This window comes from Cetorhinus maximus, chromosome 5 (assembly GCF_964194155.1).
Source record: "Cetorhinus maximus chromosome 5, sCetMax3.hap1.1, whole genome shotgun sequence".
Taxonomy (NCBI): domain Eukaryota; kingdom Metazoa; phylum Chordata; class Chondrichthyes; order Lamniformes; family Cetorhinidae; genus Cetorhinus; species Cetorhinus maximus.
In genome coordinates, this window is record NC_135883.1 from 97,634,357 (window position 1) to 97,764,505 (window position 130,149).

Genomic DNA, 130,149 nt, shown 5'->3' on the forward strand with positions numbered 1-130,149 from the left:
AGCTTATATTTCACCTCTTTTCTATTTTTAATTAGTTCTGTTGAAGGGTCATTCAGACTCAAAACGTTAACTGTGCTCCTCTCCGCAGATGCTGCCAGACCTGCTGAGTTTTTCCAGGTATTTTTGTTTTTGTTTTGGATTTCCAGCATCTGCAGTTTTTTGCTTTTATCTTAGAGTAAGAAAGGTATTTTATTAAAAAACCCTGATGAAAAAATATATGGAGGGAGCATATTGAAGAACTATATGCAAAAAATGAAAAATCTGAAATGATTGAGCTAGAAGAAGAGAGTAATGTTGACATTGATTTAACTGGACCAGAAATGCTAGACAGTGAGACAAGAACAGCAATAAATGAGATAATAACTGAAAAAGCGGCTGGAATAGATGAAATACCTGCAGAATTGATCAAAATCATTGGAACCAACTTAACATCCATGTTTACTAAGCTGTGCAAAGGTATTTACTTAACAGGGGAATGGCCGAAGGACTTCACACAGACAATAATGATCACCATAAGAAAGAAACTAAAGACATGCATGCCAATGATCTGACTTTTGTACAATAAGTCTGATTGTCCTTGCATCAAAGGTTGTGTTACACAGAAACATAGAAACACAGAAAATAGGAGCAGGAGTAGGCCATTCGGCCCTACGCGCCTGCTCCGCCATTCATTATGATCATGGATGATCATTCAACTCAATAACCTGCTCCCGCTTTCTCCCCATACCCTTTGATCATTTTCACCCCAAGAGCTATATTTAACTCCTTCTTGAAAACATACAATGTTTTGGCCTCAACTACTTTCTGTGGTAGCGAATTCCACAGGCTCACCACTCTCTGGGTGAAGAAATTTCTCCTCATCTCAGTCCTAAATGGCCTACCCCGTATCCTCAGTCTGTGACCCCTGGTTCTGGGCTTTCCCACCGTCGGGAACATCCTTCCTGCATCTACCCTGTCTAGACCTGTTAGAATTTTATAGGTTTCTATGAGATCCCCCCTCATTTTTCTGAACTCCATCAAATATAATCTTAACCTATTCAATCTCTCCTTATTTGTCAGTCCCGCTATCCCAGGAATCAGTCTGGTAGATCTTCGCTGCACTCTCCCTATAGCAAGAACATCCTTCCTCAGATAAGGAGACCAAAACTGCACACAATATTCTAGTTGTGGTCTCACCAAGGCCCTGTATAATTGCAGCAAGACATTTCTGCTCCTGTACATGAATCTTCTCGCTATGAAGGCCAACAAACCATTTGCCTTCTTTACCACCTGCTGCACCTACATGCTTACCTTCAGTGGCTGGTGTAGGAGGACACCGAGGTCTCGTTGCACATTCCCCTCTCTCAATTTATAGCCATTCAGGTAATAATCTTCCTTCCTGTTTTTGCTACCAAAGTGGATAACCTCACATTTATCCACATTATACTGCATCTGCCATGCATTTGCCCACTCACTCAGCTTGTCTAAATCACACTGAAGCATCTCTGCATCCTCCTCACAGTTCACCTTCCCACCCAGCTTTGTGTCATCTACAAATTTGGAGAAACTACATTTAGTTCCCTCATCTAAATCATTAATGTATATTATGAATAGCTGGGGCCCCAGCACCGATCCCTGCAGTACCCCACTAGTCACTGCCTGCCATTCGGAAAAAGACCCGTTTATTCCTACCCTTTGTTTCCTGTCTGCAAACTAGTTCTCTATCCATCTCAATACACTACCCCCAATCCCATGCACTTTAATTTTGCACGCTAATATCTTATGTGGAACTCTGTCGAAAGCCTTCTGAAAGTCTAAATAAACCACATCCTCTGGCTCCCCCTCATCAACTCTACTAGGTACACTCTCAAAAAATTCCAGTAGATTTGCCAAGCATGATTTCCCTTTCTTAAATCCATGCTGACTCTGTCCAATTCTGCCACTGTTTTCCACGTGCTCAGCTATTAAATCTTTTATAATGGACTCTAGAATTTTCCCCACTACCGACATCAGGCTCACTAGTCTATAATTCCCTGTTTTCTCTCTAGCTCCCTTTTTAAATAGTGGGGTTACATTAGCTACCCTCCAATCTGCAGGAACCGTTCCAGTGTATATAGAATCTCGGAAGATAACTACCAATGCATCCACTATTTATAGGGCCACTTCCTTAAGTGCTCTGGGATGTAGATTATCAGGCCCTGGGGATTTATCAGCCTTCAATGCCATCAATTTCTCCAACACCATTTCCCTACTAATACTAATTTCTTTCAGTTCCTCCCTCTCACTAAACCCTGTGTTCCCCAACATTTCTGGTATGTTATTTGTGTCCTCCTTTGTGAAGACAGAACCAAAGTATGTATTTAGTTGTTGAGCCATTTCTTTGTACCCCATTATAAATTCCCCTGTTTCTGACTGTAAGGGACCTACATTTGTCTTCACCAATATTTTTCTCTTCACATACCAATAGAAACTTTTACTGTCAGTTTTTATGTTCCCGGAAGCTTACTCTCGTATTCTATTTTCCCCTTCTTAATCAATTCCTTGGTCCTCCTTTGCTGAATTCTAAAGTGCTCCTAATCCTCAGGTCTGTTGTTTTTTTCTGGCCAATTTGTATGCCTCTTCCTTGGATTTAATACTATTTCTAATTTCCCTTGTAAGCTGCGTTGGGAGCTATAACAAAGGAAGTGGGTGGGAAGATGCAGAACTACATTGAAGATGGCCATTTTGGATTCCAGAAAGGAAGAGGGATGAGAGAAACATTATAGGATATGCAGAAACATTATAAGTGAACGCAGTTTAGAATTTAGACAGGGTGTATATGTTTGTTTTGTAGATTTTGTAAAAGCATTCAATCAGGTAGACTGGATTAAGTTTCTGACAGTGCAGAAAGATATTGGAGTAGACTGGAGAGATAAATGACTCATAAAAAACCTGTACATCAACAGCAATATTGAGACTAGCAAACGGGGAGTCAGAACCATGAGTAATTGGAAGAGGAATTCAACAAGGGTGTTGTTCATTATCAGTCTTCTTCAATGTCTATGCAGAAGCATTGATGAAAGAAACATTTGAAGACACAGAATCTGGCATTAAGATTCAGCGGTTAATGATACATAAGTTAGATTTGCGGATGACAAAGCACTTGTAGCAAATACATAAAGAAGAATTACAAGAACTAAAGGATAGACTAATAACAGCAGGCATGACCTTTGGAATGAAAGTGAACATTGGCAAAACCAAAGTGATGCATATCTTAAAATCACCAAGAAATATTCATATATTCGTAGCACAACTAGAACAGATGCAAGAATTCAAGTATTCAAGAATCATAATATCTGCAGATGGAAGGCAAAACAAAGCAATAAGAACAAGGATAGCAATGGGAAAGGCCTTATTTAGTAATAAGAGATAGTTGATAACGGAAAAATGAATAAACAACTCAAGAAGTGACTTGTAAAAGCGACTTGATTTGGATTGTTGTTTTGTATCGATGTGAGACTTGGACCTTTCAGAAAGGAAAGCAACTTGCTAAATGGTTTGAAAGGTGGATTTGGAGGAGAATAAAAGGATCAGTTGGATAGAAAAAGTAACAAATGATGAAGTGTTGTGGAGAGTGAACAAACAAAGAAATTTGCTGAATGTAATAAGACCATAGACCATAAGACATAGGAGCAGAAATTAGGCCATTCGGCCCATCGAGTCTGCTCCACCATTCAATCATGGCTGATAAGTTTCTCAACCCCATTCTCCCGCCTTCTCCCCGTAACCTTTGATCCCCTTACGAATCAAGAACCTATCTATCTCAGTCTTAAATACACTCAATGACCTGGCCTCCACAGCCTTCTGTGGCAATGAATTCCACAGATTCACCACTCTCTGGCTAAAGAAGTTTCTTCTCATGTAATGAGGAACAGACAGACTGTCTGGGTAACGCAGATCTTAAGAGGCAATAGGCTTATAAAAGACACTATAAAGGGACGATTTCAAGTAAAAAGATGAAGGAAGAGAGTTTCAATGTTGGATGGTTTGAAAATTGAAGGAAATGAAAAGAGGGTGGAGAGAAATGGAAAAAACTACTGTGAGCCAAGGATCCTGCCTTTGGGCAGAGCACACATGATGATAATTTGTTATAAACACACTTTTTCTGCTTCATCTTAATCTCTACTTCTTTTGCCATCCAGGGAGCTCTAGATTTGCTTGTCCTACCTTTCCCCTTCATGGGAATAAACCTTAACCTTATTTCAACTATTTCTTCTCTAAAGACAGCTCTTTGGTAAATTACAGTTTTGTCTGTTAATCTTTAATTCCAATTTACCTGGGCTAGATCTATTCTTGCCCCACTCAAGTTGACCTTCCACCTGTTAATTATTCTTACTCTGCATTGATCCTTGTCCTTTTCCAATGCCAACCTTTCCTTATGATACAATGGATCACCATCTGAAAAATGTTCCCCTATTGACACTTGATCCACTTGACCCACCTCATTCTCAGAACCTGGTCTAGCAATGCCTCCTTTCTTGTAGGACTGAAAAAAAAACTGCTGTAGAAAACTCTCCTGAACATACTCTAAGAACTCTTTCCCCTATTTGTCCTTTACACTACTATCATCCCAGTTTACATACGGATAATTAAAGTCCCCCATTATAACTACTCCATAGTTTTTCTGCATTTCTCGGTAATTTCCTTGCCAATTTGTTCCTCTACATCTTTCCCACTAGTTGGTGGCTTTTAGACTACACCAAGCAATGTAATTGTACCTTTTTTTTCCCTTAGCACTAAACAAATAGATTCTCCCCTTGACCCCTTTGGGATATTCTCTCTCTCCAACACTGTAATGTTCTCCTTAATCAATACAGTGCTTTGATTACTTCCTTGTATGTGGTTTTTCCCTCATCAATACACTGCCTGATGAGGATATCATCTGCACAGTCACCTATTTCATGTAACAGCATACTGATCTGCTGATTGTTCATCTTCACATCGTGACCCTCATGGTTCTATATCTAGCAAATCTCCCAAATCAATTCAGCCATGCTTCTGCTTGGTTGAGCCTGTGACCTTCTTGAAGCTTTCCAGCAATGGTGTAGATACTTCTTCATAACTATTCTTTTCACACACTGCACCGTATAATATTGGTATTTTCCAACAAATATGTAATGCATAAGGAGCCTGCAGTGGTGTATAAAACATAAGCTTTATTGGAACACATATTTTGTTAACTATTAGATAATAACTCTTACTACTTAAAAAAAGACTCACCAGTTCCTCACTTCTCCTCTTCCTTTTTCACGTAAATATAGATAGGTTAATTGAAATATTTTACTTAACTCTATCAAAAAAAAAGAAAATTTATTTCCCAGCTCCTTAAACTAACTCCCAACTTTGGAGAAAGGGAAACAAAGCTACAGTACTCACCAGCCAATCAACTCACAGCCCTCCCATGATGTCACTGTTTGATTTCTTTTTCTCTCTCCCTTCAGTGATTCCATCCTGCTTCACACTCCTCCCAGTCTGATTGACAGTGATCCTGACCTGCTGCTCTCTCCTCCAGGTAACTGTAACAAACAAACCAGAAATAACATCGATCAAACACTATGTAACAAGCAACCAATACATTGAACTAAAGAAAGTATACTTTCGCATTCACCAATGAATACAACTGAAATACATTATTATGAAACACTTTTATGCATCACTTCATTTCTTGCAGATAGGTAGCATTTTAGGAACAGTACCCCAATCCATCCGGCTCTCCAACAAGCTCACTTCTCCCTGCCTTGCCAAGTTGAAACTTGCTGTGTCCTTCAACAAACATTCCACTCAGCGCGAGTTTTCCAGATCCAATTATCACCAGCAAGGCACACCTCAGCAACTCTCCATTTTGAAATCTCTAAGAGTCACCTGCAGGATACATTTCTGGTGGTTGCATACCAGCTGCACATTCAGTGAGTGGAAGCCCTTGCGGTCAATGAAGTCCACCGAGTGTAGCAATGGAGACCTGAGTGCCACATGAGTGCAGTCAATTGCACCCTGCATCTGTGGGAATCCTGTGATCAGGGCAAATTCAATGGCCCTTGCATCCTAGCAGAGCGAAATGCACAAAGTTGTGTGCCATGGAGAAGGCGTCATCCGTGACCTCATGGATGCATTTGTGGGTGGCAGATTATGAAATCCCAGAGGTCACCTGTGGAGCCCTGAAAGGAGCCACTGGCATAGAAATTGAGCATCGTGGTCACTTTCACAGCCACTGGTAGTGGATGCCCCCCATGTCCCCTTGGCGCCAAGTCCTGCAGTAGGTGGTAGATGTGAGCCACCAGGTCCCTGCACATGCACAGTCGTCAGTGACACTGGTTCTCAGTCATCTGCAGGAATGGTAGGTGGCATCTATAGACCCTGGGTGTCACTAGGCACCGACTAGCCATGGCTCACGGTCGCTCCTGGGCAGCATGTGTAGGAGCTCCTGCTGTCCCTTCTTCATGAGGTTGCTGCTCCTACCTTTGTGCAGCCAGGAGCCTCAGTCCCTCTATCCTCTGTATTCTATGATCTCTGTAGGTCATCTGGCGTTCAGCCAGGTCACCAGGATCCATGGTCCTGATGTGGTCCTCCTGTGGCATGAAAGAGAGAGAGATGTGGTTATCATGGCTGTACTTAGCACCTTTCCTGGCCCTATGCGACCACCCCCAATGCTTCCTGGACAGTGCTGGACCTCTCAGATGGCCAGAGATGAGTGCGCTGCATTGCTGCCCTGCCAACCTGCGACACTGGGGGACACCGGTCCAAACTGGGATGCTGAGATTGCAAAGGGCTGTGAGCACCTCCAGCAGTGACTGCTACATGGCCAGCTCTGGCGAGGAGGTTGTACAATCTGCGCAGTCCAACTGCTCTGCGGTCGAATAAAGTGGTGGTGCTCTCAAAGTCTGTGCCGGAGAGGTGGGGGGAGGGGCTGGAAGGGGTAAGGAATGGAGTGCTTGGTGGCCCTTTGGTGCTTGCATGGATGGGCAGGCTAGGAGCCCGGCCCCAATCATATCACTGTGGCTGAGCCTGATCTGTCTCATTTGCAGAGGGACAGTCAATTTATACAGGTGTCCCTAAGGCATGGCCACTTTCCTTGATTACCATGACCCCTGCCTTGATTGCCTATGTGTGGGATGCAGCGCCAGAGCAGCACTTGGCCTCCCCCTGATCCCCCTGCCACCAACAACAATCACCTCCAAGGCTGGCCAGCACTTGCCCCCGGACACCGCCCCCCCACTGCACCCTCCCCCCCACTGAAGCAGTCACCTCCGAGGCTGGATAGCACTTGCTCCCAGATACCCCATCCACCCAACAGTCATCTCCGGGGCCAGGCATCAGTTGCTCCCACCCCCTGACGCCCCTGAGGCCTGTAAACAACAGGCGAGTTGTGGAGAACACTGTTGCTCACTCACTTCAGTTCCCCCAAAGTGAAGGCCACCTGCGTGTTGTGAAACATGTCAGCGTGCTTTTCTGCTGACATGGCGGACAATACGGCAGGGTTCAAAAAGCCTGGCGGGATGGTCTTTTAATTATATGCTGATGTATTACAATTAGCTCCCCGCTGACCAATGGCGGGAAATGCGGCCCGCCATCGGCAGGCTGAGTGGACGATCACGACCTGCCTTCACACCGTCGTAAAGCAGGTCGTGCCATATTTTCCGTGCTTGCCACCCATCACACCCGCCACCAGTGGGCGTGGAAAGTTCCACCCATAAGCATTGAGAACAGTAGTTTTCACTGCATCATAGACACCAGACTGTTTGTCTGAATGAAATGGGGTACACCTCCAAAGCTTTCCTAATGGATACGCTCTGCAGTAAAATAGTTTAATTTTATTTCGACCATTGCAATTTCATGGCAATTTTCTCAAATGGCACAAAATACATTTCAACTCCTTCCTCACCGAATTTAGACATTCAGCAAATATCCCTTGCCAAATCAAAACTAAGGATTAATTCTGAGTTATCTTCAAGTTTTACTACCAAGTCACCACCCTCCCCACCCACCCCCAATCATGCAATCAAAACTTTTCTCAGTCCCGTTCAAACTTTCTTGCTTCCCTTTCTCTCTGGAATTTAAGGTTTTCCTCTTCTTTTTCCCTTTCTCTTTCTAACTTATTTATTTCTTTCTCTCTTTGGAATTCAAAGTTTTCCTTTTCTCTTGCTTTTTGGAATTCTAATTCAAGTTATTGCATTTCTTTTTGTCTTCTTTCAAATTCAAGTTTTTTTACTTCTCTTTCTTTCACAAATTCAAATTGTTTCATTTGTATTTGAAGTCTTGCTAAATCAACTTGAGTGCTATCAGTATCACCCTTAAAGCCCAAAAGGTTCAAGGGCTGAGCCAATACTTCAACAATCTCTGCCTTCTTAGGCCCTGATTTCAGGTCAACCCCTAATCCCTCTGCCACAGCCTTTAAATTAATGTTTGTTAACTGTTGCAAGGTATTAACAGACAGGTCTTCTTTTTCCAAAAATTCCTGAGCAATATATAACTGTGAATACAGCAAAAGTAAATGTGAAATCTTGTTTGTTTAAGCTCTGGAAAATTCCAGTGTTCCCATTTTAAACCCTCTGGGTTTCAATCCCCCAAGAACCTCCAATTTGCTACAATCCCCATAGAGGGCAATAGCTTTCATAACTAAATGAATTTCCCAGCGACTGATAGAAATAACCTAACAATAAGTTTTCACATTTGAAGACTTTTAATGGAACAAACAAACCAAGATCAACAGAGATCATACATTACTTAACAAGCAACTAATACATCAAACTAAATAAAAGGTACTCCCATGTTAACTAACTAATCCAACTGAAATACATCTTACAAAACACTTATATGCAATGCCTCCCTTCTGGCAGATATGTAACAGTACAGGAACAGTCCCACAGTCTCCCCCAGCTCTCCAACAGACTTACTGCTCTCTGTCATGCCAGGTCAAAACTTCCAGTGTCTTTTGACAATTGCTCCTGAGCTTTCCAGATCCTATTATCACCAGTAAGATCCACCTTGGTGACTCTCCATTTTTTTTATTTCCAAGAGCCTCATCTGTTATTTTCCATTTCTTCTGAACAGAATCCAAACTCTCAACAGCAGCCTGCTTGGTCAATAGCACAACACAGACCACCTGCAGCTTCCTTGTTTCTACATCTCCAACAGCAGCTGTCTGTGAAATCCTGTAAAAGGTGTTAAACTGGCACCCGACACTTCAATGGCTTTCTGTTCGAGTTCCTCTGGCAGCCAGATAACATGAGCATGTCTCCTACAGAGGTATTTTATCATGACTCCACCATCCTCCTTTTCAGAACATTCTGTTTCACCTTGAGTAAAAGGTGTCATTATAAACATAATCATTTTGTAAAGTTGTATTCATGGTAACAGACAATAAAAGACTTTGAAGTGTAGTCACTGTTGCAATTTGGGAAATACGTCAGTCAATTTGCACACAGAAATCTTCCACAAATAGCAATGTGATAATGCACAGAAGGTACATTATTACATTATTGTAATGTTTATTGAGAGATACCAAGGATAAATCCACTGCTCTTCAAAATAGTACCATGGGAACTTTTATGACCACCTGAGAGGACAAGGCCCAGGTTTAACATCTCATCCAAAATATAGCACTTCCAATAGTACAGTACTGCCTCATTACTACACTGGAGTTTCAGCTTTGATTTTGATGCTCAAGTCATGGAGTGGGACTTGAATTCACAAACCTTCTGACTCATAAGTGAGAATGCTACCAACTGAGTCATATCTGACACCCAATAAATAACATTTTAGTTATGGAAAGAAATGAATGACTCAATGTTCATCAAGTGGATAATTAATATTGAATGTGCAATCACCTTGTTACACTATACCTAATGTTTTTATTTTGAAATTTTTTATAATGCAGTAAATTGAAAACATGAATTTTTATGGAGAAAGAAAAATTTGAATCCTGGAATGCAATGTGCTTGGAGTATGCAGACATAAAGTTTTTTTTAAAAAACCTTGCTGAAGAGAGAAATATGTTGTCAAAACTTTGCACCTTGCACTCATCAGAACAAATACCAAATTTCAAATGATCACAACAATCTATAATACAGCAGAAAAGGGTGCTGATTGGTTAGCAAGTCGACTCTGATTGGCCAGGCATTGCCATGGAGAAAGCAACAAGGAACTATTGGCTCTTCAAGTTCCTAGGTAATTCAATGAAGACCCAAGAATTGAAATATTCCTTTTGTTTGCAGAGAACTAGTCCCCGAGCATGAATGTATGTAACTTCCAGCAAGCATAAATGAGCTACATTACAAGCTCGACTCATTATCTTACATTGGTTGTTCGTGTAGTTATTAGTGCATTCAGGATTGTTCAGCATGTGCTGTCATATTTCAGAATCATATCTAATGGGAGACGATGTATTTTGGATTTTGCAAGCACGGGCTGGTTGAGTTTGATCTGTACTCTGCCTATTACAGGAACATGCTATTTGATTGAATCATCCAATCATTGTGATGTATGACCTACATACCTGGCATTGCAGCAGCACTGATGTTCATACATGGCATTGCCAAAGTGTGTCGTAGACAGACTGTTTTTTTGAACTGATGGCAGCATTCTATTGGTGGAAAATACCACTTGCGTAGCCACTGCACAGTAACAGCCTGAAATGGCTTTCTTAACCTGTTGTTCAAATTTTTGAGATACTCTTGCCTATCCAGGGAAATTTCTGGTAGACTGGGCACTTTTCAGGTCGAAGGTGGCAATCTTTAAGCCATTCTGCAAATTTGCGCAATACACAGGTGATATTTAATAATGATTTTCAACAATCCTTTTTTTAAACACACTTTAATTAAAATTAACATGATAGAAATTCTACAAAATCTTTTCATTTGATGCATATGCCCATTTTGAGCACAAGTGATAAAGTACTCAGATTTTAAAAACAAAATCATTAAAAAAAAATAAGCAATTTTCAGCAGCCCTTATCCAAGTACAAAGTTTGTTGGCAAACTGCTCCATCACAGACATTAACAAAAAGTTCTAAAAGAAATTAGACTTCAATGTAACATTACACAACATAATAAAAAACAAGATTAGATAACATCTTTCTGAAACAAAGGGCCTGGACTTTAGCCTGGAGGTGAGTTCTGTGTTGGGGGAGCTAATGTGAGGTTTTGAAGCTCACAAGAGGTCCTGCAGAATTTAACTGCAGGGCAACTTTAACTTTTTTCTCTATGAAGCTCCTGCCCACAGGCAGCCTGATTAAAAGGCTGGAGGCTGCTTGGGTGGGAAGCCTGCAAGAGTGGGCGGATGTTTTGGGGAGCTAGCATGATTAGGGGAGGAATGGAGAGGGAGGACGGTTGTCCAGTTGGCAGATGGAGGGTTAGATAGTTTTCTAGGGTTTCCTAATCATGGGGATGAGGATCCGATGGTCATATGGGCTTCACAATTGTTTTGTGTGGGATGGTGGGAATGGGGTCCAATGTTGGCCAGGGTCACGAACAGACAGCTCACTGGGTGGTGTGGCAGTGAGAATTTACTGGGTAACTGGTTACGCTGCAGCAAGCACTCCTACTCCTCCTGGGCCACAACTAGCGGTGTACAGATACTATCTCATAGATTCAGTCCTTCTTGCCTGTAAGCTGCTGAATTTTGAGGTCCAGGAAACCCAGTCACGAGTATTTAAAAATTGATCATTACAATGAAGGCACGTCACCTTATGATAATATTTAAATGAGCAACCCATTTCCCATCAGCAGGTTAGTTGCATGCTCCTTGTCCAACCTCCACTAAAACCAGTTTGGTTGCTGTTCCAGATTTTTTTACACTTTAACTTCCAACTCAACCCAACCCACCCATTTTTGGAAATCAAAGCCCAGCCCAATTGATCCACAAGGCAAGTGAATACAAAAATAATTTGTCACACAGTTGGGTAAAGTAAATAAATCATAAAACCATTAAATAATCCAACTGTCACTATTAACCAAAATATTCTTACACGTATTGAAGAATTTTTAAAAAACTTTATAAAAACTAAAGCTTGATATTACAATGTCCATATATTGTCTAAACTTCACTGGCTATTTAAGTGGATTACATTAATCAATTTAATTTGCAGAGCTCAACTGAAACAGCTGAGAAAGGAATTTCAGATGAAGATATTAAGTTTCCATACACAGCAGTCCTACAGAATCATTTTGGAGCTCGAGTTAATTTCAGAACAGATCCTTATGGTAAAATTTAATCATGCAAAGTTATAGGTACCATGTGGTACAATTCATGTACAAAATTATTATTTGAATATAAAATCCTATCTGCAATAAAATAATTTGGTATTCATGGCACAAACAGCTAATTTAGCAATTGTTTTTTTTTTGCAAAAGCATTACTTATAATTTTCATGCAAAATTCCTGATGCTATATCATGAGAAAACAGACTAATGTATTATTCAAATAATTTTGGGCACATGAGAGTACTGTCTTGCTAAACTAATTAGAAGCAGGATAAGTGAAGGCTAAGACTGAAGGTCAAGGCCATCAATCATCAAGCAGATCCTTTGTTTGGCAACAGAGTACTTGTAGAGACCATTACTGTTACCTTGCCATAAGGAAGCTTATTTTCCAGTTAATATTGCAACATTTAAAAATAATCAAAGAATTGTTTACAGAGTTCTGTCATGTCCACGGCTGAATCCAGAACATTAGCGCATTACAACATTACCTTCATTCTACATCACTCGTCTGGGGGTAATGATTTAGGATTGCTTTCAATCAGATTTAAGTCTTCAAATTCCATGAACATATTGATCCAGTGGCTGATTTAGCTTTTTTATGAAATGTTACATGAATATTGAAAGATGAAGCTGTCAGAAGTAGTTGAAGATATGAATTAACCAAAAGGTAAAATTGATGATGTGGTAAGTGTAATTTATTTTTGTTACAAAACAAAACATTTAAGATCACATTCCTTTATTTGTCATCAGGTAACCTAGCAACTACTATTCAACAAAGGCACTTATATAAACCTTGGGCCAGATTTTGCTAGAATAGAACATCTCAAGGTGTGTCCCAACAGTTAAACTTACAATTGCATATTTCATTTTTAAAAATATTTGCTCATAAAGTTGCTGGAAGTGAGAGCTGATTACAGTGCTGAGTAGGGTGGATAAAGGAGAATCTGTAGATGTAATGTATTTGGATTTCCAAAAGGCAATTGATAATATGCCACATAAAAGGTTACTGCATATGCTAAGAACTCATGGTGCTTGGGGTAAAATATTTGCCTGGATAGGTTAGTAGCAAGCTAATAGAAAACAGACAATCAAGATAAATGGGTCATTTTGAGGTTGGCAACTAGAACTAGTGTGGTGCCACAGGGATCGGTTCAGATCATAGGCCTCAATTGTTGCAATCTATATTAATAACCAGGATGAAGGGTCCGAGTGTATTGTAGCCAAATTTGCAAACAATACAAAGATGAGTGGGAAAGCAAATTGTGACGAGGATGCAAAGAGTCAGCAAAGGGATATAGATAGGTTAAGTAAGTAGTAAAAAATTTGGTTGATTTGGTATAATGAGGGAAAATGCTGTGGTACAAAGAGATCTGGATGTCCTCCTACAAGAAACCCAAAACTTTAACATGGAGATACGGCAAATAATTAGGAAGGCAAATGGAATGTTGGCCTTTATTGTGAGAAGGATGGAGTATAAAAGTAGAGAAGTCTTGCTACAACTGCATGTGCAATTCTTGAGACCACACTTAAATTACTGCTTAGATTTCGGTCTTCTATTTAAGGAGGGAAATGCCTGCATTGGAGGCAGTTCAGAGAAGGTTCACTAGGTTGATTCCTGGGATGAAGGGGTTGTCTTATGAAGAAAGAGTTTGAAGACTCATTGGAGTTTAGAAGAATGAGAGGTGATCTTATTGAAACATAAGATTCTGAGGGTGGCTTGATAGGGCAGATGCTGAGAGGATTTTTCCCCTCGAGGGGGAATGTAGAATTGAGGGCACTGTTTCAAAGCTTTCTCTTTGAAGATCAAGATGAGGAGGAATTTACACACTCAGAAGGTTGCTAACCTTTGAAATTCTGTATCCCAGAGAGTGGTAGTGGCTGCGTCATTGATTATATTGAAGGCTGAAATAAATGGATTCTTGAACTATAGGGGAGTCGATGGTTATGAGGAGTAGGCAGGAAGTGGAGTTCAAGCCAAGATCAGATCAGCCATGATCTTACTGAATAGCAGAGAAGGCTCAAGGAGCGTTATGACCCACTCCTACTCCTATTTCTCATGTTCTAATGGTGCAAAACCAACTAGGCTTCCAGAACCTTGGTGAACCATTGGACAACAGTGTATCTCCTCAGCCAATAAAATTAAGAAATTGAGAAATAAATAAAGAGAAGAGAGAGATGGAGGGTGAATTAGAGTGGGTGAATTCAATGTTAAATCAGGCAGAGAAGGAGCAGGAAGAGAGGGAAAGCAGGAATATTTTGCAAGGGAGGCCAAACAAAGGAAAAGTAAGGAAAAGTATAAACATTTAAAATGTGACTTTTAAAAAATCTCCAACAACAATTCACAATTTAAAGGAATGAAACTCCATACTTATAATTGCTCTTTTCCTGAAAAAGACCGGTTGATCGGCAGTCATTAACAATTATCACATCACTAAAAGGGTGCTTATCCTGTTAATTACTAGACTTAACTTTCTGTGCCAAGTTTAATTGATCATTAATGTATGGGGAGGCCATAAGTGGGTGCATTTTCACAAAACCAATGGTGAAGCATGGGCAAATTGTCCAGCAACTAGTGGCAAGTCCTTATTCACAACATATCTCTTCCCCTGCACAAGTTGCTAGCCAATTTTATGCATTAATAACAACATGCATCATTCAGCTGTTGTTATTTTGTCAGAAATTCAGCAAGAATTTCTATAGTGCATTCGCTGTAAGGTTGGTAATACTGCTCTTTGGTTCTAAATGTTAAAACCAGCCTCCAAACATTAAAGTCTTGTGTAAGTGAGTCTTCCAACAAACCACTTTGAAAATGGTAGATAATTTAGAAGAAGTTGAATACTCACATTCATCTATACTGTGTCATACAAAGTTACCAAACATTTCCAGGGTTAGTCACAGATTTAGGACTAATCTGAGTCCTAAACCAAACTTAATGAATTGGGATCAGTGTGGATTGTAATATCTCTACATTTTAATGCACCAACTTCAGTACAAAAGCATACAAAATTGGAATGGTTCAAGTAATTTTCTTCGTCAAAATTTACAAAGCATACGATTAGTTGCAGCTTAATTTTCATCCATTATATTTAGCTTTATATACACCTCAATTCCTAATAGCACAATGTAGTGAGATTTGATTTTGATCATAAAGTAGGTTGCTGAGAATGTGCTCCAGTGCTTTGGTCCTGTGGGAATAGTTCTATATTTGTGTTTATTGAAAGAGACACATACTTTTACCAAATTACAAAAAACAGATTGATGAGTGAGAAATATATGCCAAAGGGTGTGACATCATTTTCTGTTTTTGTGGCAATCATTTATCTAGTTAGAGTATTTATAGAAATAATGTGTGAATCTCAGGGGGACAGTGAGGAGAGAAAAGAACAAAAACTGACAACTACTATTTGAGCAGAAAATGATGGAAAAACTCAGCAGGTCTAACAGTATCTGTGGAGAGAAAACCAGAGTTAATGCTTCGAGTCAGTATGACTGTTCTTCAGAGCTGTATACGGACAGTCATACAGACTCGAAACCTTAACTCTGTCTTTCTCTCCACAGATGCTGTTAGACCTGCTGAGTTTTTCCAGCACATTCTGTTTTTGTTTCAGGTTTCCAGCATCTACAACATTTTGCTTTTAACTACCAATTGAATAGAGCTAGGCACAACTGGTGATATATGCTATATATGATGTGCATTATGTAATAACACCATAGTATACACAAGTTACTTTGTTTCCTATATATTCTGAAGACAATAGAGGTAAAGTTCAATTTCGGTAGGGGTACAAATTGGGCGATAATGGATTATGTATCCCACCCAATTCTCCTCTATATTCCTCTAACTTAGACACTGGTGTCAAAATGGAATGTTGCAGGCATGTTTCATCCCCAGCAATAACACAACTGATAGTCAATATATTTATTATTTCTTGTCTATCTCTTCTGAAGGCACTGCCTCACATAAAAGTACAGCTCCATGGCCAAGGGTCACTTTCTGGTTGCTCATCCAATTGGTCATTGTCTTGCACATAAACGATCAGTAATATCAAGCTACTTGAACTCGAAAAGCATCACAGCCAAGCCCAGTCCTGTTCTCATCCAACATCTGTGCATAACCTTTCCAGATAGAAATCAAATTGATATTTTCCTCCCTAGCATTGAAGCACTGAATGGTTTTGAATAGTAATTGCCCCTTCATCCAGATAACCCACTTCCACTGATGCCACACCAGACATTTATGATCTGTGTACATCATATAAAATAATGTATAGATTAAGGTCAGTTACATGGAAGTCGTTACAGCCTTTGTGCTTGTGAGTGACTTATGGCTGTACTCCTGGGGTAAATTATACATATGCATTCAGCAATAAATTAATTTGGGCCTAGTATGTACATATGTATATGCTAGCCTCAAATTGATTAATAGTTGAATGTAGATGTATATAATTTAACTGCTGGGATAAGTTATAACAAGTATCAAGATGTGATTGTAGCAGGTAGTAAATTATTAACATTTCTTATGTACATTAGCTAACAAAAATATTAGCATCTGTATAGGCTGAAAGATCAGTCTCAAAGAAGTCCTCTAGCTTCCACTGCAGTGTTTCAAATGTTGGCCGCTCAAAATCTTTGTCCTTCCAGCAATCTAACATGATTTCATACAATGCTGGGGGGCATTCTGAAGGGCATGGCATTCTGTACCCTCTCCCCAATTCTTGGATAACTTGGTAATTTGTCATCCCTAAAGAAAAGAAAGCCAATGTTTACTATTTTTTGCAAAAATAGTATTAAAAAATACAAAAAATTCCGACAAGTTACATTTTAGTTCTTTCACATTCATGATACAAAAAAGCACTCTTTAAAAGGACTCCTTAATAATTCAGTCTGATGGATCACTAACTTATCAATTGGACCAGCTCACAAAGTTACCTGCCACTTGAATTCAGTGTATCAGCAACATTTTGCATTTTTGATAAAATTCATCATTTGCTTGAACTATAATGATAAGCATCCACATAAATGTTTTGATTTTCTTTTGTCCTGCTTTTCCACAGCTTAAGTAAAAAATTGAAACATTGGTAACTAAGTGATTCTAAATGTGCCCAGATGTAATAAACTAACCTGGATAAGGCATCTTTCCGAAAGTGATTATTTCATACAGCAGTATTCCAAAGGACCAAACATCAGATTTGATACTGAACTTATTTGAATGGATGGCTTCTGGTGCAGTCCATTTTACAGGAAATCTTGTTCCTTCCCTAGCTTCATAAACATTTTCATCATCTGTCTAACAGTGTTAAAAGAGTTACAATTAAAGTTACAATTAAAGGTAGTTTAAATGACGTAGTCAAAATTACTTTAGAAAAATAATAGGCATACATTTAAATTGAAAGCACTTTTAAAACAAGCAGAGCCATAAATATGAACACAAGTCTAATTACACTACAATGTACAAACACCTTGCAAGTGGTACCTTTCTAAGTTTCATTTTTAAACAGGTCTCCTTTATTCCTATACTTTGCATTAGGTAGATACCACACCTCCAAAAAACCAACAATTGCTTTTTGTATTTATGAAGTGATTTGCAATACACTCACATTCCATGATTTCACAGGTGGCTATTTAAAACTAAGTTACATCAATCACAGGAGTTTGAGAACAGCAGTGAAGTAGCTCAACTGGTTGGTTCTTTAAAACAACATATTGATGTCATTGCAGTCACAGGTTTAAGACCGACAGCCAACAACACCCCAATCTCAGAGATACTAGCTCTTAAAGAACAAGTTCGCAGATCATTCCTTCCATCTGCTTTCTTCAACTTCACTGTTAGTGTAGGGACATGTAGCTTCTTGACGAAGTGGGACATGAAAGCTCAAGAAAATAAAGACTAAATTGTTCCAATCCCTTAAAGCAATGCTTTTAATCCAGAGAGACATTGCAAAACCCACAATGGAGGATGCTTTCAATCTGCTTCAAGTCTTTATTCATCTGTATCACAGCCATTATGGTAAAGGAATAGGTATTTAGCCATAGTCCACAAAGGATGAAAGGCATCTCTCTCCATTAGAGAGACACAATTGGTTATATAGCTTGAGGGGCACCACTCCGCAAGCATGGGGCAAGACAAAGAGGCAGGCCTCCCTGAACTACCACAGCTGGTACAGGGTTCGAACCCACACTGCTGGCATCATTCTGCACCATACTCGAGCCAGCTGAGCTAACCGACCCCATTGTGGTAAAGTGAAGTGCCAAAATAAAGTTAGAAAACAAGGAAATTGCCAGGAAATTAAGGGAACAAAACATCTCACCTTAACCACAACTCTTTTGGCACCTAGGCTGATAAACATCCCAATATTTTTATTTAAGGAGTTCTTAATTGACATAAATGCACAACAAGTTATGTCCCTTTAATTCTTTAAGAAAACAATTGTGCCACTGGAAAACAATTATTAGTCTTACTATAAAAACTCGAGCAAGTCCAAAATCAGCTATTTTACAGATGTTGTTCTCTCCAACCAGTACATTCCTGGCAGCTAAATCCCGATGGATATAATTCTGAACTTCCAGGTATGCCATGCCTGATGCCACCTGTGCAGACATTTCCAGCAGGTCATTTATGGTCAAAGTCATCCCCTGGCTTTCTGTTGAAAATAATACATTTTGGCAAAATTAAATTTCAAAAGTTATTCCCATCATCCTAAAACTTATAATCTGATCGAATATAACTAAAGGAAATTCAGTTTAGGCCTCATTACCTGAAGCAGTAATGATAGTAATAAACTTCAATGTAAGATTTATTTAAAATGAAAATGAACCCACAGCTTCAGAATTCAGAATATTTATTTTGCTAAACACAAAAAGAATGAAGAAATTTGCACTTAGTGTCCAGAATTTTTTGCAAGTAATGACTCCGTTTTATGGCATAGAAGTCCCAATGACTTATCCTATGCCATAATTGTGTTGCTCTGTTGTACACCTAGCTGAAACAGTTGAAGGTTCATTGCAAAGTCAGTCATTATTGCCAACTTGCTGAATTTAAACCATTTTGATCACCACTGCCATTTGGATTGTTGCAGAATGGTGCCGATGAGCTCAGGACATTTGGCATAAACACAGGAATAAGAATAAGCATGAGCAATTTGGTTTTGAAATGCAAAATACTTCCCATCATTTGAACTAACCAACTCACATGGCAAGTCCATATTAGCTTTTCAGCCCACATACGCACATTTGAAAAATTGATACATCGAAAAAATACAGTCTTGCGCAATAACAGATAGCATTTGTAATCATGCCCAATAATGGTGTTAACAAACATTTAATAAATTATTCTAGAAACCTATACATATATGTTTACAACATGGGTGACATTGAATGTGTAATGCCACAATACTAAAATCTACAGAATCAATTTGTACAGAATCAGAATCAGTTTGCTGTTTTCCTAGATACCCAAGGCCGAGGTGCACCATGCAAATGTTTAAAAGACCAGCTGGAAAGACAACTCTCTCTCTGGCTGACACTAACCAATAGGTGTGGGAGCAAGAGACTGCCAAAACAGACAACTGGTACATGACAACCAGGAAATCAACCTACAAGTTTGAATCAAAAAAACACGAGGCTACTGAAGAAAGGCGCAGACAATGGAAGGAGTCTGCTTATATCAGAGCCCCTCCAAACCAAGAGATCCTTAATCCCATCAGGTCAGGAGCCGGCAACATAAGAATTGGCCTCTTCAGTCACCAACGATGGCACCAACTGCCACAGAGATCACATGATCCTCGCCTGCAAAGAATCCACCTCATCATCATCCCAGGTAATCAGTAAATATATAGTGAAGCGATTTTTATTCATTCGATATCACCAGAAGTAAAGAGCATTTATCTAAACATGACACTTGGAAGTAAGATTTCCATTTTGGATATCATGGCAGGCTAAACATTTAGTTAGGATTGTATTTAATATTTGATATAATGATCAAATTTAAGCATGACTGTTTCAACATGTAAAAGTGCTCAACATTTATAGAGCAAAGACCTCAGCTGTACATGTGACAGATCAACAGGCTTTTGAGTAAGAGATTTGCCATGGATTGCTTTGGGAGGTGAATGGCTTCCACTCAACTGCTACCATATAAATATACCAAGCTGGAATAATATTGAATAACACGCTTTAAAAATGAATCAGGGAATTCATATGTTAAATGGTTTTGTCTGATGTGACAAAGGTAAACTTCCTCCTCGACCTTCTCAATCTGTCTACAGCCTTTGATGCGGTTGACCACACCATATATCCTCCTCCAACATCTTTCCACTGTCATCTAGTTGTGTGGGACTGCTTTCACATGGTTCCATTCTTATCTATCTAATCAGAGCCAGAGCAGCACTTGCAATTTCTTCTCTTCCTGCTCCTGCACCATTATTTCTGGTGTCCACCAAGGATCTATCCTTGACCCCCTCTTTTTCCATCTGCAATCTGCCCTTTGGCAATATCTATTTACAGATAGCAATTGTAATAAACATTTAATAAATTCATGTAGAAATCTATACAATTAGTATACAATTACACCATTAGTTTCACATGTACGCTGATGACATGCAGCTCTATCTCGCCACCACCTCTCTCGGCTCTTCCACTGCTGCTAAGTTATCAGGCTGCTTATCCGACATCCAGCACAGGATTAGCAGAAACTTCCTACAATTATTTTTTGGGAAGACTGAAGCCGTTGTTTCCGTTCCCCACTACAAACTCGCCACCCAAGCTACCCACTCCATCCCTCTCCTTGACAACAGTCTGAGATTAAACCAAAACAAAAACAGAATTACCTGGAAAAACTCAGCAGGTCTGGCAGCATCGGTGGAGAAGAAATCAGTTAATGTTTCGAGTCCTCATGACCCTTTGGCAGAACTGAGTATAGTTAGGAGAAAGGTGAAATATAAGCTGGTCTAAGGTGGGGGGACGGGGGGAGAGAGAAGTTGAGGGTGGGGTGATTGTGGGGATAAGCAAGCAGGGATAGGAGCAGATAATCAAAAGATGTCACAGACAAAAGGATCAAAGAGGTGTTGAAGGTGGTGATATTATCTAAGAAAAGTGCTAATAAAGCGGGTTTTAGTAAACACCTTGTCAAACACCAGGAGAGAAATGGAAAGCAATGAAGGTGAGCAGGGCAGAAGAAACAGGCGGAAATCCTGTCGGAGAACAGAACAATACTTCTTCAGAGAGGGCATTTCTTGAAGAGAGGTGGCAAAGGTGTTTACTAAAACCCGCTTTATTAGCACTTTTCTTAGATAATATCACCACCTTCAACACCTCTTTGATCCTTTTGTCTGTGACATCTTTTGATTATCTGCTCCTATCACTGCTTGCTTATCCCCACAATCACCCCACCCTCAACGTCTCTCTCCCCCCACTCCCCCACCTTAGACCAGCTTATATTTCACCTTTCTCCTAACTATACTCAGTTCTGCCGAAGGGTCATGAGGACTCGAAACGTTAACTGATTTCTTCTCCACCAATGCTGCCAGACCTGCTGAGTTTTTCCAGGTAATTCTGTTTTTGTTTTGGATTTCCAGCATCCGCAGTAGCTTTTAGCTTTTTGTTTTTATCTCTGAGATTAAACCAGTCTGTTCACAATCTTGGTATCATATTTGACCGAGGTGAGTTTTCTACCACATATTCACACCATCACTAAGACCATTTATTTCCACCTACATAACATTGCCTGAATTTGCCTCATCTTTGCTCATCTGCTGCTGAAACACTGATTCATGCTTTTGTTACCTCTAGAGTTGACTATTCCAACACACTCCTGCCTAGTCCTCACATTCCACGCTTCGTAAACTTGAGGTTGTCCAAAAATTTTCTGTCCATGTCTTAACACACACCAAGTCTGTTTACCTATCACCACTGTGCTCACTGACCTACAGTGGTCCCTAGTCAAGAAAAATCTTGATTTTAAAATTCTCATCCTTGCTTTCCAATTCCTCCACGGCCATGTCCATCACTATTTCTGTAATGTCCCCCAGCCTCATAACCCTCTGAGACATTGGCATTCCTCTAATTCTTGCCTCTTGAGCATTCTCAATTTTAATTACTCTACCACTGAGAGCCACTCCTGCAGTTGCATAGGCCCCAAGCTCTGGAATTTTCTCTCCACATATCTTGACCTCTCTACCACAATTTCCTCCTTTAAGATGCTCCACAAAACCTAGCTCTTTGACAGAGTTTGTGGTAATCTGACTTAATATCACCTTCTGTGGCTGGGGGTCAAATTTTGTGGGACATTTTATTACATTAAAGGCACTACATAAATATAAGTTGCTGTAGTTTATTAAATTCCACAAGTAACCGTCATTGTTCGGCTGTAGTCAGGAGTTCATTTTTGTAAAAGTTTCTTCTGAACAAAACAAAAATGATATATTTAAATTCAGATTTGGTCAGGATTTCACAGGAAAGTAATAGTCATGTAAACAACAAGGCAGCAAACAATACTGGACAGTTTTTATTTTATTCATTCACAGGTTGTGGGCTTCGCTGGCTCGGCCAACATTTATTGCCTGTTCCTCGTTGCCCTTGAGAAGGTGGTGCTGAGCTGCCTTCTTAAACTGCTGCAATCCATGTGGTGTGGGTACACCCACAGTGCTGTTAGTAAGGGAGGTCCAGGATTTTGACCCTGCGACAGTGAAGGAACAGTGATTTAGTTCCAAGTTAGGATGGTGGCCGACTTGGAGGGGAACTTCCAGGTGGTGGTGTTCCCATCTATCTGCTGCCCTTGTCCTTCTAGAAAAGTAGTGGTCGTGGGTTTGGAAGGTGCTGCCTAAGGAGCTTTGGTGAATTCCTGCAGTGCATCTTGTAGACGGTACACACTGCTGCTACTGTGCATCAGTGGTGGAGTGAATGTTTGTGGATGTGGTGTTAATCAAGTGGGCTGCTTTGCCCTGGGCGGTGTCAAGTTTTTTGAGCATTGTGGGAGTTGCACTCATCCAGAGAAGTGTGAAGTATTCCATCACACTCTTGGCTTGTGCCTTGTAGATAGTGGACAGGCTTTGGGGAGTCAGGAGGTGAGTTACTCATCACAGGATTCCGAGCCTCTGACCTGCTCTTGTAGACACAGTATTTATATGGCTAGTCCAGTTCAGTTTCTGGTCAATGGTAACCCCCAGGATGTTGATAGTGGGGGATTCAGTGATGGTAATGCCATTGAATATCAAGCGATAGTTAGATTCTCTCATGTTGGAGATGGTCATTGCCTGGCACTTGTGTGGAGCGAATGTTACTTGCCACTTGTCAGATTAAGCCTGGATATTGTCCCGGTCTTGCTGCATTTGGACAGGAACTGCTGCAGTTTCCGAGGAGTCGTGAATGGTACTGAACATTGAACAATCATCAGTGAACATCCCCACTTCTGACCTAATGATGGAAGGAAGGTCATCGATGAAGCAGCTGAAGATGGCTGGGCCAAGGACACAACCCTGAGGAACTCCTGTTGTGTTGTCCTGAAGCTGGGAAGACTGACCTCCAACAACCGTAACCATCTTCCTTTTTGATAGTTATGACTCCAACCAGTGGAGAGCTTTCCCCCCTGATTCCCATTGACTCCAGTTTTGCTAGGGCTCCTTGTTGCCAGACTCGGTCAAATGCTGCCTTGATGCCAAGGGCAGTCACTCTCACCTTACCTTGGGAGTTCAGATCTTTTGTCCATGTTTGAACAAAGGTTGTAACAAGGTCAGGAGCTGAGTGGCCCTGGCGGAACCCAAACTGGGCATCAGTGAGTAGGTTATTGCTGAGCAAGTGCTGCTTGATAGCACTGTTGATGACCCCTTCCATCACTTTACCGATGATTGAAAGTAGACTGATAGGGCGGTAATTGGCCTTGTTGGATTCACAGAGTTTTAACTGTACAGAAGGAGGCTGTTTGGCCCATTGTGTCTGCACCGGCTCTCCAAATGAGCATTCTGACCTAATGCCATTGACCTGCCTTTTCTCTGTAACCATACACATTATTTGAATAGAAACAATCATCTAATGCTCTCTTGAATGCCCCAATTGAACTTGCCTCCACCAACTTCCAGGTAGTGCATTCCAGACTTGAGCCACTCGTTTTTTTCTCACATCACATTTGCTTCTTTTGCAAACCATTTTAAATCTGTGCCCTCTCATTATTGATCCTTTTATGATTGGGAACAGCTCCTCCCTATCTACTCTATCCAGCCCCCTCATGATTTTGAACATCTCTATCAAATCTCCTCTTAGCCTTCTCCTCTTCAAGGAGAACAGTCCCAAACTCTCCAATCTATCTTCACATCCCTGGAACCATTCTTGTAAACCTCTTCTTCACTCTCTCCAATGTGTTCACATCCTTCCTATAATGTGGCGTCCAGAACTGTACACAATACTCCAACTGAGATCTAACGAGTGTCTTATATAGGCTCAACATAACCTCCTTGCTCTTGTACTCTATGCCCTTATTAATAAAGCCAAGGATACTATATGCTTATTAACTGCTCTCTCCACCTGTCCTGCCACCTTCAATGATCAATGCACATATACACCCAAGTTTTTCTGCTCCTGCACCCCCTTCAAAATTTCACCCCTTATTTTATATTGCCTGTCCATGTTCTTCCTATCAAAATGCATCACCTCACACTTCTCCTCATAGAACTTCATCTGCCATCTATCTATCCACTCTACCAACATGTCTATGTCTTTTTGAAGTTCTGCACTGTCCTCCTCGCAGTTTAGAACACTCCCAAGCTTCATATCATTCGCAAACTTTGAAGTTGTCCCCTGCACACCAAGATCTAGATCATTAATATATATATATCAGGAAAAGCAAGGGTCCCAATACCAAACCCTGGGGAACTCCACTATAAACATTCCTCCAGGCTGAAAAGTATCCATTGACCATTACTCTCTGCTTCCTATTTTTCAGCCAATTTCCATGTTGCCACTGTTCCTTTTATTCCATGAGCAATAACTTTTCTCACAAGTCTGTTGTGTGGCACTGTATCAAATGCCTTTTGAAAGTCCATGTATCCCACATCAACAGCATTACCCTCATCGAACTTTTCTGTTACCTCTTCAAAAAGCTCCAACAAGTTAGTTCAACGCCATTTTCCCTTTAGAAATCCATGCTGGCTCTTCCTTATCAACTCATATTTTTCCATGTGACTACTAATTCTATCCCGGATAATTGCTTCTAGAATTGAAGTTAACCACTGAAGTTAAACTGGCTGGTCTATAATTACTGGGCTTACCCTTACAATTTTTTCTGAACAAGGGCATAATGTTTGCAATTCTCCAGCCCTCTGGCACCTCCCCTGAGTCTAGGAAAGACTGAAAAATTATGGCCACTGCCCCTGCAATTTCTACTCTCACTTCCTTCAACATCCTTGGATGCATCTCGTCCGGTCCCAGTGCCTTGTCAACTTTAAGTACCAACACTCTATTCAACAACTTTCTCCTTATCAATTTTGAACTCTTCTTAGAGGCAGAGTTTCCTCATCTGTCACCACGGCCTGGGTAGCATCTACCTCCTTGGTAAAGACGGATCCAAAGTATTTAATACCGCAGCCATGGCCTGATTTGTCCTGCTTTTTGTGTACAGGACATGCCTGGGCAATTTTCCACATAGCCAGCTAGTTGCCAGTGTTGTAGCTGTACTGGAACAGTTTGGCTAGGGGCGCGGCAAGTTCTAGAGCACAAGTCTTCAGTTTTCAGATTTAAGGATAAAGGATATGCGACCTGTACTTCCACCTCTGTAGCATCAGTCAACTTTGCCTCTGCCTCAGCTCATCTGCTACTGAAACTCTCATCCATGCCTTTGTAACCTTTAAGACTTGACTATTCCAACACACTGCTGGCCTGCCTCCCACGTTCTGCCCTCTGTAAAGTTAAGGTAATCCAAAACTCGGGTGCCCCTGTCCTTACATGCACTAAGTCCCGTTCACGTGTCACCCTTGTGTAATGCCTTGATTTTAAAACTCTCATTCTTCTTTTCAACTCTCCCTATGGGCTCGCACCTCCCTTTCTCTGTAATTTCCTTCAGCCCGACCACCCGCCAAGATATCTGCACTCGTTTAATTAATTCTGGCCTCTTGAGGATCCCTGGTTTTAATTGCTCCATCTTTGGTGCCCATATCTTCAGCTGCCGAGGTCCTAACTTCTTGAATTCCCTCTCCCAGTCTCTCAGCCTCTCTACCTCTTTTTCTTCCCTTAATACACTCCATAAAGCACAATTCTTTGCTCAAGCTTTTGGCCATCTAACCTACTATCGTCTTACGCGGCTCAATGTCTAATTTTGCTTTATAATGACCCAGATCTTCCAAACGGTGGCAATGATGGTTGGATTGCGCTGCATTCATAAATTACCCCGACACAACGCAGCTGCTCATTTCTTTTGGGACCCTCCTATCCCAGCTGACAAAGAAATGGGCTGTGCAACATCTCTTCAGGAGCTCCGTCAGAGTAGAGTAGTGTTGCCCTTATTATGGCACTAGATGTTGGATAGTAAGTTTAAAGCACCAGTCTTTGAATGTTAATGAATGAAGGTGTGAATGGGTCAGTGGATGAATGGGTGAGTGGGTGAGCAACTGAATGGGTGGGCGGGTATGATGAGTAGGTGGATGAGATTGCAGCTGGGTGAGGTGGGTAAGGCAGTAGTGGGTGAGGTGGGTTGGTAGGCAGTCGGGTCGGGGAGTATTCGGGCTTGGTCACGAGAGGTTGTCAGGTTGCGGAGTGTAATCAGGTATGTTCTGTGGGTGGGGGGTAGCTGGGTGGTTGAAAGTGTAGTTGGTGGTCTGGAGGGGTAATCGGTTTGGGAGGGTAGTCAGGGCTGGTCTGGTAGGTAATCAGGTTGGAGGGGTAGTCAGGTCTGGTCATGGGGATAAAAGCAAAATACTGCAGATGCTGGAAATCTGGTCGGGGGATGGTCAGGTGGGTAGTTGGATGCTCGGGGGAGTAGTCGAGGGAGTTAGTCAGGTCGGGTTGGGGGTGGTCAAATGGGGGGGGCTGTTGGTTGCGTAGTCACCCAGGTGTTAGGTTTTAATATGTCTAACATTTCCAGGTAACTACCCAGGTAAGTACTGTGGATCTGTCTGCAATCTCCAGCTCTAATTCAGAGTTGGAGAGATTCGTGGAGGGTGCCGGAGAGCAGGGAAATTGCCCCATCAGAAGTTTAAACTTCCCAGGCAATTCCCACATAGTCCTGCATGCCAGGACTTCCACAGGATACCAACGGGCATTTTCAATCATACATTCGCCCTCTCATGATCCCTAGACTGGAAGATTTAGCCCAATGCATCTATGAAGAACCTTGGGGTGCTTTATTATGTTAAAGGCACTCTTTAAATATAAGTAGTGTGGGAAGGAGGTTACAGAGATAGGGAGGACTAAGGTGCTGGCTGGGAGCTGAATCTGGAATCTTCTGCATTGGCAATGTTAATTGTATATTATTTGTGTTTAATTGTGTATGGGTGTTGGGCATTAACTATGGTGGTTGGGTTAGGAGACGCATTTTTTTAAATGTGAATCTCTATAAATAAAAGCTTACAAAGTGTGAAGATTGGCTCCAGTTCTGTCCTTCACTACCTGGCTTTCTGGAGTATAACAGGCACACAATGCAATTATCCACTGAGTCATCTAGGAGCACTGGCCATTTCATTTCTGAAGGTACCTAACAGTCATCAAGCGATTTACAGAGAACAATGGGACTCTGAAATGATATATGGTAACATGTCAATCCTGGACACCAGTGCTTCCTGAATTGAGCACCAAGTCATTGCAAAATTTCATTCAGCAAGCAGTCACTTAAGCACTTCATCTCATTGTAAATAATTGAAGGAAAATAACTGCAAAGCTCCAAACATGAGTGTGGAAACTAAGGCCGGGATGTTATGGCCCCATCACAGTGGGGAGAGGGCTGTAAAATGCGGCGAGCTGTTCTAAACTCCATCGACTACGGCAGGACCCTAAAATCCCGCTGTCGTAAAATTCCACCACAAGTAATTCATGCAATATTATGATCGATTCTGAACATTAAAATATACTCTATAGTAGGTTGAAGCTAAATGCTACTTCTCATAAGTTGCCAGTCTATCAGGCAAGTCTCAGATACATATACATGCTATCGAGGGACTTTCCTGGAATCTACCTTTGACTGATGTGTAGGTCACTAAATATGAAGGCTACTTTTATTATAATCATTTTTATATCATCAGCTTTAGAAAGTCACAATAATTTAAAAACATCTAAAAGGAGAAGTAAAATGTAGCAGAAGGCACATGTAGTTTCCCTTATTGAAAGTTTAGGTACCTTAATAAAAGTCTTTACCATATATTCATTTTAAAAGCATCACAAAAAGATGCTGCCAACATCATTTCACCCTACTGCAAAAAAGCTTCAGTCATCATCATAACCAAATAAAATGGCAGCATCCAGCAATGTGCTCATGGCATTAAAAAATTATACACAAGCCCATTTCTCTTTCAAAACAGCCACCTAGGATAGGTACTCTCTCATAAATATCAGGGGAATAGGTGTAATGTGCTCATTTCCTATTATTCTCTTCCTTTTGGAATTAATGGCACAGTCCTTATCCTCTTGATAAATTATTGCTGTACACTTGCATTTTATGGTAAGTCTCATGCTATGAGCTAAAGCCCAGCTGATTGTGGAAAGTTACTATACTTACTGTGTAAGTAGTCAAGCAAGCTCCCATTTTTCATCAATTCAGTAATAATGTAAATTGGTTCTTCTATAGTGCAGACAGCATACAGCTGAATAAGCTTCGAATGTCTCAGCCTCTTCATTATTTGTGCCTCCCTAAGGAAGTCTTCTTTGGCCATCGTACCTAAAAACGGACATAGGAAACAAATGTAATTATGCGCCCTTATTAATTGATATCCATGATTAAAGCTAACAGGGTAGCTATAATTCATATGTAAGGGGTCAACAGCATTATCTTGGTGTGGCCCAAAATTTTCAAGTAGTATTCAATGTCAGTTTGGTTCAGTGGTAGCATGCTCATCTTTGAGTCAAAAGGTTCTGGGTTCATGTCACACTCCAGATCTTGAGTCCATAACCTAGACTGATACAACATGCAGTCGTGAGGGAGTACTCACGCTGCCTAAGTATACAAAAGCATAACTCAGGAATGTAACTTTACGACCCCTCATGACCTGAACTGGATATCATGCCTTTTGCATGTGCTTTCACTTATGTCCCTCTCTAATATATTAAAGGCAAACTGAGAAATGATTGAATAATAGAATGGTTACAGCACAGAGGAAGCCACTGAGCCCATACAGTTCATTCTGGGTCCCTGAAAAAGCAATTTAGCTAAGATCCAATCCCCCACCCTTTCCCCATAGCCCTACAACATTTTTCACTTCAAGTGCCTATCCAATTGCCTTTTGAAAGCCATGATTGCCTCTGCCACACTCTCAGGAAGTGCGTTCCAGATCATAACCACAGCTTAAAAATTCTTTCCTCAGGGCACCTTTAGCCAATCACTTTAAATCTGGTCCTCAACCCTGCTGTCAACTGGAACAGTTTCTCTCCATCTATCCCATCTAGACCCTCAATTTTGAACACTTCTATCAAATTTCCTCTCAAACTTTCTCAGGAGAACAACTCCAACTTCTCCAATTTATCCAGGGATGAATTCCCTCATCCATTCTCAAATATTTTCTGCACACTCTCACGGTAAAAGGTCAGATACAAATTGGTTAGTTGCTTCATTTCGCAAACTGCAAGGAAACTTACTGAGAAACCTCAAAGGAAATTCTACTTACTTAGCCCAATCACTTTTCTTTCATCAAGGACAGCGGAACAAACAATCAATTGCCTTGTCCCTGCCCTTTTCCTCAGATGAACAATTAATTGTCTTGTCTCCGCCCCTTTGATCAGCTGATTTACTTGTTGTTTCATGCGGCAGGATTTTCCGGCCCTGCCACAGTGGGCATTGTCATGGATGGGGCAGGAAAACTTGGAGAGCGTTTTTCCCGTCCGTGATGTTGCCGCCACTGGTGGGACTGGAAAATCCCACCCATTATCTTTCTTTCTGAATATTTCTAACTGTGAAAACTGACTTCTAGGGAAGAATTTTGCCGTCGGCGAACAGGGGCAGGGCCCACTCGCCGATGCGTAAAATGACGTGGGATGACATCGGGCGGAACTCCCGACTTCACCCCGTGTCATTTCTATTTTCAGGTCGGCGGGGGTGCAGCTGAGTCAGTTGTGCACCCGCCGACCTGTCAATGGCCTATTGAGACCATTGAGAAACTAAAATCATTAATGGACCTGCCCGTCCAACCTTAAAGCATGAAGCCTCATCCACGGACAGGATGAGGCTTCATGAGGGTATTTAAATTTTTAATAAAGGTTTCAAAAAAAGTTATGGACATGTCCCAACTCATGTAACAGTGACACGAGGGGACATGTCAAGGAAATTTTCTACCATTCGTATTACAATTTTTAATTTGGAGCCAATCTCCCTGAGGCAGCATTTAGCCTCAGGGAGATCAGTGCGCTCTTTTGCAGGCATGCGTGAAATAATGTACTCCCTGTTGAGGGAATCCACCTCCGTCCACACAGGGAGCGCGTCGCGCTTCCTGACGGAAGTCATGCTGGGCAGGCCTTAATTGGCCCACCCACGTAAAATGTCGGCGTGCCCCCGATTGGTCAGCGGGCGCACAGCTGACTCAGCTGCACCCCCGCCGATCTTAAAATAGAAATGACGCGGGGTGACGTCGGGAGTTCCGCCCGATGTCATCCCACGTCATTTTACATGCCGGCGAGTGGGCCCCGCCCCTGCTTGTCGACGGCAAAATTCTTCCCTAAAAGTCAGTTTTCACAGTTAGAAATACTCAGAAAGAAAGATAATGGGTGGGATTTTCCAGTCCCACCAGTGGCGGCAACATCACGGACGGGAAAAACGCTCTCCAAGTTTTCCTGCCCCATCCATGACAATGCCCACTGTGGCAGGGCCCGAAAATCCTGCCCAATGAAACAACAAGTAAATCAGCTGACCAAAGGGGCGGAGACAAGACAATTAATTGTTCATCTGAGGAAAAGGGCAGGGACAAGGCAATTGATTGTTTGTTCCCGTGCCTGCTCCCGCACTTCCCCCCCCAACGGGTGGGAAAATTTTTCCCCTAGAATTTTTAGCAGACCATTCCAGGCCAAGGCCTACACGGCTTGGTATATCTCATTTGAAACACCACAGATTCTATTTTTAGTTAGTTCTGAAGCCAAGAATGTTTGGTTGTTCCGACATACTCCACAAAGAGATTCACCAGCAAATTTGTCAACTGAACTGACAACACCTTCCCACAAGTGTACATTCTCTTCAGAAATATTATGCTGCACTCAGATCAGCTGAATTGTCCTGAGCGCATGGATGTGAGTTGGTCATTTAGGGTAAGGCAAGGAATTGCTTAATATCTCAGATTTTGTTGCTCAATGTTGTTTGAGATAATTAAGCTAAGAGATCGTCATTACATTAGTTTGAAACAAACAAAAGGCGGGATCGTCCCAGATTTGCACTAAGTGGGCAGGAAAAGAACATTTTACCCGCTGGCCACAATGGCAGCTTTTCACACCATACCATTCCACTCACTCCTCATTAATCATGCATTCCCATGAAACATGCCATTTCACTGGTGGGCAACTTTCAATTCCCCCCGCTTACTCCTTCCTGCCCCCTGGACTCCTCCCTCCCCCACAGACTCCTCCCTCTACCCAACGTCTTTCCCCCTCCGAACGCCCTTACACCTACCTCCCCAGTTGCCATATTCCCCCGTTACACTCTCCTCCCCCCACTCCCTCCCCCTCCCAACCTCACCCTAACACCTTTTTTCCCTCCTCCCAACCTCACCCCCCCTGACATCTTCGTCCCCCACTCCCAACCTCAACCCCCAATCCTTTTGTTCCCACCACCTCCTAACCTCACCCCTGCTGATACACCTTCCTCTCCCAGTCAAACCTAGACCTTCCTCTCCCACCCCCCCACCTCCCGGTACACCTTCCTCTCCTAGTCAAACCTACAACTCCCTCTCCACCCCCTTGACGATCGTCCGTTGCAGACCATGGCCAAGACACTGATGTCCTGAAGCAGACCCTCAAAGGTGACCTTCCACCTTCCGTGAGCTGCTTCGCGGCAGAGCCATGTCCATGAAAATCCATCTAGATGCGATGGACGTTCCTCCAGGGTCCCGTTGCTGTCGGTGCTCCAGCACCTTCTGTTCCTCGGATATCTGCGATGTGAACAAGGCCCTTACTAAGTCCCAACTTCTGCATGTCACAGTTGTCAAGATGTGTTCTGCATTGGCGTGTTTTCCCGCCAACATGGACGGTAAATTTGATGTGGGGGGATGATTCCAGCGAGCTGGGCTTATAATGATATGCAGATGTATTACAATAAAGTTCCCAATATGTGGCATCATTGCTGGGTGCAGCAGGCAATTGCAAACTGGTTTCACAACATCATGAAACCAATTTTTGGCCTTCTCGCCATAGTGTCTGCTCATGCCCGCTACGATGCCCGACGCCAGCGAGCATGGAAAATTCCCAAGTAACAATAATCCCTAAACTGACCCATCTGACTTTAACAAATATTGTCAACGCTTGCAGCCTGTAGTCTCTAATTTTGAAACCGGTGTGAGTTAATTTTGTTCCAAACACAACACATTCACACAATTCAATTACAAAATCCTTCCAATGAGAAGAACCCTTATTATCGGAAGGTGACCCCATCCTTTTACGGGATGACTAAAATCTTAAAATTCATGTTCATTTGCATAAAAGCAGTGAGCTAACAGCAGAAGCGGGGCACTTATTGTTGTTCAGGTAGGGGGAATTCAGCAACTTGTTCACAGAGTCAAGCTCGCAGAAGTCAATTAGTATGAGGGCTAAGCCAATTGGGGTAAGGGGAAGGGAGCAGCTGCAGAGAAGAAAGTTAACATTTGGGAAATCATTAGTGAGGCACAGAAAGAACAATGATGCTCACCTTGCTGCCAAAAAAATCCTCACTTATATAAGTATTTCTTTCTCAGTGTCCCAGTGCAACCTCCAGCAATCCTTTTATAGGATTTAGAGTGTTTAAAAGGATAAAATAGTGGTTGTTTTCTGTGGGAGTAAACAGGTCCTGCACAACAGGGATGTCATGCATTCCCAAACAAAAATGGTACTGGGGTCTTAACTATGTCAGGAGAATCGGATTTGTTTGGGTTAATGAGGCTTGCACCCATTTCTGGTGGGAACACTGGACGGCCATATTGAGGCTTGCTGGGAAATGATGGTGGACAAGCTTCAGGCAGGAATATGGCAAAAAGTGTTATTCTTCACTGCTGCTCCACTCCTGCTGGAAACATTCCTGCTGTGTAGAGAGACAAAAATTGAAGTCTATCAGTGAAATCTGCCAGTCCCACGGGATTTACCAGTGCCGCTGAAGTCAATGGACTTTTGGCTGGCTTGCCGCATTTTCCAGTCCCGCCCGGAGTGAGGCCGGAAAATCCCGGCCAATGTTTCTGGACACAAAACCAAGGAATGGGTTTGCTTTTCCTAACTGATATAACCATTTTAAGTGACCCAACCTCCACATCTGCACATCAAGGACCTTCTGCTTCACTACTCAGTTTAAAATCTTACCATTTAAGATGTACCTTTCTCCATTCTCCATTTCTCCATTCATGTTTCCAAAATACATTATTTTTTTCATTTTTCTGAACTGAACACATAGCTCACTCCATCTGCCCATCTATCCAAGTTTTCAGAATCATCACAATTTTTCATCTATCGTTCAAATGTAACATCACTCATGACACATTTCCCATCTCACAAACATTCATTTCACCACATTATTTAAAAGCAGTAATAATAGTTTCCTACTTTAATTGTTTATCTTAAGTATTGCATCTCCAAAGATCGAACGAGTGAACGTACCAATTTTTAGTGTTTTTATTGCAACTTGAGTTCTGTCATTCCAAATTCCTTGCCATACTTCTCCAAATGTTCCAGCACCTAATTTCTTTATCAGCTTCAGAGAATTACGAGGAATTTCCCAATGATCCACAGTGTTGTAGGATAATCCAACAGTTACTGGTGTTTCCAGCTGATGATTTAAATCAGAGAGCCAAACATTTTATACCTTTCAGTGTTGTGTAAAGAGCCAAAAAATAGAATCCATTAGATCGTGGATAAATTAAATGAAGATTCATATCATGAAATCCATCAGAAACACTAGCCTTTACTTTGTTACAAAGAAACCTCAGAGCAAAACAACATTTTATAAGGGTTTAGGCTGTGAATTGGATTTCTCAAACATAGTAAACTTCATTTCTAATACTCTGAGAAAAGCAACATGTTAATCAGATAAAATACTTCGCTGATGGTTCAAGCATGCATACCTGTGCTCTGTCACCACTGAAATTAGTGTGACCCACAACAAGGTAATAGAACTCACATCTACTGCCTAAACACCACATTAAAAGGAGAAACAGGAAGGACTTGCATTTATATAGCACTATCCATAAACTCACAATGCCCCAAAGTGCTTTGCAAGCAATGAAATACTTTCAATATGTAGTCACTGCTTAATGTTGAGAAATGTAATTGTCCATTTATACACAGCACGCTCTCATAAACAGCAGTGTGGTACATGACCAAGTAATCTAGTTTGCTTTTTTTAAATGACCCTGGTTGAGGGATAAATACTGGCCAGGGTGCCAGGAGAACCTCTTGTTCTTTTTTGAATGGCGTCATGGGATTTTTTGCATCCACCTGAAAGGTAACATGCACCCTGTTGAACATCTCATCCAAAAGAAAGCACCACTAACAGTGCAGCACCCCCTCCCTCAGTACTGAATTTAAGGGTCAGCCTGGATTATATGATCAAGTCTCTGGAGTAGAGTCTTGAACCCAAAGCGTTCTGAAGCAGAGGTGAGCCAAGGCTGACATCATAGCCTGAAACTAACAGGATGTTACCAGAATTAAAAGGATACTTTAGATTGAACAGGTTGGGGCTCTTTTCCCTGGAATAGTTAATACTAAGAGCAGACCTGATGTAGATCTTTAAAATTATGAAAGGGTTCGACAGGCTGGACGCAGAGAAACTGTTATCACTTGTGGGTCAGCCCAGTACAAAGGTACGTAAATATAGGATAGTCAGTAACAGATTAAATAAAGAATTTAGGAAAAAAATTCTTTCCACAAAGTGGAGATTGTAGAATTTGCTTTCACAAGGAAGCATAGGAAGCTAGGAACAGGAATTGGCCATTTAGCCCCTTGAATTGGGTCCACCATTCCAAGAGATTTTAGCTGATTTTGACTTAACTCCATATTCACATGCAGTCACTTGGTAGTACAGAACTTAAATATTGCTGAAATGAGAGACATGTTGCTGAAACTTTTTGTCTTGTACTCATCAGGAAAAATGCAAGAATGCCAAATTTCAAACAATCACAACAATTTATACTACAGGGGAAAAGGGCTGATAATTGGATGGCAAGTGGACTCTGATTGGTTGAGTAATTGCCATAGAAGAGGCAACAGAGAACTCCCCAACCAGAAGAAATAGTTTATTCTAATCTTTCCTAACTTTTCTCCCTAATATTGTGAAAACTTCAATCCAGTCACTCCTAAAGCTTCTAATTTCTAGGGATTACAACCTTAGATTGTGCAATCTTCCCACATAGTTTAATTCTTGGAGTCCAGATATCATTCTAGGTTATCAATTCCTAGATATCATTCTAGATAGCAATCTATGTTGCAGTTCTTCTGAGGCTAAGATCCTTCCTAAAGCGTGGTGCTCAGAACTACTCACAGTACTCCAGGTGTGGTCTAACCAGGTCTTTGTATAGCTGAAACATGATTTCTACCCTCTATAATCTAGTCCTCCAGAGGTAAAGGCCAGCATTCCACTAGCCTTTCTGATTATTTTCTGAATCTGTTCATAGGTCTAAATCCTTGGCTTGGCAAGCAGGGGCAGGGCCCACTCGCCGAGGTGCAAAATGATGCGCAGTGATGTCAGGCGGTGGTCCCGACATCACCACGCGTCATTTAGGTTTTCAGTTCAGCAGGCGCGCAGCAGACTCAGCTGCGCGCCCGCCAAACTGTCAAAGGCCTATTAAGGCCAGTTAACTATCAATTAAAACAATAAACTGAGCTGCCCGTCCAACCTTAAGGTTGGCGGGCAGGCGAAGAGCCCAGGCGGCCTTTGCATTTTTCATGGAACCTCATCCACGGGCGGGATGAGGTTTTATGAAGTGTTTATAAATTGAATAAAAATTTTAATAAAAATTCATTGACATGTCCCAGCTCATGTGACACTATCCTTTTTAGGCCTGACCATTTACTTACGTTGAAATTCTTTTGGCACAGTTTTGACTATTCACTTAATCTAGTAACATCTTTTTATAATTTTATGCTTTCCTCTGCACTGCTTAAAATGCTACCTACTTTTATGCCATTGGCAAATTTGGATGTGTGGTTTTCAATCCCATTATCTAAGTAGTTAATGAATACAGTGAATAACTGAAGACCCAACACAGGCCCTTGTCGGGCACCACAAGTCACATCCTGCCAATGAGTACCTGCCCATCATTCCTACTTAGAGTTTCCTTCTGCTCAGTCAATCTCCTAGCCAGGTCAATAATTTTGCCTTTACTTCCATGAACTTCAACTTTTGCTAATTGTCTTTTATGAAGGACATCATGAAGGCCTTCTGAAAGTCCATATAAATAGCATCCATAGACATTCCCCTCTCTACTACTTCAGTCGCTATCTTTAATTTTAAACTCTCGTAATTTCCCAAAAACAGATGCAATACTAACAGGTCTATAATTCCCTGGTTCCCTTCACCATTCTTAATTAATCAAAAGTGGAATGCTGGCCTTTATCTCTGGAGAACTAGGTTATAGGGGTTGAAATCATGCTTCAGCTATACAAAAGCCCTGGTTAGACCACACCTGGAGTACTGTAACATGCACAATTTTCCAATCTAAGAGAATGGCTCCCGAATTGAGAGAATTTTGCAAGATTATAATTAGGTCATTTGCAATGTTCTCACCAACTTCCTTTAAAGTCCTGGCTTTTGTCACTCTTTAGCACCATTACTTTCCTTGTTATTGTTATTTTGCTTATGTCAATTTTGAGGAGTCCCCACCCCTCATTCAATATTAGTTTCTGAAGATGACACTTCCAACACTCCCTCAGTATTGCACTGTGCTCAAACCTCTGGTGCAGAACTTGACTCAATGAACTCTTGGCTCAGAGGCAAGAGTACTAGCCACTGAGCCACAGCAGGTGGCATCGGAGCATTTAAGTAAAAACTTTATGTACAGGAGGGGGAACAGAATAGAATGATTTGGGGGTAATTAGAATGGGAGAAGATTCACATGGAGTACAAAAACTGGTATTGACTAGCTAAGCCAATTGGCCTATTGATTCTACTTAATTCTGCATTAATCATTGACTGCAGTGTAAAAAGGAGCTTTCAAAGTAAGTCATTATTTACATTTCCTTGAAGCATTTTAGTTCTGTCGCTGACATACAAGTCAAAAATAATCAACTTGAAACTGCTTAGCTCACAGCTAAAATAGTGTGCCTGGTTTTGGGCATCCTATATGAAGCATGTCAAAGTCATGGAGAGAGTGTGGAAAAGATTTCAGATAATACCAGAGAAGGCTGGGGACAGGGTGCGGTCATAAGGACAGGCAACAGAAACTGGGTTTCTTTTCATTAGAACAGAGAACATTAAGAGGAAATATGATAAATGCGTTCAGAATAATGAGGTGGTTTCATAAGGAAAATAAAGAATAATTATAGCCACTAGTAGTGAGTCAATAACTATGAGCGTAACAATGACAGCTTACATGTATACACCACCTTTAATGACTTAAACTATCCAAAGGTACTTCACCAGAATGATTATTAAACAAAATTTGACATCAAGCCACATAAAGAAATGTTAGAGCAGATGACCAAAAACTTCATCAAAGAGGTGGGATTTAAGGAGCATCTTAAAGGAGAAAGAGGGGAAGGCAGCTGAAGGTACGGCCACCCATGGCGCGGTGATTAAAATCGGGGATGCACAAGAGGTTGGAATTGAGGGAATGTGGGTTTTTGGAAAGCTGTAGTACTGGAGGAGATTACAAAGATAGGGAGGACAAGTCCATGAGGGGACTGAAAACAAGCATGAGATTTGTAAAATTGAGGCATTGCCAGCTAGGAGTCAATGTATAGATCAGTGAGCTGGGCGATGGGTGAGTAAGACTTGGTCCGAGTTAGGATAGAGACAGCAGAGTGAATGAGCTCAAGTTTATGGATGGTGAATGGTGGCAGGTCAGCCAGGAAAGCATTGGACTAGTCAAGTTTGTACGTAACAAAGGTATTGATGAAGGTTTCAGCAGCATATCAGCTGAGGCAGGGACAAAGATGGGTGATGTTCCGGAAGTTGAAGAGAGGATCAGACATTGGGAGCTCAGCTCTGGGTCATTACATTACATCACCTTCTGACATGGAGCAGTGAGTCTTGTGCACAAACCATCTTGACTTCTCATATAGTGGTTGACAAGATCTTCCAAATTTTGGAATGTTGCTCTTCTTGTGATAAAAAATCCACCTTCATCCAGCAGCCTGATTTTATAATGTTTCACAGAGTCTTCATCACGAACTGCAAAATGGGTATTAAATACAGAAATAAACAACATAGCACACAAAATGCATCTTGTTCAAAGCTATAACAATATTAACAGGTGGTGATTGCTTAGGCGACAGCAAAGTGAAAGAAATGGCATTAAACCTAAGCCAATTGTCTTTGTCACTTTAATTTGAACTAAGCCTGAACCAAAGAAGTGCCTCCCCATAATGGATTGTTTGGGATCAGCTGAAAAAAAACAACCAACACAGAAGTTTAAAAATTACAAAAGAAAAGAGCAGTTTGATGGAGTGGGGCTGTAAACCTCATGCATGCTTATAGGAGGAGAACCACACTACCCTCACTAAAAGTATCACCACTTTGGACTCTGCTTTTGCTTTAAATTACAGTAGAGTACAACTGGTTCAATGGTATGCTTAAGCCTCATAAATGAAGCAGACCTAATTCAAGGTGATTTTCTACTTCCTTTCTTGGACGCTGAGTGGGTGTTTGTGTTTTTCACCTGATGACAACTTTGTGCCTCATTTAATGGCTGAAGTGGCAACCACATTCAGTGATTATTAGCAAATGAGCAGCACTGGGGGTGGGAATTCAGCCAACAGCAATACTATTTAAGGGAAATCTGCATTGCTTAAAGGGGGAGGTGCACTTTGTCTTTGCAACATGATTCTGTGCTGAAATGAAGGCACAATGACTAGAGCAAAGATCCAAAATTACACACTGAGATGGAGGAGGTGTGACAACATGCCACATCTGGGGGCTCCTCTCAAGGTGCTCCAAGGGTGGTTGTGCACCCTTCAGCTCCTCTACCAATGATTCTACCTCCTTCAGTGGGTGGGGCTGCACCATTCACAGAGGCCCTCATCATGCCAATGCCTTCTTGGCATTTGGCATCCAAAGGACAGACACCAGGCTCACCCAACTCACGGGGCATCTTGTTCAGCAGCCTGTCTCCACCAGAGAGTGGTGATACAGGGAGTGCACATAGACATAGCAATCATCAGCGTTTTAAAAAGAGCATTTAGAATCATCAATGTTGTACGGGTGGACATTAGCTGTTATGTTGGTCCATTATGTGTGCGCTGTAATAAATTTTATAGGCTCATTTATTTTCTGCCCTTCACTCTGATGTCAGATATCTCTTCATTGAATCAAAGGAAATTCAGGTTCCTTTCTTGCAGGTAGTGGTTGTGCAGGTGGATCATGGCCATCTTCTGGATTTTGCAATGGGCTGGAGATGCTGGCGGATTCTCCACCTCCCTTATCACATGAGGAGTCTTGGGGGTGGGGGTGGGGGTGGGGGTGGGGGTGGGGAGATAGGTTGTGCCCGAATGGTCTAGGCCATGCAGATTAGAAGCCTGGAGGGGACAGCATTCAGCTGCAAACCAGAGGGTCATGATTTTTCCTCCCTCATTATCCCTATCGTCCTGGCTTCTGTGCAAGTGCCTGACATTGAGGGTCTTCCTCTTTAGCCTCCTCCTCCACATCAGATGATGAGTTTTCACCCTTCATGTCTGCTGGTTGCAATCCATCCCTTTCTGAAGCGCAAAATTATACATAGCCCAGCAGACAACAATGATCCTTCAGCCCATTGTTGGGTCATAATACAGAGTTCCTCCTGAACACTCTAGGTACCCAGATAACATCTTGAGGAGGTCTACAATCATGCCACGTGCGGACTCCCTTGCTACTTCTGCATCCACAATGCTGGTGCCTCTGGTGTCTGCAGACCCCTCACTCGATGCTGCTCCACCCATTCCATGTGCTTCCAAGAAAACTACATATGGTATTCTCAGGTCTCCCTTCGCAGGCTGCTGACCTTAATTTAATGTGCAGATGTGCACCCCTCTGACTGTGAGAGCTGCCCCTCCAACTGTGAGAGCTGCCCCCCTTGACTGTGAGAGCTGCCCCCCTTGACTGTGAGAGCTGCCCCCCTTGACTGTGAGAGCTGCCCTTTCCGACTGTGAGAGCCGCCCCTCTGACTGTGAGAGCTGCCCTTTCCAACTGTGAGAGCCGCCCCTCTGACTGTGAGAGCTGCCCCCCTTGACTGTGAGAGCTGCCCCTTCCAACTGTGAGAGCTGCCTCTTCCGACTGTGAGAGCTGACCCCCTTGACTGTGAGAGCTGCCCTTTCCGACTGTGAGAGCTGCCCTTTCCGACTGTGAGAGCCGCCCCTCTGACTGTGACAGTTGCCCCCCTTGACTGTGAGAGCTGCCCCCCTTGACTGTGAGAGCTGCCCCTTCCGACTGTGACAGCTGCCCCTTCCGACTGTGAGAGCTGCCCCTTCCGACTGTGAGAGCTGCCCCTTCCGACTGTGAGAGCTGTCCCTTCCGACTGTGAGAGCTGTCCCTTCTGACTGTGAGAGCTGTCCCTTCCCACTGTGAGAGCTGTCCCTTCCCACTGTGAGAGCTACCCCTCTGACTATGATGTGTGCTGCCCTCCTATAACTTTTAGCGCTCCTTCTAACCTCCTATGAAAGGTTGCAGCAAAGTGGCTGATTGTCCACTTTGAACAAGAAACCTCACTTGCAAACCACCAACTTTCACTGGTTGTGGATCTGACGGTCCATTCGCCACTTAGTCCGAAAAGCTCCCTGAAATCTCTCATGCAAATTTCTCTTCAATGCCTTCTTACCAATCGTAATAATGTTCCCTCTGCAAGCAAGCGTTGTCGCTGCCTCCCTGCCAACCGTTCAATTTGGCCAATCCTTTTCACAGTCAGATTTCTGATTCACCCACTGCTGTGCTATTCTCAGGTCCCCCAGCTACAAATACCACTTTGGCGGCTTGAATTAAATTCTGGCTCAAGTTCTCACAATAGACTAATACACAGATTCAATTTTGTGCAGATAAGCATTTCTAAGTAGAATTTTCAGCATAAAGATGTTTCCTTTGCAAATTGGCACCCTTACACTGCTGCTGGCTAGGCTCACTGGCAGGGTTTGGCTTGACTGCACATTGATTCATCCATTCCAGCTGAGGCTGGCACATTAACCAAAAGTTGAGGACAGAATTGCTCTAATTATCACCACTACTCATCCCTTTTCAGGCTGATCAACTTGAGTTGTTAAGTAGATTTTAGCATACACAGCAATCGAGTACTCTCTTCTGCTTCAAAGATTTTTTTTTATTCATTCAGGGGATGTGGGCTTCTCTGGCTGGGTCAGCATTTATTGCCCATCCCTAGTTGCCCTTGAGAAGGTGGCAGTGGTGAGCTGTCTTCTTGAACCCCTGCGGTCCATGTGGTGTACAGTGCTGCAAGGGAGGGAGTTCCAGGATTTGGACCCAGCGACAGTGAAGTAACGGCAATATATTTCCAAGTCAGGATGGTGAGTGACTTGGAGGGGAACTTCCAGGTGGTGGTATTCCCATCTATCTGTTGCCCTCATCCTTCTAGGTGGTAATGGTCGTGGGTTTGGAAGGTGCTGTCGAAGGAGACTTGGCAAATTCCTGCAGTGCATCTTGTAGATGGTATACACTGCTGCTACTATGTGTCAGTGATTGAGAGAGTGAATGTTTGTAGCAGTGGTGCCAATCAAGTGGGCTGCTTTGTCCTGGATGGTGTCAAGCTTCTTGAGTGTTGTGGGAGCCGTACTCATCCAGGGAAGTGGGGAGTATTCCATCACACTCCTGACCTGTGCCTTGTAGATGGTGGACAGTCTTTGGGGAGTCAGGAGGTAAGTTACTCATAGCAGGATTCCTAGCCTCTGACTTGCTCTTGTAGCTACAGTATTTATATGGTTAGTCCAGTTCAGTTTCTCACCAATGGTAACCCCCATGGTGTTGATAGTGGGGGATTCAGTGATGGTAATGCCACTGAACATCAAGGGCCAATGGTTAGATTCTCTCTTATTGGAGATGGTCATTGCCTGACACTTGTGTGGCGTGAATGTTACTTGTCACTCATCAGCCCAAGCCTGGATATTGTCCAGGTCTTGCTGCATTTGGACATGGACTGCTTACTGTGCATATATTTCTTTTACAAATATGTACATGGTAGAGCCCAAAGATTGCTATTAGATTGGAGCAGCCGCAAGCAGCAAAGAAGAGCTGCTGTTACGAACACGTTACCTATTTTTTTTTAATTAAATTAATCAAGGGGAAGGGTATTAGGGTCAGGAGTTGAACACTTTCCACTAGAGGCATCCATTAATGGCAGGCATAGTACAGTCATGCAGAATAAATCTCACTTATTCTACCATAATAATGGCATGGATTTTGCAGTAGTATTAATGTTGAGGCTATCAGCAGTGGCCATTACAAAAGAGTAAATTGAAGAGCAGTTTATGGCATTTGTATATGCACAGTTGAATACGGAAATCAGCAAGTTGCTGTCCAAGTTGCCCCCCTTCTCCAGAAACTTTGCTACAAAGGGAACACCAAAGGATTAAGCATTGAAAAACATGGAGGGTGTGAAATTGCTGTACTTAAGAGATATCCACAAAGCAAGCCAGAAAAGTCAGGACATGTCTATTCCAATACAAATTAAATTGTAAATAAGTTATTGCTCTAAGCTGTTGTCTGTTCCCAGCGGGATATGCGTCACCCCTCTAGACACAGGCAAATCTACTCTATTCAATGTGCTCATTGTGTAACAGCCTCATAACCCCAATAATACAACTGAACATCAATTTCACTATTCAGGTGCTTTAAGAAATATTGAAGATTTCATGGCACTATTTCAAAAGTAGAGTTCTCCTTACACAAAAAAAAGATTAGTTGGTCAATCATCATTTTGCTTTTTGCGTGATGGTTTTCACAAGCATTGCACTTAAAAAAGGGATTCACTGTAGGAAGTTCTTTGAGGTGTTTTGGTGTGAAATGGCAACATAAAAGTAAGTTTTATTTTAAATAGACTGATATGATAATATTAAGCACATTATTTAAGATTTCGAAAATCCTCAGCCTTTGCAAAAATGTTCAGCTGCAGCAAATTAAAGAGGGCCGCTCTCCCAGGACGCCAATTAATATTTTCTCCTCAATCACATCACTAAAGATTATCTCATTATTTATTTTATACTATTGCTGTTTGCAAATTTGCTGCAACATTTCCCAATGTTACAACAGCGGCTAGATTCCAAAAGTATTCCAATGGCTTAGGTCTATGAGGGATGCTCTGAGGTCTTGAAAGGCAATATATGAATACAAGTTATTTATTTTCATTATAACTCAAAACATCAGAATTGTGGTTCATTTCTGTTATGTTTTGTGTCAAGCATCCCTATGAAAGGATAGAGCTTCTGTGCAACGTTCACCAGATTTCAATCATGAAGCCATTATACTTGATAAACTATCTACTTTGTTTTATTGAAAACAGTAGGCAATGCTTCTGGGGGGATATAAAGGGGTTCAGTTAATTTAAGGTTCGCATAGTAATGCTTATAGAGGATTCACAGTAATTCAAACCGTGGTCTACCAATTGTTGTTCTTATGTTGTGAGATGTAAAAAAAAATCAAATAATTCACAAGTACAGGAAAACAAAAGTTGTTTCATAATGATAATCAATTATTGTTTAAATGATCAAGACCACTGTGGCCTACACAATGGAAATGCATCCCACCATTCTTTAATGATCCAAGCTGTTACTGTGAGGGCTGTTACTTCATCATCATGTTGTTGTCCATTTCCTGACGTTTCTTTCTCTCTCAGAACTTTCACAGCAAGATCATTATACATTACCAGTTTAGAAAGTCATGTTTGTACATTTGAAAAGAATCACAAAATCACCAACAATGAATTAAAATGTGTGAACAATTCATATACAATGCTTTTGGAAATTGTTTGCAATGCATATAGAAAGAAATATTTATGATGTTGCTTTTCATGTTACATATTAGTGACCTGAACTTGAACAATAAGAGTACAATTTTGAAGTTCGTGGATTAGAGAAAACAGCATAGTCAACATACGTAGCAGACTTCAGGAGGACATAAACAGAGCAGTGAAATGGACAGACACAGAACAGATGCAATTTAATGCAGATAAGTGTGATGCATTTAGGGAGAAACAGCCTGGAGAACCGGTGTCATATATATGGAACTTTATTTGGGGGTGGAGGGGGATGCAGGGCAATAAATGAATGGAAATTATTTAATTGAATTGTAACTGATATTGTCAAACAGAGTTGTGGTTCCTTTCCGTTCTGCTTTTGTGTCAAGCATCCCTGTGAAAGGATAAAGCTCTGTGCAACTTTCACCAGATTTCAATCATGAGATCATGAGCACTTCATAAGCTATCTGCCAATATCAATTTGACAATGTCAATGCTGGAGGTGCATATTCACAAATCTTTAAAAGTGGCAGGACCTCAAGAATCCAGTGGAATGGCTTGGAAAAGAGGCCAGAGCCAGGAATCCATGAGATTTCAAACCTCATTTGGAATTCTAGTTCAGACTTGTAAGGGATGGAGAAACAGCCACCCTTGCAGCTCCCTTCACTGGCAATTCCCACTTTCTCAGTCCACAGGGACCGAACAATGGAGGATGTTGAGCCCAGGGAGATGAGGCACATAGGCCTCGAAAAAGGCACAATGGCCTGCACCAGGCATTTGAGCCTGGAAATGGCCTGGACCCTTACAATATTAGGCCATTTCTTAATTGATCCCATTCTCACTCTTTTCGTGTGGTGTCCTTGTTGACTGAGGGTCATGTTTCTATGCCATAATATTACAATGGGACAAGGAGGAGAAGCAGGCACCAAGAACTACCTCAGCCAGAAGAGGGACAGAGCCCAAGCTGTTGGCATTATTATGCACCGCTTTCTAACTAACTGAGCTAAACCTTCCCCTTTTGATACCATGACACAGAAGAAATAAGGGATACAATGCATGGCATATTCAGGATAAGCCCAATCATAGCTGGGCATTGGAGTTTCTGGCAGTCGGGGCAGAAGCATTGGCTGTCCACTGTAAGTGAGGAGCCTTCCCAATCACCTTGAAAACCCCAGATTAAAAAACAGGCAAATGATGTAAAACAACATCAGAAGAGTGAATAGGATGAGTCAGCACTGCAGGGCACTAGAGAGTTCAATTCAGGTGTACCTGCCAGGATTACAGCCAGCGCATTTTTGGGACCAATGTGCCCTTACCTTACTGCAGTATCACTGACTCTGGATCCATGGATCTTGCATTAGTGACCAGCACCAGCTGGCATAAAAGCACAGTTGACCAGCTGACCAACTGTAGCAGAAATCTATTTGGTTGAGGGCCTTCCAATCAGCTGTCAGATTATAATCTCCCTCTTTGGCTTTGCAAACATATTAACTATTTCAGCACATCAATCAGTAAGCTTAGAGTATCTAAACAGCTACTGACAGAGTTAAGTGATCCCAACTGTTCAGATCAAAGTTTTGCAGTCCTGCTACATCTAGTCATGGAAGGGTGATTGATGGGTGGACAAGGAGGCTCGCGAGTATCCTCACCAACAGTGATGGTGAAAGCCCAGTATATCAGTGCAGAAGACAATGCTGAAGCATTTGGAACCATCTTCAGCCAGAAGTGCAGGGTAGAATATCCATATCAACCTCTTCCTGAAGTCACCATCACAGATGCCAGTCTTCAGCCAATTGGATTCACTCCACATGGTGACAAAAAACAGCTGAGCAGGACAAATCCAATCGAGCCAATTACCGCCCCATCAGTATACTCTCAAGCTTCAGCAAAATGATGGAAGAGGTCGGCGACAGTGCCATCAAGCTGCACTTACTCAACAATAACCTGCTCATTGATGCCCAGTTTGTGTTCTGCCAGCGTCACTCAGCTCCTTGCCTCATTATAGCCTTAATCCAAACATGGACAAAAGAGCTGAACTCAAGAGATGAAGTGAGAGTGACTGCCCTGGACAGCAAGGCAGCATTTGATCAAGTGTAGTATCAAGGAGCTGTAGCAAAACTGAAGTCAATGGGAATCAGGGGGAAAATGTTTCACTAGTTGGAGTCATACCTAGCACACAGGAAGATGGTTGTGGTTGTTGGAGGTCAATCATCTCAGTCTCAGGACATCAACCCAGGAGTTCCTCAACATAGTGTCCTAAACCCAACCACCTTCAGCTGCTTCATCAATGACCTAGCCTCCATCATATGATGAGAAGTATGGATATTTGCTGACAATTGCACAGTATTTAGTTCCATTTACAACTTCTCAGTCCATGCCAATACGCAGCAAGATCTGGACAACATTCAGGCTGATAAGTGAGAAGTAACATTCACAACACACAAGTGCCAGGCAATAATTATCTCCAACAAGACAGAGTTAAGCTATCTCCCCTTGACATTCAACGGCAGCAACACCACTGAATCCCCCACCACTAATACCCGAGGAGAGAATCAAAGCTGGAGCAGACCGGAAAAAAACTGGGAGCACTGGTGAGAAGATAAATTGAGGCCCGAGCTCAGGGCTTATCACTTACCTGAGGAGAGATCTGGGAGCAGGAACAGACCTGGGTGTGCCAGAGTTTGAAAATTTGAAAAAAAAATTGTGGCATCACAGGAAGGTTGTGAGGTGATTGGCTGGTAAGTATTGCTGCTATGTTTCTCTTTCTCCAAAATTAGGGGGTTAGTCTCAGCAGATGGAAAATTAAAAAAACTTATTAAAAAAAATAAGGGTTAAGTAAAGCATTCAGTTTCCCTGTATTTAAGTGGCATCAACAGAAGAAAAGTGAGTAGCTGATGAGTCTCTCTCTTTGTAGTAAGGTTTATTAGCATTAGGGAGGTTTATTACCTAACAGATAGAGGAATGGCAGGGCAACTCTGACCTCGCGAGTGCACACCCTATGTTATGAGGCAACTCCAGGATGCTTCCCATATCTTGGATGACCATATGTACAGGAAGTGTCATTAGTTGCAGCAGCTTGAGCTCCAGGTTTCAGCAACAGTTGGCGGCACTGCGCTGCATCAATGAGATTGAGAGCTTCGTGGATAGCGCATTTATAGATGAGATCACCTTGCAACTTAAGGGTATGCTGGGAGAGAGGGCAGTTAAGGGAGTCGAGGAGAAACAGACAGGTAGTGCAGGAGTCTACTGAGTGCATCTCACCCTCCAATCAGTACTCAGTTCAGAGTGCTGATAAAAGTGATGGTTCATCTGGGGAATGCAGCCAGAGTCGAGTCCATGGCACCTCTGTTGGCTCAGCTGTACATGGTGGCACTAAGAAGACTGAAAGAGCAATAGCAATACAAGGTTCAACTGTTAGGGGAACAGACAAGCACTTCTGCAGTCGCAGACATGAATCCAGGATGGTATGTTGCCTGCCTGAACTGTAGCTCCTCCGTGAAGGAACCCTCACTGGGGTGACTTTCTGGACTCTGGCAATCACATGAACTGATATCCATCCTTACCTGGTCTGGCCTACATGTGACAGATCCACAACACATTGACTCTTAACTGCTCTCTGAAATGATCTAGCAAGCCATTCACTTCGAGGGCAATTAGGGATTAGGAACAAATACTGGCTGTGCCAGTGACATGCACATCCCATGAAAGAATGACACAAGTACAGAGGTCTAGCATCTATGCAAAACTATGCAAAATCATGAGGTTCCGAAACTGGATAAATTTCTGGAAATTTTATCAGCTCCTTTGGCATCACAACTTCCTCACAGAAGACTAAATAGATGTTATACAATTCGAGTAAATATTTTGTGCGACCTGGAAGGTACAGGTTTGATAAGCGAATATTATTTCCTCATTATAATCTAATTTCTTAATCTATACTGCCACTCAAAAGGTCCTGCCGGAACATATTTATATTCTTGCTCTTTATTCCACTGTAAGACTAACCTTTCCTCTTTATCAGTCCACTAGTCAGTCAATAGAACAGCAGCAGTGAATAAAATCAGAGGCAAAATTGAAGCATGTGTTATTATCATACACATCATGTTCTTGTATTGTTATCAAGAAGTTAATGGTTTTGCAGTGAACCAACAATGGATCTGTCTAAATAATAAGTGGACAGGCATTTTGTAAAGAGCCAAAATACAGCAGAATGGCCACCAGTAGCACAACAAGGAATCTGATACAGATAAATTCACAAATGGAAATTTAAAATGAAATGAAGCAAAGGCTGAACAACATGAGACTAAGGGCTTGATTTTCAATGCAGAGTCCAGACCCCATGTCGCAATCAAATGTAAATGCCCTAACTAGGCAGTAGGTGAGCTCGGTGCCCAGTTAGTGGCACTGAGTGTTTCCAGGAGGTCGGAGCTACCTGCAGAGCATGAGCGGCAAAGGCAGAAGGCAGCCATGATGGGGCCTGCCACTACCTTGCAAAGAGAGCAGGCAGCACCTTGGAGGGCCAGCAGCCTCAAGCACACAAAAGTGGACAAACAGCCAAATGAAAAGTAAAGCAGTCGATCCAGTGTAAGATTGTCCTGCTGCCAAAAGTTTTCAGCATTAAAAAAACCTTTATTTCTTCCCCCATTGAGCCCAACAGCTGTACATTAATGTTCACCATGCGATTTGGGTTTGGCGATTTGACAAATTGAAAATCGCCTTCTGGCCCTCCCCTCCTCAAGTAGTTTAATCGGAGGTGAGCAGGTGTCCGGCTCCCCCAAGCTCCCAAACCCCCTGACTCCACAACCCCCCTCATTTTGAAAACAGCAGTGTGTGTCCCGGAGGTGAGGGTGCACTGACACGCCATCCAGGAGTGCTATTTTCAACGAGTGCTCGCTTCCATTCTCGTTCCCGGGGCAATCGAAAATCCTGGCCTAAATGTGAACAAATGATCTTACCCATACACTTCAGAAGACAATGAGGCAGATAAATCAACAAGACTCTGGCAAAGCCACCAAGTCTCAGATCAGTACTGAAATTAATAGCATTAAGGATTAAGGGCAAAAGATTTTATAAAGCTACTAAGTATCGCAAGGATATACCTGACAGCGAAAAGTCACCGAAAGTGCTTTCACTTTTTCGGATTATAAAGGAGCCATTTCCATTCCCAGCCATTAACAACTGCTTCTCTGCATCTAATCGTCTGATCCTTCCAAAGAACCATCTGCAACAAAGGAGAAAAACATTTTTAATATGAGCTGTAGGTTTTGGAGAAAGGATAAAGAAGTCCAATCTTTCTCTGAAACAATGGGGAGACTTAAAAATGAAGTAATTGAAGTTTTCAGATTAGGAAGGGGATTAGTGACATGAAGCCAGGCAAAATGCTCATGGTAAATGGTTCAAGCACAAGAGGCCATTAAAAATAGAAAAAGTTACGAACAAGAGGGGCAGGAAGAATTGTTTTACCCATGTGATAAGCTTAATGAGTTTTGGAATAAGCCAAAGTGACAACAAATTGAGTTACTGGAGAAATAAGCAACCGACGAATGGGCCAGCCAGTGCAATGTATCTATAAGAGGCAAGGCTTTGAAACAGATGGATATACATGGCTGTTACTACAATAAAAATGTGAAACATCAGTTGTATGTTCTTATGCAAAATCCCAACAGAGCTGAAGTAGCTGCAATTGCAAGACTTCATTGGTGGTAGCAAGTGCTGCTGTTTTCTCCACGTTACAGGAAGGGTCCAATATTCTCATAGACAGAAGGAGGCCATTCGGCCCATTGTGTCCGCGCCAGTCAACAAAGATTCATTAGTGCCACAGGCATACGTGCATTTTACAGGTCCCTTGGAAACTTAAAAAAGGATTTCCAAACCATCTTGTAAGAATCACTGCTCAAAGTGACCATGTGGACATAACACTTCCTGTTTGCCAAAACCTAGTTAAGTGAAACTTGTATGTTTTCCAACTGATGGATTGATCAGTGCAAGGCAGTTGCAGTAATTAACTTGGACTGGAAAGGAAGTGGCGATGCATTATTCGTCTTTTCAATGCTTTCTCTGTTACAGCATTGACTATTTGTGCAGCTTTTAAACACTGATGCAGCTGAAGCTGCTCATACAACATATGGAATGTGGAATTCCATGACCAGCAACAACTGCATTCCTGCTTTAACAGATTACCTAAACATTGAACTCAAGCTTCATGCGAATAGCTGCTTACAGTGCTGCTTGGTTGCCACTTTCCAAATTGACCACTACAACTGGATTCCACCAAATAACAGAAAGATCTTGATTTTTGTACCCAGGAGCAGCTTGTAACTATGGGGCCTTCAGTAAAATTCACCACAATGCAGAAGTAATGTATCAAAATATTATGGTATTTAAAGTCAACAGCTTGTATTTTATAGCACCTTTAATGTAATAAAACATCCCAAGGCACTTTACAGAAGTGTTATAAAACAAGCCTCTTTCAGCACCTTTAAAACACTGCTTAAAACCCACCTTTCTGACGAAGCTTTTGGCCACGTATCCTAATATCTCTCTATGTGGCTCGGTGTCAAATTTTGTTTGATGACGCTACTGTGAAGTATCCAGGGACATTTTATTAAGACAAAAGGTGCTACAGAAATGCCCATTGTTCTATCCCTTTATTCCTCATGCATTTATCTAATTTCCCTTTAAACACATCTACGCTCATTCCCTCAACTATTCCTTGTGGCAGTGAGTTCCACATTCTAGGTTTTTCTCATATAAGAGGTAAGTACTGTATATAACATTAACCAGAGCCAGAGTGGTGTCTTGAACTAGCTTTGATTGCCAAAAACTGTCGGAGAGGAATTTCCCAGATTTTGTTTTCTCTTAATTTAGCCTGGATTGTTAACCTGTTACTTAATACCTCCCCCAAGAGATTACATGGCTTTTAGTTTCAGTGGAGAGTGTATTGTGACACACAAGGCATTACAGTTGTGTTGGTCAGGTTAGATGGGCCAGCGAGTCTTTTACTGTCTGTCAGTGTCAAATATTCATAAATTTTGTGGCATGACTGCACTTCAGGATTTTCACACAAGCTCTATTTCCATTAATCCTGTGCATCGCCCACCATATGCACTTTTGCGAGACAAATCTGGTTGGTTTACACCTACAAGGTTTGAAATAAAAGTTGACAAGTATTTGTACCCCTGTGACTTAATATCGGAACAGGCTAAAAATGCATATAGCATGATACAGCACAGAAGGAGGCCATTCCATTCAGCATGCATGTCCTGATTCTTTGAAAGAACTATCCAATTAGGCGCACTCCTCTGACCATTCTCTACAATCCTGTATATGTTTTCCCTTCAAGTATTTATCCAAATCTGTTTTCAAAGTTACTCTTAAATCCGCTTCTAACTATACTTCCAAGCAGTGTATTCCAGATCGCAACAACTTACCACATAATTGTTTTCCTTATGTCACCTCTATTTCTTTGTCAATCACCTTACACCTATCTCTGGTTACCAACTGCTCTTATAATAGAATTAGCACTATCTATTGGAAAAAAAATGAAATGATACGCAGCCAGATTGCAGTAAAGTTGTGACATTTTTGAAAGACTGTTCAATATCACAGAGTGCAGCTACACTCCCACCCATATTCAGGGCTGGCACAAACCTTTTGTACTATGGTAATGGTGATGGAAGACATGTTTCAAAATAATTTATGAAAATAACTGACACCTGTGCAAGCAGTAAAATATTGAAGATATTATTCTTACATAATAAGCAGGAAGTGTGAATCAGTAAAATTTTTCCTTGTAGAATTTCAATTGATTATTTGTTAGAATTAAATGAGTTTGTTGTGGTGAAGGGGGTTACACAGATTAGGAGGGATTAGGCCATGGAGAAATTTAAACAGAAGATGCATTGAACGAATGTTTCAGAAAATGCTACAGGGTATAAATTTAAATGCACAAAACTGTGATCACTGGGAAGGAACTGTGGGTATTGTGAACAATCCAGCCAAAATGCTGAGTGCATGTTCAGATAGTGAACTCCGGTTAAATCTATCAAGATGAGAGAAACATGAAAAATGGTTTGTGTGCCGTAAAGGGTTTTGATATCATCAATAGTACACTTTTGCAAATGAGCCCCCCATGACAAGATATGCTCAACGCCCCATCTGATACCGGAAATGATGTGGCCTATGATAATTCAAAGAAAGCCCCAACTGATTACTTCACTTCCAAGCAAAATGCAACATGTGAATCAATCACATTTCAAATAGCTGCACAAGACCAAAATTAATTGGCAGATACCTCTTGCACATGCCAACACTGGTGAACAGCAAATGCTGTTTCACTGATGCAGATCATGTGAGCAAAACATAGACTTTAGAAGGATATTCATCTAAAATTTTGCCCAACCAGCTCCCGGAGAGCTGATCTTAGATGAGCTTTTAGAACTGGCCTGAGCAGTTAGCTAACTGAATTCCATGTTGCAGACGTGTATACTAAGCAACAAGTCCCTGCTGGTAAGTTAAATGTCAAGTGCAAAGCACACCATGATAAGGCAAAACCATTGTTAAGCTCTGTCAGCTCCAATCATAGAGTTTTTTTATTGCAGTCGAGAGTCCCGTCATACTGGTGATTGTTCAGCAACGAGAAAAGAATGTCACAGGTGCATGCAATTATGTCAGCCATCCAAACATGAACTTTTTAAAAAATCCATGGAATGAGGTGCCTCAATATTCATTCACAAAAAGGTAGCCAGCCAAAACAGTACAAATGCACATAGTATGGAAATAGAATCTACTGGACATGCTTCTGCAGCTCTCTCTCCATTTTTAAAGGCATGTTTGCAGTTTTGTCATGTTTCCTAATCTTCCACTTTCCAGTTTAGCAGTCATTTTCTTTACGTTTCGATAAATGTAAAGATAGAAAGAAATCTCTTCCAATGCTTCGCTATTTTCTTGTGCTGACCCTGAATCCAGCAAGTAAACAATGTCCACTGATGTGTTTTCTGTGAAAGGCAAATCTCATTGTCTGCCAGGCCTACAAACAGCTGGGACTACAATTCATTTGTCTCCCTTCAGCAGTAGCATAGATACAGCAGGAAAAGAAGGATTCTTTTTGTAGTGAAATCTCTGAAACATTAAACAGCATAAGTAAATTGATGGCATGAAAATCAAACTACGTAGACAAATCTATTATTACAGTCATCTTGCTTTAATGCACAGCAGTGCAGAAAGCAGAAGCAAAGCTATAGTGATAAGAGTTAGGAAATAGGGATATAATTACTGAAGCAGTCCATGTCCAAATGCAGCAAGACCTGGACAATATCTAGGCTTGGGCTGACAAGTGGCAAGTAACATTTGCGCCACACAAGTGTCAGGCAATGACTATCTCCAGTAAGAGAGAATCCAACCAGCGCCCCTCGATGTTCAATGGCATTACCATCACTGAATCCCCCACTATCAACATCCTGGGGGTTACCATTGACCAGAAACTGAACTGGACTAGCCATATAAACACTGTGGCTGCAAGAACAGGTCAGAGGCTAGGAATCGTGCAACGAGTAACTTGCCTCCTGACTCCCCAAAGCCTGTCCACCATCTACAAGACATAAGTCAGGAGTGTGATGGAATACTTCCCACTTGCCTGGATGAGTGCAGCTCCGACAACATTGAAGAAGCTGGACACCATCCAGGACAAGGCAGCCCACTTGATTGGCTGCACATCCACAAACATTCGCTCCCTCCACCACTGACACACAGTAGCAGCAGTGTGCACCATCTACAAGATGCACTGCAGGAATTCACCAAGGCTCCTTAGACAGCACCTTCCAAACCCACGACCACTGCCGCCTAGAAGGACAAGGGCAGCGGATAGATGGGAACGCCACCACCTGGAACGTCCCCTCCAAGTCACTCACCATCCTGACTTAGAAATATATTGCCGTTCCTTCACTTTTGCTGGATCAAAATCTTGGAACTCCCTTCCTAACAGTACTCCAGGTGTACCTACACCACATGGACTGCAGCGGTTCAAGAAGTCAGCTCACCACCACCTTCTCAAGGGCAACTAGGGATGGGCAATAGATTCTGGTCCAGCCAGAGAAGTCCACATCCCGTGAATGAATAAAATAAAATTGAAGACATATTATCCAAAACCATGGATCCTCCCTCTAATGATCACCCTCAAGCACAAGAATCTTACACAACATACACAGGAGAATTGTGCACACCAAGCAATTTAATGGAAGGGGTAGATACCCCGGCCTGAATTTTCACTCCAGGGACAGGTGGACAATGTTGGGACATTTCCCACCTCTCAAACTAAACCCCAACAGGAAAAGAGGCCAGAGTTGGGACTTTCATTTTGGCAGGGGGCAGGGTGTATCGTGGGGGGAGGGGGTGGAACAAGCAGGCTTGCTGCCCTGGAATGGATGCAAAGGCTGCCAGGTGTTGAGGGGGACTGGGCAGAAGGCCTGCCTCAGTGCCCCAGCATTTTGTTTTATTGCTTTTTAAAATAACTTGAGCAAAAAACATCCCTCCAGCCCTCACTTTTCCCACCCCTTCAATCCCCCACACACTGCCCATGCCCCATCCATGCATGCCAAGCAATATCACATCATGCCCTTCTAGCCACTCCCATGGCCCTCCACACTCTCTGTCACCCTATTCCCATTTCCCCCACGGGCCCTCAACCCCCAAGCCATCCTAAGCCCCCCTACCCACATCCACATCCAAATGCCCCCTATATCTGCTATGTCAACCTATGCCCCCCTCATAGCCCCTATGCCATTTAGTGCCAATTCATGACCCCACCATCCTTTCCCCTTATCCCCTCCATGCCCACTCACCTAGTAGCAACTGTGGGAAAGCCTTAGGATCCATGCTGCCATAAAATAAAGTTATGTGTCTACTTGTGATGTTACAATTAAAAAAAAACATTCAATGCATTGAAATTCCTCCAACGAACCTCTTATGAAAACAAACATTTATGTTCTATAAACACTTGGAGCTGTGAATCAAACTGCTCACTTAGTAGGCACCCCACTGTGATAGTGTTAGGCTATAAAATCAGTCTCAGCACAAATCCAATAGTGATAGCCCTCGGCTTATGTTAGCAGAGTGAAATAGCAAGCACTGATTTTTTTTAATATACCACACATATTCAAACGAGTACCTCACCTTTCCAAAAGAGTACAAGGTTCAGACCTGCTCCTGCCAGGGCCAGGATTTGACAACAGCTCTCCAAAGTTTCCTATCCCACCCACAACAATGCCTGCGGGTGTTGGGGCCGGAAAATCCCCACCCCCCCCAGGTCTAATTTGCATAGTTCAGGTTTCAGGTACTTACCTCACCAAAATCACACGAGTGGAGACAGCTGCTGATTTATATGGGCAACTGCCTCCATGAACCATAGATGTACAGTTTAGAACCTGCCTGCATTCTCCTCCTGCAAAAATGACAGAGCTCGAGTTCACTGGCGAGACTTCCGGATTCAGACTTCCTCCAGTATTTTCGTGCAGACAGAGCACTTTAGATTACATCATCAGAGATAAGTAGCTCATGTATTTTCTGAAAGCTAGGCCTGATAACTGTACGGCTGACTAAAGCTCAAAAGGAGACCCATTGTACAATGTTTGCAATATACGGTGAAACAAAAGGCTAAGTTTGGCTACTTTAATGTATCATCAGACAAGTTAGTGAACGAAGCACAGCAACGTGAAAACAAGTGACAATATTGTTGCACTTGCACTCAAGTAAAAAGTGTTCCTCACAAGGTTTGGGAAAATGCACGCAATCCATGAGAAATGTGAATTTGATGAGGAGCAACTAAAACATTAAAGCGAACAAGGGGTGTGAAATGAAATTTATAATTACTAAATCCTCAGACAATGGGCTGGGGACAGGGGGAGTAGGTTTTCAATCCAGGAACCTGATGGCTGGATCATTTCTGGGTCTCAAACCCATTCCGCGTCTGCGTCACTGATGCAATTCTGTTTTCATATGCAAAGACACTAACTAGGTCGGAAGCAAGGCTGCCACATGATTATTGGTGCCAGGTGCTGTCCGAAGCAAAAACTGGCTCTGGAATGCAATGTTCAAAGGCAGATGGCAGCCATGGATTGGAGAAGGCAGGGGAGCAGAGGGCAGCGTCACGAAGTATACAATGGCCAAACGGTTAATCACAATGTACTTGACCCACTCTGCTCAAGTGATGGCAACATTGTGCCACTGCTTGAGCACTTCAATTTGACTAACTCATTTTTTGAACACCTTAATTCAGCAACATCAATCATGGCACTCCACAGTGCTCCTGACAGGTGTGCACTACCATGCCTCAGACCATTTGCTCTTCCCGTTCTCTGCTTTGAAAATTTCCTTCTGGCTCTCTCAAGACCCCTAACAGGCTCTTCAATGAGCTTAACAGCCAGTTAATTTGAGGTAAGCAGGTTGCTGGTTGACCACCCCTCTCCCACCAATACCCCACCCTTACTTTGAAAATTACAAAGCCTTCCTGAGATGTCGGAAGATTGACACACCAGCTGGGAGCACTATTTCCAACACATGGCTACACCCGACTTCGCTCGCAATGGCATTTGAAAATCTGGTCATTGATGCTTAGTTACTCAATCTTGAGGGAAATGGGAACAGAAATAGGCCATTCTATTCCTGCAGCCTGTTCCAATAAGATCATGGCCGATAACTCCGTGCAATGACCATTTGCTCCATATGCTTAGTTAGCAAAAATAGAACGAGCATAGATTTAAAGTTTTTAAAAAGGGCTCGCATCTACTGCTTTTTGTAGAAGAGAGTTCTCCACTTCTACACGCTTTATGTGAAGATGTGTTTCCTAACTTCTTTCCTGAGTGGCCTGGCTCTGATTTTACAGTCATGCTCCCACCATCTGAAAAGGTTTCTCTCTATCTACTCTATTATATTCCTACAAAGTCCTATAAAATCAATCAAATCAGCCTTTAACCTTCAGGGAATACAAGCCTAGTTAATGTGATCTCTGCTCATTATCCAACCCTTTGTGCCCTGGCAACAGCCTGGTGAACCCGCACAACACTCCTTCCAAGACCAGTATATCCTTTCTAAGGTAGCGTGCCCGGGACTGTGAACAATATTCCCAATGTGGTCTAACTGGGGCTTTGTAAAGCTGTAGGAAAACTTCCTCCCCTTTATATTCTAGTCTTTTTATAAAGGTTAATGTTCCATTGGCAGATCTGACAGCATGTGTGCAGAGAGAGCCAATTAACTTTTCAAGTTGAATATGGCTCTTCTTCCCCAGAAGGAAAAAACAGTAAAAACTGGTAAACAAGAATACTGGTCCAAACTGGTCTTGTAATCCTTAAAATGAATCACCAGTAAAAACTGGGAAATAAAAGTACTGGTCTGCACTGTTTTTCCTTCTGGGTCGGAACTGATGGAAGGTGGAAATGTGCTGTTGAAAGGGGGGGAGGGGGAGTAGGAAAAAGGGAAGGCCTGGGATAGGTTAGAGGGTGGGAGAGATTAAATAACAAAGATATCAAGGAGCAAAAGGCAAAGGGAGTGGTAAAAGTTGTAGTAAAGAAACAAAGCATTGGTTCAGAGTGAGTGTTAATGGCAGAGTGATGAACAGCTCTGAAGGCAAAAACATGAAAAAAGCCACAGGCTGACATTTGAAGTAAAAAGGGATCAAAATGGAGAACAGAGTTCATGATCTGAAGTTGTTGAACTCAATGTTGAGCCCGGAAGGCCATAAAGTGCCTAACTGGAAGGTGAGGTGCTGTTCCTCAAGCTTATGATGAGCTTCACTGGAACAACGCAGTAGGTCAAGGACAGGAATGTGAGTGTGAGAGCAAGGTGATGAATTAAATTGGCAAGCAGCTAGAAGGTCATGTTTGCGGACTGAGTGGAGGTGTTCCGCAAAGTGGTCACTCAGTCTGCGCTTAGTCTTCCCAACGTAGAAAGACCACATTGTGGGAAGCAAATACAGCACTAAATTAGCAGGAGAACAAGTAAATCGCTGCTTCACCTGGGTAGCCCAGCGGAACTCTTCCGCTCAATCAACAATGCAAAACCAGATTATCTGGTCGTTATAGCATTGTTGTTTGTGGGACCGTACTGTCTGCAAATTGGCTGCCGTGTTTCCTTGGCTACACTTCAAAGTGCTTAATCCACTGTAAAGCGCTTTGAGACGTGTGGAGGTCTTGAAAAGCACTATATAAATGCAAATTGTTCTTTCTTTTCTGTACTATATAGGCCTAGGTGCCGTGTTTATCACTGAGCTGCTGTTTTTTTCTGATGAACAGAGATCAAATAAGCACACCCATACATACAGACATATATTTAATGAACCCAAAATTGGCAACAAAACTTAATATGTTAAAAATATCTGACTAAACTACATTTACAACTATATTTTGCCTTTGAACTTGCAGAGAAATGATTATAGATTCCAAAGCCTTACTGCATCACTGAGTAAAAGCACACAAACATTTATTTGTAAATAACTTCCTGTTCTGCAATGTTTCTTTTGGAGGAACAGTAATTACCCACATTCTGCCTAACGTCACATACGAGGAGTCTTTTTAAATTCTATACTCTCAGGGTAGGTTGCCCAGGAACAAATTGCAAATAATAGATGGCCAAAAAAGATGACAAGGCAGGGAGTTAACTCATGGATTTTAGTATTGACTCCAGAATTTTACATGTGCAGGTAAATTTGATTTTGGCCAACAGCCAGTCGCTTCAGGCAAACAGAGAGAGAGAAAAAACAAGTGCTGGTCATTTCATTTGACTGTTTTTTTTACTGGGTTATACCAGGTCTCAACATGCAGAGCTCAGAAAGCTGCTATCATTCAAAACAAAAATGCCAGATTTACTAGGATGACAACTGGGCAACCCACCCCCAAGAATTTCAGGGATGCCAACAGGGAGGCAGTGGCATAATGGTACTGTCACTAGACTAATATTCCAGAGACCCAGCGTAATGCTCTGGGGACCCAGGTTCGAATGGTGAAATTTGAATTAAATGAAAATTTGGAATTAAAAAGCCTGATGATGACCACGAAACCATTGCTGCTTGTTGCAAAAACCCATCTGGTTCACTAATGTCCTTTAGGGAAGGAAACCTGCCGAGTCAGCGATGCCCACATGCAATGAATAAAAAAAATACTCCCACATGACACGCATAACAGCAGCCAATGACACTGGCATGCACCTCGCACAACATGAAAGCAGCTAAAGCGCTCCAGAGCATAAAACATCCACGCAGCCTAAAACTGAATAAAAATAAAATACCTTTTAAAATTGAGAATGCTGCAAACTTGAAATAAGGAAAGAAAAATGTACAAAATCTACATTAGGATCATCAGTATCCAAAAAGAAAAAGAGAGCGGATATGTTGTAGTGCTGGATGAAGAACCAGGTCTTAATTTTACCCTTCTGTTGGTCCAGTGCTACGCCGCACTCTAACTTGGATGTTCCTCTCACTGTTAAGTCTGCTGCTGGCTGTCACTTTCCCCACCCACTCAGTACATGCAAATACTGGTGGGGACACAAATTCCAGGCTTCAATGGGAAGAAAAATCAGATAGTGTGTATAATAGTCAGCCAATCACCATTATCTCATTGGGGTCTGCATTTTTAAGGAAATACTTAGAGAAAGCTAGCTTCAAGAGGATGCTGTTGGTTACTGCTCCAAAGACTAAACAGGTTAAATTGCTTGATTTTATCTTTCTACCCATCACTTCCTTGTCTCTCATCCAACTATCATTCATTGGAGACATGCTGTAGCCATGCAGTTACATCTTAAAACAATTATTACAGTATACACACACATCAAAGAACCAAGAATATATAGAGATACTGAGGAAATGAGGTGAGAAAAATAATAGTGAAAAGTGACGGCAAGAGTCAAGCTTACATAGTAAAACTCTGCTAGAGAACTAGTGAACCAACAGTTGCTTAACCACAGATATTCTAATTACCTGAAAAGTGGTGGTACTGTTCACATTTGACAAATTCCATGATAAGGGTTCAATTACCGGAACAAACAACTTAAAAAGGTAAAGATTAGGAGGAAGAAGTCAGGTAAAACCTTTTCACCAGTTGGGTAATAACAACAGAAGCCATATTCAAATCATTCCATGCAGCCCAAAACAAAGTGTAAGCTTTCTTCAGAGACACAAACAAGAAAATCAAAAGAAAAGACCCAGACTGATATATGTATTCAGCATTAAAGCTGCAGTCACCATTTGCCACTAAAATTATAATTTGTTTTATACAGGTTGAGAGTTCTGGAGACTATGGTCATTTTCAACTGTAGCAAGGGGAAGAAATTGATTATAAAATATAGGCTGCTCACTATACACTCCATCCAAATGTTCCTTTCTATTTGACTCCCACAAATGTAAGGCAGAGATTCACTGCACTGTACACCAAAAAAAACCCTGAATTTCCAAAGAGATTACCATCTTACTGCCTCTGATAAAAGTTTGGAAATGGAGCCCACAGCTGGCCTCATAGACAGACAGGAGTTTGTGCTTCACATCTACCAGCACAGCTAACTTAGTAACATCTCATCTCTCAAATTTTTATATCACACTTTTCCCCATAGGAGTTACACATTTTAGGTCTGCCTTCGATATTCCCTCAGGTATAATGGCACTGTTCGCCTCTGTAAATGATCCATACAATTTACATTTCGGAGGGTACTCATACTACCCAATATTTAATTCTACTGTAATGTAAGGCAGAGACGTAACAATATTTTGATTAGTGTATATTGAGTTGTTTGCATGTGCCCTCTCCAACCTTTCCAAAGGCACACTTGAAACATTTTTGTGAAACAAGGCCAGCTATGGAAAAGTTCAATGTTGATGCATTTAAGAGGAAGAAGATAAACACATGCAGGAGAAAAGAATAGAAGGATCTGCTGATAGGGTTGGAAGTAGAAAGGTGTGATGGGGCTTGTTTAGAGCAATAATGCAGGCATAGACCAGGTGAGCCGAATGACCTGTTGCTATCCTATGTAATCCTCTGTAATCCTACATAATCCTACGTAAGCTGCTTTATTTTACAGGCAGTAAGTGAATTTGCAGGGTAACAGATATAATCAAATCTCATTTTGATAGAGTTAACTAAAGAACCCTTCTGGAGAAGAGAAAAATTAATTAGATATACCAGAAATCCATAATAATTGGCCCAATTATTTTTTGTGCCAGCATTCTGTTTGTGGCCAGTTCTGGGTTCAGGGTGAATGAGGGCAGCTTTCTCCCTAGACTCGGCTGGTTGACTGCGCCTATGCTCCCTCATCATCATCCTCCCTATACAATGATTCACCTCATTGTGTTGCAGATTTATAGAAAGTATCCCCTCCATTGACCAAATTGGATAGCTGCCTCCCTGGTTCAATAGACCAAGAATAAGAAAATTGGCCTTCATTTTCTCCATTTGAGGTAAGCAATGAACCATAACAGTCCACAATTTATAGTTTTAATAAACAACTTCAATGCATGAAACATTAAAAACAACCATGCTAATATGTGCTTTGAAACAGAACACTAATGCATACCTCATTTTCAGATGCTTTCCATGAAGGAAAAAGTGACAACAATCCCAAAAGATTACAGAAAAACATTTTAAATGTTTACTTGCAAGGCATGTCAGTTTCTCTATGCATGTGCACCCCATTTGAACCTTGCACATTCACTGGATCAGTCATGCCTGTACATGCAACCAGCCTCCAGGGTAGCACCTGGAGAGGAAACCAGAAGGGGGCTTGCTTGTTGAAGCATGTTGGTTCTCGAGCCTAGAACCTGAAGCAAATGTGCCTCTGAGACTTTGCTTGGTCGACAGCAAGAACTACCTACAAGTGGCCTGATCAATAGCAGCTGCCTCTCACCAAGCTCTAGGCTGCAGGGTCAGGAACAATGTGCTTCGACAGGCACCATTTCAGGCAGCAGGCTTCAGGCAAGACCACACTGGACCCTAGAATCAGAAGCATGTTGCACTTTGTCACCAAGCACGTTGTTGCTGTTTCTAAGCCTGGAGACACCTTTCTTTTCCTGGAGCTGGAAGTGGGTCTGACAAAGCACGTTGTTCCCAAAGATAAAAACAAAAAGCTAAAAGCTACTGCGGATGCTGGAAATCCAAAACAAAAACAGAATTACCTGGAAAAACTCAGCAGGTCTGGCAGCATCGGTGGAGAAGAAATCAGTTAACGTTTCGAGTCCTCACGACCCTTCGGCAGAACTGAGTATAGTTAGGAGAGAGGTGAAATATAAGCTGGTCTAAGGTGGGGGGCAGGGGGAGAGAGAAGTTGAGGGTGAGGTGATTGTGGGGATAAGCAAGCAGTGATAGGAGCAGTTAATCAAAAGATGTCACAGACAAAAGGATCAAAGAGGTGTTGGAACCAACAAGAGGGAAAAACATGCTTGACCTTATCCTCACCAATCTGCCCGCCGCAGATGCATTTGCCAATGACAGTATTGGTAGGAGTGACCTCCACACAGTTGTTGTAGAGATGAAGTCCTGCCTTCACATTGAGCATACCCTCCATTGCGTTGTGTGGCACTACCACTGTGCAAAATGAGATAGATTTCAAATAGATCTAGCAACTCAAGACTGGGCATCCATGAGGCACTGTGGGCCATCAGCAGCAGCGGAATTGTACTCAAACACAATCTGTAACCTCATGCCTTGGCATATTGCCCACTCTACCATTACCATCAAGCCAGGGGATCAACCCTGGTTCAATGAAGAGTGCAGGAGGACATGTCAGGAGCAACACCAGGCATACCTGAAAATGAAGTGTCAACCTAGTGAAGCTATAACACAGGACTGGCATGCTAAGCAGCATAAGCAGCAAGTGATAGACAGAGCTAAGAAATCCCACAACCAACCTCAGATCTAAGTTCCGCAGTCTTGCCACATCCAGTCGTGAGTGGTGATGGAAAACTAAACAACTCACTGGAGGAGGAGACTATATCCCCATCCTCAATGATGGAGGAGCCCAGCACATCAATGTAAAAGATAAGGCTGAAGCATTTGCTACAATCTTCAGCCAGAAATGCCGAGTGGAGGATCCTTCTCGACCTCCTCCGGAGGTCCCCAGCATCACAGATGCCAGTCTTCAGCCAATTTGATTCACTCCATGTGATATCAAGAAACGGCTGAAGGTACTGGATACTGAAAAGGCTATGGGCCCTGACAACATTCCGGCATTAGTGCTGATGACTTGTGCTCCAGAACTTGCCACGCCCCTAGCTAAGATGTGCTAGTACAGCTACAACTCAGGCATTTACCCGGCTATGTAGAAAATTGCCCGTTTATGTCCTATACACAAAAAGTAAAACAAATCCAACTCCAATCCAGTTACCGCCCCATCAGTTTCCTCTTGATCATCAATAAAGTAGTGGAAGGGGTCATCAACAGTGCAATCAAGTGGCACTTACTTAGCAATAACCTGCTCACTGACACTCAGTTTGGGTTCCACCAGGGACACTCAGCTCCTGACCTCATTACAGCCTTGGTTCAAACATGGACAAAAGAGCTGAATGCCCGAAGTCAGGGGACAGTGACTGCTTGACATCAAGACTGCATTTAATCGAGTGTAACATCAGTGAACCCTAGCAAAACTGAAGTCAATAGGAATCGGGGGAAACTCTCCGCTGGTTGGAGTCATACCTAGCACAAAAGGAAGATGGTTTTGGTTTTTGGAGGTCAGTCATCTCAGCTCCAGGACATCACTGCAGGAGTTCCTCAGGGTAGAGTCCTAGGCCCAACCATCTTCAGCTGTGTAATTAATGACCTTCCTTCCATCATAAGGTCAGAAGTAGGGATTTTCACTGATGATTGCATAATGTTCAGCACCATACATGACTTCTCAGATACTGAAGCAGTCCATGTCCAAATGCAGCAAACCTGGACAATATCCAGGCTTGGGCTGATAAGTGGCAAGTAACATTTACGCCACACAAGTGTCAGGCAATGACCATCTCCAACAAGAGAGAATCCAACCATCGCCCCCTGATGTTCAATGGCATCACCATCACTGAATCCCCCACTAACAACATCCTGGGGCTTACCATTGACCAGAAGCTGAACAGGACTAGCCATACAAATACTGTGGCTACAAGAGGCTAGGAATCCTGCGATGAGTAACTTGCTTCCTGACTCCCCAAAACCTGTCCACCATCTATTTGGCACAAGTCAGGAATGTGATAGAATACACCCCACTTGCCTGAATGAGTCCAGCTCCCACAACACTCAAGAAGCTTGACACTGTTGCCGGAGGTCACCGGTAACGGTTGTAGGCTTAGTACACAGAGGAGAAGAGTCAATTCTCTCTTAACTCTAAACGCGCTTTATTCACGTCATTAGATCATCTACATACAGCTTATACGTCTGGTTAAATATAGACATGCAGTTTACAGCAGGTTATACAGTCTTATACCCAAAACTAGGATCTAAACACACACCCACTAGGTTTCTCTGACACTCCCTGAGTGGTCACAGAATATAAAAGCTCATACCCGAAAAGGAGAGCTGACGCTGGCCAGGTGTTCCGTTCTCTCTCTCGTGTCTCTACGTTGCTGACGTAGGTTCTTCCACTTCCGCAATGGTTGGCCTCCGGAGTCTCACTGCCCCACGCCCGAAATCCTCTCAGTATTATACTGAATCGTATCTCTTCAAGCTGTGCTGTCTCTCTTCCCGTTGGTTTAGGCCTGCTTGCCTGATCTGTGGCATCTTCTCCATTGACTCTGTTCCAAGACTTGCAGGATCACCTCGTTTCTCTGTTTCTAAATAAGGGCCCATCACATTTCCTTTGTCTTCAAAACACTTAGCTACTTTAAAACCGGGTCTAGCCAGTTCGGACCCAGTGACTGGACTCAGGTTTCAAAAGTTACTCAGGCCAGCAACTGGACTCAGGTTACTTCAGGTCAAAAGTTGCTTTTGCCTGTATCAGCAGTTCAGCTGCAGCCGCTGGCCAACATCTCCCCCCTTTTGATCCAAAGATACTTATCTTGGGATCATTATTCTCCCTTTCTGTGTACCAATCCTGAGATTGTCATTGTCCCCCAATGGGCATGTTACATCTGCGATATCATATGGTTATATAAAAATATAAAAGAGAAGTGTATATAAAATATACTTCACACAGTGTCCTTATACTGATAATCGTTTCTTCTGTTTCATTATAGCACTAACCTTCAATCGGTGCAAAATTTCAGTTTTCCACCTTCTAAGCTGATATATGTTGAATATGACAAGTATTAAAGCACATATAATCACAACTACAGCAGCATGTGATAAAATCCTGACCCATGGATGTATTTGAACATTAGATCCCCAATTCCAAAACATATCCCAGAACCTGGGGTCCCGTAGCAGTTCCTCTGCTTTATCAGCATGAGTTCTAATTATTTTAGTATGTTTAGTCCATTGATGAATTATCTCATTGGCTTTCTCCGCTATTTGCGTCCAATCTGCAGTCAGGTGCGGAATGGGTGGTAGTTCAGTAGGAACATATTTCTGCAGATCTTGGTCTATATCGGTATGTTGAACTGTGAAGTTTTCACTTATTACCATCCTCATTACTAGCTTAGGCAGAATTTGTCCACCGATAACCAGGTCTAAGGTCACATTGTTAATGGCCACATTGTGTCCTTCCAGAGGGCACTGTTTCCATCCTTTGTTATAGTTCACAGCCGCTGTGGCTATGTAATACGTTTGTCCCACAAGGGCGTATTGTAAAAAGGGAGAATGGACAATGAACAATTTTCATAAGTACTAAACCCGCAATTAGTGAGTTTCTGTCTCGTTCTCTCTTCTGGACAGGCCCAGTGACTCCCTCCTTGGCGACACTTTGACAGCACCATCCATTACGATAGCATGAGATGGTGGGTTGCTCAAAGATATCCAAGTACCCTCATGATACTTGCCCACGTTATGAACTCATTTTAAAGGGTATGTCAAATTGCTTCTATGCCGGGGAACATGAAACGCTGCCCCAACATAATATCTCCCTTTATCCTCATGACAGGTATCTAACACCCTATTAGTTAAGGTTATACTCCTGAGGTGACATAGGGGTGTTTCTTCTCTGACCCATTTCTCTAACTGCTCATCCGACACCCAGTCTGGAACTTGGTGTGCATTGAGCTGTAACAAATTAGTACCAATCATGGTCAATATCCAGCTAGTATATAGTGTACACGTCTCGGCCTTATGGGCCTCCTCTGAAGTATTAGCAGTACAGTCAATGATCAAATTCATTGTATCCTGTAAAGGTTTCAGCAATTTAACTGTGTCTAGGGTCACTCGTGATGCATCCTGACCTATTTGGCTGGTTTGTATCTGATCCCGATAACCCTCTCCAGTAATAACCTGCATTTTCTGCTGGAGGGATTGTGTCTGATTTTCCAATTCTGCTATGTCCAACATGTTGACTGTTGCCACTCCTGATGCATAACCTGCCCCAGTTAGTTCTAACAGCCCTCTTTTTTTCCTTTTCTTTACTGGCCTAAACTCGTTCCTGCTTAACTGTCTCCTAAGGAGGTGGATAAATAAATGTTTTGTGGTATATGAACACCATTCTGGAGCAGTTAGTTCAGTAAAATTGAAGACCACCTGCACATGTTGATATCCTGGTACCAAAGTGACAGATTCCCCTGTTTCTTCCAGCACCAGACCTACACCGTCCATTTTGTACTGAGATTCGCTACATTTAGGTTCCTGTGTGGTTTTAATCACTGGTGGGGGTGGTGTGGTAAGCCTCCTCGGGATCCTGAAAATTATGAAGGGTCCTGGCCCCCGACAGAAACTCCTGTCTGCAGCCCTTAATGCTCTTTTTGCTCGATCCCTTTCCTGTGTTGTGTCTTCCTTTCTACAATTGATGATGATCCAGCCAATCTTTCTAAAACGCCTGCTATATCCTCCCCAGTCAATATACCTCCGATATGAGTCGCTACCCCAGTCAATATTCACATAGGTGTGGTCCCAGTGGACCATAATTTTACCTCAACCGTCGCTCCCCGATGGTTACTCAATAAATGGACCCACAAATTGACTAATAATTTTTCCATCTGGGATTACCGACAATGTCACCTCTAGAACCTTTATTGCATGAAAACTGTACTCCCACTCCCTCTGGTATACCCAAAGTTTTTCCCGCGCACATTAACCCATCCATTCCCGTATAATACAAATTTAAGTCCTCTCTTTTCCCTTTGTTGGTTCGGACTGTCTTATTCTGCAGAGCAAAGTTGTTCCTGGTCTCGGGATATCCCTCCGCCATCAACACTGCTTCAGGCACGTTCATTTGTTGTGACGGTTCCGAGGCAGGTTCAACTGCAGTTCTGACGACGGTCAATCCGATAGCAACAAAATGTATTACCCCTTTCATTTTAGGCTGGACCTGTAATGAACAAGTATAATTTCTGTTCTTATTTACAGTTTCTTTTCAGTACTATTTTAAGTCCAGTCTCTCCATATACTGAGCCCGACTGTCCATATCCTGTTCCCAATTTGTTTCAGATTCTAACCGTCCGTTTCTCCTAACCCACTTATTCCCCCTCTGTTTTATTTTTGTTTCGTTTTTTCCCTGGGTTCACCTCTGCATCTGAACAGACAGTATCAAATTTGTTTTCAATCACCTCCTCTTTGATCTGTAGCTGGTCCTGTTCTTGATCTCCCTGACCTTCGGGATTCGGAACATTATTAGCATTGAGCAGCACATGCCAATGGTGATTATCTTGTTTTTCTCCCACTAACTTCAGCTGATTAATATAACACCAGCCACTCTTGTCTGGCGTTGTTAATATCTTGTATACAGATGGGCTAGCTTTATCTACTATCTCATAGGGGCCAGCAAACTTTGGACTCAAGAATGAGGTGGGTTGATGTATTCTAATCATTACTCTTTGTCCGGGGCTCAACTCTATCGGGCTAGCTTTTGCGTTGAAATAAGCCTTGCTTTGCTGTTTCTTCCTTCCCTGTCAGTGAGCGGCTACATAATTTGCTTCTTTTACTGTTTCTACTAGCTGTTGTACACATTTTTCTGATATAATGTGGTCTACCTCAGGTTCGGACAAATCCAAACCTATCAACCCCTCCATTCCCCTCATGTCCCTTCCTGTCATGAGTCTGTGAGGAGTGTAGCCTGTTGATGAAGCCACGGTATTCCTGATTATCATCAGCACATAGGGCAGAACAACCTGCCAGGTTGTCTTGTGCTGCTGCACCATTTTGGCTATCATGTTTTTCAATGTCCGATTCATTCTTTCCACAATTACACTAGACTGTGGTCTATAGGGTATGTGGAATCTCTGTCTGATCCCAAAAAAGGGGCATAACATCTTGCATTACTTGGGCTGTAAAATGTGTTCCCTGATCTGATTCTATGCTTCGGGGTAAACCCCAACGGGTAAACACCTTTTCTAATAGAATTTTCGCAGTAATTTTGGCTGTGTTTGTTCTGGTCGGAAAAGCTTCCACCCATTTAGTGAAGGTATCCACTATTACTAGAATAGCGCTCTCCTGGAGCGGGGAGGAAGGGGTCCTACATAGTCTATCTGTAAATTAGTCCAAGGCCTTTCTACTGGTCTAGTATGTCGGAGGGCCCCTTTCCTAACATTTCTATCGGGGTTGTGTTGTGCACAGATCAAACAATTCTTGACATAGTGTTCCACGTCACCTTTCATTCCGGGCTACCAGCACACCTCCTTTATCTGATCCAGGGTGCTCTCCGTCCCTTTATGTCCCCATAAGTCATGGTACCAGTGGATAATTTGGTTTTGTCCCGCCTCTGGCACCACAAATTTTCCCTCACATAAACCCACTCCGTCTTGAATATAGACCCCCTCGTGCCTTTTATATGTGTCTGACTCTGCTCCTTCTATTAGTTTTTTCAATTCTCCATCTTTCTTTTGCTCCTCCATTAAATCCATTACTTTAACCTGCTTCTCTCTCTGGCCCCCGATTTCCCCAATCGGTGGCTGCCATTCCTGTTTCCTTTGTTTTTCTGCTTTCAGGCCCCGTCTTATTCCCTCCCTTTTTCTTTGATACAAATAGGCCTTTGGGGTCATTTGCTATCATCAATTGACACTCATGTTTTTCTCCCGGATAAACTAAGTTGTCTGCTAACATAGTGATAGTTTTTACCCCCTTTACGGTTATATTTCTCCCTTGCAGCAACAGTGTCCATCTAACGATTCTATTTTGGCTAATTGAACCATCCTTAATCCTTCTGTCTAACAGTAGCTGTACAGGGGTGTGTTCTGTTAATATTGTAAGTGGGTTTAGTCCCACTAAATAGGTAAAATGCTGCACTGCCCAAAAGACAGCTAGCAAGTGTTTTTCGCATACCATATACCCTTGCTCTACTGGTGAGAGCATACGTGAGGCGTACGCTACTGGTTGTAATTTCCCATGTGTCTCCTGTAATAGAACTGCCGAAAGGGTGGTGTCTGTGGTAGCCACCTCCAATGAAAACGGTTCAATTAGATTTGGGGTTTTCAGAGCAGGCTCGGCAGCTAATGCTTGTTTTAGAGCAGTCATGGCCTGGGTGTGTTCTGCTTTCCACTCCCAGGTCACATTCTTTTTTAATAATTCCATTAGCGGGGCCACTTTTGTGGCGAATCCATCAATGTGGTCCCTGCAATATCCCACCAAGCCTAAGAAGGACCTTAACCCTTTTACATCCCGCGGAACAGGGAGTCTGCCAACCGTCTCTATCCTTCGCGTGTCAATGTCCCTCTTCCCCGGTGTCAGAATCATTTCCAAGTAAGTAACTTTTTGTTTCATGATCTGCGCTTTTTAGGGTTAATCTTTAATCCCAAGTCATGTAACAACAGCAGTAATTCACTTAGCAGTTGATAATGTTCCTTTTGGGTTTTAGTTTGTAGGAGTAAGTCATCTACATACTGCACTAGACATTCAGGCCTCGAGAATCCTTTTAACCCTTCCCTCAGCCCTTGGTGAAATATGGACGGGGAATTGTGAAATCCCTGTGGCAGGGCGGTCCATGTATATTGCTGTCCTTGGAAAGAAAACGCAAATTTATATTGACATTCTTTCTCCAGTGGAATAGACCAAAAACTGTTACTTATGTCCAAAACCGTAAACCATTGCGCATCCTCATTTGGTCGAACTTCTGTCTCTGGGCTAGTTGCTACAGTAGGGGCTGTTAAGGGGTGACTTTATTTAATTCTCTGTAGTCTATGGTTAGTCGCCAGCTACCGTCGGGTTTCCTCACTGGCCAAATAGGTGCGTTGCTAGTAGAAGCTATTGATCTTAATATCCCTTGCTGCAGCAGACTCTGTATCACCTTCCCTCTCTCTTCTCCTGCTTGTTTTGGGAAACCGTACTGCTTTTGTGGTTTGGGGTCTGGACCTTGTGTACAGACTCCCGGTCATTTTCCCACAATCACGTTTATGTCGGGCGAATACTATTGAGTTTTGTGCAATAATTTGTTGTACTTCATGATCGTCACTCATTTCTCCTGGTTCTATCCACATTTCCCCGATCGTGCATATCCTATCCTGATATTCCCCCACCGGGATGAGTGTGTGGTTTATACTGCCTATGCCTAAAGGCATTTACCAAACCATACAATTAACGGGGTCAAAGCAGAGTCCCGCTTTGGCCATATAGTCGCTCCCTAATATATGTTCTTGTTCTCTGGGTAATTTGAAAAGGACCACTGAATGCTCTATCACTATGTCTCTCACACTGACTTCCAATGGCACACTCACATATCCTACTTGTGAATGCCCTGTGAATCCGCTTAGAATAATTTTGTTCTGAATTTTCCAATCTACGTCATTGATCTGAGTGGTGTTAACGGTGGTTCGGGACCCCCCTGTGTCCCAAAGGAATGTAATAGGGCAGCCTCCAACCCTACCATTCACTAGGGGTCTCCCCGTGTCATCCCACCGCATATCACACACCCATAACGGAGAGGCCTGAGACCGTCATAGCAGTTTGGGGTACAACCCAGAACTCGGTGGTATTTCTATCATATCACACTGAGGACTTGGTCTATTCGGCCCTTCCATGGGTAGGCTGTGGTTTCCTCCCCGACCTGCATTCTCTCGTCTTGGGTTTGGGCAGTCTCTTGCGAAGTGTCCCTCGCGGCCATAGTTATAGCATCTGGACACCTCACCCTGAGTTCTCCCTGTTCCCGAGGAGTTTCCTTTTCATCTGCCTCTACCTCTTCCCACTGTGTGATAAGCTGGAGGGGGTTCCCTCTGAGTAGGTCCCCTCCCTGCATTTCTCCAGGTTGTCGCCTGATTCTTAACAGGCATTGCTCTGTCTCTGGATGCCTTGGGTAGTTTTGGTGTTTCCCTTTCCCATACTCTAACCACCTTCCTAATTATCCAGGGCTCTGTATGTGTGTCATCAGTCGGATCAAACGCTTTCCTCGACTCCTCAGTGCCATGCGACACTAGCGTTCTCAGCCATCGGTTCCTAATCTCCAGCTGTAAATTATCCTTATCTAGGCCTGTGCCGTAGACCCCTTGAAACACTGCCCAAATGCGAGCCGAAAATGCAGTGGGGTGTTCACCTTTTCTTTGATAGCATTTCATCAGCGCCTCCACTGAGTCCCCTCTGTTATTGCCCATGACAGATAATACCTGGTTCTTTAAGGCCTCATTTGTGCCTCTACCAAGTTTTTGTTCCTACGGTAGGGCGGAGTGTATATGTGGGTGTAGGCACATTAGAATTAATTTTCTTTCCTCAGCATCGTCTAAGCCGTGTACCCCTCTCTGTTGCCTGACCATTAGGAACAACTCCCTAGGATCATCCCCGGGCGCACACGTCCCAATACCTTTCACAATATCCCTCAGTTCTTGTGCCCCAAGTGGGGTGGAATATGTCATATTCGGGCCAGCTTGCCCCTGGCCATCTACCCCCACCTGTGCTCTAGTGGTTACAAGGGGGGCCATTGGGACAGACGGTTTTTCCGGCTCTGGAATATATGCCGGCGGTGGATCCTCTGGTGGAGGTTCCCCATCACTGCTGTTGTATCTATCCGCCCCGTCTGCTAAATCATCCCAATCTATATCCCCTTGACCATTTTCTTCACCTCTTCTGGGTGCGAAAGCACACAGTATGCCCCTCTGTGTGGCTCGCTGATCTTGCAGCCTCACTATCAGTTTCTGACACTTTGTGTGATCAGCAGTACTGCTCCTCTTTTCCTGAGCTGCTCTGTGAATCACATTCATAGCAGTTTTTAAATCACTACATTGTTGTTTCCATCCCTCCACTTCAGCTTTAGCTGCTTGGGCTTCTCCCTCTCTCTTACTCTTTTCATTAGCCAATTTTTCGCACTGTAACTGACATTGGTTCATGTGCATCAAATCTGCACTTCTCTGCCCCTTTAAATCAGTTACCTTCTCATTAAGCCGGGCTATCTCCTCACTGAGTTTCTTATTTTCTTCCTCTAGTCTGTCTCGCTCTCTCCTAACCTGCTGTCGGCATTCTATCCATTCCTCAAATAAACATCCGATCGCTACGGACTTCTGTACCTTTTTAAATTTCTTATCTGACATCTTTGTTTGCGCAACTCTCCAAAGGGCCTCCCCAGCGGGTTTCCCCTTGTCACCAACATGACCCGCATACTCACTGTATTGCGGCCACTTCCCTATTACGTAGTTTTGGAGGAGTCCCTTCCAGTCAAAACAATCCAAGTCCCCAGGGCTTGGAGAATCTCTTTGATTCGTCATCTTATGTTAATAGCTATGAATAAACCCAAACTCCTGTTCTCTGTGTACTTTGCCAACTCAGTTCGGCTCGAGTCTCCTGCTGACTCAAAAGAGAGATTTATCCTTGAGCCCACCCAGGGACGCCAAATATGTTGCCGGAGGTCACCGGTAATGGTTATTGGCTTAATATACAAAGGAGAAGAGTCAATTCTCTCTTAACTCTAAACGCGCTTTATTCATGTCGTTAGATCATCTACATACAGCTTATACGTCTGGTTAAATACAGACATGCAATTTACAGCAGGTTATATAGTTTTATGCCCAAAACTAGGATCTAAACACACACCCACTAGGTTTCTCTGACACTCCCTGAGTGGTCACAGAATATAAAAGCTAATACCCGAAAAGGAGAGCTGATGCGGGCCAGGCATCCGTTCTCTCTCTCTTGCGTCTCTACGTTGCTGACGTAGGTTCTTCAGCTTCTGCGATGGTTGGTCTCCGGAGTCTCGCTGCCCCATGCCCGAAATCCTCTCAGTATTATACTGAATCTTACCTCTTCAAGCTGTGCTGTCTCTCTCCCGTTGGTTTAGGCCTGCTTGCCTGATCTGTGGCATCTTCTCCATTGGCTCTGTTCCAAGAGTTGCAGGATCACCTCGTTTCTCTGTTTCTAAATAAGGACCCATCACATTTCCTTTGTCTTCAAGACACTTAGCTACTTTGAAACCGGGTCTAGCCAGTTCGGACCCAGTGACTGGACTCAGGTTTCAAAAGTTACTCAGGCCAGCAACTGGACTCAGGTTACTTCAGGTCAAAAGTTGCTTTTGCCTGTGTCTGGCAGTTCAGCTGCAGCCCCTGGCCAACAACACAATCCAGGACAAAGCATCCTGTTTGATTGGCACCACATCCAGAAACATTCACTTCCTTCACCACCGACACACAGTAGCAGCAGTGTGTACTATCTGAAAGAAGCACTGCAGGAATTCACCAAGGCTCCTTCAACATCACCTTCCAAACCCATGACCACTACCACCTAGAAGGAGAAGGGCAGCAGTTAGATGGGAATACCACCAACTGGAAGCTCCCCTCCAAGTCACTCACTCTCCTTACTTGGAAATATTTTGCTGTTCCTTCACTGTCACTAGGTCAAAATTCTGGAACTCCCTTCTGGAACTCCCTTCCTAACAGCACTGTTGGTGTACCTACACCACATGGACTGCAGCAGTTCAAGAAGGCAGCTCACCACCACCTTCTCAAGGGCAACTAGGGATGGACAATAAATGCTTGCCCAGCCAGCGAAGCTCACATCCCATGAATGAATTTTTTTAAAATCTCTCCTCAGCCCCCACCTATACCTGCTCAACCCCCCTTAAACAGTATAAATTCCATCATATTTCTACTTCTCTTTAGCTCTGAGGAAGAGTCATACAGACTCAAAACATTAATGCTGTTTCTCTCTCCACAGATGCTGTCAGACCTGCTGAGTTTCTCCAGCATTTTCTGTTTTTATTTCACTTGTAAGGAGCTCCTGATTCATGCTGTCTATCAAGCAAGGCCTTAGATCTACACTTATGAGTTCTCCTCTTTGTAGCGGGGTAGGGGTGGTGGTGGGAGGATGGGAAAGAAGATGAGACAGGGAGATAAACAATGTCTTTCTGAGATTGATGTGGCCCCAATGTGGTGCATCTGCTGATGGAGGTTTAGGACCACCTCAACCCCAAGTGGTGGACCCAGCAATCCAATAACCAAGCAATGGGCAGAAAATCTGAGGTGAAAATTAATCAGTGAGAAGCTATCTGCTGGGAAGATGAAATTGGTTCCGTCAAACCAGGTGACCTAGTCTGGTGTAATGAGAACAGAAGAGCACATGAGAAATGGCACCAAGCATATCTGCAAATAAGATGCCAACCTGATGAAGCTACAGCACATGGCTACATGCATGCTGAATCATAAAATGTCTTGAAATAGGGTGCTATTGTAAAGAAAAAATATCAGTTTTTTCCAATATTACTGTGGGATACTGTGAAGCAGGATTGTGAGGGCTGTGTTTACGTTTGCGTGTGTGTGTGTGTATGTGTAACTAATTTAACTAAAGACAATCAGACTGCAAGGTTTAAATCATCAAAATGTTAGGTGTGAAAGCAGGCATTTTGAAGCAGAGATGAACACGCTAAAATGGGATGCAAATAAATACAACATAAAAAGGAATTTGCATTAGGAGATAAATGAGGAGTTAAATGTTTAGCTGTTGTATCTCAAAGAGGAATAAACGGAAGTTTTATAATTGGCAAAGATCATAAATGAATAAAGCAAAGTTATTAAGTTTATTTTTCCCAAAAGTAGTGGCCATAAAGACAATATGAAAGATCTTGTATTTTCTGGTAAAGGTAACTTCCAAAGAAAGATAAAAATAATGGGTTTCAAGTTGAAAGAGAAAAAAACATATTGAAGGAAGGATTGAAAGCTATATGGTAGTGGCCATGTGATATCTTGAAGAATGTGATGTGCGAGGACAGACCTGTGAAATATGCTGCCTCTAGCCACCAGAGAGAAGTATGTGTTTGTTTTCCAGAAAACAAGGTTTTGTTACAAGCCTTGGATTTCCATTGTCAAGTGAGAGGGAGAGAGAAGCCTGTGAAATACCTCCCCTATAGCAACAGTGGGTGCCTTGCAGTAATATTACTGGATTTTTTTATAAGTTAAGAATCTATATGATTGTTGTCTGGAAAAGGGTGTTTATTTGTGAGTCTAGCTAAGTACAAATCTTTTAAGAAATGTTGTAAGACTAAATTTGACTGTGTAATTGTAATCTTGTGTGTTTAATTTTTGCTTTGTTAATAAATGTTTTAATTTAATATTTAAAATCTCCAAAAGTGGTAGTGGAATCTTTACTTCTGACTTCAGTACATATACCTCCTCATAACAAATACAAATTACAAATCTTTGTGATAGCTTGACTAAGTTTCCCTTTGGGATTTGACCAGCCTGGCAATTACCACCTGCCATATCATAACACATAAAAGTATGAAGTCAAAAGCCCCTTAAATTTACTAGTTTAAATTATTCACACCATCAATGTCAGACCTGCAACCACCTGAGAGTCATATAACTCAAAATGCTCTAACCAAATATATTTCAAATGCAGAAGGGCAAAAATCTATTTGAGGGTTGGCTTTTTCATTCATAGTTGAAATGAAGATACTATGAAAAAGTCACACACCAATTCTTACTTCTTGTTAAAACCTAGCAATAACATTAGACTAACTGATAAAACTACTAATTTTGAAAATGTATAATACATTATAAATTGAAAGCTTTGCTAATGAAATTGAACAAGAGATCACACAATTTAATCAAAGTACATTTTCTTCATGCTCTGCCAATGGCAGGATAGGCATTTAATCAGGTGGGACGCTGGCAGGTGGGGGTCCCACCACCTTCCTGCCTCCACCCTGATTAAGTCCATGGCAGGAAGGCCTGTGGACTGCCTTCCTGCCCCACCACCAACTGAGGCCAGCAGCTCTCGGTGGCTGGGACTGCTGGTCCCCGGGATCCTGCTCCCATGAAAGCCTGCCTGTGGCCTGTTAATTGCCTGGTTGACTCGTAGTATGGCTGGCCTTCCTAGAAGACCGTAGTACAGGTCTCTCACCGGCTCATCAACAGGCTGCCGAGACCCCATCGCCTCCATAGGATTCACCACAGCGTAATAGTGGCTCAAATTATATGTTTATGTCTTAGGTCCGTGTTAGAGAACTACTGTAGATCCCAAGGTGAGCTCTGCACAACACAACTTTTTAAAAGAGGTTAATTATATGTTAAACAGGGAAAAAAATATCTATATCATATCAATGCATGTGTATTGCACTATTCTAAGTCACATTAGGAAGAGAAATGAGGACCTTGGATGGCAATCTGCTCAAACATATCAGTTACAGTCAGAACTGTTCAACTGTGTTAAGGCTAGTTCAAATAGCAAATTAATAGATTAAAATTGATTGATACATCTGAATGATCCATGGCAATAGCATTGATTCCTCTCTTCTATCGTACAAATTAAATAACTATAAACTGATTTACTATTAATATATCTTAAAATAATGGTCTGGATCTCACTGAAGGGCATCTTGTGGCACACATCTTCAACTAAATTTCTTTTCTGCATCCTTCAGATTGAAAAAACATTGGCAGCATAGCTTGTTGGAAGTGTAACCAATAATGCTGCCTCAAAGGCAATGGGCCATCTGGGACCTTGGTGAACAGCAAGACTAACAGTCAATCTCCTTGAAAAATTTGAAAGAGCAGGAAGGAAACAGGGACAATGAAGAAGGACAGTGAATTAGAATCAAGCCAAGTACTAAAAGAGAAGTAAGAGAGAGAAAAATGACTGGACTGGGAGAGACAGAGACAGCCTCTGACCTGCTTTTGCAGCCACTGTATTTATATGGCTAGTCCAGTTCAGTTTCTGGTCAATGGTAACCCCCAGATATTTACAGTGAGGGATTCAGCAATGGCAGTCAATGTCAAAGGGAGATGGATAGATCTGCTCTGTTGGAGTTGGTCATTTTCTGGCATTTATGTGGTGCAAACGTTATTTGCCACTTACCAGCCCAGGCCTGATTGTTGTCCAAGTCAACTGCATATAGACATAGACTGCTTCAGTATCTCAGGGGTCATGAATGGTGCTAAATGTTGTGCAATCATCAACGAACATCCCCATTTCTGACCTTACGATGGAAGGAAGGTAATTGATGAAGCAGCTGAAGATGGTTGGGCTGAGGACACTATCCTGAGGAACTCATGCAGTAATGTCCCAGGACTGAGATGACTCACCTTCAACAACCACAACCATCTTCCTTTGTGCAAGCAGGACTCCAAGCAGCGGAGAGTTTTCCCCCTGATTCTCATTGACTCAAGTTTTGCTAGGGTTCCTTGATGCCACACTTGGTCAAATGCTGCCTTGATATCAAAAGCAGCCACTCTCACCTCGGCAGTTCAGCTGTTATCCATGTTTGAACCAAGGCTATAATGAGGTCAGGAGCTGAGTGGCCTTGGTGGCACCCAAACTGAATGCCAGTGAGCAAGTTATTGCGATGTGCTGCTTGATACCACTGTCACCTCCAATCACTTTGCTGATGATCGAGAGTAGACTGACGAGGCTATAATAGACTGGGTTGAATTTGTCCTGCTTTTTGTGGACCGGACATTCCTGGGCAATTTTCCACATTATCGGGTAAATGCCAGTGCTGTAGCTGTACTCTTGGCTAGAGGCACAGCTAGTTCTGGAGAACAAGTCTTCAGTACTATTGCCAGAACGTTGCCAGAGCCCATAGCCTTTGCAGTATCCAGTGCCTTCAGCCATTTCTTGATATCACGTGGAGTGAATCGATTGGCTTATTAAGGAGGACTTTGCAGGGTCAACAGGGCTGGGTGTGCCGTTGTCATTTCTGGCACCTCAAGTTGATGACAGGTGGTCTGTCTGGTTTCAATCCTTATTGACATTTCTGTGGTGAATTGATACAAATGAGTGGTATGCTAGATCATTGCAGAGGGCAGTTAAGGGTCAAACACATTGCTGTAGCAGATTTCCTTCCCTGAAGGACATTAGTGAACCAGATGGGTTTTTCGAAAATCATTTCATGTCACCAAAACTGACACTAGCTGTTAATTCCAGATTTATTAATTGAATTTAAATGCCACCAGCTGCCATGGCGGGTTTTGAACCAGTGTGCCCTGAGTATTAACCTGGGCCTCTGGATTGCTAGCACATTACTACCATGGCACAGCCTCCCCCTCACAGAGCAACTGATGCCAGTGAATTAAAAATAAAATCTTCAGCAGAGCTGGACTTGGGACAGGTGCCATTATTGAAGAGTGCCACGTGCAGATAAAACAAGGAAAATAACCACAAGTGATACATATTCAGGGATAATTCTAAATTAAAGTAGATACCCCAAAATCAGATGATTTTATTGTATTCAGGTTATGGGCAGAGTTAATAGAATTAAAACCTTCTTCCATAGAACATATGACCTTAAGAATACACTAATTTAAAACTACACTTTCACAGCAATGACCGTAAATATGTAGGCAGACAGGTATAGTACTTGAGCTTGCTACCCAGCTGTAAAACTGGCAAATCAATGAAAATGAAAAGCATGATGCTTTTATAGTGGGTAACCAAGCTGCAACAAAGTTAAAAATCTATTCCAATCCTTTTAGATCTTAACAGGAAAATAAAATTACAATTTTATAGAGAAGGTAAGGAGAAACTTTTTCAACCAGAGCTCCCTGGATGAAAAAGGAGATAGAAATTAAGAAAAAGAAGAAAAAGTGTGCTTACGACAAGTGTCAGGTAGAAAATACAATTGAGAACCAAGAGAAATACAGGAGGTTCAAAGGGTAGGTGATAAAGCCTATTAAAGAAGCGAAGAGGGATTATGAGAAAAGGCTGGCAGCCAACATAAAGGGGAATCCCAAAGTCTTCTACAGGCATATAAATAGTAAAAGGGTGGTGAAAGGAGGAGTGGGGCTGTTTAGAGAGCTAAAAGAGATTTTACACATGGAAGAAGGGGCCAAGGCTGAGGTATTAAATGAATACTTTGCATCCGTCTTTACCAAGGAGGTAGATGCTACACAGGCCATGGTGACAGATAAGGAAACTCCTCATTAGAAGGGTTCAAAATTGATAAGGTGGAAGTGTTTAATAGACCGTCAGTACTTAAAGTTGACAAGGCACCGGGATCAGAGAGATGCATCCAAGGATATTGAAGGAAGTGAGAGTAGAAATTGCAGGGGCACTGGCCATAATTTTTCAGTCTTCTTTAGACTCAGGGGAGGAGCCAGAGGACTGGAGAATTGCAAGCATTACCCCCTTGTTCAAAAATCGTTGTAAGGATAAGTCCAGCAATTACTGACCAGTCAGTTTAACTTCAGTGGTGGGCAAGATTCTAGAAACAATTGTTCGGGATAGAATTAGTAGCCACATGGAAAAATATGGGTTGATAAGGAAGAGCCAGCATGGATTTCTAAAGGGGTATTTGAAGAGGTAACAGAAAAGGTGGATGAGGGTAATGCCGTTGATGTGGTGTACATGGACTTTCAAGAGGCATTTGACACAGTGCCACACAACAGACTTGTGATAAAATTTATTGCTCATGGAATAAAAGGGACAGTAGCAACATTGATACAAAATTAGCTAAAAAATAGGAAGCAGAGAGTAATGGTCAATGAATATTTTTCGGGCTGAAGCAATGTTGTAGTGGAGTTCCCCAGGGGTCAGTATTGGGACCATTGCTTTTCCTGATATATATTAATGATCTAGATCTTGGGTGTGCAGGGGACAATTTCAAAGTTTGCAGATGATACAAAGCTTGGGAGTGTTGTCAACTGCAAGGAGGACAGTGTAGAACTTTAAAAGGACATAGAAAAGTTGGTGGAGTGGGCAAATAGATAGCAGATGAAGTTCAATGCAGAGAAGTGTGAGGTGATGCATTTTGGTAAGAAGAACATAGGCAGACAATATAAAATAAGGGGTGAAATTTTGAAGGGGGTGCAGGAGCAGAAAGGCCTGGGTGTATATGTGCATAGACCATTGAGGTGGCAGGACAGGTGGAGAGAGCAGTTAATAAAGCATACAGTATCCTGGGCTTTATTAATAGGAGCACAGAGTACAAGAGCAGGGAGTTTACACTGAGTTAATGTAAGACACCCGTTAGACTTCAGCTGGAGTATTGTGTACAGTTCTGGGTGCTACATTATAGGAAGGATGTGAACACATCGGAGAGAGTGCAGAAGAGGTTTAAAAGAATGGTTCCAGGATTTAGAAACTTCAGTTACAAAGATAGATTGGAGAGGATGGGACTGTTCTCCTTGGAGAGAAGAAGCTAAGAGGAAATTTGATAGATATGTTCAAAATCATAAGGGGTCTGGATGGAGTGGATAGGGAGAAGCTGTTCCTGCTCATAAAAGGATCAAGAACGAGCGGGCACAGATTTAAAGTGATTTGCAAAAGAAACAAATGTGACGCGAGTTAAAACATTTTCACACAATGAGTGGTTTGGGCCTGGAATGCATTGCCTGGAAATGTGGTGGAGGCAGGTTCAATCGAGGTATTCAAGAGTGGTTAGATGATTACTTGAATAGAAACAATGTGCAAGGGTATGATGAAAAGGCAGAGCAATGGCACTAGGTCAGAATGCTTATTTGGAGAGCCAGTGCAGACATGGGCCGAATGACCTCCTTCTGTGCCGTTAAAATTCTGTGATTCTGAGTTGTCAGATTGGGAATGTTCATCTAAAAAAGTGGTCATAGCTGATTCCGAGAAAAAAATTATTAAATGGAGTTTAACAGATTCTTGAAGATAAGGAACTCACAAGTTTATATACAAAAAGTGGAGCTGTAGGACTAAATACAATTAATCTTTCTAAGAGATGGCATAGGCACAATAGGCTGAATAGCCTTTATGTGCTGTAGGTTTCTATCCTCCTACAATTACAAAATTATCCAAAAAAATTAACAAGCACTACAGTTGATACAATTGCTGTATATTAAAAACTAGGGGTTGGATTTTTATCTCGGTGGCGGGGATTGGGAATTGGGCTATTTTAGGGCATTGCAATCCTGCCTCCTGCCCAGCAGTGCTAGCCCATGCTATCTTCACTTCCCCATACCTATTCACCCAGTATCCACTTTGTACAGGACGCACAAGACCTATAATAAAATTACAGTCTTTGGGATGCTCATAAAACTGTTAAGATAAGCACAGTCATTCAAAAATCACTTCAAAAAATTCATTATCCTATTAAGACATCATAAAATTGTAAAAATAACCAGGCAGCCCCTTGACAGCTATATAAATAACTTATGCTGAGCTGAATCCACTAGTAGGTTTGGAGTTCAGTCAAACATTCATAATAAGATTATACTGTGCAATTGTATCAACAAAACGTCCAGAGCTGAATACATTAAAGCCTTTTAAGTCATGAAACAAGTGACTGAGCTGTCATTCAAAGAGCTCAACCATCTGTTCAAGCTTTGAAGCAGACAAACAGATGCCTGAGCTGAAATTCAATGGAAAAAGTAAGTCACAGGGGCTAAATGACACCAGTAAAAGCTGAATTTAAGTTGTCCAATTGTAGAAGAACACTTTATCCAGTAGATAACGCACTCTAGTGCATCTGAAGACTTTTACAATGCTGTTCACTTTAATGGCCACTAACAAACTTTTAAGAACAAAACCCTATCATTAATCAGTGTATTAAAAACATTTTTAACTTATGACCAGTCAAAAGGTTTCCAATTCATGAACAGGATTCCCCCATGATTCACATCACCACTAAGCTGGTGTGAACAATGTCGCCTTCAAAAGCCAGACTCAATGAAAATTGCTGGGTTTCTGAAATGCCCACCTCTACAGTGGAACACCCTTATCCCATGCCCTTCAAAACTGCTGGCAATAGAAATGGGGACCGGAACCCCAGAAACGGGTCTCACCCGCCATTTTTAATGCTCACCTGACGCAGGTTGGCCCTGCATCAGGATGGGAAAATCTTGCCCTAAGTTGTAAAATCTTCAGAGAACTTAAAATGTCAGTGGTCTTGTAATTATTCTTCTGAATATTCCTTCCTAGAGTGGACACAAAAGGCAATACTGCCATCACCACTGGTCACACCACCAACTGTGCACAAATTGAGAATAGGGAAATTAAAGGTAAGATGCACTGAAGTTAATAAATAGAAACCATTACACGCAACCCTGTTTTCCAAACATAACTACATGGAATACTGATTTGTCCAATTTTCTTTACATTGTAAAATTTGTGTCTATTATTTTTGAAAGTACTGTAACTCATTGCATTCTGGTCTCCGTTACAGTTCACAAACTGAAGTTTCAAGATGGTTCATCAAACTCACCTTGCATTACACACTTTCTCATTTTGTGCTGGTTAACTGACAATAAAATGTAGCAAAATCAAGTTTTAAAGTGAGTAAAAGGCTAAAGGCCTTTGCTTTATGAAAGATCTGAATCTCACATGCTCTCCAGAAACCCAAATACATCTTACATACTAGACCTTGATCAAAAGGTTTTGAAGTGACTTCTCTACTTGCCCCAAACTTACTCACCTTTTAACTTGTATCTTTGAATCTAACAACAGCATCAAAAGGCAAGTTGGAAATGCACTCAAGAAGGATAGGGGAATTAACTGAAAGCTTTGTCAAAAATATGGCTTTTCAAAGTTTTTAAAAAGAGGAAGTGACTGGTTTAGATAGGAATAGTACAACCAAGCCAGCTGACATCTCTGCCACCAATGGAGGGGTGAAGGCAGAGGGGATGGACAAGAAACTGGAGTCAGATGAATGGAGTGTTCAGCTGGAGATACAAGGCTGAAAGAGATCACAAAAATAAGAAGGGGCAGGGGTAGGGAAGCATTTATAAACAGGAGATGGACAGAAAATAGAAAATTAAAAACACAAAGTGTGACATTACTTTTCCAATGTCTCACTTGTATAAATACATTTCAGAGTACTGGCAGCTTTAGCCCATGTGGAACAACTTAGGTGAACGCACTATAATGTTGTGTTATCTGGAGTGGAACTGTAGGCTACAGACAAATAACAGCAGGAATTTGAATTATTTGATATCTTCTGCACATTCATTGGAGACCGAAATTGCTTTAAAAAGGAGGAATTTAATCATCTATGATGATTATCAAAATTAAAACTGAATAGGGCTCTTTGAAAGCTTCAAATATCGGTTAATTAACTGCATCAAATTCTTTTCTTAAAAAAGTTCAGGCAAACAAAGGGATAATACAAGTGCAGTACCGCAGCATTTGCACTGTTCATGCTAATCGCAATATAAATTGAACAATGAGATAAGTGCTGAAATGTAATAATTGATTGTGAAAGGCTGATTAAAGTGGAAATATTTAATGGGGCACAGATAAAAATGGTTGTTCCCTTTTAGAGAATGTTAATGGAACTTGTACAACTGCATATAACATTGGACCAATTTATTCATTTTCTGCAGAAATGGTCTTTTCCACAAATGATTGACAAAAATAAATCAATTGTTAGCATGCTTAGTTTCTGTAAGCCATTGAAAATATTTTAATTGCAATTGCTCTTTAAGTGAAAATACATAAACCATGAAGATCCAGGTCCTATTGTAAATCTGCTGTTAATGCTTATTCGGACTCATGCTCTACCAGCTGGCTAGCAAAATTTAATATTGCTGGATGAATTAAACACACAGAGTTCTGCTGTGGGACTGGAAGAACCCATGATGGTGATAGGTGAGGGAGGGGGTTTGCGAAGGTGGAGATGCTGCACTCTAAAAATTGAACTGCTTTTAAAGCCATACCTGCCTGCAGCAATTTCAGGCCATAGATCAAAAAATAAACAGGATGAGAGAGCCTGAAATCACAGGATCACAGAACTGTTATAGCGAAAAGAAAACTATTTGGCCCATCGGTCTGCATTGGCTCTCCAAATGAGCAATTCACTTTGTGCCATTCTCCCGCCTTCTCCCTGTAACCCTGACATTCTTCCTCTTCAGGTAACAGTCTAATTCCCTTTTGAATACTTCGATTGAACCTACCTTTGCCATACACTCATGGCAGTGCATTCCAGGACTTAATCAATGACTGCATGAAAACGTTTTTTCTCATATTGCTTTTGCTTCTTTCGCCAATTACTTTAAATCTGTGCACTCTCATTCTCTATCCTTTGATGAATGGGAACAGTTTCTCCCTATTTACTCTGCCCAGACCCCTCATGATTTTGAATGCCTCTATCAAATCTGCTCTCGGCCTTAATTTCTCCAAGGAAAACAATCCTATCTTCTCCAGTATATTTCTGCAGTCTCTCCAATGCCTTCAAATCTTTCCTAAAGTGCGGCGCCAGAACTGGACACTATACTGAACTAGTGTCTTATCCAAGTTCAACATAACGTCTTCGCTCTTCTGTGTCCTTATTTATAAAACCTAGGATACTGTATGCTTTATTAACTGCTCTCTCCACCTGTCCTGCCACCTTCAATGACTTATGCAAATTTACACCACACAGGTAACTCTGCTCCTGTACCTTGGTTGAGAGTTATACCCTTTATTTTATATCATTCCAAAATGAATCATTTCACATTTCTCCACAATGAATTTCATCTGCTGTCTGCCCGCCTATTCCACCAATTTGTCTACATCCTTTTGAAGTTCTACAACATCTTCCTCACAGTTCACAATACTTCTAAGTTTCCTGACAACTGCAAATTTTGAAATTGTGCTCTGTAGACCAAGGTCTAGATCATTAATACACATCAGGAAAAGCAGGAGCCCCAACACAGGCCCCTGGGGAACTATACTATAAACCTTCCTCCCACCTGAAAAACATCCATTAATCACTACTCAGTTTCATGTCACTCAGGTAATTTCGTATCCATGTTGCTACTTTTACTCCATGAGCTATAACTTCACTCACAAGTATGTTGTGCAGCACTGTATCAAATGCTTTTTGGAAGTTCAGGTACACCACATCGACAGCATTACCCTCATCAACCCCCTCTGCTACCTCTTCAAAAAACTCCAGAAAGTTAGTTAAACATGATTTCTTAAGAAATCCATGCTGGTTTTCCTTAATTAACCCACAATTGTCCACGTGACTATTAATTTTATCCTGAATTATTGGTTCTAAAAGTTTCCACACCACTGAGGCTAAACTAACTGACCTTGATTTTACACCTTTTTTTGAACAAGGGTATAATGTTTGCAGTTCTCCAGTATTCTGGCACCATCCCTGAGTCGAAGGAAGACTGAAAAATTATGGTTCATCCCTCTGCAATTTCCACTCTCACTTCCCTCAGTATCCTTGGATGCTCATCCGGTCCTGGTGCCTTGCCAACTTATAAGTACAGATAACCTATCCAATACTAAGATAAAAGCAAAATTCTATGGATTCTGGAAATCTGAAACAAAAACAGGAAATGCTGGAAAAACTCAGCAGGTCTGACAGCATCTGTGGAGAGATAAACAGAGCTAATGTTTCGAGTCCATATGACCGTTCTGCTCTGAACAAGAGTCATATGAGCTCGAAACATTACCTCCACACATAAATCCCTTTTTTGGTCCATAATCAGTCCTAATCCTCCTTTTACCATCTTTTTACTATTTATATGGCTATAGAAGTCTGTGGGATTCCCTTTTATGTTGGCTGCCTGTCTCTTTTCATACTCCCTCTTTGCTTCTCTTATTTGCTTTCGCACCTCCCTTTTCAATCTTCTACATTCAGCCTGGTTCTCAATTGTAGATTCTACCTGACTTCTGTCATAAACACACTTTTTCTTCTTTATCTTAATTTATATCTTTTTTGTCATCCAGGGAGCTCTGGATTCATTTGCCCTTCCTTTCCTTTTCGAGGAAAGATACCTTGACTACACTTGAACTATCTCTTCTTTGAAGGTAGCCCATCGTTCACTTACTGTTTTTTTCTGTCTTTGCCTCCTATTTATTCAGCACAGATCCATTCTTACCTTATTGATGTTGGTTTTCCCTCAGTTAATTATTCTTACTCACTCTGGGTTGTTTTTGTCCTTTTCCATAGTCAGCCTAAACTTTGAGAGAGTGATCACTGTCCCCTAAATGTTCTCCTACTGACTGACACTTGGCCCACCTCATTCCCAAGAACCAGGGCTAGCAATGCCTCCTTTCTCGTCGGACTGGAAACATACTGTTGCAGAAAATTTTCATGAAAACCCTCTCGGAACTCTGATCCCTCTCTGCCCTGTATTACTATCCCAGTCTATATTCAATTATAAGTCCCCCATTATAACTATTCTTTAATTTTTGCACCTCTCTGTAATTTCCTTGTAAATTTGTTCCTCTACATCCTTTCCACTAGTTGGTGGTCTATAGACTACACCGAGCAATGTAATTGCACATTTTTTGTTCCTTAGCTCAAGCCAAATTGATTCTGTCCGTGGCCCCTCTGGGACATCTTCTTTCTCCAGCACGGCAATACTCTCCTTAATCAATACCAACACGCCTCCCTCTTTTCTTCCTTTCCTATCTTTCCTGAGCACCTTGTATCCAGGAATATTTAACATCCAGTCCTGCCCTTCTTTGACCCAGGCCTCTGTTAAAGCCACAGCATCATATTTCAGTGTGGCAATCTGTGCTTGCACTCGCCAATCTTACTTACCATATTCTGTGCATTCACATACATGCATAGTAACCCTGACTTAGACTTTTATCACTTTCTTCCTCACCCTGACCCCACCTAATAACTTACTACTCCTTATTCTAGTGCTATTTATCTCTCCCAGTATTCTGTGTACCTTGGCATTCCTCTCTGATATTATCACTTGGTCCCCACACTCCTGCCAAGTTAGTTTAAACCCTCCCCAATAGCACAAGCAAAACATCCCACAAGGAACTCAATTCCTGCTCTATTTAAGTGCAGCCCATCCAGAAATCTCTCAGAGACAGACCTAAATATAATTCAGATTGAACAAAGTGATAGGAGTTGTGAATAGTGGATGTGAGTGGCACGAGACCTGCCAATACAGCAGCCAGGGCCATGGAAAAGCAAGTGGCACAGATAGTGAGCAACAACCCCATAAACTCCAGGACCCTCCTCTCATGCAGGACAAAGTTTAAAGACCTCAAAGTCAGAAAAGGCAAGCGTGATGGCTAAACCTGCTGTAACTGGATGTTTATATATTCAGCGAGCAGGTTTAAATTTTCCATAAAAGTTATTTCAACAATCCAAGGATGCCATTGTGAGCAATAATAAATACTCTGTTGTAACACCTGCATATTGAGCACTTCAGTTAAGTGGATACGTCATCCTGTAATACATACGTGCCCATTGAAACCTCACTATTTTGGTGAGAATTGCATAGGAGATGAGAATTCACAATTTATTGTGAAATTCAACAGGCTGTGACTGACAATATTAAGCATTCTTTTATCATAGAGGAAAAGAGTGTGCAAAATTCCCAAGACAGACATTTTTCCCATCCTATTAGGTCCTTCTAAGCAAATCCCTCAAATAAAAGAAACTAATTCCCAAGATGGACAGACTGTGGAAATAGGAGACAAAGAAAATCATGGGATTTGTTGTAGGGAATAGAGAGGTGGGAGAGTCTGCACCCACAGATAACTTGTACCTGGTCAGCACAAACTGTCAAAAGTCAGAAGTGGTTTATTTTATTTGAAGCCCATCACATGCTTAGGAGGATCTAATAGGATAGGAAAAATGGACAGTAGGAAACTCTACATTTCTTGTTCTTCCAGAAGTGAAAAAAGTACTGCAGATAGAAGGAACCAATTCCAAAAACTGCCAACACTGCCAGTAGAAATTGGCTTACTCAATCACGAACCCCATCACATGCACTCACCAGCTCAGATGGGTTAATTCAAAGTGATAGAGATAGTCTAAATAAAGAATTGACATAGGGTAATCCACAAGTCATAAGGAAACTGGAGGATGATGTATTGCAGATGCTGATCTAGAGTCCTAATGTGAAAAGGAAAATGCTTACAGGCTTACAGGCTATCAGATCCATGTGAAGGCACTGCAAAAAAAAAAATGTACAGCAGATGGCAGCGATGATGAAGAGTCCAATACGATTCTTTGTGGCATTATCAAAGAGATCACAACGATACACAAGGTTAAGAAGTACGTGACAACTCCAGGAACATCTGCACACTTCTAACAAAACACAAGCCTTCCCGACAAATAACTCCATGAGTATAAAGAGGAATGACCTTTTCAGGGTATACGCCCTGCTGATTGGTATCTACAAAAAGATGGAGATCTCCTGCATTACTTCCTTAAGAAAATTGCTTTAAGTTGCTTGTTGTTCCTCCTCCTTTTCTTCAACAACTAAATGATAAAGAACGAAATTGAACCATAGCTTAAAAAGTGGGATAAAACAGGCATAATTTCTCAAGTCCCAAATTCTACATTAACGTCCAGTTAGATTTGCCAGATGCACACCTACCAAACTATCAGAATTTCAGCCCCATTGATGTTTACTGTAATCACTCCTAGATGGTCCATAAGTGTTAAGTTTCTCTATTAACTCTCTGCTGCCTTTATGCTACTATATAGCTCTTGTTCTAAATTGGTCTCTTCTTCTGTTCCTCATCCCACAATATTTTTCTTTTCTTCCCTTTTATCTCCTCCCCTCTTATTGTCATCGGTCAGAATTGTTCTAGAAATCTGCAAAGTCCAATATCAGATGGTGAAACCCGGGGGGTGGGGTGGTGGTGCGGGTGCATATCGTGTGCCACTTTGTTTAAAAAATTGAGAGGCATGGGTTTTAAGTCAGATCGCCAATGGGGCGGTCTCTGATTCCCCCGCCACGCCATGACCTCAGGCCGTCAGTAAACCGGGCACCATATTTAAAGGCCACCACTGCGCAGAGCTAGCACTCTTCAAGGGATAGGAAGCTGCTGGGAACTGATGGCTGCCAAAAAGGAGGAAACATGCTGCCCCCAAATTTAGCAACCCCTCCCTCGAGCACTGGACACGGTGAAGGCTGCCGTGATGTCCTCTACCCAACTCCGGGCAAAGAACCTCATCCAAGGTGAGAAATCCAGCATGGGAGGCAGTGGCAGCAGTGGTCAGCACCAACATCCTACAAAAGAGGACAGCCATCCACAATCTCTACCGTTCCACCAGGGTAAGTCACTCTTCTCATCACTCTCAACTCATACGCCCACAAGCCCATCACACATCCACTGGGATCTCAATCACTGCCAACACAAGGGACATCACCATTCAGACTCATACACACCTTCATTTAGCCCTGCGGATCATGGCCTCATCCCTTCCATGGCACCATTCAGAACCCACACATGCCAGGCATCCTTCTTATCTGGCCTGGCAGGCATCCTGTTTACACTCTCTCCATCTTTTGTTCATACAGAACAAGCTGGCACACAACAAAAGGGATTGATTGCAGACTGGTGGAGGAATGCCCATCATCAAGGTCCTCAGAGACTTTGAAAATCGAGCCATCCAGCTAGCCGGCGATGACGTGGAACATTCCTGTGCTGACGGTGAAGTCGGCGGTGCTCAACCAAGTGAAGATCCAGCAGTGCAACATCTATCAAACAACCATGCTGTGAGTCAGTTCCCCTGTTCTGCAGCCCCTGCCGTGTACTAATTAACTATCCTTGCTTTCGCAGGCACATCTGCCAAGCAGCCGAGGGGGTCCACAACCCAGGTCCTCGATTCAAGCCCCAAAGTCATCTTGGAAGAAGAATCTGGTGATACCCTAATTGAAGACCTGTCACAGCGCGCACCCACACCCTCCCCCAGTGCAGAGACACACACCTCAGTGGGACCTAGTTCTAGAGTAGCCTTGGGGTCACAATCTGGTGAGCATGTCGCACTGTCTGATCCACAGCAGGCAGAGGCAGGGACTTCCCAGGTTGCCGGCACTTGGAGGACTGATGGAAGCCAGAAATCTGCTGAGTCAGAGTCAGATGAGGAGCCTCTGGACTTGGTGATACCTCAGTTGCTGATGCTGCAAAGGCAAGCTCAGGAACATCAGGAAGGGACGTCCGCTGCACTCCTCAGATTGCAAGGCACAATGGAAGAGTCCGTCTGCCTTCAGTGTGAGGTGATAGCGCCGGCATGCCAACGCATTGAGGTCAACACTGGTAAGGTAGCGGCCGCCATGGAGATCTTGGCCTAGAAAACCGCTCCTGCCTCATAATCCAAATACCCAGGGTAATGCTCTGGGGACACGGGTTCGAATCTCACCACGGCAGATGGTGAAATTTGAATTCAATAATTTTTTTATAATTAAAAGTCTAATGAAACCATTGTTGATTATGATAAAAACCTATCTGGTTCACTAATGTCCTTTAGAGAAGGAAATCTGGCCTACATGTGACTCCAGGCCCACAATAGTGTGGTTGATTCTTAAATGCCTTCCAAAGTGGCCTAGCAAGCCACTCAAGGGCAATTAGGGATGGGCAATAAATGCTGTCCCAGCCAGCGATACCCACATCCCATGAACGATTTAAAAAAACCTTCTCACAGTCATCAGCCATGTCCTTTGTGGGCAGCCCATGCCCCTGAGGAGCCAACCCTGCATCCTGTATGGTCCCTGGAAGGTGTCAGGGATCTGAGACCTGCTGAGGATGTAAGAATCGTGAATGCTTCCTAGGTATCTTGCACACCTGCATGATTCATTTATTATGGTCGCAGACCAGCTAAGCATTGAACCTTTGCGGTTCACATACTGGACTGCTTGCTGCCAGAGAGATTTAAGAGCTACGTGAATGCACTTTTTTGGGACCCTGCACCTATGGGAATCCGGAAATCTCAGCAAATCCCAGCGCTCTTGCTTCCTGGCTTGCCTGACCTCTGTCGAAGTTGGTAGAGATTTTTCCCTTTGCAGAATCGGTGTCCGTGACCTCTTGAATACATCTGTGGGTGCAGCTTGTGAGATCCCACAAACGTCCCCAATGGAGGCCTGGCAGGAGCAAGTGCCATAGAAATTGAGCACAGCAGTAGCTTTAACTGCTACCTGGAGTGGATGCCCTCCAAAACCCCATGGTGCCAAATTCTGCAGAAGGTGGCATGTGTGCGTGACCAGTTCCCTTGACACGCACAGGCGTTGGCAACACTGGTTCTCGCTCATCTGCAGGGAGCACATGCGCCATCTGTAGACCCTGGGTCTAATGATGCACCTAAGAATGACGGCTCTGTGGGGTTCATCTTCTGCCTGCAGAGAAGGCCGTGCTGCCCTTTGGACTTCAGGGCTCTGCTCCAACCTTTGGCAAGACACACGCCTTCATCATATTCTTCTCCTTCTTCTCTCCTACCTATAAGCAATGGGACAGACAGCCAGATCACCAGGTGCCATGTTCCTGATGGTTCCTCACTGCAGTATCAAAGAAAGAGACACAAGGGTTAGCCACTTTATCCTAAGCCACTCTTGGTCAGGTCATCATCTGCGGCTGCCTCTGAAGGCCCCTTAACGAATGCCAGAGAGTCCAGGCCACCACATGGATGCCCAGTATTTAGTATGAATGATGGTTTACCATGTCCCACAAACACCACCCCACACCACATCACTGAGTGACAACAGTTTCGGCCACTCGACCGCATCCTGACCTCTCATCTCAGGTGCAGGCATCGTCCTGATCTGCACTCCAAGGCTTTGTGGTTTGCTTGGACAATGAGGGTGACATTCAATGCCAATTTAAGCTTAATGCAAGGGATGAAGAGTGCACCCCTCCATCAGTGTTCGATGGCCACCTTTCCCAAGGGGATCCTCAAGCTTGCCCAGTCGCCCAATGGTTCTGCAGCACCATAGCACTCATTTGAGTTTGAAGTGTGTGCGTGAGAGGATAACAGTAGAGGAGCAATCATTGGCACTGTGAGGAATTAGTGCTGCTTAACTAGCCTGACTCCAAACGTGTCAATTGAGCTCAAGCTAAATGCTCTCAGCTGTAGAACAGTGCTCATCTTTGACATGTGTTGGCATTTGCCTGGCCATTTTCTACCTCCACTCCCCCCGGCATGTGTTTGTGTTCAAACTTCAGTCTGTGCTGCCAACCTTGCACTGTAGCCCTTTCCCCAAGGTTCACTCCCCCTGGCACTGTCGCCCTTGACTCCGAACCACAAGCCAGCCCAAAGAATCCATTGTGGAGGCTTGCCTGTGACACCCCCCCACCAATGAATCTGCGGAGCCTGTTCTTTGTATTGGGATTATCGTGAGTGCTGGACAAAGCTGTGTGCATTCACCTCCAAGTTCCTCTCGAAGTTCAGGTCGCCAGGTACATGCCTTTTAAAGGCAGTTGTAAAATCACACTGACGTGGGCTTTAAATTTGACATGGGAGGGGGGTGATTCTGACATGTGGCCAGAATAATGAGATGCAAATGCATTCAAATTAAGTTCCCGATGTTCAACAGTGGGAAACACAGCCCGCCATTGACGGGGGGAGGGGACAATCACTTCCTGGATTCATGTCATCAGGAAACACACCTAACGCCTTCTCACAAGATCTTGCCACCAAACACGACTGTCACAATCGAGTACGGAAAATCCCAGCCATCTTTTTTTTTGAATGGAGGTGGTGGGACGCATGGCAGAGAAAGATGCCACCAATGGCTGTTGACTGCATTTAAGGTGGGAAGTTTGGAGAAAATGTGTCCTTCAATGGCTCACTTCCTGTCTCCTCCAATCACTTGTGTTTTCAAACTCATCCCCATTACATCACTTATGCCTTTAACTTCTCATTACACTATTTCCCTTCTTACTATTCCCTCACTCCCATTATTACAATTACCTCAGTTACTTTTATGTAACTGCTCAAGTCTTATGTCCTATCCTTATCCCACCTCCACTGTCATTCGCCTCATTTAACCCTCAACCGAATTCCCCTCCTTTCTCTCTGTCATGTAACAATCCCCACAGAAATTGACAATGTGTAAAAAGAAATTTGAACTTCCAGTGAATTACTGAAAAGGATAACACAAAATTTCATGTTTTAAGAGTTTAACTGTGACAAATGACTAAAAATACCAGCTAAACACTATTTTGTAGGAAACTATACTTTAAGCTACAGAAAGGAACGCTCCTCTTTTATATTTATCACACATCGCACTCTCTATGGAATTACAGTCCTTAAAGCAAACAGTCCACTGTCACTTCCAGCTTCCAATGGGTTCACGTTTTCCCCTTTCACCGAGTAGTAACTTCAAGTGAGTATCTCCAGGCGCTTCCCTCAGCTTCCAGAGTTTCCCAAATTGAATACCAGCAGTAAAACACACTCCAATGATCCTTCTGCCCCCAGCCCCGCCAGGACGAATCTCCTAGGTTACCTAGAAGACTGCAGGATGCGTCTCTTTGACTAGAGACTGCCTCCCTCCAACATCCGGCTTTGGTAGTTTACAAAAAACTGCAGCCTCTTCTCTCTGCTGACCACAGCAACTGTCTTAACCTTTCTTTTACCTTCTGGCCTGAAAGCTTGGGTCAGAATTTTATGTTGAACGTGCCTGTGCACACCTGACCCAGAATCACATGAAATTACTAGGAAGATGTCAGGCGTGTGTCTCAACATCATCATGCTCACATGCAACATTACGGTCAGTGAGCGAGCGCGGCAGTCGGAAGCATGCTCGCCGACAATTAAACGAGCAATTAAGCCCATTAAGGAGCCAATTGTCAACGTGGCCCATTCACGTTTACGGTTGGCGGACGGGCCAAACGGCCAGGCGGCCTTCACATTTTCACTACAAACTCCATCCAGGGTGGGACGAAATGTTCAGAGTTAAATAAAATAAGACATCTGAGGGATGAGGTGCTATGTGGTCTGCTGTCAGGTGCTTGAATTTGCAGTATTGGCACAGTTTGCAGCAGTTTATTGAGCTCATTTCAGTTCTACAGTACTGCAGCTCCCTGGGGCAGCTTCACAGCAGCTATCAACCTTCAGGGAGCGCTCGCCTGCACTCTCACTTCTCTCAGCGCCCGGCCTCTTCCCACACTTCACCCCCCCCCACAACCCCTGGGCAGCGCTGACCCATCCTCAGCACCTGTTTCACACTGGCTGCCAGTTAACTGGCCAGCCAGCATGAAATTGCAGTCGGGGGCTGATCACTGCCGGAAGCGCATATCACATCCGCTTCTGGGCTAGCCGACCATGTGCGCCCGACAAGGGCAAGGTTCAGGCCTCGGAGTCAGCAAGTCTATTAACTGTTAGCACAGCTGCCCTTGCCTTTTATTCCCAGGTATGAGAACTTTGTAGCTTGCTCAGCTGGTCCTTTGACTAAGCCAGCCTTGGTGTCAGGCAGAATTCAGAATAATCACATGAGCCCCTTCATTTTAACTTAAGTATAAAGACGCAGTCCAAAACATCATAATCCTAGAAACCTCATAATTATAACACTTGAATGTTGGTGACTAGAAGCTCCCTTAGCCTCAACCAGTTTTTTTTTACCCCTTCCCTTTTTCCTTCCCTTAGGAGAAACTGCTGCTGCTTTCAAAATTCAGCTTCTTTTTAAAGAAATAAATTAGAAAGAGGCAAGAAATCAGCCTGTTTGTCTTCTTCTGTGGGTGTCTTTATTTCTCTCCAGGGAGTCTGTCTCAAATCTGTTAAAAATTAAAATCTTATGTCTCAGATGTAATTGATTAGCATTGGTAGCATAACATTATAAGAAAACAGCTATTGTGCATAACATGGCTTTAGTATTGAAACTACTCATCACAGGATCACCTATGGAATAACTTTTGAGCCTTTCCTAAAAAATGTGCACTGCACATATCAAATTTAATGTAATAGTGATAGATTATTAATTCCTTAAGCAATCTGAGTATTGCTGGAAAGATCAGCTTTTCTGCCCAGCATCTTCCATAGCAGCTTCCAAACATATGGAGCTGAATTTTCCCCCCATTGGGGGGGAAGCTGAAGGACGGGTGCGCACAGGTGCACTTCCGATCGGTGCCCCCGATCGGAGGCACGGCACCATTTTACATGGGCGGGCCAATTAATACCCGCCCAGCGTGATGTCCGCACAGAAGCACTATGCACTCCCTGTGTGGGCGGGGGTGGTGGGGGGGGGGGGGGGGGGGGGGGGGGGGTGGGGGGGGGTGGTATTCCCAACATCGAGATTGCGCTCTTTCGCGCATGCGCACGAAAGAGCATACTCATCCCCCTGAGGCTAAGTGCAGCCTCAGGGAGATTGCCACTACTTTCAAAAATATTAAAAATAGGAAAAAAATTCCCCTTACATGTCCTCTCATGTGACAAAGTCACATGAGTTGGGACATGTCCAAAATTTTTACAAAATCCTTATTAAAATATTTTAAAGCCTACATGAAACCTCATCCCACCCGTGGATGAGGTTTCATGTTTTTTCTACTTCCCGCCGGGGCTCCAGGCCTGCCCGCCAACCTTTACTTACTTAATTGGCTCTGTCAATGGCCTCAATTGACCATCGACAGGTCAGCGGGCACGCAGCTGATTTTGCTGCGCTCCCGCCTTCCTGAAAATTTAAATGGGGCGCAGTGACGTCTGGAGTTTCTCCCGACATCACCGCGGGCCATTTTATGCGTCGGCGAGTGGACCCCGCCCCCGCTCACCGACATGCAAAATTCTACCCATGATCTCCACCACCTATAAAGGACAAGGGCAGCAGACGCATGGAAACATCATCAACTGCAAGTCACACACCATCCTGATTTGGAATTATATTGCTGTTCCATCACAGTTGCTAGGTAAAAATCCTAGAAGTCCCTTCCTTTCACTACTGTGGACTCCAGAGATTCAAAAAAGGCAACTCACTATCACCTTCTCAAGGACAATTAGAGATGGACAACAACTGTTGACCTTGCCAGCAATACTCACACCTCAAGAATGAATTTTTTAAAAATTATACTGGTGAGTGAAATTTACTGAGGGGCTGAAATTGTGAACAATGAGCAAATGAAGACATAACACTGTTGTATTCTGCTGTGCCACTATGCCAGCCAATGGTGAATTTTGTTTCTAAAAATCATATACAGGGGGATGAAATTTCCACTGGGATTCTCAGTCTCCCACTGTTTACAACTTTTCTCTGTTGTTTCTGTTTCAGTTACAGCCAGAGAGTGGGAATAGGAATTCCCAGTGGAAATTATCCCATTGTAAATTGCTGCCATGGAGAGCGCTACAGACATGATGGGCTGAATGGCCTCCTTCTGTGCTTTAACAATTCTGCAATTCCATTGTCTCTATACCCTTGTCAATTTAATGTTGATTCCTGGAATGCTCTTTTATTCATTTTTCAGACTAAGTTGAAGTGGGTTATTGTTCTAATCTCAGCCTATAGATGGATAGATTTGCAACTTTCATTTTTCCCAGGCAGTCAAAACGGTTGAAATTTTATTTACCATCTCACAAGTGACTTCACAGTGACTCATTCCATTGCTAATAATTTGGAAGTTAGCATTCAGTGTGGGTAAAATACTAGCCAATCCAAAACACACATTAACTCAAAAATAAAGGAAACAAATACATTAACATGCATAGTAACTGACTAAGCCACTTAATCAATTATGGAAATTAAAGTTTTTATAATAATGCATGAGCTGTTAACAAAGTTGGAGGATAACCAAGAGGTTTGGAACACAAAATGAACAAAAGTTTGACCTGAATTCTGCAACCCATAAGACATAGGAGCAGAAGTAGGCCATTTGGCCCATCAAGTCTGCTCCGCCATTCAATGAGATCATGGCTGATCTGATAATCCTCAACTCCACAAAAGCCTTTTCCTCAAACCCTTGATTTCCTTACTGATAATCTGTCTATCTCAGCCTTGAATATACTTATTGATCCAACCTCAACAGCACTCTGCAATAAAAAATTCGACAGATTGACTACCCTCTGAGAGAAGAAATTCCTCCTCATTTCTTTTGTAAATGGGCGTCTCCTTACTCTACGATTATGCCCTCTGATTATGCCCTATGCCCTCTGACTCTCTCACAAGAGGAACCAATCTCTCAGCATCTACCCTGTCAAGCCCCCTAAGAACCTTATAAGTTTCAATAAGATCGCCTCTCATTCTTCTAAACTCCAATGAGTCCAGGCCCAGCCTACTCAAACTCTTCTCATAAGAAAATCCCTCCATACCCAGGATCAACCTAGTGAATCTTCTCTGGACTGCCTCCAATGCCAGTGTATCTTTCCTTAGATAAGGGGACCAAAATTATTCACAGTATTCTAAGTGTGGTCTAACTAGTGCCTTGTATAATTTTAGCATGACTTCCCTATTTTTATACTCCATTCCCTTTGAAATAAAGGTCAACGTTCCATTTGCCTTCCCTATTACCTGTTGAACTGGTATGTTAACTTCTTGTGATTCATGCACAAGGATTCCCAAATCCCTCTGTGCTGCAGCTTTCTGCAGTCTTTGTCCACTTAAATAATATTCAGCTCCTCTATTCTTCCTGCCAAAGTGCATAACCTCACATTTTCCCACATGATATTCCATCTGCCAAGTTTTTGCCCACTCGCTTAATCTGTTTATGTCCCTCTGTAGACTCTTTGTGTCATCTTCACCACTTGCCTTCCCATCTATTTTTGTGTCATCCGCAAACTTGGCAATAGTACATTCACTTGCCTCATCTAAGTCATTAACGTATATTGTAAATTATTGAGGCGCCAGCACTGATCCCTGTGGCACTCCACTAGTTACAAGATGCCATCCTGAAAATGCCCCCCTTATCCCAACTCTGTCTTCTATTAGTTAGCCAATCCTCTATCCATGCTAATATATTACCCCCAACACCATGGGCTCTTATCTTATTAAGTAGCCTTATGTGCAGTACCTTATCAAACACCTTTTGGAAATCCAATTCCTCAATCTTATAATTCTTGAACGCTTGTAACTACCAAGTGTTACTTTTTTCAGTCACGGCTGCATGTCTGGAAGCTGAATGAGGAAAGAAGTGCAGGTATGTTCCTTCTGTGCTGCAGCCATTCTATGATATTAGCTGTACCTAGCATTTATTCAGTTTGGTAGTTCTTCAGTGCATGAGATTTTAAGTTATTTGGATGAAATGTTAGTTAGTACTGCCACCAAGATGATTCCCATTTTGTCCCAATTAACAGGTATACTTCTGATCAATATATTATTTTAATGATTTTTATCCACATTTCTTACTATGATTCAAGTCTGTCTGCAACATTGGTATTTGAGAAATGAGGATACATTTTTCAATGAGATCTTGAGTGCCAGGATTCAAAATTCTTAAAGCTACTGGCATTTTTCTAATTTTATTTAGAGTTAAATTACATTTGTAAAAGCAAGGTCAGAGGATAATCCAAAATTCTGCAGCATGGTTATCTCTCATTATCTTGAGCACAAACTCACTGAATAAAATCTTCAAATCATCTTTAATAAAATACTTTCCTACAAAAAAGCTGCAACATTGGGAAAATAATTCTCCATATAATTTAGAGATTGATTCAACCTTGCAGTTGACAGAAATGCCATGTCATTGAGCATGGTACAAAATCAATCTAGGCTAGGTGCTGAGATGCACTTCATTAGAATAAACACACAAGATGTGTTTCTGCTCTTCAGTTCATCATCTTCACAGCTGATGTAATAACATTAGCTGAAATGTGTAATTTACACAAGATGAGGTTTCATTAAGTACACTGCCAAGCAACTATAGTGAATGATGCTGTCAAGGCAGATTTAAACAAGAAGACTATTTTCCTGACAGGTTAGCTATAAAGTATTTGAAGGTATCAAAATCCTGCTTGCAATAATTTAATGAAAATAATAGAGAATGGTTTATAGATTTTAATATGACTTGCCATGTAGAAATTTAGTGTGAATTGAACTGCAACAGTAAGATTGAAGTGCATTTTATTAATTTCCATTGGGATGTAAATCAGCTGATCCCAAAATGTTGTTATAGTATGTGAAGACATCACAAAATACTTTGAAATCTAAGTCCCATTGCTATTCCGTTAATTTTCTGGCACAGATTAGGTGGGAGACAGTGGGGCAAGACAGGGTAACCACCCCAAACTCATGCCTCCACCTCCCAAAAGTGGCAGGCAGGTGTCGAATTTTCCCATCACATGGGGCAGGCAGTCACCAGTATGCACTGTTACGACCAGGTGAGGAGGAGTTAACTGGCTCTCCTCCATTCAGCCTCATTGGTTGTTCGCAACAAAGGTTTTTTATATTTCTTTCCCCCTTTTTCAAATCCAAATGTACTTTTTACTATGCAATGAACAATAAGGATCCAATCAACAAGTTTTTTTTTCTTGAGGTAAAGAAAGAACAAGTTTATTATCCACTAAATCCGAGAGGAAAAAAATAAAAGATGCAATGTCACGCACATTCAGTTATCAGAAGTAAAGAGTCCAAATAAAAGTTAAAATAATATATGGTTAGAAGTCCTATGCTTGTCTTTAAGGAAAATATTATTAAACATTGCAGCCGATTGAAGTTATCTAGTTCTTGGAGCAGGCAGATGTAGAAGATGTTGCAATTCTTACAAGATCTCAGTTCGTTGGTCGATCTTGGGTACACTGATTTCTTGAACTGGGCGCTGTGTTTATTCCCAGGGAGCTTGTTTCTCTGATGGTGTCTTTTTCCCCAGAATTTCTCTGATGGTGTTTGCTTTGCTTTGGTCAAACCCAGTTCTTCAAGCCCTGCTGTCGGTGTACATTCCAAAGGAATCCAATTACCATGTCTGCTGTGGTCACTGTTGTAATCACATTTTGGCGTTTATCTCAGAAACTTTTGACATATTTCAAGATATTAAAAACCAATAGGAGATTGGGTTCTTTCATCCTCCAAAGGGGGTTTAAGTATCTGTTGGTTATATATCATGACTGGCTAGCAGTTCTCTATTACCTCAATGGGCCTTTTTGAAGTGCAAGATCTGCAGGCTTTAGTAAGGGTTGGTCTCACCTCTCCATGTATCTTTGACCTCCTCAATCTAATTATATTTTGGTCACTGCTGCTGAAATTCTTCGAGCTACCAGAAAGTGTAGAAGTTACTCAATTACAAATTTGATTTAATCTTTAGTATTTCATGTAATTCAATAAACATTCTGTAAAGGCCAGAAGTCAACAGTGCTTACTCAAATTAAAACCAAAAGATTTTCAATTCATTTAAGATTTTTTGTGCAGTCAGAAAGAACATTCGTGCTCCTCTTCTTAAAAAATATCAGGAAATTACCTCCTTCAGAGTATCCTGTAGAAGTAACTTTAAGAATAACTGGTTAGGCTGCTCAATATCTGGGCAGTACAATGGGCTCGGTTTTTCCAGCCATTTGGGAACAAGCTAGGAGGTGGGAGTTCCTGTAAAATGGCGGATGGCATGGGGGACATTGCCTTCCTGCTGCCATGCCATCTTGTCAGCAGCAGGGAGGGTGGCGGACAGCCCTCTCATCCAGAGACCAATTGAGCCACAAAAGTGGACAATTTAGGGACTTTTCCCACTTTCACTAGCATTTACCAAGCAGCAGGAGAGGCCTTCTTCCCCTTGGGGAGGCCACCATGATTCCAACAGACTCGGGTGGGAGGGTGTTTCTCATTTTTGGGCACTCTGTGGCCCATGAGTGCCCTAGCAGCAATGGCCAACCCTGTGGTAACTGTGCCACAACCCCACACCAGTCTCCACCTGTCTGACTGACCCCAGCATCCCCAGGCCCCACTTACCTGGTTCTGAGGACACATGTCCATCATTGTACCCGCCTACTCCAGGTGCAGCCCCAGCAGTGACCACCCCTCCCAGTCACAATGCCAAGGCTGCTGAGCTGCAAACCCTATCTGATTGGTCAGTAGCTCTTGGGGGCGGGTGCCAGCAATTAATTGGCTGCCACTGACAAGATGCCACCCCCAGTCGCACTGATAGCCAAAACAGGTTCACGCCCCCCCCCCCCCAACTTCACCACACCACGGCCCCCCACTTCACCACACTACGCATCCCCCCCACTTCACCACACCACGCACCCCACCCCCCCACTTCACCACACCACGCACCCCACCCCCCCACTTCACCACACCATGCACCCCACCCCCCCACTTCACCACACCATGCACCCCACCCCCCCACTTCACCACACCACGCACCCCACCCCCCCCCACTTCACCACACCACGCACCCCACCCCCCACTTCACCACACCATTCACCCCACCCCCCACTTCACCACACCACGCACCCCACCCCCCCCCACTTCACCACACCACGCACCCCGCCCCCTCCCACTTCACCACACCACGCACCCCGCCACCCACTTCACCACACCACGCACCCCGCCACCCACTTCACCACACCACGCACCCCACCCCCCACTTCACCACACCACGCACCCCACCCCCCACTTCACCACACCACGCACCCCACCCCCCACTTCACCACACCACGCACCCCACCCCCCACTTCACCACACCATGCACCCCCCACTTCACCACACCACGCCCCCACCACCCACGATTTTGGGCCCGGCAGCAGGACCTCCTCCCACCACCACTAAAGTCATCCTGAAGGGTTCATGCTCTGCCAATCGGTACCTCAAAATTGCATTGGGATCCTGTTAACTGTCATTCTGTCTGAAACAAATGACATTTGAGCCAGCCTGGGAAAGGCCCCAATGAAAAGTGGGGATTGAGCAAAAAAAAAGGTCACTGTGACCTGTATTCATCAGGCAGAGACCCTCAAAAATGGGCAATGTCCTCAACTAATAACCACAGATGCTCATTTACTGGCAGCGCTCCCGATTAATTTTCAGTAACCTTTAGCTAGTTTTGTTTCTGTTCACTGTTTTCATCCCCTGCTGAGATCAGCTAGCAGACTGATTATCCGTCAATATGCTGACTTGTAACCAGTTCCACCTATAAAATGGTAAATACACACAGTGGGGGATATAATTACATTTTAGTAAATTCTGATACATGTCTTAGAGTTTAAGATCAGACAGTGTTGCCAGTTACTGGCCTCATGAACTGTGGAAACTTATATATTACAGAGATTACTTCTTGCAGGTTCAGGAGAGTAATTTTTGCACATTGTATTTCTGCACTTTCAACTGAATTGGAAAATTGGTTTGGGAATTGGATTCTACTTTTCGGACAAAACTCTACCACATAAAAAGTGAGAGACTGGCTCTCTTTCTTTCCATTAATTACTAAAATCCATTTCCTTATCCCAATGGCAGAACTGTAGTTTCACATTTGTCTTCCATGAATAATTTCTTGGTGAGAATCTGTGACGATGTTTTACCCGCTGGCCGCAATGGCGGCTTCCCACACCGCATTGTCCCAAACCCACCGCATTAATTATGCATTCCCGTCACCTTGCCACTTCATCACACCGGGTGCCATGTTTAAAGCCCAGCCGTGCGCACACCTCTCAGAGCTTCCAGCCCACGACTGCTGCAAAGAAGACATGGCCCCGAAAGGCAAAAAGACTGCAGCTCCCAGGTTCAATGACGCACCCCTTAAGCACCTTTTGGACGCAGTGAAGGCTCACTGTGATGTCCTCTACCCCCACTCTAGCAACAGGATGGGCAGCAACATCACAAATCCAGCATTGGAGGTGGTGGCAGCTGTGGTCAGCACCAATGCCCTGCAAAAGAGGACTGCCACCCAGTGCCACAACAGGATGAATGGCCTCATCCATTCTGCCAGGGTAAGTTACTCTTCTCATCACTCTCAACTCACACACTCACAAATCCATCACACACCCACAGGGATCTCACACCTCAAGAGACAACACCACAAACTCTCACACACGACTTCACATCTCCATCAGACTCATATCCTCTGAAGCTCGCAAGCTCATCCCATCCATGGCTCTGCTCGCCACACAAACATTCTACGCAGTGCCATGTGTCCCGCTCACACCCTGTCCACCTGTATTCATGCATGAGAAGCTGGCTCACATCAGCAGGAAGAGGTCCCAGACTAGGGATGGGCTGGCCCACATTAGACCCCTCACTCACTTTGAAGAGTGTGCCATCACCCTGACTGGTGAGGGCATGGACCGTGCCTGCGGTGACCGTGAGGTTGGCGGCGAACACCTTCATGAGGATCCTGCACCTCATCATCCCTCTCTCAACACAACCATGAGTGCTCTCTCTCCTGTTTTTGACTCAGCTGCCATGCACTAATTATCTCTACTTTGGTTCACAGGGAGCTCTGCCAAGCAACCAACGCCCTCAGCCAGACAGTCCCTCAGCTCCATCCAGGTCTTCACCTCCAGCCAAGAGGACACCTCCATTGAAGAGCTGGAAATAAGCAGCCTGGAAGATGCATTATAGTGCTTACCCTCATCCTCCACCAACACACAGACAAACACCTTGGTGGGACCTAGATCTAGAGCAGGCTTGAGTTCACAATCTGGTGGTCACTGCACAGACACATGTCTACAGTTAACAGGAGGCAGGTTCATGCGAGTTTCCTGGCACTTGGAGGGCTGCTGGGGATCAGGCATCTCTGAGGTCTGAGTCAGATGACAAGCCTCTAGTTTTGGCCTTCCAACTCAACCTGGAGAGTTAGCAGAAGGCATTGGAACATCACGCAAAGCTGTTGGAAGCCCTCAACAGAGTGGCTAGCGAGTCGGAGTGCATCCCCCTGCTATCTGATGAAGCGGTGCCCACATGTGTGCATATGGAGGTCTCCATGGGCCAGATGGCAGACGCCATTGAGACCCTGGCCCAGCAAAATGCGGAGATGTGCACAGACCTGCACTCCATCGCGGGAGCCATGGGTGAGTTCCTGCAATGGCAACGCAAGAGGGAAATGGGGCACCTCGACCTCTCTCCAGGTGCTCCTTCCACTCAAGGAGTCAGGCCGAAGCCCCCAGGCGCCCGAAGGGAGGAGGCGGAGCAGCTGGACACCCCTGGGTCATCACTCAGGAATCTCAGAGGCTGTCCTCTCCTTCCAATTCCCCTCAACCTCTTCCTCTGTCACTGCAGAGGGAGCAGCTTGCCAACGAGTGATTCTGGAGGGAGAAGTATGTGTGTGGTAGGGCCTTTCGGAGCCTCGTGCAAGCACCCTCCAATGCACACAGATCCTTCACATATAATATGTGCCTCAATATCCTGAGCATTTTCAATGCTGCCTGCTGGGCTTCGCTTTCAGTTGTCCATCTGAGCTGATCTGCATCTCCGCCCATCCAAAGATCAGACTCCCATGCAGCACCTGATCTCACCCACCACGACTCTCATTTCACTTTCGATTTGGACAGCATGGTGCTAATTCGGTTTTACTTTCGCTCCCCAATCTTTTCCTCTCCCCCAGTCACCCATTTCCTTTCCCCCATTACAGTTGACCCCCTAACATCACCTTCCGCCTCCCCTTGGTGACCTACAAGCCACAACCCTTTTCCTTCGGGATGGTGAATGTGCACGTGCCCTCCCTTCCTGAAAACCCCACCCCCATCTACATTCACCTCCCCGACCTCCTCCTTCCCACATCCAGGGTACATGTCTGCCTGCAAGTCCCCACCAACCACCATCACCGTCCCTTCTATTGCTACCGGCAAACCCTCACCCTCCCACCTTACTGCTTCCCTCTACCCTCAGTCATTCTCACCATTCCCCCAAACCACGTCCACCATCAGTTCGCTCCCTAGGAGGTAGTCATGGACCCATCAAGCCTTCCCCTTGAACTTTCACTTGGACATTCCCCCCCCACTCTCCGTACCCCTTCCCAGCCAGAACCCCTTCTCCCCCGGAACCCTTTTCCCCTCCAGACCCCTTCTCCCCTAAGTCCTCCGATGCCCCCTGGACACCTCCCCCTTCCGCCCACTTAGTCCCTCCCCCTTCCTGACTCCCTCAGATAACCTTGCCTCTTCCGCCATCCTTAGTCCTTCCCCCCTCCCAACTCCTTATTCCAGCCTTCCTTCTTCCTCCAACCTTACTCCTTCCCCCTTCCTGACTCCCTCAGACACCCTCACTTATTCCTCCAGCTTTACTCCTTCCCCCTTCCCAATTCTTTCCTCCACCCTTACTCCTTCCCCTCTCCGCACTCCATCCTCCCCCCTGGGTTCCCTCCCCTCGCACACTCCATCCTCCCCCCTGGGTTCCCTCCCCTCTTTGCATTCCTTCCTCCCCCCCAGTCTCCCTCCCCTCTCCACACTCCTCCTTCCCCCTGGACTCCTTCCCTTCTTCACACTCCTTCTCTTACACCTTCCACCGCCCCCCTTACAACTACCTGCCTAGTTGCCATCTTCTCCCCCGTTACTCCCTCCTCCCCTGTACTCCCTCCCCCCTCCCAACCGCACCCCCCGACCCCCGACATCTTCATTCCCCCCCACTCCCAACCTCACCCCCCCCGACACTTCTTCCTCTCCCAGTCAATCCTAGACCTTCCTCTCCCACCCCCTCGACCATCATCCATTGTGAGCATCAATGGTAACTTTCCAACTTCCGTGAGCTGCTTCGCAGCAGAGCCATGTCCATGAGAATCCACCCAGCATGTCATGGGCACTCCTCCAGGATCCTGTTGCTGTCAGGCTCCAGCATCTTCTACTCCCCCGATGCCTGTGATGTGAGCAAGGCCCTGGCAGTAAGTCCCGATTTCTGCACGTCACCCTTGTCAAGGCGTGTTCTGCACCCGCGCGTTTTCCCACTGACGTGGCCAGACGATCCAGCGAGGGGTTGAGTCCACCGGGCTGGCCTTACAACAATATGCTGATGTGTTACAATAAGATTCCCGACGTCCGATGGCAGGGAATACGGCCCGCCATCGATGGGCTGAGTGGACGATCACAAACTGGTTACACAACGTCGTGAAACTGATTTTTGGCCTTCTTGCCATATTGTCCGCTCACACTGCCGAACACGCCCGATGCCAGCGGGCACGGGAAATCCCGACCTTAATCTCTTCTGTAAGAGGTAAGGCTTTGGAGCATGCTGCAGAAGGAAGCAGTGCTCGATATTTGAAGAGTAACACAGAAAACTGAAACAAAAATGGAAATATAATTGATCACAAATTGACCAAAAGTACTGTTGTAGTGGTTCTTAATGGTGGGCCTAGATTTTAAAATATAGAGTACCAAGACAAATTGCTTAAAAGCAACAACTGTCAGCAGGAACTATCCTGCACATATGGTTTGTGAATAACTTTAGCATGAAAAGAATACATAGAAGCACAAATTGGTTCTTTGCTGTTTTGAGTGAACCAAAATGTTCCCTGAAATCTAATGCAAAAATGCTATACAATAATGCTCTAAGCTATTGCCACTTGTACAGAAGAAGCTACTTAATGGGAACACCAAGTGTTAAGCAACATGTTCTCTTTAGTTAAGCATTCCTTTCAGCAAACATTGCCTGAGCCATTGTTTGCTTTTTAAGCCTGCTAATCTAACAGTCTGCACTGTGTTCTCCATGAAAGACAAGCTGTGGTCTTCTATTAATTTAACATTACAGTACATGGATGGGTAGTTCTGTATAAGAAAATTAGGAGAAGAGCTGTTTTATATTTTCAATAAATATGTTATTAAGCACGGAAGGAACACAAGATAATTACTTTGTCTTTGATACGTCGGTGTCACCTGACATGCAAAAGATGAAAGATTCTGGGTTGTACATCAGCAAATGAGGACAACTGGAATTATAGCATATTTTATAATGGCGTACCCCTCAAATAATTATAACTTTTTTCTATGTTTATTCATGCAAGGGTTGTGAAACAAGTTTTCACTTTGGGTAACCATTGACTGTGCCTACACTTCCATGGGACACCCAGCTGCTAAATAAAGCTACCTTTGCATTGCTCTCAGTGAGCTTTCACCTCAGAATGCACCAATATGATTTTATTCACTCTTTGCAGCAGCTTTCCTTTATGGGAAAGGTACTCACTAACATTTGGCCAATGCAACAATTCAACTATCACAGGAGAGAATGTAATGGTTAAAACGTTTTACTCAGCAAATAATTCAAATTAGAATGGTTTTGAATTAAGAGGAGTAGGCTACTTTTTGGAAGGTATAACATGGCTCTGTCAAGACTGAAATTACTTCTTTCTAATTATTGCATTCCCAACTGTGTTAACATATGTATTGCACAGTATGTGGTAAATGTGCAGGAATGTGTTAACACAAAGTATCTGTCTTGCATAAGTAAATTTAACCTTATGATTGAAGTTAAGTCACTTAGAATTCAACCATTACCAAGCACATTGAGAACTATAACTGATATACATGCTGTACATTCTGGTACAATATTGGTCATGCCCAATTGGATTGCTCAAGCATGATAACAATTAAGTTCTATCAAAGTATATTTGTGCTTTGCAAAGCCTCATTACTATCATGTTAAGAACATCCCTTCATTCCCCTTTTCTAGTACTATAAATCATCAAACAATTATAATAAACAAAATGAAACTGTTTGAAGCAAAGGTTAGCCATGACATTTGAAAAGCCTGGTGGGTAGTTTTACAGATGTTGACATTTTAGTAGAGTTTATAAAATCGGTTTGTAAAGGTATTGTTGAATCCTGTGTTGAAACTAAATGCCAAATAAATGAAAGTGAAGTGATAATTAAGATGTCAAAATTGTGGCAAGACGTGTCTTATTTATCAGATATATCTTTCAATTCGTGACCAAGTTGGGCCGTGGTAAAGCTGCAAAAGACCCCATTCCAAATGCTAAATATACCAGAATCATCCTATGTGCAATAACATCCTGCATGCTCACCACATACCGTGTGCTAAGTTACCACTATAAGTAAATACAAAAAAAGTAATTGTCGTAAGTCTGAATTTAACATCTCACATTGGCAAAAATATACATTGTTAGGCAGTGAAACTAATTAAAACAAACCAGATGATTTTTGTGTCTTGCATTTTGCATTTACAGACAAAAGAAGTGTTTCTATGGAACAACTGGTCTAAACTATATGCTAAGAACCAACTATTTGCCAGGCTTTAGCAGCATGCAGTGTTGAACAACAGAAGGTGGTCCAGTGGAGTATTTATTTCTATTGAGAAACCAAGATGAAGGACCATGCCCATAGTGCAGAACTTCACGGTTGAAAGAAAGGAGATAAATCAGGGAACAATATTTAGGTGACACCGGTTTGGGTGTTAAAATCCTGAAGATTATCAGAGGAGGAAGTGAGAGAGAGTATGGAACATTGCTCATGAATGTTGCATCCATGAAAGAAACAGAACAAATCTAATCGAAAAAATTACCACCTCCATCAGTCTACTCTCAATCATCAGCGAAGTGATAGAAGATGTCATTGACAATACTATCAAGCAGCATTTACTCAACTATAGTCTGTTCACCAATGCTCAGTTTGGGTTCTGCAAGGCCCACTCAGCACCAGACCTCAGGACAGCCTTGGCCCAAACATGGACCAAAAAAAAATACTGAATTCAAGAGGTGATATGAGAATGGCTGCCCTTGACTTCAAGACACCATCTGACCTAGTGTGACTAGAAAAATTGAAGTCAATGGGAATCAGGGAGAAAATTCTCCATTGATTGGAGTCATACCTGGCACAAAAAAAGTTGGCTATGGTTGTTAGAGCTCAATCATCTTAGTCCCAGGACATCACTGTAGGAATTCATCAGGATAGCTTCTGAGGCCCAAAAATCTTTAGTTGCTACATCAATAACCATCCCTCCAACATATGATCAGAATTGGGGTGGTTGCTAAAGATTTCACAGTGTTTAATACCATTCACCACTCCTCAGATACTGAAGGAGTCCATGTCTCATACAGCAAGACCTACACAACATTCAGGCTTCAGTTGATAAGTAGAAAGTAACATATGTGCCACAGGAGTGCCAGGCAATGATCATCTCTGACAAGAGAGAATCTAAACACCTCCCCTTGACATTCAACAGCATTATAATCACTGAATTCACCCTTGATCAACATGCTAGAGGTCACCAATGACTAGAAACTTAAATAGACCATGCATATAAATACTGCGGCTACAAGAATAGGTCAAAGGCAGCTAGAAATCCTATGGCGAGAACTCACCTCCTGGGTCCCCAAAGCCTGTCCACTATCTACAAGGCACAAGTCAGAAGTGTGATGGAATACTCTCCACTTGCCTAGGTAAGTGCAGCTCCAACAATGTTCAAAAAGCACAACATAATCCAGGACAAAGTATCCTGCTTGATCAATGCCTATCCACCATCTTAAACGTTCACTCATTCCGCCACTGCCACACCATGGCAGCAGTTGTACCATTTACAAGATGCACTGCAGCAACTCGCCAAGGCTCCTTCAACAGCAATTTCAAACCTGCGACCTTTACCATCTACCGCAGTCACATGGGAATGCCACAACCTGCAAGTTCACCTCAAAGCCACATACAATCCTGACTTGAAACTATATTGCTGTTCCTTCACTGTTGCAAGGTCAAAATGCTAAAACACCCTCCTGTGAGTGTGGGCAGTATGGGTGTACCTACAACTCATCGACAGCAGTGGTTTAAAATGGTGGCTCATTACCTACCTTCTCATGGGCAATTATGGGTGGACAATAAATGCTGGCCTCACTAGCAACACTTGCATCCCAGAAACAAAAAAAAATCTCTCCTCGCACAACAGCCATCTCATCGCAGGAATCAATTGTTTGTTGTCAAATAGTTATTTATACTACCTTTTCTACATGGAACTTCCACCACAATTTATTAGTTTAAAGTCCATGTGACCACCATATCTATCCTTTCTGCTGGAACTCGGACCAATTATGCAGTTCCTTCCTGTCCCAGTACTGTTGCCCACATCCCATGAAATGGAACTGATTGTTCTCACAGCACTCCTTCATGTTCACCTCCCTAATTTGCATATCCCTACACCAATTTGCACATGGCTTGGGTATCCAAATATTGCAACCCTTGAGGTCCTGTTCTTTAGTTTAGCTTCTGGCATTCTCCAAACAGGACCTCTTACCTACTCTTCCTTATGTTGCTGACTCTAATATGGGTTACAACAACTGGATCCTCCCCCCTCCAATATACTTTCAAATCAGTTTGAGATGTCCCTCACCCTGGCACTAGGTAGGCAACATACCATGTGGGAATCATGCTTAGTAAGGATGCTATCTTTCCTCCCAATTACTGTATCTCCTATAACTACCACATTACACTTCCCCTCCTCCCACTCCTCATTTCCCCTTTCAGCAACCTCGTGTTCCAGGATGTCAAGATTAGCAGTCTGGCTGCCCTTCTTAAAGTCTTTATCCTTGTTCTCACAGGTGGAAAGTACATTGTACCTATTGGATAGGATCAGTTTCTGTGGGTTTTCATCCTCTATTTCACCTGGGTTCGCCTTACTCTGTATGCTATTGGTCAAACCAACCCCATTCTGAACCTGCACCTCTCTACGAGATGTGACTGAGTTCAGGAATAAACTCTCCAGATACTCCTCCTTCTCCCTTATGTATCAGAGTATCTCAAACTCAGTTTAGTAATTCTAAGCTGGAAACATCTACTGCAAATGTGTTCCCCTGGGACAGCCTTGTTATCCACAAACTCTCACATCGTCCAGACACAGAACCTGCTTCACCATATCTTAGTTTAGCTTACTTATACATACTTTTTAAGTTTGTTCTCAGTTTTTTTCTACACCATAACCTGCACTAAGTGCTAAACTGCTGGATAAAATTTTAAGCACTTATTGCCTCAAGCTTAGTCGAATCACTAAAAGTATTGGAGGCAAAAAGCAGCACTGCCTTTCCCCTGTGCATCAAATTCCCACTCACACTAAATTACCAACTTTACATTCTCTTTATGATGCATTCTGTTTATGAACACTCTGTGCAACCACTTGTACTTCCTCTCAAATACATCAAAGCTATTCTCCTCAACCTTACCAACTATTCTGTTTCATTTCTAGTTTTGAGATGTTTTGCTATTACATCTTTGACAAAGATTCCAGTATCTTTCCTACTACCGAGTTTACAATCATCCCGAATTGTTCTGGAGTCTCCAGGAACTCAATATTAATCTTCCTGAGGCTCTTGTGAGCAAGGTGGTTGGATACAGAAGATCATTGATGGAACCTTCAGGAACACATTGAACCAGAGTTGGCAACTGGACTTCAAACATTCAATGTGCAGCAAGTTCTTCAGTTTATTACTATTGCACTTTCTCTAATGCTTCTATACCCTTCATGTAATATGGAGAACAGAACTGTGCATAATACTTTAAATGTGGTCTAACCAAGGATCTAAACAAGCTTAACATTAACTTCTCTGATTTTGAATTCCATTCCTTTAGAAATTAATCCCAGTGCTTTCTTTGCATTTTTATGGCTTTGTTAACCGGCGTTGCTATATTGAATGATTTGTGTATCTATACCCCAAGATTTCTTTGCACCTATTTAGACTATTATTGCAAGAAGTAGGTGGCCTGCTTATTCCTCCTACTAAGATGTACCATTACAGCGCAGCTACATTGAAATTTATTTTCCATTTACATATCCATTCAGCAAGTGTGTTAATGTTTTATGAACGTACAAACAAGGAGCAGGAGTAGATCATTCAGCCCCTCGAGCCTCCTCCGCCATTTAATAAGATCATGCCTGATCTGATAGTAACCTGAAATCTGCATCCCACCTACCGCCGATAACCTATCATCCCCTTGCTTACCAAGAATCTATCCACTTCTGCCTTAAAAATATTCAAAGACTCTGCTTCCACCACCTTTTCAGGAAGAGAGTTCCAAAGGCTCATGGCCCTCTGAGTGAAAAAATTTCACCGCATCTCTGTTTTAAATGGGTGATCCCTTATTTTTAAACAGTGGGCACTTAGTTCTAGATTCTCCCACAAGAGGAAACATCCTCTCCACATCCACCCTGTCAAGACCCCTCAGGATCTTAAAGGTTTCAATCAAGTCACCTCTTACTCTTCTAAACTCCAGTGGATACAAGCCTAACCTGCCCAACCTTTCCTCATAAGACAATGTGCCCATTGCAGGGATTAGTCTAGTGAACCTTCTCTGAAATGCATAAGAAACAGAAGAATTGCTCCCTTACTTCAATATTCCAACCTCCACGAGGTAAAGACTAATACCCCATTGGTCACCTTGATTTTTTTTTTATATCTGTGCACTGTTATTTGTGTATCTGGATACCCAAATCCTTTTGCTCCACCAAAGCTCCAAGTTTCTTATCATTAAGAAAATATTCTAATTAATCATTTTAGATCCAAAGTGGATGGCCTCACTTCCCCACATTGAACTCCATCTGCCACAGTTTTGCCCACTCCTTTAAACTGTCTATAATCCCTTTGTAACTTGCTGTTTCCATCCATTGTGTCTGCTGATTTACTGTTGTCCGTAAACTTGGGTATATAACTATCCAATCCTTCATCCAAAGCATACTGGTGAAGATCCAAGGCTGCAGTACAGATCCCTGGGACCACATCATTTCTGCCCATCAGAGAATGTTCCTTTTATCCCTATTCTTTGCCTCCTACCTCCCAATTAATTAGCAACCTATGTTATAAGGGTTCTGATGAAAGGTCATTGATCTGAAACATTAACTTGATTTCTCTCTCTACAGATGTTGCCTGAGCTGCTGCATATTTTCAATTTTATTACAAGGTACCTTCAGTTTCATGCTCTTTCATTTTTGTTAATACTTGGGTGGAGCCTTACCAAATGCCTTCTGGAAGTCGATATAGACAACATCCACAGACACTTCCCTTTGCATCATGTTAGTGACCTCCTCAAAAAAATTAACTAGATTGGTCATCTATGACCTATACTTCATAAATGCTGGAGATCTACTGATCTTGAACCTATTTGTCTAGGATCTCCATCAGGTCATGTCAAAGTTATTAAGCTCAGTTACCTTATATCTTATAATGGGTGATTTGCTAATAGTGTCTTGCCTGGTGAATACTTCTAGAAGTTAACTATTTTTAGTTCAATATTAGTTTGTATCCTTGATTCTTCTTTTATAAGCTTCTTGCTATTATAATATAATATTGGAAGGACTTCCTAGTGCTGCCCTTTGTACAGCTATATTCCATTTGAATTCGCTCTTTATTCTTCTGATGATTTATTTGAATTTTTTTTAAGAGGTTCAGTTCCATGTACTGCTTACTACATTTCTTACAATCTTCTGACCTTAGCCTCTTGTGCACCTCCTCCTTCCCAATCACCCTCGCTTGGTAGCAGAGACGTATCGGTCATACTTCCGGAACACACCTTACCTACTTTTTTTCATTTTCTGTTTCATTTTCTCTCCCTGTCTTTAAGACACTCTTCAAAATCTTATCAAGAAGGCTTTAAGCCAATTCTTCTTATTCTTCTACTCTTGCTTAGCCTGCTTTCTCCTCCTACCTGAAGCAGCTGGTCATCTTTTATTACATTTAAACAGTTATTATAATGTAAATTGTTGTTGGCTCTCATGTGGTTTCTCTCATCATTTTCCTCACATGCTTTCTTTTTTCCTTACTTATTATACTTTGTGGCTTGTAATTTGCTGCAAAGTATCAAGCTTTGAATTCTCACCTCCAATAACACAAGAGCCAGAAAATCTTGAGGTGCAATTCTGAATATAAAGTTTTGTTCACTGGGAACACGGTTCAGACATGTAGAAGCAGAGGTCAGCATGACTGATTTGCATCACGCCTATTTTTCTGGCCAATTTCAGGCATAAAATAACCAATAAAGGAGGAACAGCAATTGAATCAAGAAAAGTTATGTGGTAACAAGCAAGAAGAGATACAGATCCGACCAATATAAAGTTTCGCTCACTGGGAACACGGTTCAGACATGTAGGAGCAGAGGTCAGCATGACTGATTTGCATCATGCCTATTTTTCTGGCCAATTTCAGGCATAAAATAACCAATAAAGAAGGAACAGCAATTGAATCAAGAAAAGTTACATGGTAACAAGCAAAAAAAAAGGATCCAGATCCAGCCAAAAGCTAGTGCCTTATTTCCTTTGTGATTTGATTTGATTATGGTAAAACTCTTTTTCAACATAGATATAACTTTACATAGCAACAATTCCAGAGAGATAGACACACAATTAGCATGTTATTACCAGCTAGTGAATATAGGATCTACAATTGGCAACATGTTTATAATATTTAATTGGCTTGTACTATGTTAAGCTTCTATTCAGCCAACAATATTCTGTACTGCACTCTAGTGTTAACCAATCTGGAAATGTGTTTCTAAAAGCAGCACAGTACTGACTTACTAAGGGCGGCAGAGGATTTTATGGATCCTGCAGTGGAGGAAACGTGGTGTGCAGGATGATTGAATAAGGCAGGGACCAAAATTTTGATTTCCCAATGGCAGTTTGAGATGCAGAGGTTAAGTCAGTGTCATGTTTGTGACATGTCAGGCCTTACACTGTCCTATGGCGGGTTCCCACTTGTAATACATTTGCATTCCATGAACGTTCGTAAGCAGAAAGCTTTTTTTAAATTATGTCCTACCTTCAAGATAAAGTCAGCGGCACACAAGACTCTCATGGCACCGGGTTCAAGTTTGCTTAAATGTAGCGGCAATAATCGGCTTTGTGCAGTTGTGCCTGAGGTCAGCATTTCCCTTGTTGAACTCTGCGGCACAAGGGAGGGGAGCAGGAGAACGACAACCTGCATGGAGGCTCGGGACCAGCAAAGGAGTCAGTAGTGAGGGGATGGTGTGTGGAGTGAGGTCGGGGACATGGAGGAGTGGAAGAGGGAAGGGTCTGCTGCCCTGAGTGTGGTGGAACAGTCAGTCGAGGTAAGAAAATGAGGGGCTGAAGGGGCAGTGTCAGTACAATCCACATGTAAGTCCATCTCAGGCTGTTGGCTGGCAGAGTCCTTACAGGACTTTGAGTTACCTACAACATTTCAATTATCCCCATTGAGATTGCTCTCAGACAACATCCTTTAAAATGCACAGAAGGGAAAGCCAGCTGAGCTTGCAAGTTCAGCCATGTCCCACAGAGAACAATACTGGACATTAACATGAACAAAGAATGATTGCAAAAACACAATCATTTTTTTACAATAACTCCTAACTCCCTGAAACCATCAATCCGTGCCAACCATGAAGTGTGAAGTACATTTAGCTCTCTAACTAAGCTAGTCTCAACAAATACCCATGACACGCACTTGAAAAAAGTGAAACCAATGTAATTTTTTTATTCTTTCACAAGAAGTGGACATCACTGACTAGATCAGCATTTATTACCAATCCTACAACCTTCTTGAACTACTGTAGTCCATGTGGCTGATGTGCTGGGCTCCCCCATCATTGAGGATGGGGATATTTAAGGACCCTGCTATTCATTGTTTAATTGTCCACCACCATTCACCACTGGATGTGGCAGGACTGCAAAGCTTAGATCTGATCCATTGGTTGTGTGATCGCTTAATCTATATATCATATGCTGCTTATACAGTTTGGCATGCAAGTAGTCCTGTATTATGGCTTCACCAGGTTGACACCTCATTTTTAGGTATGCCTGGTGCTGCCCCTGGCATGCCCTCCTGCACTCTTCAACGAATTGGGTTGATCCACTGCCTTGATGGTAATGGTAACGTGGGGGAGGAATAGAGGAAGCTTGATATAGAGATAATTATTACCTACATAGGCTGCTGTTTTTAAAGAAATGAAAATAGAAAAAAGTCCTGAGTTGTGTACAAAGGCATCGAATACAAAAGAAAGAAGGTAATGTTGATTTTATACAGAACTTTGTTTGGCCACTGTTGGGATCGTAATAGTTGTCATGCCAAGAAGACATGAGAATATTGCAAATTGTTAAAAACCATGCTTGCTCTTAAAAATGGACACTGTTGGACTTTTACAATGGCTGCCACAGATTACCTGACCTTTGGAACTGCAAGTTGGTCGAGCTTCTGGAAATTTTTAGAAGTGGATTAAAATGACCACAGCCTTGTGGAATGTTGCACCTACCATTGTCAAGACTCACCCCAAAAAAGCAAGATCAATAAAGCCTCAGATGACCTGTCTCCAGAACTGCCAGGTAACAAAGGAGAGTGACTAAAACAGATTATGCACAAGAAGTCGACGTTTCGAGTCACGACCCTTCAACAGGGTCATGAGGACTCGAAACATCAACTCTTTTCTTCTCCACCGATGCTGCCAGACCTGCTGAGTTTTTCCAGGTAATTCTGTTTTTGTTTTGGATTTCCAGCATCCGCAGTAGTTTTTTGTTTTTATATTTATGCACAAGAAGTGCTTAGGACTTCTATCTGCTTCCAATGTATGTCAATGGTTTTAACCAAGAGATGTGGAAGCAACTTTGTTAAAATGAACAGATGAACAGATTGCTCCCATCATACATCAATAGCTGGTCAACAACTGACTGAAACTCTTTCATTACTGAAAGCCTTTTTATGATAAGTCCTGCTTGCTTACAGACAGCACTACAGAATACAGAAATAACATCAATGCAGAAAGCTGGCTATAGCATCATACCTTTTTACCAAGCCACAGGGCATAAAGTTTAAGGCCTCTTGGAAACCCATTTCTGAAAAATTCTAAATTTGCTTGGAAAATCAAACAAGTCCTTTGGCTATAAGTATTTTCAAGGCTGCCTCTGTAAAATTACTGCGCATCTCTTATTCCAAAGTAGACTCCACAAAACCCTGTCTTCAACTACCTGGAATCACCTGGATTAACTCCTAAGTGAAAGAACCCCTCTCACTGGACTCTGATATTCACATGAACTGTTAACTATTCTGTCTGGTTTTAATACTCATAGAAGTGAAATTTCTTTCTCTTACATATACACATCATCGACACAAGAAAGAATAAAGTAATAGTGACAAACCTTTTCCAGGATAGCATGTGTGAATAAATAATACTCCAGGTTTAAAAATCCAAGGAAGTCTGCAGCTAGTGACTTTGTAAAAAGAACTGATTACACATAAACAGGGTCTGGTAAACATATCACAGCCTGATCATAATTAAACCACCTCCGCTTACAGACAGAAGGTTAGAAGAATTAGGGGGTTCAGTCTGTCTCTGTTCCCTGTCTGTAACAAAGTACTTAAATGCGACAGAAGAGCTGCAGTATAGATTCACTGAGATGTTAACAAGAATGAAGGATTGCTGTTGTGAAAAGAGATTGGAGAGGTTAAGCCTATTTTTCACTAAAGCCAAGCAGGTTAATCAGTGGCTTAAAGGGTGGCACGATAATCAGGAGGGATAATTTAGAACAATCACCAAAATAATGTAGAAATTAAAAATATTTAGAGTTGGCAATTAGAAGGTTGAATTATCTGCCCCAAGCTGTTATCGAAACAACATCTGTGACTTTTTGAAAAGGATAGCTGCTTGAAAAATATTAAAGGATAAAGCAAGCCAGCCGAAGAGTAGAATTAGGTGATATGGTGCATGCAGAGAAAGACACTGATGCTGAATGCTTTGTTTATGCACTGTAGCAACCTATGATTCTCTGTTTTCAAAGAAATTGGGATATTTTGAAGGTGAATTATTAAGTTTATCAAGTGATGTGTTATGGGTAATCATGAACTCTTGAAACATATTTACAGAGTCAAGGCGGAATTTCACTCATTTTCTTCCAAATAATTTCCATAACTTCTTTTTGGACTCCCCCAACAGTTAGCATTACTAGTGACTGACCAATGGTACATACAGTTCTGAGATGGTCTTGTGGTACAGTGGGTAGCATCCCTGCCTTTGTGCCAAAAGCTGTGGGTTCAAGTCCTACCCCAGGGTTTGATGGCCAAGGAAGGTGCATTCATAATGTAGCCAAACAGGTTGAGTATCAACCTGCAAATCCTTCCAATATACACCAATGGCAGGTGGTAAGAGGAGGAGGGATTCCTACTTTGTGATACAATGGAAAGAAAATTGGAGCCTGTACCATTACTACAAAGCTCTAGATTACAATATGCATGTAAAAGTGCATGTTGCCACAGCAACTCCGAGTGACCTGTAATACACCACCTCTACATAAGGTTACACTGTATGGGTGTAAAGGTAGGGTGTAGGGTGAAAGCCAACAAATCTACACTTACCTTTGCCTTTATTATGGCATGACACATTTATCACATTCAATTTTAAAAAATGAAGTCGAAGCGCTATTCTGGTCAGCAGTGACTGACAATTTTGGCAAGGCATTCTAATCTGCCTCATAGGGTCATGGAAATAGTCATAATCGCTTCATGAGTCATTTGTGTAAGTAGTGCTTAAAGGCAAATGAGCTCCTGTAAACTTAAGATTTAACGTCATTAAGGTATATCATATGTGAAGGGGCAATTGAGATGACAAGACTGGGTATATTAAAGCAGCCACATTCGTAATAACCAAATACCTCTCTCTTTTACCCCTCTGAAAATCTACTTACAAAAAAGTATAAGTCTAAGTGGAGGGGAGAATAGGGAAAGGTTTAAGACATCCTTTTCAATGTTTTAGGTCATTTTAAATCAGAGATGGCCATCTCCTTATAAAATGTAGCAAATAAAAACAGGCGTGTCCCAAGAACTTCATGCAATAATTATGACACCAGAACACAAGAAATAGAAGTAGTACTACACCACATGGTCCATCGAACTTGCTCCGCCATTCAATAATATGGCCGACCTGGGGTTTCAACTCCACTTTCCTACCTGCTCCCCATATCCCTTGATTCCCTGAGAGACCAACAATCTGTCTATCCCAGCCTTAAATATATTCAATGATGAAGCATCCCATAACCCTCTGTGGTAGAGAATTCCAAAGATTCACAACCTTTTGAGTGAAGTGTTAACTAAATACTAGATAGCTATTGGTTTAAATTAATATCAAATTTGTCATTTTACAGTATTGATACTCTTTGACTTAGCTCTCAAGTGACTGCCAGAAGTGTTTTGCAACATGACTGGATATACTGAAACATTCACCCACATGCCAGGTTAATTGTTTAAAATATATCCTCCCACTTGTTTACAGTTATTGCCCAAGCTTGTTATTCTCTTTTGTGCACCTTCATTACTATTCTCCCTACTTTCATGGTCAGCCTCACATACCTTTCCTAACTTCTATGGAGCTTTAAAAATCACAGCCAGAACTTCAACAATTTGTCCCTTGAAATGAGTTTTTTCCTGACTCTTAATCAACCAACACATGAAATATTTCATGAAAATTATTTCTTAAGCAGAGCTGCTAATCTCCTGAAATCTAATGCCTGCCTTAAAATAACAAAGGAGTCCCCATGTTGATGTTTGATTAACCAAATTTCCAGGTATTGCTTATTGAGTTCCAATCAACTACATAATCCACTAACTTGTTTATGCGCAGTACAATACAATTTAACAATAAATCATGCAAATGCATTTGTTGAAGAGATCAAGTATGACAGTAGGAAATATGTACCCAGATAACAGCATTTCATACACAATACACCTTTTGCATAAAGGTGAACTAACTCATTTCATAAGTAAGCCAATCAACTGATTTATTTTTCAAAACCACAACCAGTTGAAATGAAAATCTAAAAAGAATGATGCAAAATAAACTGCATTGGATAAAGCTATCCAAAGGCGCTCCAATACCAATCTCATGTGGGCTTTCGTGAAGATGAAGCCCAGGGGGTGAATTTCAACAGGTTATTTATTCCACCACAGGAACCAAAACATCCCATAGTTATTGATCAGAATTCAGAGGTTTGGGCGATGTCCTGCTCCCTATCCAGCCATTGCCCAGAACTGTTCTCATATGTCCCACTCCCGGAAACCAAGAACTGTGATTGTGCTCAAAAGAGTTGCAATCTGTGACTGTTGATAACTCGAAAGAGTATCCTGACCGCTGACTTGGCAGAGATCAGCTAATTCGACACAGACCCAATATTCAATCAGGGGGGACCTCGTGGTCGGTGGAGCTCAGTACCCTGTGCTGACGTATCCTTCTATTAACAATAACTGACTTGCAATATTGTCTACTTACGGTTCTGCCTCTATGCTGTGATCGGGCGCAACGTAGTTGCTGGGAATGTAACCTTGCCTGCCGTCTCCTCGCACCAGTGACCGAGCCAACCACCAGTCGTCTGAGGACTGGTCGGTCACCTCCAACATCTCTCCCGCTTCGAAGCTCAGGTCCTCGGGAGTGCGAGCCGAGTAGTCATATAAAGCCACATAGACCTTGTTCTGCCTTAGCGGTTCTGGTGGTAGCTGCTGGGGTAGGGTGGGCATGTTGGTTTCGACCACCCTGTCCAACTCTTTGGGTTTGGGCGTGCGGAAGACACAAGGGCAGAGACGCCTGAAACAAACACAGTGAGTCCGTATGAAATTCCCCATGGCTTTCCCTCCACACACTGCTGGGGGATCCTCTCTATTCTGTCTCCCAGGAGGAAGACATTCGGAGAATGAATCAATGAGCAAGATCTCTTTAAGTCTTGAAATGGAATAGGAATAGACCGGAGACAGGCTTCTACGAGTTCCCTTCGCTTACTTCTGGGCGCAATCCTTTCTGCACTTGGAACTTGAACCAGGAAGTGTTCCTCTCAATAACAGGTGCCAAGAATCTGCACTGAAACTTTTGCTTCGGTGTCGACACACCTAACCCAAAGCAAACAGTTTCGAGAACTGCGGCCCCTACACCCAGAAACTTCCTTTATTTCCTGCCCTGGTTTTCCCGAAAGCGCAGATTATCGAAAAATGTATTTAAATCAATGAACCTTTTAAAATCAATATTGATCTATTTTTTAGGATGTTTTTTGCCATACCTTTTGAGTTGTATTGAAGTTGGTTATGGAAGATTCAGGTGATACGCTTAAATGAGACAATTTATGTTTATGAACATTATATGCTCTGCAACCTAGCATCTATGCATTGTTTATATCTCAAAAATAAAAACACAATGAGAAGAGTATGACCAATTAAAATAATGCTATTTAATAAATAAACACCAGTTTAAAGCAACGACGAATACCGCAGTGCCCCCTTTGGGTGATGCTATAAGTCTATTATTATTAGTCCGATTTGTCTTTGATTTTTCCTTTGGGCAGATTAAAATTTTTACGATCATAAAGTATGATTACAGTCTGAAAAATATCTTTTCTTTGAAATGCTAAAAGGATTCATGAAAGTTCCTAAGAGAGTTTTACTTCATTCTAGAAAAGCTGTTAGGCTGTTTGTTATGCAGCAAAACAAAAAGTTAGACACAAGTATTTAATTCTGACAGTGCTGAAGCTCCGGAATTCCCTGCCTAAACTTTTCCATCTCACCTTTTAAGATGTTCCCTGAAACTAAACTCTTTGACTTAGCTTTTGGTCACCAGTCGTAACGTCTCGTTAAATGTCTCCGTGTCACATTTTGTTTGACAATGCTCACAGGAAGCATCTTGGGATGTTTATGTTAAAGGTTATGCATATAAATTCAAACTGCTGCTGTTTTTGTGAAATATATGTAGCTTTGTTCCTGTGTGTTATAGGTTGTTGGGTAGCTGTTAACTAAGTCTTAGTTTTTGTCATTAATATGTATATACAATTATGTACATAGATACAGCAAAGGGTTCAAGCTAACGCTGTTTCTAAATTCTGTCCAACACTAGTCTGACTCCTTGGTGCAGGTCAAGTGTTCTCTTACATCATTGTAGGTGGTACAGCACTCAGTCCCACATTAACCCAGTACCTGCCAGACTCTTATATGACTCGTTCCCCCACAAGCCATTATCCAATGTATTTCAAGGTGTTCTAGTTTACCCCATGTATTTGCACCATTATTACTGCCCCATTTTCCCACTTCAAGTCTTTGAGTTCATAGGTTCAGGCAGTCTGGAGGCCTTAATAACCATATCTCATTCACTAGGTATGACTCAAACCAGCAGAGAGAGTTCCCCTGATACCCATTGACTCCAGTTTGCTAGGGTTCCTTAATGCCACACTTGGTCAAATGTTGCCTCGGTGTCAAAGGCAGTCACTCTCACCTCACCTCGAGAGTTCAGCTCTTTTGTCCATGTTTGAACCAAGGCTGTAATGAGGTCAGGAGCTGAGTGACTCTAGTGGAACCCAAACTGAGCGTCAGTGAGCAGGTTATTCCAGGTAAGTTCCACTGGATAGCACTGTCGATGACCCCTCCCATTACTTCACTGATGATCAGGTGTAGACTGATGGGGTAGTAATTGGCCAGATTGGATTTGTCCTGATTTTTGTGTACAGGACACACCTGGGCAATTTTACACATAGCCAGGTAGATGCCAGTGCTGTAGCTGTACTGGAACAGTTTGGCTAGGGGCACGGCAAGTTCTGGTGCACAAGTCTTCAGTACTATTGCTGGAATATTGTCAGGGCCCATAGCCTTTGCAGTATCCAATGCCTTCAGCCATTTCTTGATATGACGTGGAGTGAATCGAATTGGCTGAAGACTGGCACCTGTGATGCTCGGGACTTCAGAGGAGGCCAAGATGGATCATCCACTCAGGACTTCTGGCTGAAGATGGTTGCAAATGCTTCAGCCTTATTTTTACTACTACTATTGTTGAAGGAGTGATAGGCTCTGTGGTTGCAGCTGAACTCTGTTGATTTGAAGGTTGTTCTGGCATCTGGGTATCTTCTTATCCTCTTTTGCCATTCCAAGGTATTGAACCGCTCTTTATCAATTTGGCAATTGAGGTGATAGGTGGTTGTTGTTTCTTGTGGGGTGAGTGAACATTGTGCTCGTCTCCCTGTCATTTTGTCCTCCTCTTCTTTTGTCGTGTGGGTTGCCATGATGTCCCACGATGTCCTCTGCGCTGGAAGATGGCCATTCCTGTTGTGAGGATGTGATTTCTTTTTGTAAGGTCACCTTTGCGTTTGGCTGTGTGGTGTGCTGTTGGCGATGGACAGCTTCTACTTGGTTCCAGCATCATCTGTGGCACTGTTATGCTGGCTGGGAGCTGCAGCATTTTCTCTGTGGTCACAGTGTTGAACTCATCAACAGTCATCTGAGCGAGAAGCTGAGGCTCTTCTGGTTGTTGGTTGCTGTCTTGTCAATTCTCTGCTGGAGGCAACGCGCTAATCATCTGAGTGGTTGGCTGGTCTGACTGATGAGGGCTTTCTGGCACATGTAACGAAAATGGACAAACCTGTCCTGCAAAGAGAGAAGACAGTGCGCAGCTGATGCCTCTGCCAGGATACTCTTTCTTGTTTGAGCTCTCGGGAACTTGCAGTTCTGTATAATTTACAACAGTGGTTGCCTTGACATCTTTTGCCATTTTGAGGAGATTCAGGGCTACACAGGCATCTCTGCTCAAAAGAGAAAAAAGACTGGTTACGGTGACCTACATGAGCTCGAAGATTTGTTTGCCACCATATCCTTAGTGGTTCAAGAATCTTGCCTATGGCCAGAGGTCACATTCCTCCAGGCCCATAGAGTGGTGTGTCGTTGTTCAAAGTCAGGCGTCTCCCAGCCAAGGTTCTTTGTCTGATAACACTGTAACACTGGCTCCCATGTCCAATTTAAAGTTTGTGAGATGGTCCTTAACCGAAATGTACGCATTCCAAGATGAAAATCCTGGATCTTTGACCCAAGAAGCATGGTTGTGTGTCCTCTTGCTGTGCAGTTTTGACCCCATGAATGGTCTGGCCTACATGTGACTCCAGATCCGCAGCAATGTGGTTGACTCTTAAATGCCCTCTGAACAAGGGCAATTAGGGATGGGCAATAAATGCTGGCCTAGCCAGCAATGCCTACATTCCATGAACGAATAATAAAAAAAACAATCTTTGGGTCTTCTGTGGATTTAGATGTTTCGGCCTTGCACAGTTTGCCAAGATGTGCTATTCTGTTACATTGAAAGCTTTGGGCTGGAATTGCAGGACATTGATCTCACCCGGGGGGGGGGGGGGACGGGGGGGCGGCATTTTGCACCACAGCACTGGCATGGTCGCTCGATTAGTCGGTTAGGGCATTGCTTCCCTTGACCTGGGGTGGACCTGTTTCTGTGCTGTTTAACTTCTGGGGTTTTCTTTGTGCCATGATTTACTTCCTCCTCTTAAAATGGACCACTGCTGCACACAGTTCAGACTGCCTTACAATCTGGATAGCTTTCTTGAGGGTTAGCTCTTCCTTCGTTTGCAGCATGTCTGAGAGTGTATTATCCACTATTCCTACAAATATTCTATCCCTGAGAAGTTCAGATTTTAGTTCTCCGTATTCGCAGCCTTCAGCCATCCTGTACAGGTCATTATTGAATGAGTCGACAAGTTCTCCTGACTGCTGGACACACTTATTAAGTTTAGTCCTTTCGAAGACTTTGCTGCTTGTTAGGTTAAAATAAACATTGAATGATTTTAGTACTTCTGCTAAATTTAACAGATGATTTGTTGATTCCTTGCCTAGCTATAATGTCATCCGCTGTCGTGCCTACTGAGTAAAGCAGTGTGTTAACTTGTTCAGCGTCTGTCTTTTTATCCAGGCCTGAAGCAATTGTGTATCTAAGGAATTTTTTTTCTCCAAAGTCTCCTATTATGTGGTTGATCCAGGCCTTGGATAAGTCCAAATTGATTGAGAAGAGTGGATTTCTGATCCATGGTTAAAAAGCTTTAAAGCTTTAAGAACCTGTTGGAATTCAAGATGGTGCCACTGTTTCTTTGAAGACAAAGGGTTTAACCATGCTTGCTGGTTTTGGCAGGCTCCCAGTAGCCCTCATGCTCGGCCTTGACAAAAATTTGGTAACAATGGTTATTTAAATCGACTAGCTGCGGATTTCTCAGTTCCAGTGCTATGCTTTCGAGTCCCAAAAGTGTTGAATCCTCATCTTTGCTGGTATTTAAAGCTGATTCATTAGTCACAATTCTTCCAAATTAATTGTTTTTTTTTCCTTCTTGGAGCAAAGTTGGAAGTCACATGTTCAGATGCTGACTCGGGAATCTGGTTTTTCTAATGGAGTTTTTAAACGGCAATTTCTGAACACTGAACCATTTAAAAGTTTCTCAGGACTTGCTGTAACTTGGAATTCAAAAGTTTTAGCATAGTCCTCCTAAGCCTGCTGATTCTGCACTCTGGGAATTGAAGCTGGGCTAAAAAGAGATCCTGTGGAGTCTTCTGCTGCAGTGAGGAATTTTAAATTTCTGCTTTCAGCTTCCAAGCCTTACTTTGGAGCTTTTTCCTGGCGATTTTTCTCTGCGCATCTGCTTCTCGAACTTTCCTTCAGGTCAGAATGCTTCATCAAATTTTTCTCTAGTCTTTTTGTTTTACTCTGCATTTTTTGTGAGGTTTTGGGTCCATTCACTGTTACCATGTCGTCGGGTGTTGGATACCGTTTGGTATTACAATGTCTTCGTAATCTTAGGTAGGTTAACTGTATGTATTTATTAAGTACAAGAACTATGTACATATATACAGTAAAGGGATCGAGCTAGGAGCTGTCTCTATGCCTGCTTGTCCACACAGCTCTGTCTAACACAAGACTGACCTCTAGGTGCAGGTCATGTGTTCTCTTGCAGCACTCTGTGCAAGGTACTGCACTCAGCCCTAAATTAACCCTACATGTGCCAGACCCTTATACGATGTATCCCCCCAATCTTAATCCAGAGAATATGGGAAAAAAATTTCCAGGCCTTTGGAGGTGTGTTGGGGGTGAGCTGTGTGGGAAAGTCCCAGAAGTTGATGTCAGGTCAGATCTCAATGTGATCACTCTACTTCTGCATTGACCATGGTCTGCAGTAGGATTTTGCCTACCCAATCTCTCCGCCACCCACCCACCACCCCAAGCAAGGCTCCCTGATGCAGGTGCTGAGTCCACAGCTGTGAGATAAACATAATTCCGATGCCACCAAAGTTGCAGTTGCCATTCAAAAGGAAAATCCTGTGCTCACTGCCTAGGCATGTAGTGACAACTTTCCTGACTGCACTGTATCTCAGCTTCAGTATTACTCTGCAGTAATGACAAATGAGTGCATACCTGGGAGTTTGGTGAGTCGGGGAGTTCTTGAAAAATCTAGTCGAGTCTGTAATTATCAGTAACTGGAATGTATTGTGTAAGTCAACTATGTTTCTTTCCTCCAGCCTTAAGCAGGGTAAGCACATTGAGAGAGCTGAGTAGTTAATTAGTTAACTAGTTGAGTCTGGTTTCTCTCGATGCAATGCAGTTTATTGTAAAGGCAGGATTCTTTAGTGCAACTAAGGCAAACTAGTACAGCTTTGGAACTAAATGCATACCTGTATTATGACACAGCCAATGGTAAAGGCCGAGTTGTTCAAATCCCAGAGGGGAAACTTGAAACAACTGTCATAACCCATTTTTGCAATTTGTATGTTTCAAGATGCAGGCTTTGAATTCAGTAATAATAAAACCACTGAGTCTCGAGAGGTGTTTTAATAAAACTAATTTAAACATTTATTAACACAAGAAAGATTGTAAGCACATACATTTGTCTACAGAATTACTGCTATAATAACTACAAAAATCCCCTAATTAATCTGACTGTCAGATAGGCAACAGTAGATCTCAGTAAACCCCGTTAAGGCAACAGTAAATCCCATAGATTTAAACAGGCCCCTGGCAAAGCACACCCTGGACAGTTGCATTCAAAATGAGTTTCTTTTAGCTCCTAGTCCTTGCAGACAGACTTGAGGCTTGCAGGCTGGAGGCTTTAGATCTTAGAATCTCTCCCCTTTTTACCAGCATTCTCTTCCTTTATACATACTTTCCCCTTCAAATGCAAATTCTCATTGTCACTAGGTTTTTTTTACTTTAAATCTTCTAACAGTAAAACCCTTTCATAATACCCACTTTACTAGTAAGCTTTGAAAAAAAACACATTGTTTCTGAGCCTCACCTGGTTAGGTGTAATATTTCACCCGCTCTTTTAAATGGTCTATTTAAAAATGCAAACTGCCCCCTTTACGCTTCACCTTCTATTTCCCTATGTTTATCTGATTACCATTTCAAACCTACTTCTCTTCTATACATCAAAGCCTCTAGACCAGCTGTCTTTAATCCAATTAAGACACACAGACATACACATAGACACAGACACCACTAAACTCTATTTTAAAATAATTTCCAATAACATTATAGACATTATTATATCTTCTTTGATACCTGGAAGTTTGGTGAGTGGGGGACTTCAGTGAGGAGGGGAAGGAGGTGTCCTTTTCCTTTTGCTTTTTCTACCTTTCTCGCCCTGTACAAATTGGTTCTCACTCTACTACAAGGAACGGAGCTTGCTGTTTGGTGAGTATCTGGCAAGTGGTTAAGGTCTGTGCCAGTCCTAAGGTTTAAAATCGTATACGAACCGATGGTAAAGTTAATAAAATATGTTTTAAAAAAAGGAAAATAAGTGAATAATATAATTAAGTATTTAAAACACTTTAAGGATGGCAGGGCAGGTGATGTATCAAGGCTGCAGCATGTGGGAAATCCTGGATGCCAGTGTGATCCAGGGAAAACACATCTGTTTGTGGCTCAAGGAGCTTCAGCTTAGTCATTGAGCTGGATGCTGAGCTGCAGACACTGCACCACATCAGGGAGTGGGAAAGTTACCTGGATGCTTTGTAACAAGAGATAATCACACAATTTGGCATATGGTCTTCTGATTTGGTCAGTAGTTAGGGACAGGAGGGTGTGACTATGAGTGAGCCAAATAAGGGGACCCAAAGGGCAGCAGTGCGGGAATGTCAGCCTCTGCAATTGTGTTCTAGTGAGCCACATAACTTGGGAAATAGGGTTTTAAACTAAATAGTGGGGGCAGGGGATCAAATTTGGGAAGATATGGTAAATCAAAGAGTAGAGAAAAGACAAGGGGGAAAGGTGTTAATGTAGAAAATGATACACAGACTGTGATAGGAAGGGACAGAGCACAGGGAGTAAATCAGGCTAGAGTTACAAAAATGTTTTTTTAAAAGACATAACTAAAGGCTCTGTATCTGAATGCATGTAGCATTCAAAATAAAACAGATTAACTGAGAGCACAAATAGAAATAAATAAACACAACCTGATAGCCATTACAGAGACATGGCTGCAGGGTGACCTAGGTTGGGACCCGAATTGGTGGGTATATGACATTTAGGAAAGACAAGAAGCTAGGAAAATGTGGAGGGGTGGCTCAGTTAATTAATGATGGTATTAGCACATTAGAAAGGGATGACCTAAGTTCAGGAAATCAGGATGTAGAAACAGTTGGTAGAGATGAGAAACGATAAAGGCAAGAAATCATTTGTGGGAGTGGTGTACATCTCCCCTAACAGTAAACATACAGTAGGACATGTTATAAAGGAAGAAAAAAATGGGAGCTTGTCAGAAAGGTAATCATGGGGGATTTTAATCTGCATATGGACTGTGGAAAATCAGATGGGCAAAGGTGGCCTAGGTAAGGAGTTCATAGAATGTTTTCGGGATAGTTTCTTAGAACAGCACATTCTGGCACTAACCAGAGAACAGGCTATACTAGACCTGGTATTGTACAACGAGATAGGATTAACTAATGACCTCATGGTGAAGGCACCCCTAGGTAGCAGTGATTATAATATGATTAAATTTTACATTCAGTTTGAAGGGGAGAAGAGTGGGTCCAAGAATACTATTTTAAACTTAAATAAGGGCAAATATGAGAGCCTGGAAGCACAGCTTGCTAAAGTGAAATGGCAAATTAGGTTAAAGGATATGTCAATAGAGATGCAGTGGAAAACATTTAACAGGATATTTCAAAATACACAAAAAATACATTCCAATGAGAAAGAAACATTTCCAAGGGGAACAGCCATCATCCGTGATTAACTAAAAAAGTTAAAGGTAATATCAAACTTAAAGAAAAAGCACATAATTATGCAAAGATGCATGGCAGGTCAGAAGATTGGACAGAATATAAAAAAACAGCAAAGAATGACCAAAAGATTGATGAGGAAGGAAAAATTAGAGTACAGGAGAAAACTAGCTTATAATGATAGATAGTAAGAGTTTCTATAGATACTTGAAAGATAAAAAAGTTAACAAAGTGAGTGTTGGTCCTATAGAAAGTGAGTTTGGGGAATTAATAATGGAAAATAAGGAGATGGCAGATGAATTGAACCAGTATTTTGCATTGGTCTTCACTATAGAGGATACAAGTAATCAGGAAATGAACGGGAGGGAGGAAATCGGGAAAATTACAATCACCAGGGAAGTGGTACTGAGAAAATTGTTAGAGCTGCGGGCTGACAAGTCCCTGGGTCCTGATGAACTTCATCCTAGGGCCGTAAAAGAAGTGGCTAGTGAGATAGTTGATGCTTGAAGGTTGTTTCTCTCTCTCACAGATGCTGTCAGACCTGCTAAGTTTTTCCAGCATTTCCTGTTTTTATTTCAGGTTTCCATCATCTGCAGTATTTTGCTTTTACCTTAGGTAGTTGATGCATTGGTTTTAATTTTCCAAAATCCCTAGATTCAAAGAAGGTTCCATTGGATTGGAAAATAGAAAATGTAACTCCCTTATTCAAAATGGGAGGGCGAC

General features: G+C 42.6%; 1 protein-coding gene across 1 annotated transcript; it reads right to left on the reverse strand.

Annotated features, from left to right (window-relative positions):
• Window positions 1-10,825: 10,825 nt before the first annotated feature.
• frk (fyn-related Src family tyrosine kinase) lies at window positions 10,826-121,227 on the reverse strand. The gene is made up of 8 exons (XM_078542219.1): window positions 120,686-121,227; window positions 49,738-49,859; window positions 38,723-38,886; window positions 34,158-34,326; window positions 28,906-29,064; window positions 18,675-18,856; window positions 17,337-17,502; window positions 10,826-16,956 (listed from the first exon to the last, which is right to left on the reverse strand). The coding sequence occupies exons 1-8, from the start codon at window positions 121,033-121,035 to the stop codon at window positions 16,742-16,744; spliced, it is 1,527 nt and encodes a 508-aa protein (XP_078398345.1). The 5' UTR covers window positions 121,036-121,227; the 3' UTR covers window positions 10,826-16,741.
• Window positions 121,228-130,149: the final 8,922 nt, after the last annotated feature.

Bases quoted from the DNA above. Each gene is read 5' to 3' on its own strand.
- frk (XM_078542219.1), bottom strand. From the start codon at position 121,035: ATGGGGAATTTCATACGGACTCACTGTGTTTGTTTCAGGCGTCTCTGC. The intron at 49,860-120,685 runs GTAAGTAGACAA...CCTTTGTTGCAG, and splicing joins CACAGCATAGAGGCAGAACC to ATGGTTCTTTGGAAGGATCA. The intron at 29,065-34,157 runs GTACGTTCACTC...GTCCGTTTTTAG, and splicing joins AATAAAAACACTAAAAATTG to GTACGATGGCCAAAGAAGAC.